Genomic DNA, 144179 nt, shown 5'->3' with positions numbered 1-144179 from the left:
AAGAAGATTGAGTTCTTAGTTTTTAAAATGCTTCCTGCTATAGAAAAAGAACCACCAATACCACCATTTCCACCACCACTATTATCACCATCATCACTACCACTATCACCACTATTATCATCATCATTCCTACCACTATCACCACCACCACCATTTTTATCATCATCATCAAGACAAATCACACTATATAGTTTATAAATCATTTCTCTATCCTACAATTCTATGAGTTAAATAGTGTATCCTGACTTTAGAATGGAACAGAAGCACAGAGAGGTTAGGTAACTTACTTAGGTCCTGTATCTCTTCTGCCTTTGGGGTATAAACCCCTTAAGAAAGCCATTTCCAATAGGTGCCTCTGTTTCCTTTCCTTATATGCTTTTCTTAATGCTCTACAATCTGGCTTCCAACTAACTTCCTCAGGGAGGGGTGAAGGGAGGGAGGGAAGGAGGGATAGAATTTGGAACTCAAAACTTTTTAAATGTTTATTATTATTATTATTATTATTATTATCAAAAAGAAAAAATATTTCCAGGGCGGAGCCAAGATGACCAAGGAAAGGCAGTAAGCTCTTGGAACTCACAATATGATCACTCCAAAATATCTCCAAATAATGTCATATGACAATTCCTGGAGGAGCAAAATCCACAAAATAAGGTGCTGAGATCATTTTCTAGCCAAAAAGGCTTAGAAGGTCTGCATGAGGGGGCTTCTGTGCCAAGGCAGGAATGGAGCCCAACTCCACAGTCATGCTGACACAGATCCAGTCCCAGGCAGTCCAAGTCAGGAAAAGAGACCCCCCCCCCAGAGCCTCTGAATCAGCTGCAGTGTCAGTGTTATCTGGAACTAAGCTCACAGTCTGGTAAGAGGGCTGAGCGGTTGGCAGGAGGGAGATTATAGGGGTCTCTGCTGGTGCTGAGGCAGAACTTGAGTTTTTCACCTCTGCTGGGAACCCGGAAATAGGCTTGAGTAGCAGTGGCTCAGGTGGGGGAGGGGCACAGGCTCATCTGAGCTAACAACCACAGCACACGAAGTTTTGCTGTCTTGTTAATTAACAAGTTGGCTTGGGGTTATCTACAGACCAGGGAACAGGCCAGGTGAGTGAAGAACCTGCCCTTCCTTAAATTATACCACCTGGGACCCCCTGAAGCTTGGAACAGTATAGCCTGGAAACAGTGCCCCACTTTAAGGAGCTAAAAGTCAAGTAAAAGATAAGCAAGATGAGCAGACAGAGAAAGGTGAGGACCATAGAAAGTTTCTTTAGTGATAAGGAAGATCAAGGTGCACCCACAGACGAGAATAGCAATGTCAGGGCCCTACATCCAAAGCTTCCAACAAAAAAATATCAATTGGTCTCAGGCCATATAGGTGCTCAAAAAGGACTTTGAAGATAAAGTAAGAGAGGTAGAGGAAAAATGGAAAGAGAAATTAGAGTGATTCAGGAGGGTCATGAAAAAAAGTCAATAGCTTGAAAAGCCAAATTGGCCAAATGGAAAAGGAAGTGCAAAAGCTCTCTAAAGAAAATCATTGCTTAAAAATTAGGATTGAGCAAATATAAGCTAATGACTTTATGAGAAATCAAGACACAATAAAGCAAATCCAAATGAATAAAAAAAGAGGGCAATATGAAATATCTCCTTGAAAAAAACAGCTGACTTAGAAAATAGATCCAGGAGAGACAGTTTTTAAATTATTGGAATGCCTGAAAACCATAATCAAGAGCTTAGACATCATCTTCCATGAAATTGTCAGGGAAAATTGCCTTGGTATTCTAGAAGCAGATGGTAAAATAGAAATTGAAAGAATCCACTGATCACCTCCTAAAAAAGATCCCAAAATAAAAACTCCCAGGAATATTATAGCAAAATTCCAGAGCTCCCAGGTCAAGGAGAAAATATTGTAAGTTGACAAAAAGAAACAATTCAAGTACTCTGGAGTCATAGTCATGTTAGCACAAGTTCTAGCAGCTTCTACATTAAATGATTGGAAGGCACGTAATATGATATTCCATAGGGCAAAGGAATTAGAATTATAACCAAGAATCACCTATGCAGCAAAACTGAGTATAATCCTTCAGGGGTAAAAATGGGACTTTAATGAAAAAGAGGATTTTCAGGTATGTGTGATGAAAAGACCTGAACTGAATAGAAAATTTGGCTTTCTAATTCAAGACCCTAGAGAAGTATAAAAAGATAAACAGGAAAAAGAAATTAAGAGGGATGTTAAAAAGGTTAAACTGTTTACAATCCTACATGGAAAGATGATGCATCTAACTCATAAGAACTTTCTCAGTATTAGGGCAGATGATAGAAATAAATTTAGACAGAGGGCACAAGTGGGAATTGATTATAAATGGATGATATCTGTATTTATTTTTTGTTTATCTTTTTTGTAAAGTGGTTGGGGTTGGGTGACATGCCTGGGGTCATGCAGTGGGTGATGTGGTCTTGTGTCTGAGGCCAAATTTGGGCTCTGGTCCTCCTGGGTCCAGGGTGGGTTCTTTGTATACTGTGTCACCTAGCTGCCCCATGATGACATCTTTAGAGTAAAATTGAGGGGTGAGGGTAATTCACTGGGGGAGGGGGAAGGAGAGAGATAGAATGGGGTGAAATCCCATATGAAAGAAACAGGAAAGGGCTTATGGAGTGGGAAGAGCGATAGGGGAAGATCAAGGCAGTAAATGAAGCTTACTCTCATCAGAATAGGCTCAAAGACCTTAATCTCATCAGAGTTGGCTTAAAGGAGGGATTAACATACACACCCATTTGGGTGGAGTAATCTATCTAAACTGCGCAGTAAATGAGCCTTACACTCATCAGAATTGACTCAAAGACTGTAATCTCATCAGAATTGCCTCAGGGAGGGAATAACACACAATTAACTGGGTGGAGTAATCCATCTAACCCTGCAGGAAAATAGGAGGGGAAGGTGATAAGGAGGGAGGGGTAAAAGAAAGGAGGGTGGATTGGGGAGGGGACAGTCAGAAGCAAATCCCTTTTGAGGAGGGATAGGGTGAAAGAAGATAGATAATAGAGTAAATATCATGGGGAAGGGAAACAGTTAACAATAGTAACTGTGAAGAATAGAAAAGGTGGGGGGGAAACTACAAAAAATATTTATAGCAACTTTTTGTGGTGGCTAAGAATTGGAAATCGAAGGAATGTCCATCGATTGGGGAATGACTAACAAGCTGTGGTATATGATTGTGATGGAATATTATTGTGCTATAAGAAATGACAAGCAGAATGATTTCAGAAAAACGTGGAAATACTTATATGAACTGATGTATAGTGTAATCAGAAGAACCAGGAGAACATTGTGCACAGTGACAGTATTATTGTTCTATGAGCAATTGTGAATGACTTAACTACTCTCAGCAATACAATGATCCAAGATAATCCCAAAGGACTAATGATGAAGCATACTATCCACATGCAGAGAAAGAACTGATATTGATTTAACACAGACTGAAGCATGCTATTTTGAACTTTCTCTTTTTTTTTAACTTGAGTCTTTTTATGTAAAATGACTAACATGGTAATGTTTTCCATAATTGAACATGTATGACCTATACTGATTGCTTGCAACCTTGGGGAGGGGGGAGGGAAGGGAGGGAGGCAATGAGAGAGGGATAGAATTTGGAACTCAAAATTTTAAATAAATAAATAAGAAAAAAGCCCTGACCTTGAGTTTTAGCTGAATGATTGTTTCCCTCTTTCTTGCCTTAAAAGATTACCTTTTTAAAAAAATAAGTAACACCCTGAAAAAATCCCTTTTGTGGCTTTCAACTAAAGTTTCCCCTTTCTATCTCTGGGTTCTTGTAATAACACTGGTTTCCCTAAGATAATGTCTTTATCAAATATTACCCTACCTTTTAAAAATACATAACTAATATGGAAAAGAGGGACCCCATATAGTAAACATTTTACAAACAACAAATTACTTTACTATAAAATATGGATAGGAAATTAGTCAGAAGATAAGAGGATTTTGCTGTTGAAATAATTTCTAATAACCACCATATGTTCCTCATTGTTACAGGAGACAAGATAGACTATATGAATAGCATAAAATCACAGGATTTGGGAGTTGGAAAATATCTCTGGGGTCTTCTAGTCCAAGCCTTACTCCCAGAGGAACCCGTAAATATTCAAAATTCTATTAGTTAAAAATTTCCATTTATTTATCAAACGACCTTAAAAAAAGGGAATAATTTCTTTCCAATATCCTGTGAAAACAGTGGTTCTGAAGGTAGACAATAGAAAATGAGGAGGGAAAGTTAACCTTTCTAAAAATTCAGCAAATTGGGTCATTAGTAGCCCAGTAAAATATTGCCTATTAAAAAGCTATTTCAAATTTATGAATTTTTTTTTTCTTCATGTGTTTGGTCTTTGGTTAAGACTTCTAAATGTATCTACTATAAATTAAAAGAATTCCAGAAATCTCTGACCTGTATCTCAGAAGCCTGTATGTGAATCAGCTTCTTTCAGTATGACTGATTTTGAAAGCAAAATGGGAAATTCACAAGAATTATAATGATCAAGATGTTGGCTGAAGTATGGGTACGAAAGTCAAGGAACTGAGAGAGGCTGAGAGTAGTTTATTATTTGCCTAGTTCTTTTCCCGAGGGAAACCAAAAGGAGTAGTCAACAGAGAGATGGAGTCTGACCTGGGGTGACTGACATGTATGCAAGTGTGGATGTCTATTTTAAATATATGTGTATCACATGTGGAAATACATGTACCAATGCATGCTATGCATATGTAATCAAAAATGATATATATATCTTATGAATACAAATTAGCTAAATATATTTTATTATTTTAAAAAAGAACCCTTGAAAAGGTAGCTCTGAACTTATCTTCAGTCTTTTCATAGAATTATAGAACTAGAAGTGACTATAAAAAAAAAATTTCAAGTCCAAATGTTCATTTTATAGAGAGGGAAACTGAGGTCCAAAAAAAGGACAAGGGATTTGCTCAAACATAACTTGCAGAATCATGATTGTGATTCCCCTGATTATGAGTCATATGCATTTGCTTCCTACTAAGTTTAGCTTCTACTAGAGGATACAATCCATAAGGTTTTCAATAGCCGGGCACTATATCTCTCATCATGACGCAATAATTCAAGTGAATCCCATCAATTCTCTAACTCTAGATATGTGAATCTGTAGAATAACTGGGCCAGAAAATTCCTTGAGATCTTGAATGGAGTCATAACCATAAAGAAAGTGGTCATTACAGTGATCACCTTCAAACTGTCATTTGTTTCCTTCTCTAGCAAACTGAATATTTTAATTTCTCTGCCCACCCACTCTTCAGTTTCTTAGTTTGGCTTCTACCACAACCATTTCATTGAAACTGCTCTCTTGAGGGTCACCCATGCCATTCTAATCACCAAAACCAAAAGCCTTTTCTAAGTTTCCTTCTTCAGCATGTGCACATTTGCTGCTGTTTACCTTCATCTGCTCTCTTTGGGTGTCTATAATACTACACAAACCTGGTTTTTCTCCTACGTTTATGGCTCATTTTTTCTCTTTCATCTGTACTTATTTCTCTTTCTGCTTTTCACATAGAGGCTGTCTCTGAAGTCCTTTTTCAGCCCTCTTTTCTTCATCTCTCTCCACTTTCTTTTTATGCTGTTCAGTCATTTCTCAATCACATCCAGCACTTTGTGGTCAGCTTATCTTGGGGTTATCTTGGGAAAGATACTGGAGTGCTTTGCCATTTCCTTCCCATATTAATTCCCAAAAGGGTGAATGACTCTCACCTTTATGCATTCTGGCTCTGCTCCTGACCCTCTGGACATTTTCACCTCTTCCTTAGCTGCCTCCTCCTAAAGAGACACCTCCACGCCAACATGGGTATCTTCTCCCCTCTTTCCCTCCACCCCAACTCCCATCCTCTGCTTTTCAGCTCCCTTATATGGGCTGTCTTCTCCCATTTGCTTGTGTTTATATTCCCAGTGCTTAATATGGTGCCTAGCACATGGTAAGTACTTAATAAATGCTCTATCTCTCTTCCCCTCTCTCTATCTATGTTATATAGATGACTCCCAGATCTACCTCTCTTCTGAGTTCCAGTTTCATGCTTACAGCAATCTCTTAGGCCTATCTTATGAGCATCCCACCACATCTCAAACTTAAAATGTCTAAAATCAAACTCATTATCATTCCAGCAAACTAACTCTTCCTTCTGAATTCTTTGATTTCTCTGATGGTACCAACATATTCCCAATCCCCCAGACACAGAATCTTGACATCCTCCTAGACCCTTCCCTCTCCCTTTCCTCCTACATAAAATTAATAGCCGAGACCTATTGTGTTGGCAATCCAAATATCTTTTACAACTTTGCCCTCCTCTGTACCTCTGAAACTTGGCCTAGTTCATGCCTCACTTGGACATTAGTCTACTAACTGGTCTTCCCACCTCTAGTTTCTTTCTTACCAATCCATCACACATGCATTGGCAGATTAAGTTTGCTAAAATATAGCTCTAATCAAGCCATTCCACTGCTTTAAGGGCTCCCCACTGCATGCCTAATAAAGTTAATACTCCATAGCTTGACATTTAAAGCCATCCATAATACTACACAAATTTTCTTTCCAGCCACATCCTCTGTTATTCTCTGGAAGTACTCTATATTCTAGTGAAAATGGATTACTCAGTCTTCCCTAAGCACCATCCTCTAAAATTTCCCAAATATATGTCTTTGCTTGTTCTCCTTCCCATGAAAAACTAGAATAAGTGATTTCTTCCATCTCAGAACTGTACCCCACCAAAATCAGCAGAAGACCACAGGCAATGGGAAAGGGGCTCCATGGGTAAAGATAGTGCCCTGACTCAGGCAAAGAAACTGTCAGACTCCCAGCATGACCAGACAGGCCAGAGACATGTAAAGTCTACAAGGTCCTGTATCTGGGGGCAGCAAGAGTGAGTGGCCAAGGTAGCTAGGTAGTATAGTGGATAAAGCACTGGCTCTGGATTCAGAAGGACCTGAATTCAAATCCGACCTCAGACACTTGACAATTACTAGCTGTGTGACCCTGGGAAAGTCACTTAACCTTCATTGCCCTACACAAAAAAAGGAAAAAAGAAAAAAGAAAAAGAGTGAATGGTCCCCTCAAGAAAACCCCAAAGTGGCTGGAAATCCACAGCAGGGAACATGGAAATAACCAGGAACACGGGACCAAGGAGTCTGAGATCCCTATACTACTATAGAACTCTATACTACCATTCCATAGAGGGCCCTGAAGATCCAGTTCTCTGATCCTCAAAGATCCTGGCCCCACAAGGTAGAGTTAACACAGGAACCCAAGTGACCCAGAACCAAGCAAGGACAACTACCCCATCCAGGAACACAGAATAAGGTAGGGTCTAGTCCTGACACAAAGCCCAAATTCAAGAACTAATGCAGGAGAGATGAATAAACACAGGAAGATACTGATCACTATAAAGAATTATAATAGATCCCCCCAAAACCATCCTAGAAGGAGGGAGTAACTCCATTGCAATTATAAGCAAAGGCTGGGGGGGGGGGAGCAGTAGATTTCCACAAAGTCTACATGAATACATAGAAGAAATTAAGGAAGAGATAAAAAATACTCCAGAGGAATGGAAATATACCTAGTTTAGAATAAAAGGTGAAGAAAAACATTCCCTAAACATTAAAGTAGACCAAACAGAAATCAGTGACTCCATTAAGAGAGCAAGTAATATTAGAAAGAAAAGTTAAAAGTTTGAAATGTATTGAAATGTATTTGCTATCAAAAACAATTGACCAGGGAAGCTAGGCGGCACAGTGGATAAAGCACTGGCCCTGTATTCAGGAGGACCTGAGTTCAAATCTGGAATCGGACACTTGACACTTACTAGCTATGTGACTTTGGGCAAGTCACTTAATCCTCATTGCTCCACAAAACAAAAAACAAAACAAAACAAAACAAAAAACGACTGACCTAGAAAACATGTCAAGGTGAGATAATTTAATCATTGTATTTCCTGAAAACCATGATTCCCAATCTCTCTTTTTCATAAAGAAAAAGGAGGAAGAGGAAGAATAGGTGAAGGAAGGAAGGAAGAAAAGAAGGCAGGAAGGTGGGAAAGTAGGAAGGCATTGTAAAGAATTGTTATTTGAGGTTTTTATGCCTCGGGGTGCACTGGCCTGGGGCTCCGCAAACCGGTGCTCCACCCACTGGTTGTATCCATTGCCAGGGCTCTGGCACCTCATGTCATCACCACTTGCCATGGGCCTGGCAAAATTATAATGATTGGAAGCCTAGTGAGGGCAGTCATGTGACTGTCAGAGCGGCCATCCCATTGGCTAGGGCTGTGTGGGGTGTTTCTAGGTTTGGGGGAGGAGAATTGGGCATTCTAGGTGGAAGCTGGAAAGTGACAGGCATTCTGTTGCGTATTTTCAGCTGATTCCTGGGCGGTGGTATTTTTTTCAGGTATTATAATTTCCCTTTCCCCATTTTATTTCCTTTCCCTTGATCCTATTGATCCTGTTTGTGTTTTGTTTTTAAGTTCGTTCTTGTTAAAATAAATCTTGTTCTGTTTTGAGGGAGGCTGTCAGTCTCCTTCCTTGCCCCAATGTTGTGGCGAGCCGCTTAGCTAGCACTCCCCAATTAAAAATTGGTCCCCACAGCAGGAAGGGAAAGAGGGAGAGATGGAGGGAAGAAGGAAGGAAGGAAGGAAGGAAGGAAGGAAGGAAGGAAGGAAGGAAGGAAGGAAGGAAGGAAGGAAGGAAGGAAGGAAGGAAGGAAGGAAGGAAGGAAGGAAGGAAGGAAGGAAGGACACTACATTCCAAGGAATCATAAATCAAAACATCCCACTTTAACTAGAACCAGAGGGCAAAGTAAAAATAGAAAGACTTAACTGATCAGCTCCTGAAATAAACCCTAAAAGGAAAAATCCCAAGAATGTCATAGCCCAAACCAGAGCAGCTTAGAATCAAGCCATGTCTCCTGGTTCACCATCCATGGTGGACCAAAAAGGTTCACTCAAAATCAAGTTGGCCTCTGGTCATTGTTGTTGTTGTTGTGCAGTCATTTTTCAGTTGTGTCTGACTCTTGTGACCCTATATGGGGTTTTCTTGGTAAAGAGGCAGGAGTGGTTTGCCATTTCCTTCTCTAGTTCATTTCACAGCTGAGGAACTGAGGCACACAGGGTAAAGTGATTTGTCACAGAGCTAGTAAGTGTCTGAAGACAGATTTGAACTCAGCAAGATGAGTCTTCCTGACTCCAGGCCTGGCACTCTATCCACTAACCATCAATAAATAGGATTGTGGCCACCCATGTTGTTGGTTGAGTACATGAGTTTTTTCAGCAGTAGGTAATTTTGTCCAGGTAATATGCAGGACTATGGTGGTTTTCCTTATTGTCCTTCAGTAACTTTTGGTCTTAGTTATCAGGAAAAATTGTTATTAAAGCTTTAGTAGTAAATACAGTAAAATTTCATTAAAACCAAAAGTTTGATTATTCTATAGGTCACACCCCTGTATACATAATAATGAATGTTTCATATTCTCATTCATATATCAGAAGATGGAACATGGGTATAATCTGTACCTCACTCCCACATCAGCTGTTAAATGAGAGGGTCCCAGGTGCTTCCTTCTGAATAGGTATACCATGATTAAACCAAGTCAGAATAAAATCCCTTCAAGCAAAGAAAGCAATTTGAACTAAAGATGAGGTTACCATCAAGTTAGGTTAGAAATACAGTAGTCAAGATCCATGATTGAAGTCCACATATCAAGTATAAATTATGGTCAGGTTACCAAGCCAGAGTCAAGAACACAAGGTCAGGGTCCCTGGATAAGAACAGCAAAGAACTACAAAGTGTGGAAACAAAGGATCCAAATACAAGATGAGTTAGACACACAATGGAAAGTCTAGTGGTCACAGCTTATAAGGACCCCTATAATGCTCCCATGAGCTCTGCTAATGCTTAACCCCAACTTAAAGCCTGTAGCTCACTTCCTGATGAGTTATGATAGTAGCGTTATAATGGGCTAATATTTTCATTTAGCTTTTTTATATCTCCATGTTCCTACTTTTTCCAGTAAAAGAGTATTTTTACAGCCACTTTTCTCCCACCTTCAAATTCTCCATATCAGCAGAATTCTATCTTCTACTTTTCTGGACCAAATGAACTTAATAATAACTCCCAACTAGTTGAGCTCTTATTCATCAAGTTGGCTGAACAGTCCGTCAAAACTGCTCAAGACAATTCTCTCTTCTCCTCCCTCACTTGTAAGGAAATTCCCCATAGTTTTTCTCAGTAGTAGGGATATGTTTGTGGTCTGGTTGGTTGTTTTTTTGTTTGTTCTTTTTTTTTGTGGGGGAAGGGTTAATTTTTTTGAGTCATCTTGAAAATTGTTTCAATGTATCTATTCACTTTGAAGAAGCAAATCTTTTCATTACTTCATGAGTACCGTGCACCTCTATCTCCTTCACTTCCCACCTCCCTTACCCTGTATAACCTCCATTGTCCACTATATGCTTCTTTCTGCCCCTAGTCTCCAAATGCTCTCAGAGGCCCAGGCCTCTCTATGGGATTGGAACAGGACCCAGATGCTGACAAGATTAAGCTATTCCTGAGATACTTTATTTATCACTCGGCCCTAGTCTTGATCAGCACTAATATAAGGCCTAGGAGAATCAAAAAATTCCCTGTTGGTTATATGGACACTAACAGTATGGATGATGTTCTCGGAGTTAAAAGGGAATTCAGAGGCTATGGCCTAACCTATACCTGAAGCAAGACTCCCCTTTTCAGAGGCCCAAGAACAAATAACAAACTCTGCTCCCAAAGTAGACCATTTCTCTTCTCAGAGTTGTTTCAGTGCAATAAAGAAACAAAGTATCCAGACAAAGATTTATTTAGCAATGTATGCGACTGCAGAAACAAACCAGGTCCAAAGTTCTCAGCAGCCAAAGACAATGACTATGAGCTTCTACATAGTTAATATACAATTTGGAGAGAGTGAAAAACAGGAAAAATAGCAGTAGAGGGATTGAGACACCTGGTGTCCTATTGGTGAAGGGGATTGGGAAACAGAGAGAAAGGGGAGATTTTGTGATATTCCTTAAATTGCTGAGCTTTGGGAGTAGGAGTAATCCTGTGATTTATCCAAAATATCAGGTGGCTCACAAGCAGCTGAAACTTAGCTTCCAAAAATGGTGGATGAAGGCAAAATGGAGTCACTAATGTTATTTTTAATGTTACAGGGTGAGGAGGTTTTTCCTCACATCAAGCTGAAGACTGCCTCTCTACACCTTCCTTTTAGTTGGCCAATTTTTGTCTCCTGGGGTCAAGCAGCACAAGGTGGAACCTTCTTCTCCACAAGAGTCTTTCAACTATGTGAAGACAATATCATCTCACCTTTTTCTCCCTCAAAATCTTCTAAACAACTCCAAGAAAATTCCAAATGGGGTTACAAAGAGTCAGACACAATTGAAACAACTGAATAACAAAAAAATTATCAATGATAGTTTTGAAAAATGCTTCCTAAAAATGGTAGCAGGAGAGAGGGAGGGTGAAGAATTTACCCATTTCAGAATAATTTTTCAGAAGGAAACACAAACTGAATCAAAGTTCTCTGCCTAGCTTAGCATTTTCTGGCCCAGATAACAGATTCAACCCATCTACACAGGGGTGCAATCCAGTATGGGTGGTATCCATTCCCTCCAGAGCAAACCTCACTCTTGGTTTAGAGTCTCCCTACTAGGAATATGGGGTATCCAATGCTAGGAAAAATCAAAACCTAGAGGCCAAGGTTGTATGGGTATGTACCCTATATCCCCTCTCCTTGCAGAGATGAATAGATGTCATTCTACTTACAGTGTCCTATGAAAAGCAAACAAAGTTGGTTAGAACAGCATTCCCTGACCTGTTGCAACTGATGGCATAACAGTAAACCTGTTCATCTACAAAGAGAGAAACCCTTTGTTTAGTCATCTGTCCAACTATCCTATACACATGTATACACACACACACACACACACACACACACACACACACACACACACAAAACAGTCTTTCTCCCTCTTTTCTCCAGCATAGCTAATCTATTTTCAACCCCCAGGTCAAAATTTAGAAAAGGAGATTAGGGAAAACCAGAATATCTTGATCCAAGTGGGACATCCTCATGGTGAATCAACACTGGCTGGAAAACAGGAATAGTGAGGAAATTTTTTAGGTTTCTTTCTCACAAGGGTCAATTGATTTTCTTCTATTTCAAAGCCACGGACTACTCTCCTGATCACTGAAAATACAATTTCTCTTTCTATCTCCTCTTGCTGAATTTTATTGGTATTATATGGAAATGATACTGATTTTGTAGATTCATTTTATATCCTGCAAGTTTGCTGAAGTTATTGTTTCAATTACTTTTTTTTTTTTGGTGGGGCAATGGGGGTTAAGTGACTTACCCAGGGTCACACAGCTACTAAGTGTCAAGTGTCTGAGGCCGGATTTGAACTTAGGTACTCCTGAATCCAGGGGTGGTGCTTTATCCACTGCGCCACCTAGCTGCCCCTCAATTACTCAATTACTCAATTACTCAATTACTTTTGTTTTTGTTTTTGTTTTTTTTGTAGGCAATGGGGGTTAAGTGACTTGCCCAGGGTCACACAGCTAGTAAGTGTCAAGTGTCTGAGGCCGGATTTGAACCCAGGTACTCCTGAATCCAGGGCCGGTGCTTTAACCACTGCGCCATCTAGCTGCCCCCCTCAATTACTTTTAATAGTCTCTTTAGGGTTAAGTAGACTTATCATATCTTCTGCAAAAAAGTGATCATTTTGTTTCTTCTTTACCTATATATTTCTTTAATTTCTTTTTTCTTGTATGATTGTTATAGTCAGGATACCTAGTACTACATCTAATAATAATAATACCTAACATTTCTATGTGCCAGGCACTGTGCTAAACGCTTTATAATCATTACCTCATTTGATCCTCACAGCAACCCTAGGAGGGAGATGCTATTCTTTGGTATTTAATTTGGGTTTTTAAAACTTCTTGGTTTTCTAGTATTTTCAGTTGCACTCCTAATTCATTGATCTGTACTTTTTAGGGCAAATATTAGTAGTCTGTTCCCCTTGGACCTCACATAGCACTTCATTTTGTTCTTCTCAGCTCTGTTTTTGAGGATGTATTGTTGTATATCATAGTTGTCTTTGGGTGTAACTTATACCCCTACTAGATTTTAAATTCCATGAGAGCAGGAACCATGCCTTATCTACATTTTCTACATCATCTAGAGTTTAGCATAATGTTCTGCCCAAGGAAGATTCTTAAAAAAAAATGTGCTGAATGAATAAAATAGTAACTGAAAGAATAATTCTAAACACACCTGTTGAAATTAGGTTCTTGAAGCCTCAGAGTGAATCAGTTCATTGGGCCCCTGAAAAGGAAAGATCTGGAGACTGTGAAAAATTACAGCAAGTTGAAATACAGAAACTGTATAATCAAATTGCAGATGTCTCATACGCTTTTCCAACATTGTTATGCATTACAGCTGTCTGTGTCTCCATCCTATCCCTCTACTAAAGTGTAAGCTCCATGTGGGCAGTAAATATCTTATCTAAACTTTGTGTTTCTTCCAGCGCCTAGAGTGGTGTGTGAATTACTTGGGAAAAAGTGAAATAATTAAATTTATTGACATACAATAAACCTTACAATTTGTTATATCTCTGTTTAGGAGATTCTTATAACTCTTGAATAATTTTGTTTCTTGGTATATCAATATATTTATAGAATTCATCATTCCCTCAATGAATACAAGATTTCCAGGCCTACTAGAAGCTAAAAAAATCCCCCCAAAATTTTTGAGTCTAAAGAAGATATCCAGGCTCATCTGGACTTCTTCTTGCAATGGTTTTAGTGTTGACTCCTGTAACAAAGAACTGGTCCGTGAAAGTCCAGTCCTAAAATCCTGCACAATATTCTTCACCTGGGTTTAATCAAGCACATGAAACTTTGAAGAACTTTCTTCTGGCTGTGAGTGTTGGAGGGGTTGGCGCTGTGTGGTGTCAAGGAATTTTCTGGTTGACCTTGGAACTAATTTTGTATCCAGAAGGATGGATACACCCTTCATGTAACCTTTTAAATTTTTTTTTCTTCCCTGGTGGCTTTCAAGTCAGGGAAAAACTGCCAGGAACCTCCAGGTATGGGGAGGAGCTGTGGTTTCTGCTGCCTTATCTCCCCATCTGTCCACCATGTTCCCATGGTGCCTATTTCTGTTCTGTTTATTCTTTCTTGATCTTAACTGAATGAGTATTCAAAGAAAGAATAAATTAGGTTATGACATTTTGAGATTTGAATGGTAGGGAGAGGCATCTGAAGTCCCCTCAGAAACCAGAGACAGTAACAGAGATTATCAGAGCTATTAGCATCTACAGAAAAATCCAATGAGGAGCCAACCCTGAGGATCAACCTACCTAACCCAGCCCAGCTGTAGATTAACCTGGAAGTTAATATATGACATCCTATAAAGAGCTAGCTCAACAGAGCAACAGGAAAAAGCACATCAGTTTATGGGACCACACCCAGAAAAAATCTTAGCGGGGATAACTTGAAGGAAGAAAAAGACTTCCAAAGTTAGCTAGGACTAAGCAAGTACCCCTTTGCTCTATCTGTTCATTATATGTATGCCTCAGTAACCTTGTGCTTCAAGTTTGAGTCCACTGTCCCCAGGGACCAAGTATGTAGAGAGGAGAAACTGCATCCCTGGTTCATGGGATATTTTTGTAACATCCATCTTTGATATACCTCAGTAAACATTTCTATGTATTGAAGGGAATATACCAGATGGGGGCTCATGAGCAATAGTATTTGCAAAATAACTCCTTAGAGTTACCTCCCAAAATCCTGAGGAAAGAAGTCAGTCAGCATCTCGGGACCCAACCTTCCAGTGTGAGTGAGCCCAGACAGGGGTTCTATACTCGAATTAAAAGTTGAGTTTATGGAATCAAGAACATAGCAGCTAGGTGGTATAGTGGATAGAGTGCTAGGCCTGGAGTCAGGAAGGCTCATCTTCATGAGTTCAAATTTGACCTCAGACACTTAACTGTGTGATGTTGGCCAAGTCACTTAACCCTATTAGCCTCTGTTTTCTCATCTATAAAAATGAGCTGGAGAAGGAAATGGCAAACCACTCCAATATCTCTGCCAAGAAAACCCTAAATGGGGTTTCAAAGAGTCACATACGTTTAAACAACAATAACAATTAATCAGTCAAAAATTATCTTTTTCCAGTCTTCATTACTCCAATTTTTGTATTGTCAATGATAAGCACTTTTACTTAATAGTAATTTTTTACTGGTCTTTTTTCCTATTGTTTCAACTTTTAAAAGCATATATTGTACCATATAGGATAATTAAGTATAATAATAATAAAGCTAGTATTTATATAGTGCCTACTATCTCAAGTAGTGTCCTATGTACTTTATGAATATTATCTCATTTGGTCTTCACAACTACCCTGGGAGTTAAGTGCCATTATTACACCCAATTTTATAGTGGAAAAAAGTGAGGCAAATAGAGGTTAAATCATTTGCCCAAAGTCATACAGCTAAGTATTTGAGGTTGAATTTAAACTCAGGTCTTCCTGACTCCAGGCCCAGTATTCCATTTTAGCTGCCTCCTCTAGCTAAAGGTCTTTGGTTTCTGAGAGTTAATTGGACTGTTTTCTGGCAATAGTTTGTAATTTGGGGCATTTTTTTCAAAATTTGACCACATTTTCCTTTCCTCTTTGATGCATCTGACTCTGTTTCTTTATGGGTTTGAATCATCCTTTAAACTCTTGACTTCTCTGCAGTAACAGCCAGTGCAATAGCTCTAACTGTCATTGCAGTGTCCTCCTTTAAAGTTATAACTTTCACATGTTTACTTGAAACAATGTTCATCCTTTTTTAAGTATTTTATTATTTTCCAATTACATATAAGGATAGTTTTCAACAGGACTTTTAGTAACAAATATTTTTTCTCCCACCCTCCCTTCCCTTCCTCTTCCCCAAGATGGAAAGCAGTCTGATATAAGCTGTATATGTCCAATCACAACAATGTTCATTCTTAAAAAACACAAAATTTAAAACACAATCAAATAGAGCAAGGAAGCACAAATCAATGCCACAATATCCTGCATTCACCTGAAAGACAACTAACTAAAGGTGAAGAAACTAGTTTGACCTAGTTTCATTTGGTCAAGATCAAAAGTTCTAAGACAGTATATACACATATGACTTTTGTCACCACAAAATAAAACCATATTAGAATTATTCTTTGCACTTAGCACAATGCATGGCACACTTAAGAAAAGTTACTTAATAAATGTGTATTAAATTGAGTTTCTTGTCCCAAGTAATCTGTATTGCTGTGATTTAAAGTTTAATACCAGTGCTTGGAAATAGAAGATCTTTTGCCTTTGAGCCCCAGCTCTGACATTTATATGCTATGGGACTGTGGGTGAGTCATTTCAACTCCTGGGCCTCAGTGTCCAAATCTGTAACATGGGAATAATAATACTTGTATTACTTACCTCATGAGGACTTTTTAAAGAAAACACTTTCTAAGATACCATTAAAATATGAGCTATCATCATCATCACCTCAATTCAAAGTGTTTCAGGATAGGGGCAGCTAGGTGGTGCAGTGGATAGAGCACCGGCCCTGGAGTCAGGAGTACCTGAGTTCAAATCCGGCCTTAGACACTTAACACTTACTAGCTGTGTGACCCTGAGCAAGTCACTTAACCCCAATTGCCTCACTAAAAAAAAAAAAAAAACAACCAAAAAAGTGTTTCAGGATATAGCCCTATAAAGGATTATCTATTCTGAAGCTAACATTCCTATTTTTTTCAGAGTTCCAAGACTTATATACATCTGGCTCATATAAGGATATCTTATATGTGTTTTGTATCAGCAAACCAACTACCACTACCTTCTTTAAGTTGAGCTACACAGAAACACTCTAAGGTAGGTAGTAAAATATTATGCCTATTTTGCAGATGAGGAAACTGAGGCTCAGAGGAAGGAAGCAGTTTGTCTAAGACCATACAGTGAGTTACTACAAGAACCTAGACTCAACCCCCCTGATTCCTTGACTTTTGCTAATTCTTAGGACCATGGCTCTAGATTTGGAAAGGGCCGCAGAAATTCTCATTTTATAGATGAGGGAACCGAGGCTCAGAAACTTACCCATGAACATTTAGCTAGTCTCAAAGGCAGAATTTGAACCCAGCACCTCCAAATTCCAAATCCAATTCTCTATCCACAATGCAATGTTTCACTGCTTGGGCCTCAAAGCAGCTTTTATCCACTCAGGGCCTGAGAAGACTCACCTCTGAAACCAACAGTGTAATAATAAAGTAAGTATGGAGACAAATGGTTCTTAAAGGAATAAGGCAACTAAGGCAGGAATTTCCCCCCATATTTATATTCAGGACCTTCCCCAAAACTATATCCATCCTATCAATGGTCTTTGAAAGGGAACAGGAGGCATCATAGTACATAGAAAGAGAATTGAATTTGGGGAAACCTGAGTTAAATCCTGACTTTCAGACTTAGTGCCTATGTGACCCTGGATGCGTCACCTAACTTTTCTGAGCCTTAGCTTCCCTATCTGTAAAATGGAGGTTGCCTACCTCATAAGGTATTGAGGGGAATATATTTCAGTGCTTTCCCTTTTAATTATTTCTGATTTATCCTGAAAATAGCTTGATTTATTTTCATGTTGTCTACCTCATTAGGCCATAAACTCTTTGATGGTAAGGAATATCTTTTGCCTTTTTTAATATCCCCAGCAGTTTGCACAGTGCCTGGCACATAGTAGTTGCTTAATAACTATTGATTGTTTTGTAAACCTAAATGTGTTATAAAAATTACAAGTTATTATCAACAGCAGCACATTCTCTGGCACCCCTCCCAGGGCTGATTGGAATCTAGGGTTCATGAATCTGTGTCCTTAAAATAGAATGTTGTCAAGTTGTCCCTTAAAGTAACCTTTTTAATTTTTTAAAAATATATCCATCAGAAGTAATGGTTTTATTTCAGACTCTATTAAGTCTTTTGAGAGGAACCAAATTTTAACTTTTAAACATTCAGTTATACCTGTTGATAATCCACTAACAGGATTGAGAAGTTGGATACATGTTGGAATATTTTATGTGTCCAAATCCCATTCCAACAGCAGCCCAAGGGACCTTGAACAAAGGACAAAGATTCTGATGCTGTCCCTTTTCAGAATCTGTGATTCATAGTACTACCTCCAGGTGGCAGTAGTGTACTACATAGCTATAAAGGTCATTGTCAAACTGACTCCTCTCAAAAGCAATGAGGCTGGAGACAGACACAAAGGAAAATTTTCTATTGATTAGGTCTCTGGCGCGACAACTCAGCTGGAATGGACTGGAAAGAGGCACCATCCAATAAAGCTAACTCTGAGTTCCTGTGGGTGCATCGAGAAGGCCATGGTGACTAGGACACAGGAAGAGATAGTGCCTGGGTACCCTATTCTGGTCAGGCCAAGCCTAGATGTGAAGAGGAAACCTGGTTCTTTCACTCCCTTGATGCAGACACAGGAAACAGAAGCAATAAACTGTTAATCTGTCAACAAGTCATTGACTGGGCAGGATCCCTTTACAAAATGTTAACATCTTTCTCTGAGTGAATCAGAAGGGACACCAGTGATTGACTAGGCTGAAAATAGGGGGCTTTAAAATAGATGAGCCCTAGAGTAAGTGGGCAGCTAGGTGGTTCAATGGAAAGAGTACCAGGCCCAGAGTTAGGAAAACTCACATTTCTAAGTTCAAATCCAGCCTCAGACACTTACTAGCCATGTGATCCTGGGCAGGTCACTTAACCCTGTTTAGCTCAGTTTCCTCATCTGTAAAATTAACTGGAGAAGGAAACCATTCCAATATCTTTGCCAAGAAAATCCCAAAAGGGGCCACAAAGAGTCCAACACAACTGAAAAAATACAACAAAAATTACTTCTAGCATAAAACACAAAGTCCCCCCCACTCCATATGACTCTAACCTACCTTTCCTCTACCATATTTCATGACTCCCCATCACATACTCTCTATTCCCACCAAATCTGACAATTAGGTGTTCCCCAAACTCAGCATTTTGCCTCCTGTAGCTCCCCTATGCCTAGAACAACTCTCTCGTCCTCTCTCCTTTTAGAATCCTTTATCCTTCTTCAGAAATCATCTGAGGAACCCCCTCTTCATGAAGCCTTCCCTGATGCCCTCTATTTCTGGAGCTCTCTGCTCAAATCTGCTTTCCTTTATTACGTGGCATACATTTTATAACCCAATCCCCCAAATGAATTCCTTGAAAGCAAAGACTATGTCATTGGGAGGCAGTGTGATACAGTAGAAAGGGCAAAGGATATATAGTCAGAGGGCCTAGGTAAAAATCCTGGCTCTGCCATTTACTGACTCTGTGGCCATGGGTCAGTCAATTCACCTTCATTTCCTCATATGTAAAATTTTTGGCCTTGATGCCTTCTATGAGGCCATTAGACTCTAGATCCATGATCCTTTTTGTCTTTGGATCCCCAGCATCTAACACAGTACTTTGCATGTAGTTTGAGCTTAATGAATTATTGAATTGACCCAAATCTAAACTTCCTATCTCCCCCAGCACCTAGCACAATGTTCTATACAGAGGGATACTTAATGAACATTTGAGTAAAAATGAAGGATAAACCATTCCCCAAAGGAAAAGTTGTCAAAGGAAATGAACAGACAATTCTCAAATGAATCACAATCTATTAACAATTGTATGAAAGATCTTTTCAGTTCACCAATAATTAGGAAAATACACATCAAAACAAATCTGAGGTTTTACCTCAAGGATAGCAAATTGACAAAAGATGAGAATAGCCAATACTGGAAGGACTGTGGAAAGACAGACACACTAATAAACTTTCAGTGGAGCTACCAATTGATTCAACCATTCTAGAAATTAATTGGATAGATACATGATCTAGACATAAGAGGTCATATCACAAACAAATTAGAGGAACAAAGAAGAAAATATTCACAATTATGGTTAGAAAAGAGTGCATAATATAACAAGGGACAGAGAGGATCACAGAAGTTTAAATGGACAATTTTAATTAACATATAATTTAAAAGTTTTTAGACAAACAAAACCAATACATTTAAAGGTTTTGTAAGTTACATGTTGAGTTATTATAAACTTTAAAAGAAAAACAAACAGTACACAATAGATTTGCAATTTCATGTACAATCATCTTCTTCTGTTCTGCCATATATGGAAATGTTCATTTTATTTGGTATTTAACCAATTCAAAATTTTCAAAAGCTATTTAAAATTATGGTAAGAAAGTGACTAAAACATCCTTACTCTTTGATCCAGGGACCCCACTGCTAGGCATGTATCCCAAGGACACTAATAGGTCAGTGATAGAAAAATCCCATATTCCCCAAAATATTTCAAGAAATATTGTTTGTAGTAGCAAAGAAACTGAAGCAAAGAAGTTGCTGATTGATTAGAGAATGGCTAAATAAGCTGCGGTACATCAATGTAAAAGGAAAATGATGGCTCTGAGGAATATGAGAAGACTAAAATAACCTGATGCAGCATGAAAAGGATCCAAGAAAACAATATATACAATGACTTCCATAATATAATTGGGGACAAAACAGAACTAGAACCTAAACTGGATGCTGTATTATTTCAAATGATGTGGGGCTTGGCCCCAAAGAAGAAATGAAAAACCATATCTTCCTCCTTTCTTTTCAGAGGTGGAGAGACTATGAGGATCAAATATTGTATATAGCATCAGAAGATTGATCTGTTAGTTTTTTTGTGAATTTTGGCTTTTTTTAACATTCTTTGTTACAAGAGATGGATCTCTTGGGAGGGAAGAATGGAAATATATTTGGAAATGATTGTGATATAAAAATAAAAGATATCAATTAAAATTCAAACTTTTAAAAAATAATAGAGTGAATATAAGTAAATAAAAAGGAAGGGAGAAGGGAAAGGAGGAAGGAAGGAAGGAAAGAAGGGAGGGAAGGAAGAATGGAGGGAGAAAGGAAGGAAAAAAGGAAGGAAGGGAGGAATGGAGGGAGGAAGAATGGAAGGAAGGAAGGAAGGAAGGAAGGAAGGAAGGAAGGAAGGAAGGAAGGAAGGAAGGAAGGAAGGAAGGAAGGAAGGAAGGAAGGAAGGAAGGAAGGAAGGAAGGAAGGAAAAGAGGGAGGAACAAAAGGTTTCATCAAGACCATTAGTTGAGCTCAAGTTTGTAGCATCAAAGTAAAAATAAAGAGCAATACATTCCATGCCATCACATAAAGGCTGCAGTTCTGTGACATACCATAAAGGGGATGCTCTTGGCATTGGTGGTTAGTCTATGGGAATGCATGTATGTATCTCCATGTGTGCACATGTCCCATTGTTCTTCCCTCTAGTAGATTCCCTGACCACCATCTTCCTCCTCCCTACTTGTTCTCTAAAGTAGCTTTCCTCACTATGGCTAGGAGAAGAGAACCATCAAACCCACACAGTCAAAGAAACCTAGAAACTATAGAAATGGAATCATGAAATTACCTGAGGAGTTGAAGGACAAACGTCTTTCTCTCTCATGTTAGTCACTCATGGTCATTTTACCGAAGGAGTGAAAAAAGGACAAGTACCGCAGTTTATCCTATGAGGCCTGACTCATAATCATTAAAGAGAGAAAAAAAGATACACATGATCATTCTTTTTCCCTGAGAATGATGCTTTTAATTGTTGTTGTTCAGTTGTTTTCAGTCATGTCCGACTCTTCATGACCCTATCTGAGACTTTCTTGGCAAAGATACTAGAGTAGTTTGTCATTTCCTTCTCCAGCTCATTTTATAGAGGAGGGAACCGAGGCAAATAGGTTAAGTGACTTGGCCAGTGTCACACAGCTAGTAAGTGTTTGAGGTCAGAACTGAACTCACAAAGGTGACTCCAGGCCCAGCACTCTATCCACTGTGACACCCAGCTGCCCCTTGGATCACCTGCAATTAAATCACCAAATGTTAAGAATTATTGTTAATCTCAACTTCTCCTTTTCTTCATGTTTCTATAGCACCTTAAGGTTTACCAAACAGCTCTACCAAACAGTATGATTATACCCATTTTGTCAACATAGAAACTGAGGCTTAGAGAGGTTAAGAAATCAGCCAAAGGTCACACAGTTTGTAATGTCAGAACCAGAATTTGAATCCAGTCCATTTCCTGACTCTGAGGCTCTCCCCAATCAAACACAGAGAAATAATATAACCTTATCAAAAATCCTTAAGGCACGTTTATTTGTTCTCTGGACTTTAAGTCTGACAGAGCAACAAAATATAACATAAGTGCTAAAACCTGACATTAGAATGGGATATACCTCATGAGAAAAGGTATGCTCTCTTATTGGAACTGTCCAAGAGGAAGCTGAATGATTCACCTGACAGGAATATTGTAGAGGGGATTTGTATCATAATGGACCTGGGGCAGAAGAAAGATCTGGGTTCAAAACTGGCTTGAGATATTTGATGACCACATGCTCATGATATTGCTGCTCCTGCTACTAAATGCACAAAGGCACAGGAATGAAAGGTAGCAAATGCATTGTATGAGGAAGAGTTGTTGTTGTTCAGTCATGTCTGACTCTTAGCGACCCCATTTGGGCTTTTCTTGGCAAAGATCCTGGAGTGCTTTGCCATTTCCATTTTACAGATGAGGAAACTGAGTCAAAAAATGTTAAATGACTTGCTCAGGGTCACACAACTCATAAGTGTCTGAGGTCAGATTTGAACTCAGGCCCTCCTGACTGCAGATCCATCACTCTATTCACTGCACCAACTAGCTGCTCTATGAGAGAGAGAGAGAGAGAAAGCCAATTTGATTCAACCAGGGAGTTTGTGGAAGGGCTTAAAGCATAAAAAATCTGGAAAGAAAGGAAGGAGCCAGGCAGTGAAGAATTTAAAATGCCAAACACAGGAGTTGGTGTTGGATCCTAGGGGCACTAGGCAGTCAGTGGAATTTACTGAATAGAGGGAGGGGAGAAGAAGGGCGGGAGATAATATGGTCAGATACAGAGTTTAGGAAAGTCACTTTGGCAGCTGTGTGTAAACTCTCAGAATACCAGTTTCTTCATCTATAAAATGGGGATAATTAATAATAACAGCATTTACACACACCTGCTACTTACCAGGTGCTTTACAAATATTATCTCATTGATCTTTACAACAGCCCTGGGAGGTAGGCCCTATTGTTATGCCCATTCTATAGTTAAGGAAATTGAGGCAAACTGAGGATGTCATTTGACTTGTGCCACTTTCCTGTTTCTCTTAGTTGCCTTGTTAACCTTAAAGAGGTATAAAAATATGAATATCATTATTATTTATTTAGGCATATTGAGCACCTTCTCTTCATTTCAAAACCCAATCTAAACTCCTCTTTTTGAGACCTTCCTTGATCTCCTAGGCATGCACACACACACACACACACACACACTTCACCTTTTCTCTTTGTTTAGAGATGACCCCTTCGTATCTAAATGTCATTTGACCTCTCCAGTGTCCTTTTCTCATCCTAATATGTGTCATAATTATTTTGCCTGTGCCTCAGTCCCCCTAATTCACATTTAAATGGCGATTTAATGTTTACAATGTGCTTTCTTCACAATAGCCCTGCAAGGTAAGAATTGACAAGCATTACTGTTGCCATTTTGAAGATGCAGAAACTAAGGCCCAGAAAGGTTATGACAAATAACTTAATCACATAGCTAATAAACAGAGTAGATGGGACTTCTGACATCCAGATCTAGCTTTTTGATTACATCAGACTACCTCCTGGTGGATAAATCTGTGTCCATTTTTACCTTGGTACCCTCTATCCAGCACCATGCCTTGAACATAACTGATGCTTACTGAATGTGTGTTTTTCTTGTCCTTATATCAAACCAAAATTTACCTCCATGTAATATCGGGGCAACTGGGTGGCACAGTGGATAGAGCACCAGGCCATGAGAGAAATTATTATTTCTCTCTTATATTAATAACCAATTATTGAATTGGGACTAAGAGTTTTCCCCTTTTCTATCTCCTCATTCAGAAATTAGTCCTTGTAGGTTACTCAGGCAGCCTTTGGAATGCAGGACTGATTAGGAGAGGGAAAACTCAGATCTGTTCCAAACCAAAAAAATTTAGTTTAGGTGAATTGATGGATTTCAGCCCATTGTGTTTTACTCAGACAAGTCTGGGTAAAAGTAGTCATGTCACCCCAGAGCCTTATTGGAATAAGCCCACCTCTCATTATAATATTCATTCATTATTTGTTAATCAGAGTTGATTGCCTCCCTGCGGTGCACCCCACTTTTCCAAAGACTTTGTATGTATTCAATGTTCCACAGATTAGGTCTCTTTGATCGTTGAGAGGGCAAATGAGTCCTTTTTGTTGACTACTTGCTAGCTGTAGTTGATAAAATTGATAATTCACCTGGAAATTCTTTCTCTCAGAAATTTTTACTCACCACAAGTCAGGAGGACCAGAGTTCAAATCTGGCATCAGACACTTGACACTTATTAGATGTGTGACCCTGGGCAAGTTATTTAACCCTGTTTGCTTCCATTTCTTCATCTGTAAAATGGGCTGGAGAAGGAAATAGCAAACCACTCCAGTATCTTTGTCAAGAAAACCCCAAATGGGGTCACAAAGAGTTGGACATGACTGAAAAACTACTGAAACATCCATCATGTTAGCCCTAATTCTGCCCTTTTAGGTCAAATAGAACTTGTCTAATCCCTTCTTCACATTCTTGAAGTCAAATGTTGAGAAAGTGCTTTAAAGTGCTGGTCGGTTGGTCAACTGAAAACCCAGTATTGTATTCTCTTGGTGAGAAACTAAAAAGTATTGGTCTGGAAATCAAAGAGACCTAAATTCTGATTTGGATCTTAACTAGTTAACTACTCTTAGACAAGACAACAAATCACTTCATGCCTGAGACCTCCTTAATGGCTGATGTTTGTTTCCTTCCTATATCATAAGGGAGTTTTAAAGGAAAATGAAATAAAATGTGTAAAGTACTATGAGCTGATTGGAAGAGTGTGTGTGTGTGTGGGGGGGGGGTTTGCTATCACCGAAGGACAGTATAATATGGGCAATGACAACAATCTTAGTGGAACCATTAGGGTGGGACAGGTGGAATGGATAGATTTACAATGAGCTTAATGTATTTTTTCTTTTTTAATAGTATTTTTCCAATTACACATAAAGACAACTTTTAACATTCTTTTTTAAAAATTTGATTTCCAAGTTTTCTCCCTCTCTTCCTTCCCTCCCCTATTCCTAAGACAATAAGCAATCTGATATAGGCTGTATATGTGCAAACATAAAACTTAATTTATTTTTCAAAGCATTTGTAATGAAATTGGAAGGATTTTCTTATTCTGGTGAGTTTATTTGATTCTATTCAATTAGATTCTAAGAACACATATGCAGCACTTTATATAAGGAACTGTGATAGACACTGGTGATAGACAAAAATGAAGCAGCACTTGTCCTCATGCAGCTTACATTCTATTTTTTCTGTTTCTTTTTTAAAAATTATTATGGGGGGGTTGGTAGGTGGCACAGTGGATTATGTACTGGCTCTGGATTCAGGAGGATCTGAATTCAAATCCAGCCACAGACACTTGACACTTACTAGCTTTGTGACCCTGGGCAAGTCATTTAACCCTCATTGCCCCCCCCAAATTTATTATTTTAAAAATTAGTTTATTTGTTCTTTTTTAAATTTTGAGTTCTGAATTCTTTTCCCCTTCCAGTCCTCACACCCAATGAGAAGGCAAGCACTATATCAATTATACATGTGAAATCATGCAAAACACATTAATTGGGAGGATTTTTCATGAATGAAAATCAATGCAAGGAGTATGAGGGGAAATCATCCCTCCTGAAGAAAAAAATTAGATCAGATATCACTGATAAAGGCCTGATATCCATCACATATAGGAAACTAATCCAAACATGACCCAGAACCATCCCTAAAAGTTTAAAAGGTCAAAGAATATGAACAAACAGTTCTCAAAAGAAAAAAATAAGAATCCCAAATTGTTAACAACTAAAAGAATCATCCAAATCACTGATAATAAGAGAAATGCTAATACTTGTTTTCTCCCTATTGCCTAAGGAAGCTTTAAAGATAAATGAGTGTGTGCTCAAGATAACTATTTCTATCTATCAGAAAATGGGAAAAGTTAATGAAAGATGGGAACAGTTGATGTTTGAGGGGCTGCAGAAAGAAATGAGCAAACTAATCCACTGTTAATAGAGCCATGAATTAAACCAACCATTCTAGAAAGCAATTTCTAATTATGCTGAGAAAGTGAGTCCAGGGTTCATACTCTTTGACTTACACATCCATAATGGTAATATTTCTCCAAAGAAGCCAAAGATAGACAGAAATGTCCTATTTGTACCAAAATGTTGTTTACTGAAGCACTTTTTGTAGAAATAAACAAAATAAAGGCAGGTAGGTGATGCAGTGGATAAAGCACCGGCCCCGCATTCAGGAGGACCTGAGTTCAAATGCGGCATCAGACTCTGGACACTTACTAGCTGTGTGACCGTGGGCAAGTCACTTAACCTTCAATGCCCTGCCAAAAATTTTTTAAATAAATAAAAATTAAACAAAATAGGTGCCCATCTAATGGGGAATGGACAAATGAACTGTGATACACTAATGAAATATGACCACACACCAAAAGAAATGATCATTATGAAAATACTGAGAAGTATGTGAAGACTGACATGGAATAGAATGAAAATCTTTGAGTGCTTACTCTGTGTCATGCAGGGTACTGTGAACTATCGCAAAGCAAAGTAAGCAGAACCAGGGAGACAATATACACAATGATTAACAACAATGGAAATGGAAAGAATAGTTGTTGTTTTTTTTTAATCCTGAAGCTGAATGCTAATCATGAACGAGGTTGGTCCAGATGAAAAGAGGAAAGACTGCATGTCTCTCTTCTTTGCAAAAGTATGAATTATCCATGTGAAACACTGTGTACTTTAAAACTCAGGTCCTATACTAGTTAGTTTTGCTGAACCACTTTTTTTCATTCTTTCATGCTATATTCTTTGTTACAGGGATTGGCTCTCTTGGAGGAGGGGAAAAGGGAAGACACATATTTGCAAATTAAAGTGGAGTAAAAAAAAGGAAACATCAATAAAATTGCTTTAAGTATTTTGAGGCTCCAAAGGACCCATGAGGAAAAATGCTATCCATCTTCAGAAAGAAAACTGATGAGTTCTGAGTACAGATTGAAGCATCCTTTTTCCACTTGATTTTTCTTATCATTTATTTTTAAATGCATCCTTATGCATTTTAATTAATTGATTGATTAAATTGATTTAATTTATTCTTATTTATTTTTCTTGCTTTTAAATTTTTTCTTGCTTGACTAATATGCAAATATGTTTTGCATTAATTCACATGTATAATCAATATCATATTGCTTTTTTCTTAATGGGTGGAGGAGGGGACCTAGGGAGGGAGAGAATTTTCAACTCAAGATTTTTTTTAATGAATATTAATAAATAAATAAATGGTTTTTTGAAAAAAAGTATTTAAGGCCAAATTTATCTTGTTATTATTTGAGAGCTTTGTTGGTAATCCAAGATATTATAATGGAGAAAGAAATAGATTTGGAATAAAAAATGGATGGTTTTGAATCCTGGAACCAATGCACTTAGTATTTGTAAGAGTCTGAGCAAGTCCTCTTAGAGCAACAGTTTCTTTATCTGTAAAATGGAGACAATAAGCATTCCCAAGAGCCTGGTAGGAGGACAGCAACCTTGTGTCTAAGTGAAGTCTTTTCTGGTTTTGTTTTTTAGGATATGTTTCTGTTGCTCAATTTTCAGAAATAAATAATCCCAGACATTCTCAAATCATAGAGCAGTGGAAAGAACTGAACAGATTCACAAGATTTAGGTTCTCTTGCCATCTCAACACTGGCTACAAGTAATTGGGCAAATTACTTCAAGTCTACAAGCTTCATTTTTCTCATCTGTACTCACTTCTCTATATCAAGACTCTATGAATTCATCCATGTGGGTAGACCCTTCTCTAGGCAGATTTCAACTCCTCCAAAACTTGATCAATCGTTTCAGTCATGTCTGACTCGTCGTGACCCCATTTGGGGTTTCCTTGGTGAAGATACTGGAGTGGTTTGCCATTTCCTTCTCCATCTCATTTTACAGATGAGGAAACTGAGGCAAACATGTTTAAATGACTTGCCCATGGTCACACAGTTAGGAAATGTCAGATGTTGGATTTGAACTCAGGTCTTCCTGACTCCAGGCTCAACACTATCCACTGAGCCACCTCACTGCCCTCCTCAACAACTTAGTAAATGGTATTTAACACTTCTTCTGACCTAAATATCCACCATGCTGTCACCAACTTGATAATGAGCCTCCCTAAACCTGACTAGGTTAGCCCTCTGCTCATGGGCTAGTCTTCCATGGAAAGATCATTAAACTCTGAAGTCAGAGGACAAGGGTTCCAAGCCTATCTCTGATGTTTATTATGTGTTACCTTGGACAAGTCACTTTACCATCTCTAGGCCTCAGTTTCTTCATCTATAAAATAAGGATATTAGACTAGCTGACCTTCCAACTCTGTGACCTTATAAACATGTTGGGATTAATTATACATGAATTACCTCACAGAATTGTTGTGAGGAGAGCTATTAACCAAAAATGTTCTATAGAAATTTGAGCTATCATGATTAATTCGTGATGAATAAAAATTAATAACATATTTGTTCAATTTAATCACATTTGCTATGTATTCATATATGCTTTATTTACATAATATTTGTGCAGCACAAAGCTTAAAAGTACTAGATAAATGCTAGGTATTATTGTTATTTACTGTCATTATTGAGATAATATTTTATCTTTATTATAAGACCAAGGCTCTAGCAATGGAAGAAACCTCAGCGGTCATCTAGTTCAACTCTGTTGCTGTTATTGTTGTTGTTGTTGTTGTTGCTGCTGTTTGTTGTTGTTGTTATTATTGAGTCATTTCAGTCATACCCACCTCTCCATGATTCCATTTGGGGATTTCTTGGCAAAGATACTGGAGTGGTTTGCCATTTCCTTCTCCAGCTCATCTTTTCAGATGAGGAAACTGAGGCAAAAACATTTAAATGACTTGTTCAGCATCACACATCTAGTAAGTGTCTGAGGCAGGATTTAAACTCTTGAAGATATCTACCTGACCTCAGGCCCAGTATTCAATCCACTGAGCCACCTAGCTGCCCACAATTCCCTTATTTTTCAGATAAGGAAACTGAGGCCCAGAGATATTAAGTGACTTGCCAAAGGTCACACATAGTAAGCATAAGGAGTGGGATTTGAATACAGGTCCTTTGACTCTAGACCCAGTGCTGTTTCCATTGTAGCACAGAGTTAACTTCACAAAATTCTGCTTCCCCCCAACCCCCATAAGGCAGCTGGCACCATATGGCCTCATGGTCTGAAGGTGGATTTATTCAGTTAATCATGATGAGCAGAAAGCACCCCAGTTGATAAGCTGCTGATTTGAGACTCATTCAACTTTGACCAGTGACCCAAGTGTAATTGTGGCCTTAGTCCAGGACCTAAGGGAAAAACATATAATCTGGCTATGGCACTATTTTAAAAACTGGGGATTAGCAGGCAGGAAAGGATTAACAATCATGGCTTCAATGCATTTTTCAAACAGATTTTCCTTTTATTACAGCGGAAAGCATTTTTAAAAATGTTACTCTTCTAGTACATTAACCTATAAATTACATTTTAAATGCACATTATACACAAAGAACATCAAAACTATGGTCTCGGGGTTAAAAAACAACACAGTAGATTAAGAGATTGATGTACAAATCTGGGGAAGGTATGAAATCTCCTTATCTTGAAACATGTCATCTCAAGAGGTTTTCCTGGGAGGGTAAGAGTTAGTGGGGATGAGGGTAGGCAATGAACTCTGGCTTTATAAGAAGAGACTTTTATAGGATATTGTACAGTTTGCAAATCTCTAGTAAAGTGCAAAGAACACTAAACATGGATTCAGAAGAGACATGGATTCATGAGATCAGAAGAAAGTGGTTTTTATATCTTAAAGTCTGAGAGAAATCCAAGTTATTATCATATATACATACATTTACACCCATGTGGGTATATGTGTACATAAACATGTGTATATATGTAAATATGTATGGTACACACATACACACATGACCTCATTTGAGCCTCACAGAAATCCTTTCTGGGAGATACAGGAAACATTATCCCTATATTAAAGATTTATAAACTAAGATTCAAACAATCAAATCCTTGAAAGTAGAGATTATTTCATTCTTTGTATGCCCCATGGCTAGCACAATACCTGGCTTATATATATGTGTGTGTGTGTGTATGTGTGTATATATATATATGTATGTATGTATAGGCATGTAACAAACACTAGTTGATTGATTGATTGAGTTAGTGGATTGACTTGCCCAATCAGGGCTTGCAGTCTTGCTTCTCTGATTCTATTGTGAACTAATCAGCTCCAATACATATTTATTGAGTGTACGCAATGTGCAAGGCACCCAGACTCTGACCAGGCCAAGTTGCCCACTACATTGGACTATGCTAATCCCCAAGTCCAAAAAAGTGTAATAAAGGGGTGTTCCATGAGAAAAATCCCTACAATTTTGTTATAATAGTCACTGCCCAGTGTGGATAATGAGCGGACTTTGAAGTGGGGGGGGGGAGGGATGAGTAATTATTCAAGATTTCCCCCCACCCAATCTGAGAATATCAGCAAAGCCTTTTCAGTTGGGTTATTTCTCTTTGTACTTGTTTTTTATGTACTGATAATTCACTTAAGAGGACACATTTGCACTTGTACCAAGTAAAAGAAAAATTAGATTAAAAATGTGGCCCACTGGCTACTCATCCTTCCAGGAAGGCCATTATCAGAACCATCTTTTGGTGGACAGCTCCTGGGCTGAGACACCACAGTGACTAAGATCCAAGGTAAGAGAATGCTAGTATGCTGGTGCCTTCCTCTGTGATGATCTCCAATGTATCTCATACATTGTGTTTGTACACAGTTGTTTGCTCATTAGACTGTGATCTCCTCGAGAGCAGAGAATGTCTTTTGTCTCCCTTTGTATCCTCAAAGCTTATTTATCAGAGTTTATGGAAAATTCTAGGAGGTTAACAAATGTTTATTGAATGAATGAATGATGGAAGTCTCAGATAAAAAGAAAAGTTACATGATAATTTTATTATATATTTAAAAGGAATAACAAGATGTACATAATAGATTTTCAGTTTCATGGGCAATCATCTTTTTTTTCTGTTGTGTAATGGAAACGTTTGTGTTATTTTATAAATAAAAATAAAATGTAAAATAACTAAATTCAGGGTTTAAAAAAAGATGTTAATTAAAGAGTTTAATAGTACTAGTTGGACTGCTGTAGGGGCAGGGGAATGTGACAGGGAACGAGGCACTCATCACAATGTACTCCCAAACAATGTCACAAGCTATCAACTCCACTGGAGACTGATTTCCCCTGCCCTCTCTGATCTTCATTTCAGTATCTCTACTAGGGCTGTGGCATCCCAGGGATTTACAATCATGATGAAAGTCTATATCTGTAGCTACCAGGACCACCCACTGAAAGAAATTCTCTGTCAACCTCTCTAGACTTTTCCATCCCTTTGACAGCAGCCTTTCCACCCTGAATAAACGTCTGCTTAAGCCCCATGATGAGTGAGTCCTTAGCCTGAGACTATACTTCTTGAGGGGCCCCAGCCATCTTCATTTCAATTCTGGCTCAACTTACCTTCTGGACATCTTCCTTACCAGCTGCCTTATGAGGGTGCCCTTTCCACTGCCTCATCTTGTTATTCTCTTTCATTTTCCCTTTATGTGTTATTTTCCCCCATTAAAGCAGAAACTCTTTGAGGGCCGACACTCTGTTTGTATCCCCACCAGCTAGTCCAGTTAAGGGCACATAGTAAGCCCTTAATTAATGATCTACCTACCTATTTATCTACCTCCTTACCTACCATACCACCTTATCTATCTATCTATCTATCTATCTATCTATCTATCTATCTATCTATCTATCTATCTATCTGTCTGTCTGTCTGTCTCATCTATCATCCATCTATCATCTATCATCTATCTACCTATCATCTATCTGTTATCTATCTACCTATCAGTCATCTACCTATTTACCATCTATCTATCATCCATCTTTAGTGGGACATAAAACCCTAAGGAACCCAAAGACTCTAACCACTAAGGAATCCTTAACATTTAGACACCAAAACCAAAGAATCCAGAAGTTAAAAACAACTCTATTTCCCACCTCAGGAATATGATGTTGCCAGAACCAGGGCACGCGGACCCTGGGATATTTAGAGACAGTTCCATCTATGATTTAAACACCAATAAGCATATCAAGGTCTGCAAGGAACAAAGATGATATGCAAGTTCCATAGGTTTGAGATACAGATCCCTGGCACATCAGCAGGATGTGTACTGACAGCTCATCACTCGACCCCTGAATCCCCCCTTCCAGTAGTTTTTCAATCCCCTCACTTGGCACAAAGCCTTCTTTTTTCGGAAACTGTATATTAGGTCAACTCTTCTTCTATTTGGGGAGGCAGTCTCCATCTTAACACTGCTTCCCAGCCATGTATTCCTCTCTCCTAATAAATCTCTCTATTTTACAAGGATTACTGTAACCCCAATTGTCTCAAAACAAACAAAAAATTATTGGATTGCCAATGGGGGAAAGTGCTATAAAAGGACAACATAATAGCTTGAGGAGAGAAAGAGAGGCCTTATTGACAGGTAGTTGGGTCTGCTCTTAGGTTCTAAGGATTTAGAGCCAGAAGGAAACATAGAGATCATTTAGTTTTACTCCCTCATTTTACAGACAAGTAAACTGAGGAACAAAGAAGTAATTTAAGTAGGAAACAGCAAAAAGTAGATAGCCAGGGCCAAGATTTAAACTCGGGTTTTCCTGACTCCAGAAACATTTTCATTATACCATGTCCTCTTCATTATGCCATGCTACTCACCTATCAAAGTGATTTTTAATATTCTCTAGCACTAGCTGAGGACCACCTTCTCCTCACCTTTTTACAGCCTGACTGCCCTTGCCTGTGGCCACGTGGTCCCTAAAGCAAGGGACCAATGGACTAAGATTGGGATGGGGAGAGGTGTCATGTTATAACCCAAGTATTCTTTCAGCTCTTTGTTATTCAGACCCAGACCCATGTCCACTAAAAGTCCACAGGCACTATATCTGTTCTCTGTTCTCATGCTGATTTCCTTCCCAATGCCCTGAATTCCTTTTCCTATTTAAATATGAGTCATGATGTCACTCAGAATCTCTAGGCCTTTATTTAAATTATGGTGAGAAAATTTCTTTTAACTCTTGCCCTACCTCCTCATGGGGACACTGAGATGACACAATGGATAGAGTACTGGGATGGAAATCTGCAAGACTCATCTTCCTGAGTTCAATTCTTACCCCAGACACTTAATAGCTGTGTGACCCTGGGCAAGTCACTTAATTCTGTTTGCCTCAGTTTCCTCATCCATAAAATGAGCTGGAGAAGAAAATAGCAAACCACTACAGTATCTTTGCCAAGAAAATCCCAAATGGGGTCACAAAGAGTCAGGCATGACTGAACAACAACAAATTCTTGATGTCTTAATGGCTAGCTAACCTTCTAACTCATCCTTCTGAGGACTTCCACTTACCAAAAAAAGGAATCAGGAATCACAACAGGGAAAGGCATCATGGTTTCCTTCATTAAGTAAAGCTGTTTACCTTTTCTATACCTCAGTTTCAGTGATGTGCTCATAGATTTTTAACAAATGGCTCTTGGGGTGGGGGGCTGGGGGAAGGAGGAGATATACACAGGACACACTTTTAAGTTTAATCTGCATTATTAAAATTGTCTCCATTACTTTCTTAAATCTGGACGATCAGCAAAATGATAAATCAAGTCCTCATTTGTGGCATTTGCAGATTTCTGAGGTGTGAATGAATACTCAAACTGAAAATTTAACAATCAACTGATTCATGCTATCAGCAGCATAGCCCTGTAAGTTAGTTTCCTTAACTGTTAAATGGATTCAATGGCCTTTAAAATATTTTCCAGTTCTAATGCTAAGAATCTTTCAATCCCATTATGTCCCTGGTTGCTCGTCTGGATCCAAGAGTATAGCAAGACTAAAAGGGACTTTGCCCCATTCCCACCCCAGCAATCAAACTGTTGTGCTCCCTAAGCATAATTGTAGTTGGTGGCTTTTGCACTTTTGTATCTGCTATCTTTACTTTGCTTCAATTCACAAATCTGGATTAGACCATCTCAGATTAGACCTTCTCAGTCCAGTCAGTAAACAAGTATTTATGAAACCCTTGTTATGCACCAGATTATACCAGTCTCCCCCTTCCTGACAGTCACCTGAGATACATAATAAAACCTGGAAATGGAATCAATCAATTGACATTTCTGAAACACCTACTATGTGCCCGGAACTGTGCTGAGGATACAAAAAGAATCAAAAGACAGCCCCTGCCTCGAGGAGCCTACAGTCTAATGGGGGAGCCAACAGGTATGGAAGGGTTCCTCTCCAAGTCAAATGGGATGGTCCCACCATCCTTGGAATTCATCCACAAAGCAGATGGCAATGCCTCTCCTTTCATCTCATTGCCACTAGTAAAATCATGTACATTTTTATGCTGAATCATTTAACAGTGGCGGGAACTTTCTTTTCTGGGTTTTCAGTAGTAATGACTATGCAGGGCTTTGTAAACTTTTTCCACCTGTGACCCTTTTTCGCCTGAGAAATTTTTACACAACCCCAGGTATAAAGGTATATAAAACAGGAATAGATATCAAACATTCATTGACAAATTTTTGTCTCTCTCTCACACACACACACACACACACACACACACACAGAGTCTAAGAAGCTTTGGACTACAGTACCTGCAGAAGCAGTTGCAAGGCTATATCTCCACAGGGGCTGTTTCCTAGGAGAGTGGCTGAGGGTACGGGGCTGGAGGCAGTGCAATTCATAAGGCTCTTGGGTTTGGGGTCCCAGGCTGTCCCCATCAGGGTCTGAGGGGAGATGGTGGTCAAGGTGGTGGTGGTTCTTTGATTTGCCTGGCACATGATTACCTCAACTAGCTGGCTTACCTGTCCATGCCAGTAGATTAGCAGTTGGTGGGCATGCTTGGCCTTTTAATTAAGGAACTTACATCTTACAGAGGATGAGACAGAAGAGGAATATGATATTATAACATGTACACAGAGAAGTGAAATAAATTCTACAAGAGGAAGACCACTCCTTGCTTTCTTTGCGGGAATTTAAATAAAAGGGGGGAAAAGAAAAGGGAGTTGTCATAGGGTCATCTGACTAAGACTGAAGAGGATTCTCTGGGGGAGTGGTTGCAGCCCATAAACTTCCCCTTCTTCACACAACAAAGAGATACAGAGGCCAAAGGATAACTCTGGGAACCTTAAAGCCTTCAAGGTCATTCCACAGACTTAGAGTAATGATAATAGTTAACATTTATATAGAACTTTAAAATTTGCAAAGCTCTTTACAAATGTCCTTTCTTTTTATCCTCACAACAACTCTGGCAGGTAGGTGCTATCATCTTACCCATTTTATAGATAAAGAAACCAAGGCAGGGGGTGGCTAGGTGGCACAGTGGATAAAGCATCGGCCCTGGATTCAGGAGTACCTGAGTTCAAATCCGGCCTCAGACACTTGACACTTACTAGCTGTGTGAACCTGGGCAAGTCACTTAACCCCAATTGCCTCACCAAAAAAAAAAAAAAAAAGAAAAGAAACCAAGGCAGGCAACAGCCAGATGATTTACCCAGAATTATACAGCTAAGTGATCCTGGCAGCCATAGACATGAGCTTTCGTCATGATTGTAAATCCCTGGGTAAAAGCCATCCTTCACAACTAGGCCCTAATATACCTTTCTAGTGTCATGATGTATTGCTCCTTTAATCACTGTCCCCTTCTTACTGCTCCTCACAGGCAATGCTATCTCTCGTCTCTGTGCCTGGAATGTTCTGCCTCCTGGTCTCCATCTTGTACAATCCCAGACTTCCTCCAAGCCTCAGCTCAAGTCTATATAAAGCCTTTCTTTGTTCCCCTGCTAGTATCCTGCCTCCAGAAAGTACCTCATTTTGGTTTTTTTGGTGAGGCAATTGGGGTTAAGTGACTTGCCCAGGGTCACACAGCTAGTGTTAAGTGTCTGAGGCCGGATTTGAACTCAGGTCCTCCTGAATCCAGGGCCAGTGCTTTATCCACTGAGCCACCTAGCTGCCCCCTCATTTTTTTAAATATGAATTTTTATATTGTCTGTGTTTCTATGTACATGTTGCCTCAAGTGAATGTAAATTCAGTGAGTACAGGACTGTTTCATTTTTGTCAGCCCATGGCATAGCGCTTGGCACCTAATTGTTGGTCAGTCATTTTAGTCGTGTTTGACCCATCTTCGTGACCCCATTTGGGGTTGTCTTGGCAAAGATCCTGGAGTGGCTTGCCATTTCCTTCTCTGGCTCATTTTACAGACTCACACCACTAGTAAGTGTCTGAGGCTGGATTTTAACTTGGGTCTTCCTGACATTTTCTCCCCATGCCACCTACCTGCCCACTTGTGCTTGGCGCATAACAGGTACATAAATGCTCATTTATTGATGTATCAATTGACCTCTAAAAATATTTTTTCATCCTTTAGTTCTTGTCCCCAAGAATAATGTTAAGAATATATTATTACACAGGGCAGCTGGGTGGCACAGTGGATAAAGCACCAGCCTTGGATTCATGAAGACCTGAGTTCAAATCTGGCCTCAGACACTTGACACTTACTAGCTCTGTGACCCTGGGCAAGTCACTTAACCCTCACTGCCCCGCAAAAAAAAAAACAAACACAAAAATATATATTACATAGCCAATTAGGGCTTTGGGCTGAGTCTTAAGAGCATAAGATTTAGAACTGGAAGGGACATTGGAGATCATCTGATCCAACCAATTCAATTTACTGATGAAGAAACAGTCACATAGAGGCAAAATGACTTATCTGGTAGGAATTGAGGACAGAAAACAGCAGAAGCTATGTTGCTGGTAACTGCCTTTGCCCCTAACTGCCCCCCTTTCCCCCAAGCTGGACTATGAAAGAAAAAGCTAAGGGTCTACAAGATCCCCTGCAGAGATGACAGCTTTATTAAGAGCTGAAAGGAAGTACAATCTTGAGCAAGCTGTCTCTGTGATCCCTGCTTCTATAACCTCCTACTAAGATTCTTTTTCATCCATTGTTAAGGCATAATTAGAGAATACAACAGCAGTGTCTTCAAACCTCACTATTTGTCTCTAATTGGTGGGAAAGTTGGTCTGACAATGAAGAATTGAAAGAATACTACAAGAGTTAAAGTCTGATGAAAATGAACAATGTAGGAAGTCTTGAGGGAAGCAAACTTGTTAACTTTCAAGTGAATGAAAATACAAGACTGACAGGCCAGGGAAAATTCTGAAGGGGGGGGGATATATCTTAAAGAATCTGGGGAGGGCGGTTAAGCTAAGATAGCAGAGAGAAGCCAAGAATTTCCCTAAGCTCTTCCCAGTTTCCCTTGGAAACAACGTTAAATCAAGCTTCTAAATGGATTCTGGAGCTTACAAAAAGATGGAGCAAAACAATCTTCCAGCTTAAGATAACTTAGAAGGACTTTAGGAAAGGTCTGTCTCACTTGGGTAAAAAGGAAGTGCAGTCCAGCCTGAGCAAGCCAGCTGGAGGCTCTTAGCCACAGCACAGATCAACAGCCATAGCTCCTTGGCCCTAGTTCAGCAGGCTAGTGGCACAGCAGGCCAGCTGTGAGGCCTCCAACACCAACTTGAAAGGCAAATTGCCAGCCAGGGAATCCACACACGCAAAAGTTGTAACTAAACAGGGCCACCCCAGCACAGTGAGCAAGCCACAACCTTGAAGAACCCAGAGCAGAAAGTCAGTGATCAGGCCCCCAGCACAAGAAGCTTGAGACAGTGCCCCCTCCATGCCCCAGGAGCAGAGCTCAACTTTTTTTTTTTTGGTGAGGCAATTGGGGTTAAGTGACTTGCCTAGGGTCACACAACTAGTAAGTGTTAAATGTCTGAGGCCGGATTTGAACTCAGGTCCTCCTGAATCCAGGGCCAGTGCTCTATCCACTGTGCCACCTAGCTGCCCCAGAGCTCAACTTTAAAAGTTATGAGATAAGATAAACATGAGTAAGAAACAGAAAAGAACCCTCACCATAGAAAGCTACCATGGTGACAGGGAACATCAAAATACAAACTCAGAAGAGGACAAGACTGTCAAAATACCTACATGTAATGTCTCAAAGCAAAAAATGAATTGGTCTCATAATCAAAAAGTCTTCTTGGAGGAGCTCAAAAAGAATTTTTTTTTTTTTTAGTGAGGCAATCGGGGTTAAGTGACTTGCCCAGGGTCACACAGCTAATAAGTATAAGTGTCTGAGGCCGGATTTGAACTCAGGTACTCCCGATTCCAGGGCCGGTGCTCTATCCACTGCGCCACCTAGCTGCCCCTCAAAAAGAATTTTAAAAATCAAATAGAAAAATTGGAGAGGGGGGAATGAGAGTTATTTGAGAGAGGCAACAGTTTGGAAAAGGAAGGACAAAAATTGACTGAAGAAAACAATTCCTTAAAAAATACAATTGGTCAAATGAGGGAAAAACCCATTGAAGAAATTTATCAGCAAATTAAATACTTCAGCCAAAAACCAAGTATGTTGGGTACAAATATTCTTATCAAAGATTTCTATTTGATGTAGGATTAGATATAATGTTATCCTTCACTATAGAAGGAAATATTTTCCCCAGTCATGGTGTTAATTTGCTTAGGGGTCAACCCCCTCTTTTCCCATAGAAAAAGCAAAGCAACCTGTGTGATCATCTCCTAAAGCTATGGGTTGTGATCTGCACTGTTTACTATTCTATAAAATGATGGGGTTAAACTTGATCACCAGTAAGCTACTTTCTGGCTCTAAATATCTGATTCTTTGATTCTATGAAACAGAAACCACGGGAAATCTCAAGTAATGAGGGCTTCCTGTAGCTACTAGGTCATCTGCCTGGAGTGTGCAGTTGATCACTTATAAGGGACAAGAGACAATCTGGGTATAGCTCCTTTCAACACAAGATAAAATCAAATATATAATGATGATGATGATGATGATGATGAAGAAGAAATAATAAAAAATGAAAGCCTCATTGTTCCTTCCTTGCTTCAGTTATTTTTAAATTGCCTCCAGAATCATGTCTTATGAGGATTAAAAATTTTCTCTGTTCCTTTTTCTGACCTGTCAGATGAAGTCAGTGCCCTTTAAACCTTAATACTTTGACTTTTTTAACCCAATTTTTAAAATATTTTATTTTAATTAGGCTGAATATGCCTCCTTTTTGAACCTAATCAACTTCTAGCCTTTCAGTATATCTGGTTTCCTTTTTTTAGAAAAGGGTAGTACTTCCAAGAGATGATTGATAATGAAAAAACTGTTCTCTAATCTGTAAAGCACAATATATGGAATTGGGGGGGGATTAATCATAATAGTGAATAATAACACATCTACTCATGAAAGACATTTTATATTTATCTCATGATTCTCACTTCAGATTTATGAGGTTGATGCTGTTATTATCACCATTTTACAAGTGAGAAAATTGCAGGAGGATAACTTGTCCAGGGTCATATAGGTAGTAAGTATGAGGCAAGATTAAAACTCAGATCCTCTTGATTCCCAATCCAATGCTCTATTCACTGTACCAGCTACCTACCAATAAGATAGTGAGGTTAACTGACTTGTACACATTGATTTAACCTGTAAGCTTCAGAAATTCAAATCCAGGTCTTCCTACCCCAAACCCAGTACTCTGTGCATACTACTGCAAATTCTAAACCATTCCCTGTCAGATGGGGCCATATTCCCTTTTCTTTACCTATTTGTAGCTATTATATAATCATCTATTCATAGCATTAAGCTTGTTACATTAAACAATTCCAATGAATTTTACAGCAATGTGATTTTGTCTTAGGACATTATCAGGCTAGTCATCAGCCCTGCTTTAAAGACACCCATCAATCTGGATTGATTGATTCTGCATCATGTCACACACTGTGCTAAGGAATGGGGTTGTGCTAAATTACTTTAGAAGGCCTCTTTCACTACTAAATATATCCTTCTAGATTAACTGGCTCAAAGGTTTAAAAGCTCTCTATTGAGTTTGTATCTGCTTCTAAATTTGAATTGGAGAACTGAGGGATAATCTATGCCCTAACCACTTCTGCCTCGATCAGAATATTTTAGGCAAAGGTGCTGTGTTGTCCCAAATTATTTGTCTAATTTCCACAGTTTCCTTCACTTCATGCATAGAGCAGCAGTCAGGATAAAAACTCTATTAAAGGAAGTAAGGCTCATAAAACATTTTAGCTAGGAGGAATGGGGCAGGGGGATGATTAGTCAATTCATTAATTCATCCTCCTATCTATCCACATCCAACAAGCATTTATTAAGCATCTATGATGTTCAATCTATCTATGTCATTCTCCTGTTCAAAAAGTACCAGCAACTCCTGATTTCTAGGTAAAATACAAACTTCTCTCTTTGGCTTTTTTTTTTTTGGCGGAGCAATGAGGGTTAAGTGACTTGCCCAGGGTCACACAGCTAGTAAGTGTCAAGTGTCTAAGGCTGGATTTGAACTCAGGTCCTCCTGAATCCAGGGCTGGTGCTTTATCCACTGTGCCACCTAGATGCCCCCTTTATTCTCTTATAACTCACTTCCCTCACCAACTAAGGACATATTTCCCTGACACATTCCCCAGTTCCCACAAGGGAAATTAGACTGTTTAAAAGAAAAAGAAAGATTGGCACTGTATCCACAATGTCATATTGCATACCTTATAAACTCTTTAGGCTCTCTTTTAATGTCAAACCCCCAACAGTGGACACAGACTTGATGGATTAGGGGAAATAACTCTACTGTTATTTTGGAAGTGGTCTTTTCTTCTGCCGAAGTTCCATCAAAGACACCTGATTTAAGTTCACCTGCAATGGGGCTGCTTCTGTCTTGATGTGTCACTATTTCCAATCATTCTAAAATCTCCAGAATATTTTCTGAGACCTATTTTTGTATCAGTGGATTATGCATAGCTGCAAGGCAGGATGACTGATTTATGTTGCCTTGATCATAATACCCCCCACTATTCCCATCAAGGCAGAGAGGATTAATTTCTTGGTGTGAAATGAAATGAAACTCAGTGGCTAACATGAAAATGTTTTAGCAAGAATTTAGAATTCGGAGATATCTTGTCACTATAACCAAAATTTCATGTCACGTTACATTGAACAATCTATATTTTAAGCATAAATATCTCAGGCTACCTTAAAAATATTCTTATAATTATATTGTGCTGCATGTAAGGGTTTTTTTTTCTATCCTCAATCCCTATCACCCAGAGCATAGCTATATTTCTAGAACCATTGCATTTCTGTGCTCCATTATTTACCTCTACTTAGATATTTTTCTTCATCAAGAATATGATGACTAGATGTGATGGTACACATCTAGAATGCCCCTTACTGAGAAGGTTCTCTTGACCAATGAATTTCTGAGTTGCAATGGCCTAAAGCCAATCAGGTGTCTGCACTAAGTCTGACAGCAATATGGTAAGACTCCAAGGTCATGGTGGTAGGAACCACCAGGCTTGTCTAAGGAGGGGTTAACTGGTCCAGATCACAAGCAGAGTAGTATAAAACTCTTGATTGCATCAGTAGTAGAATTGGACCTGCTGATGTACTTTTAGCTTCCATGAGATAAGGAAGCCCAGTCTTCAAAGCTCCCCAAAACAAACAAACCAACAAAAATCCCTGTGTGGTGGCTCAGAAAGAATCCTGGACTTGGAATCTAAGGGATCTGAGTTTAATTCTTGGCTCTGTCACTTTGTGACCTTGAGTACTTAATCAAATCTTTGGATTTTAGTTTCCTCATCTGTAAAAATGAAAGGGTTATTGTTGTTGTTCAGTCATGTCTGACTCTTTGTGACCCCATCTGATGTTTTCTTGGCAAAGATTCTGGAGTGGTTTGCCATTTCCTTCTTCAGCTTATCTTACAGATGAGGAACTGAGGCAAATAGTGACTTGCCCAGGGTCACACAACTAGCAAAAGTGTCTGAGGCTGGATTTGAACTCATGCAGATGAGGCTTCCTGACTCCAGACCCAACACTCTATCCACTGTGGCACTTAGTTGCCCCATCTGTAAAATGAAGGAGTCATTTTAGACATACCAGTGTGGGAATTTGTTATGTTTGATTATGCATATTTGTTACAATGTTTTTGTTTTTCTTTCTCCATACCCCACCCTTGAACTATTCCAACCATGGCTGTGGAGAGAGATGGATGGGAGAGGAAAAGCATTTTTATCAATTGAAAAAAGGAAAAGAGAGATCTCCTGGGAGATGCTGCTGGTTGTCCAGTGAGTTGTTTTGCACATATAGTCTATTTTGGGGTCACAGAACCAATTGTGAAAAGCCAGGAGTGGATTAAGGCAAATACAGGTTTAAGTCACTGTCTGGGGTTACAGAGCTAGGGTCTGAGGCTGGATTTGAATTCCAGTCTTCCCAATTCCAGGCCCAGGCCCAGTGCTCTATCCACTGAGCCACAGGAAGGAAGGAAGGAAGGAAGAAAGAAAGAAAGAAAGAAAGAAAGAAAGAAAGAAAGAAAGAAAGAAAGAAAGAAAGAAAGAAAGAAAGAAAGAAAGAAAGAAAGAAAGAAAGAAAGAAAGAGAGAGAAAGAGAGGAAGAAAGAAAGAAAGAGAAAGAAAGAAAGAAAGAAAGAAAGAAAGAAAGAAAGAAAGAAAGAAAGAAAGAAAGAAAGAAAGAAAGAAAGAAAGAAAGAAAGAAAAGAGGGAGGGAGGGAGGGAGGAAGGAAGGAAGGAAGAAAGGAAAAAAGGAACTGACAATATGATGCTTTAAAGTTTTTTAAAAAGCACTTTATGTACAATATATCATTTGTTCTTCACAATAACCCTGTGAGGCAGGTGCTATTATTATCCTCTCTTTAAGGATGGGGAGACTGAGACCCGTAGAAGTTAAATAACTTTCTGACAGTCACTCAAATAATAACATCTAAGTTAGGATTTGAAACTAGGTCTTCCTTAAGCTATCCTGTATGAGATTCTATCTCTGACATCAGTGCCAAGATACCTATGGGTGTATGGCGCCATTTTCAAAAGCACAATAGTATTCCCCAAACATATTTAACTTTTCTTAATGATCCCATATTGATCTGTGGGCAAATATATGTTTTTCTCTTATATACACACACACTTAACAACCCATCTGCAAACAACTAGAAAAACTAATAAGTGGCAAGAAGTGATCTATTTGTATGATTTCTGTGTGCCCCTATCAGCCCTCAGGTAAAAGTGATAATGAAAATTCAAAAAGCTACTTCTTGAGAAAAGGGAGTTAGATAAACTATGAACAGGGCACTTGCCTCACCAATAAATAAATAGATAGATAGATTGGTTGATTATTTATTTGTTTATTTATTTATTTATTTAATGAACAAATGAATAAATAAATAAATGAAATTTTAAAAATAAAAATAAATTTAAAAAAATATTATATTCCCCCCAATTATGTTTAGAAACAATTTTAACATTTTTTTAAAGTTTTGAGTTTCAAATTCTATCCCTTCCTCCCCTCTCCCTGAGATGGCAAGCAATCTGACATAGGTTATACATGTGCAATCCTGTAAAACATAATTTTTCTTTTCTTCAAGAACCACGGCATATTACTTTTGACTCATGGCTTTACAAGTGAGAGACAAATGTGTAGGGATTTTTAGAACTCGAGAAGTCCCCTTTGACCAACAACTTTACCATTTGTCCTAAAATCCAAAATTATAGTACATAAGACCCAGATTCAAATATCCTGGGTGTGGGTAACACGAGGTTATTTTTGACTACTAACACTTTTTTTTGGAGAGTTAGGCCATGAAAAATTGAGACAAAGAATGGGCAAATTTTGATGGAGAATAGTGGAGGGAAGGATCAGGAGTGGGAGGAGGCTCCTAGCTAGTGGAGCATCAACATGGGGATGCCCAAGAGCATGGGGAGAGTAACTTGAAGGGAAGAGGGGCTCAGAGGAAAAGATAATCCATCTTAGAGTCATGAGAGAGAGCCAAACAGAGCTCCCCCCTCCACATGAAAGGGTCATCAGAAAGACTGGGTGCCAGGGACAGTGAAAGGGAAGAGCACTGTGCTGGAATGTGGACAAAGGGGAGTAGAACAGGGATTTTTCCCAGTTCACCATTTTGTGAAAAGGTCATCACTGTTCACAGCATTCCCCGTGAGACAGACATGATATTATTATCCCAAGTCTAGAGATTAAGTGATTCAATCAACAACATACAGCAGGGTGACTAGCAATCTAGGAACACAAAGCCTGCCTCCTGGCTGAGGTTTTTATTCACTGGCCCATATTGCTTAATGCTGTCCCAAGGGGAGGAAGAAAAAGAAAGAATGGGTAATATAAGCCCTATTATATAAGACCAGGAATTTGAAGGGAATTAATTTGCTCCCTTCTAGGAAATATATGAAGCAAAATATAATTTTCATGGCCAGCAACTGGCGAATACAAACCCGCTAAAGTTTATCAATTCCATCCCTTCCACTCTGAGCAATACCTTTCCTCCCATTTGGCTCTGATATGGTTTGTGCCTGGTAACACACAAAGGGAGGTATGCAGGGACCACCATTTTTCCTGTTTTCACGAGCTGGACATGTGGCTGATTGCCCGGAAGCCTCTTTGTAAGGCTGCCTAACAAGACTTCCACACATGGAGAAATTAAACAATAAATCCCTTCACTGAAGGCAGTCTGGGTAGTCCCACTGAATTGGGAGTCTGGAAACCTGGGCTTAAACCCAAAGCTTCCTGATTGGCTTGCTGTTTGACTTCCTCTCCTGAAATCTTTTAAGTCTCAATTTCCCTTGCCAGGTGCAGTGACACACCTGGCTACAGGGGAGGCTGAGGCTGGTTGATTGCTCAGCCTTGAGATTTCTGAGCTATGGGAGGTTTAAAGCCTAGCTGGTGTTCACAGTAAATTTGGCATCAATATTGTGAGCCCCTGGGAGAGGGAACATCAGAACGCTTAAGGAAAGGTGAACCAGTCAAGGTTGGAAGTGTAGGCACTTAAAGGTTTGGGGCTGATCATCCTTGTGATCAGGACCATGGGTTAATGCTGTATGTCCAGCCTGGGTGAGATAGGGAAGGGCTCAGTCTCCAAAATAAGGTTTCAGTTTCTCTAAACTGTCTCTTTCCACCCTTATGTCCCCTCCCCAAAAGGGTGGAAAGAGGTTGGTGTAACTTGTCGCAATTCAATTATCCATAACAGGGGTGATGGGACTAAGCATGTTATGGGTCAATTCCAGTGACACATGGAATTACTGGTAGTGTTGGAGGGAACCTGGAAGTCATCTAGTTTGATTTTCTAATTTTACCTGGGCATGTTAAGGCACTTGACCAAAGTCACAGAGGTAGACAAAGTCACAGAGGTTATCAGAAACAATATTTGAACATAGAGACTCTGACTTCAGAGTCCAGTTTCTTGTTACATAGTCATATATGTGTGTATACATACATACAGAGAGAGAGAGAGAGAGAATGGGAGATAGGGAGAGAGAGAGAGGGAGGGAGAATGAGAGAGAGGGAGAGGGACTGGGGAGGGAAAAGGGAGTGAGGGAGAGAGAGGGAGGGGAAGGGAGGGAGGAGACAGTGCTGTCTAGGTTCCTGCTTTCACTGAACTTAATGTCATAGATTCATCATCCATCACTGTCTCCTTAGTGTCCCCTGTACCCAAGACTTAAGGAAATTCTACAGCATGCCTGGCACACATGATTGCCCTGGACACATACATGACACAAAGGAACACAGGGACACACAGGGAAAACCATGTAGGAACACCAAAATGACACCTGGCACTTTCTCTCTGTCTCTGTCTCTATTTCTGTGTCTACATCACTGTCTCTGTCTCTCCCTCTCCCCCTCACCCTGCAATTCCCCTTCCTTCCCCCCACTTTGCCTCTCTGTCTCTGTATGTCTATCTCTCTCTGTGTGTGTCTCTCTATGTCTCTCTGTCTTTATCTGTCTCTCTATGTCTCTGTCTTTCTCTGTCTCTGTCTCCCTCTGTCTCTGTCTCTCTCTGTCTCTCTGTCTGTGTGTGTGTCTCTCTCTCTGTCTCTATCTCTGTCTCTGTCTCTCTCTGTCTCTCTCTGTCTCTCTCTTTCTCTCAGGTAAAATAAATTCAGTATCAGTGGCATGGTTGGTCTTCCTTCAAATACCAGCAGAGAAGTCTTACTTCTCACTGTTTTTATTTACTGGTTGAAAGGCACAGTGGGAGAGAAGCTGCTGTTCTCCTTGGGGTTATTGACAACAGCCACCACTTTCCATCCTGGGAGTTGTTACTTTGCCTCCTTTACTGTGGTGATAAAAACTCCCCACCTGTGTTCTTCGATGCCAGTTATACCTCTACTGCTAAGTGAGTGAGTGATCTGTTCTGGATCTGAAAAACTTCTTTGTCACAATGTTTACTCTCTGAAATTATACACTGTATTGAGATGGTTCAACTCCTTTTCATTTATGTCACAGGATGGAACTAATTACAGTTTACCAAGGCTAAAAAAGAAAAAAAAGGAAAAAGTGACCTGCCCAGGGTCACACAGTTAGCTAGAACTGAGGCCAGGTCTCTATTTGCTATGCCAGGCTGCCTTGGAATCAGGAAAGCCCTGAGTTCAAATCCTACATTTGACCCTGGGCAAATAACCTCCAAGTGCCCAAGGCAACTCTCTAAATTACAGAGTAAGTGCCAATCTGCATTAGTTGAAGGAGTTTCCCATCATTCCCCTTACCCCATGATACATAAATATCCCATATATGTTTAGTCGGTTTACAAGCATTTATTCAGCTTTACTAAGTGCCAAGAACTATGCTAAGCACTAGGGATACAATACACACAAAAAGATAGTCCCTGCCCTCAAGGAATTTGCATTCTAATGGGGGAAGACAACACATAAAAGGAAGCAAGAGGTAATTTCATGGGGACATGGTGGTGATGTGTGGAGAATAAGAAGCACAACCTGGAGAGGAATGCCAGATGGTCTTGGAGCTCTTCCTCAAAATGAAAAATCCAGGAGGACCTCACCACTAGGGAAGGGGACTGTGGCCCCTGTCTCCATGCTCTCCTTCAGGTACCAGTTGCCCCCAGTTGCTTCCTTCTTCCTCCTTCCTGAAGTAGACTTTTCAAGCACCAAATTCCCTTTACCACACCCATCACAAGGTGCCACTCTCCCTTTCCAGCTATCTCCTTTTACTCGTGGGCCTTCCTTTTCTCTCTTTCTTAATCCTTCTCACACCCTCCTCAACTACTTCTCTAAAGACTCTCCTCTTTTCTGAGACCATAAGGGTCACCTTCCCCTCATGGTTAGCCTTTGATTTGAGCCTTACATGCCACATATTTCTCTCTATCTCCCTCCTCTTCCTGCCTTTTCATGTACCCTCCTGTGTTGTAATGTAGTCCCACAAAAAAAAAAATCCAATTCACTTGTAGGCAGGGTTTCCAAAATGCCCAATGCCCAATTCTTCACTGTTACCTCCACTGGACTTTCCCTTTCACCCCTGTCTCCTCATGTATCCTTAGAAAGAAGTCTCTTAAAAGTCTCTCTGTTGTTACTTTATTGCTGTTGCTTTCCTTGGCTGCTATACATTTATTGACTCCTCCTGAATATCTGTTGTTTGGGATGTTTAAGAAACAAATAATCTCTTCAGTTCTGGTTTTCTTTCTATAAAAATGTTTCAACTGTCTCTTTATTATTGAATGTCCATAATGTTTTCCATTTATGGTTAAGCTCAGATTTGCAGAGTAGATCGCCCTGGGCTGCATCCTGAGCTCTATAGCTCTTCAGAACATTATTCCATTCCCTCCTACATTTTCTGATGCCTACAGAATATTCTTGCACTATTAGAATTTCCTCTCCTGTGTATATGAAGGTCTTTCTCCTTTTAGTTAACAGATGTTCTTGTTTTTTAATGGAATTGTTCAATTTTGACCACTATGTGTCTTAGAGTTTGCAGCTTTGGTCTGTTGAAGCAATCTATGATTTTTTTTTTGATGATATTTTGTTTTCTGTGTTCAAAAGTTCTGGGAAATTCTCTTCAATTATTTTCTGCATTATGGTGTTCAGGTTTTTTTGTCCTGTCATGTTCTTCTGGGAGACCTATGATTCTTAAGTTATCTCTCCTCACCTTGTTTTCAAGATCAGTATGTTTTGCTTGCATAATGAGTCTATTTTCTTCTTTTTGTTTGTTTGTTTATTGGCTTTTTTTTTTGGCGAGGCAATTGGGGTTAAGTGACTTGCCCAGAGTCACACAGTTAGTAACTGTTAAGTGTCTGAGGCCAGATTTGAACTCAGGTCCTCCTGAATCCAGGGCTGGTGCTCTATCCACTGCACCACCTAGCTGCTCCAAGTCTATTTTCTTCTCCTGTGGTTGTCTTTTGCTTCTCTATTAGATTGACTTACTTCTGTCACCATCTATTGTTCTCGCTTATGTTTCTTTGGTGAGACTGGTCATCACAGATGCCAGTTTTTCTGTTGTGCCCATTTTTTTTTCTGTGCAAGCCATAAATTCTACTTGTAGAATTCTCATTTTTCTTTTGAACCTTTCTGGAACAATGTGTTATGGTTCCATTTTCCTCACATTCCAGAGGGGCCTCTCTCTCATACAATGCTAGATCACTTCCCTTTGTCTTCTGGAATTTATTCATAGATGCCTGAACTTATTTACTAGATTTGGAGGCATATTTCCTCCTGTTGCTACTGTTTTGCTGTTGATTTATCTGTTTATGTTCAAGGCCTTTGAGTTTTCTTCTTCCTGAGATCTTTGGTAATTGTGGTCTTTTTATTTCTTCTTCTTCCTGGTTTTCTCCTATTCAACTTTCTGATTCCCAGTCCCTCCAATGGTGGTTTCATCAGGGGCTGAATCTCACAGTGTCTCAGCCTCTTTTCATGCTGGGTAATTCATGGTGCACCAGCCTAGATCTTTGCCCCAAATGACTTTTGTTTCATCAAGGCTGACCTCGTTTGGATTCTGTGCTATTTCTTCCAATCTTAGTGAAGTTCTGCACAGCTCCCCCTTATACACACACACACACACACACACACACACACACACACACACACACACTATCCCAGTGTCCTGTCCTGCTCCCTCTATTCCTCATTTCACTGGCCCAGCACCATTTTGATACTAAGGGTTGTCCTCCACAGTGCAGAGATTTTCAGTTCTGATGCTACAGGTTGTGCACCACCCCCACCTTCACCTCCACCCTCAGCAGGCTTTTAAAAAGATTTACAGTGTCATGTGCAATCATTTTTTAAAATTATATGATGTTATGGAAATGCTTGTTTTATTTTATAAATCAAAAATGAAATACATTTTTTTTGTTTTGTTTTTTGTGGGGCAATGAGGGTTAAGTGACTTGCCCAGGGTCACACAGCTAGTAAGTGTCAAGTGTCTGAGGTCAGATTTGAACTCAGGTCCTCCTGAATCCAGGCCCGGTGCTTTATCCACTGTGCCACATAGCTTCCCCATGAAATACATTAAAAAATAATTAAAAAGGACTGCTACCACGCTGGCTGAGCAAACTTCCATAGCCTGGAAAAAGGGAAGGGGACCAGAGTATGGGGTTGAGTTTTGTTTGGACCTTTGTGTCAGGTCCTTGGGTCTCCTAGTGTACCTTCGCTGCTGAGGTGAGGGTTACTGAGTGAGTTCAGGGTAAGAGAGAATCAGTTCATGGGTTTTGTTTCTTTTGTTTTTATTTTTTAACCTTCTTTTGGATTCTGAGTGTTCTAGATCATGGAGACAGCTGAAATTGCTTAATCTCTGGCACATAATTTCTGTTTTGGGAAGGTTTGAGAAGTTGTAGAGATCAGAGAAAATGTCTAGTGCTCCAACTCAATGTTCACATGACCCAGAAGTCAACTCTGCATATTTGTTTCAAGGATTTTGTTTTTCTTTTTCTTCCCCAACGGTGTGTGTATGGGGGAGGGGAGGAATTTAAGAAGAAAGATTTTTGTTCATTGAAAAAAAAGTTTAATTTAAAATATCCATAAACATGTATGTATGTATGTATGGTCACCTCCAGGCCACAAAGGGATATCAAAGTAGAATTTTAGCAAAGAACAGAATTCTGTGGCTACCCTGGAACGTAGCCACCTTTTATAACATTGTTTTTATGGAAAAATGGGTTCTGACCTACTCACAGGTTGTATCGCAAAAATTCATTTGTAAGTAAATGGAAAGCTTCCCACACAAGGTACTAATATCACTATCTCCACTGGGACACATACACATACACACATAAATCACAAAAGGGGGGAAAAGTCTATGCTGCTGTTGGATGGCATTCATTCTGAGCAGTTAGAAGCCTGCTTCCCCAAAACTGTATACTTTTTCTTTCCATCACACTGAAGTATGAGAGTAGTTAATCAAATGACAACACAGCAGGTTAAAATCACATCAGCTAAAATGGAGTCAGGCTTTTCTCCCTTAAAATGAGCTTGCATGTTAACAAGACTTCCTGGTTTTCAGTCAGACATTTCAAACTACACTGGTATGTATGTTCAAGCAGTAGCAAAGCAGGAGAGTTATGGGCGTCTCAGCTAGGGGGAAAGTGTTTCACAGTGCCCCCACCTCCACGACCACTGCCAACTTAGATCAATTTGGAGAAGCAGACTCGATGTAGAGAGCATCCCTTAGTACTTCACTTGGGCACATCCATGGTGCTTTGTATCTTCTTACCTATGATGTCCAGTTTTCCTCCTGGATCGGAACCAAAACTGAGGGAGACTTGATTTGAGCTAGATATTCCTCTTGCCTTTTCAACGGAACAGAGATGTATGTGTCTGCTCGACTGTAGAGAGCTAATGAATCTTCACAGAGACACATGATTATTACCGAGCTTAATGAGTCTACCTGCAGCCTGCTGAGAAACTCCAGCTCTATTTCCTCAGCAGGTCGAGTTAATCAAGATACAGGCAGATGAACCTGAGGTGGAAGAAATTACCATCAAATACAGTCTAGGGTTCTGAACTAAGCCATCACAAGTACAAGGATGTGTGTTGCCCATGCTATTGAACAGGTGCAGGAACAGCAGGAAAAATTCCAAAATAAGAAGCAGTCATAGGATCTTCTTTAGTGGCACAGCAAAGAAATTTTATGACTAAGCAGCAGAGAAGCTTGATGGACAATTTTACAGTACCACAGATGATTTTTTTTAAATCCTGCTTTTTCTCCGTTTAGCTCTGTACATGATCACTAGTATCCACGTATTATATTCATATAGCTTTCCCTAACTCAAGAAGACTTATCTTCATGAGTTTAAGTCTGGCCTGAAACACTTACTGTGTGACCCTGTACAAGTCACTTAACCTTTTTGCCTCAGTTTCCTCATCTGTAAAATAAACTGGAGAAGGAAATGGCAAACCACTCCAGTATCTCTGCCATGAAAATCCCAAATAGGGTCATGAAGAGTTGGACATAACTGAAATGAGAGAACAACAACAAACTTAGTATTTCCCTCAAATTCAAAGAGATAGTATCAGTTGCACTTGCTATCAAGAGGTCTAGGTTCAAATTCTACTAGAATTAAGATCCTTGAAGAAGGGAGTGTCTTCTCCTTTGTATTTGTATTCACACAGTAAAAACATGATACAAAACTTTTCCATTCATTCAGGTCCCACCACTTATTAAATATGTGACTATAGGAGTCAAGTCATTTGACGTCCCAGAGCCTCAGTTTATTTATTTCCCACTGCTGAGTTGTTTTGTTTTGTTTTTGGTGAGGCAATTGGGGTTAAGTGACTTGCCCAAGGTCACACAGCTAGCAGGTGTCAAATGTCTAAGGCTGGATTTGAACTCAGGTCCTCCTGACTCCAGGGCAGGTGCTCTATCCACTGCGCCACCTAGCTGCCCCTAGTTTATTTATCTTCAAAATGAAGGTAATACCATTTGTACCTGACTACCTCACCAGCATGTTGTGTGGAAAAAAATTTCTATAGTACTTCTATGATTTAGAGGAAACAAAATAATTCTTAACATTTACAGGTGTTCATTGGGCCACTTTTTAAATTTTTTGTCTTATTTTTGTTTTAAGTTAGAGCTGATTATCAATCAATCAAATCCATTACCAATGATTATCAAAAAGAAACAAAAAACAAAAAAGGGGGGCACCTAGGTGGCACAGTGGATAAAGCACCCTCCCTGAATTCAGGAGGACCTGAGTTCAAATCCCGCCTCAGACACTTGACACTTGCTAGCTGTGTGGCCCTGGGCAAGTCACTTAACCCTCATTGCCCCACAAAAAACAACAACAACAACAACAACAAAATATTATTGATGATTATTTGAAAAACAGTTGAAAAGCCTCAGAAGTAAGAGGCATTCCTTCCATGCTCTATATAAGGAGAGCCCAGCTTCTGATTTGTGACTGCAAATATTATTTAACAAGAAGTATTTGCCTTGATGTCATTAGTCAAAAATAGTCTCTCAACTCCCTCTGACAGCTACATGTCAGGTTGATCTGTCAACTACTGTCATTTTGTGCCATCCTGAAGGCATAGTGCATCATTCGCAGTTTGGCTTCAACATGTCCTTTAAGTCTTTCTCTGGCACGCTCTGCTTATGGCTGCTTTTTTTTTTCCCAGCTCACCTCCTTTATCTGCCTTTCCCAGACACTGTGTCAGCGTTCAGCTGTCATGAATCCCCGTCTAGTGGTCTGAATCACCTCAGCTCTAGCAGAGTGAGGAAAGCACTGGATATGGAGTCAGAAGACCTGGCTTTAAATCCTTACTCCATCACTCTGCAACCTCAGGCAAGTTTCTATGCCTTAGGCTCTTGATCTCCTAGATATGTAAGTGAAAGAAACCACCAGATCCAATTTCCACATTTTGGCAGTGAGGAAACTGAGCTCCAGAAAAGGTTGAGACCTGCATAAAGTACCATAGAGAGTAAGTAGTAAAACCCAGATATGACCCCACATTTTTTATTTCAAATATAATGATTTTGTACTATACCATACCACCTCTGTAAAATGTGGAAAACAATGTCTACTTCACAAGGTTATTGTATCAAATGAGATAATGTATGTCAAGTGCTTTATAATTAATGTCAAAGGGGGTTATTATTGCTGTTCTTGTAGTTTTTATTGATGTTGGGAGCCTGAGTACATTCCATGACCTAATTGCGTTTGCCGTCCTGTCTTGATGTCCTCATTTAATGAGATCTACTCTTCACTGTCCATACAAATTCAGAAAGGGGTGGGGAGGGAATCATCCTCTCAGAATCTTTGTCAGTGCAAGCTCAACCCTAGGGCACCCAGTTCTGTCATTCATATGCATGTCTCTGAGAATGGACATTTGGTAGAAACTTGGAAGACCCCTTTGGTTATTACACATCTAGGGGTCAAATGATACTACAGGCATACCTTTGGAGATATTGCCAATTCGGTTCCACACCACAACAATAAAGAAAGACACATGAATGGTTTTGTTTCCCAGTGCATATAAAAGTTATGTTTACACTATACTGTAGTCCATTAAATGTGCAAAAATATTATGCCTAAAAAACCACTGAGGGGAGCAGCTAGGTGGCACAATGGATAAAGCACCAGCCCTGGATACAGGAGAACCTGAGTTCAAATCCAGCCTCTGACAGTTGACACTTACTAGCTGTGTGACCCTGGGCAAGTCACTTAACCCCCATTGCCCCACAAAAACCAAACAAAAAACACTGCAAATATCCTAATTAAAAATACTTTATTAGTAAAAAATACTAACCATCATCTGAGCACTCAGCAAATAATAATCTTTTTTTTTTTTTTTTTTGCTGGCGGAGGGTCTTGCCTCAATGCTGATGGCTGCTGACTGATCGGGGTGGTGGTTGCTGAAGGTTGGGGTGGCTGTTGCAATTTCTTAAAATAAAATGACCACCAAGTTTGCTGCATCAATTAATTCTTCCTTTCATTTGAACACTTAGAGACCAATGTAGGATTATTAATTGGTCTGATTTCAATATTGTTGTATTTCAGGGAACAAGGAGAGGGAGAACAACCAGTCAGTGGCACAATAAGAACACACACAATGTTTATCATTAAGTTCGCGGTCTTATATGGGTGCGGTTCATGACATCCCAAGATAATTATAATAGTAACACCAAAGAGCACTAATCACAGATCACATAACAGATTTAATAATAATGGAAAAGTCTGAAATATTATGAGAATTACCAAAATGCAACACAGAGACAAGTTGTGAGTACATGGTATTGGAAAAATGGTGTTGATAGACTTGCCATCCAGAGTTGACACAAACCTTTAATTTGTAAAAAAAAAATTTAAATGCAATAAAGCAAAGCACAATAAAATGAGGGGTACCCACATATGATCATGCCCAGAATCTGGTTCTTATCAGAGGGAAGGTAGATGGAAGAACTGTCTATCATGAACTTATGGAAAACAAGCTAGGGAGATAACAGGCTCAGCCATGGTATAGTTAGGTATATCTGGATCTGGTACAATGGTGGACCTAAAGGGTAATTAGTCATCCATGGTTCCCTATCAATGTGGAAGGAAGTCTCATGTAAAAACCCAGCTGTTTATGTTTATGAACACTAGTATCAGTGATTTGTAAAAAGGCATAGAAGGAAGAAGCTAGAGGGATCTTATCTATGCCTGAATGCACCCTCTACAAACAAGCCAGTTAACTATCAAAGATCAGGGATTAACCAGTGTTAGATAAGTCTTGTAAATGATGCTGGTGAAAATTCTTACTAACCAGTGTGACATATTTTGAAAAACCAGAATTATAACACCATCTACAGGAACATGATTGGGGAAGCAAGATGTCAAGTGTTAAGGTGAAGATTAATGGAAGCAGGAATAGAAACAATATCAGCATCAGGGCCTACTACAGACCACCTAGAAAGGCAGAAGAAACAGATGAGATATTTAGGAAACAAATCATAAGCCTGACAAGTAGAAGTGATAAAGTCAGGATAAGAGACTTCAATTATCAGGACATCAGTAGAGCTCTCTGTCCACCAAAAGAAGAGTTGTTAATAAATTCTCGACTTACCTTAATGATAATTTCATCCCTCAAAAGACAGAGGAATTGATGACGAGAACTTCCATTCCAGACCCAATTTTCAACAAGGTAGAAATAATGGGAAAGTCAAGACTCTATATTAAAACTGGTGTCGGAGAGGAAGAAGAAAGCTGGAAATGTGCTCAATGAGCACCCAATTTCGAGAGAGCAGATTTCAAAGAATTCCAAGAAAGGCTAGGTTAAAATGTTATAAGGAAAGTTAACCCAGGAAGAATAGAAAGTTCACAAGAATTAAATTCTGAAGACACAAAGAGAAATAATTCCTATAAAAAGGGAAAGGAAAGTTATCTAAGGCAGAGGTGTCAAACATAGGGATCATTTCTGAGTGTACCAGTACTAGATTAAAATGTTACTGGAAAAGATTTAGCAAAATAAAAATACAACAGGACATAGATGATGTCAATATGTGATTTTCTAAGTCAATATGCAGCTTCAGGGTTCTGGGTTAGTGGCCTCTGTTTCTATTTCTGTTTGAAACCACTGGTCTAACATGCACAGTATAGAGAATAAACAATTTAGATTTTTAAAAGACATGTATAGAAGTTGGAAGCAAAGGCAGGAAATAAGTATGGAATGATCCTAGAAGAATAGGATTAATTGCACTAAAGTTCAGAAAGAACCTAAACTGGCAAGAAAACTAGGAACAATAAATTGGGCTTGTTTTTTTAATTTAGATCATTGGCTAATTTTTTTTCAATGATATTCTTGGAAGGAAACAAAGAAAGGCCAGGACCACTGCTTTGACAATGACATTATATAGATGGTTTACTCTCTTTATTATTACTTACTCTTAGTTTTGATTTTTTTCTGCCAAAAGAATGACTTTTGAGCTGGAAAGGGTAAAATTAAACAATAAAATAGGTGCCCAACAAATAAAGAGTGACTAAAAATCATGGCATGTGAATATGGTCGAATATTACCGTACAGTAAGGTATGGCAAACATAAAGAGTTCCAATAAATTTAGAAATTGGAGGACTTATATGAAATGATACAGAGTGAAGAAAGTAGAGACAAAAGTGCAATATACCCGATGACTGCAACAATACAAGTAAAATCAATATATAAAAGCAACAAAACTCTGGCAAATAATGCAGTCAAACATTACTACTATGCTGTCTAAGTTAAAGGACACACCCTTTTGTAGAATTAATAGTTTAAAAAAACTCTATTTTCAGAGAATGTACTTTGTTGGATTTGGAGGATCAGGGAGAATATCTGTAGGGAATCTACGTCTTGTTCTGTCAAAATAAAATGTATGGTCAATTTAAAAAAATAAGGTTAAGGCAGTTTATGAACCTGAAAAAATATAAAGAGCATTAACACCTTGAAAAGGAAAAAAAAGGACAGAACAAAAATGGCTATTAATGAGTTTATAAAGAGGGAGCTAGTAAGAGAGTCCCTAGATGCCTTTAAAGAGTTCATCACCCATCCCAGATGAACCACATACCTCAGGGTACTCAAAGAATCGGTGGATGCTATTGCTGAGCCAATGTCAGTGATATTCAAAAGGTCATGGAGAATTGTAAAGTTACTACAAGATTGGAGAAGGCTAAGTATTGTCCTGATTTCTAAGAAAGAGAAGAGATTAGATCCTGTAAATGGTAGGTCAGGGAATTAATTAATTCACTAAATCAATGGCAAAAATCTAAAGCATACTATTTAAGGGATAATTGCTGATTCTAGAAAGAGGCAGTAATTAGAATGAGCATGGACTTATCAAGAATAGATAATATCAGACTAATATCACTTCCTTTTTCAACAGGGTTTTGATACTGGTAAATCATGGCAATGTTGTAGATTTTTTTTTTTGCCTAGTCTTCAGTAGAGCATTTGACAAATGGATGGACACAAAGGGTGGTCATTCACAGTTTTATCTATATCGTTGTGGAAGGAGGTCTTCCATGTAAAAGGTCTTTGCATTTGATCTTCTGACACTGAACATTTGTATCAATGATTTGGAAACAGGCATAGATAATATTCTTATCAAATTAGCAGATCACACAAAAATAGGAGGGAGAGTTAACACATTAAATGAAAAAGTCAGGACAAGCTAAAACATTGACTTAAGCTAATAAGGTGAAATTTGATAGCAGGAAATAAAATGCCTCAAATGACTTTCAAAAAGCAACTTTTCAAAAATAAAATAGGGGAGGGATGGAAAGATAGCAGTTTGTCTGAAAAAGACCTAGTGACTTAAGAACTCTGATCAATGCAGTAGCCGTCCAGGAATCTAGAGGCATGAAGATGAAGCATGAGAGTGTGGCAGAATGAGATATTTTTTGGAAATGTTCAATTCAATAATTAGTTTTGCTTGAGCATGCATATTTTTTGTTTTTTGTTTTGTTTTGTTGTGTATTGTTTTTTGGTGAGGCAATGAGGCTTAAGTGACTTGCCCAGGGTCACACAGCTAGTAAGTGTCAAGTGTCTGAGGCCGGATTTGAACTCAGGTCCTCCTGAATCCAGGACCAGTGCTCTATTCACTGTGCCACCTAGCTGCCCCCTTGCTTGAGCATGCATATCTTTTAAGTTTAGCTTTTCTTTTTATAAGGGTGAAGGAAATAGAGATGTTAGTTAATTTTAAAAAATGAAAATTTTTATTTCATTAATTGAAAATAATTTTTTAAAATTAAGCTTTAGAAGAAAAAGTCTGGAGGTTTTAGCAGACTACAAATTCAATATAAGCCATCAGCGTGAAATGGGAGCAAATGAGATTATTGATTATATTAATAAAGGCATAATGCCCAGGATTGAAGAGGTGATAGTCCTATTGCATTCTGTACCTACCAGGTAACATTTGAGGCATTGTGTTTAATTTCAGTCACCACATTTTTGGAAAGACATGGATAAGCTATAAGGTATCTAGAAAAGGTCAAAAACAATGGGGAAGGCTTTAGTATATGATAGAGTGAAGGAACAAAACATGTTCACCCTCGAAAATTAAAGGGCAACAGAAGAAAAAAATATAGCTTTCTTCCAAGTATTTAGAGTATTATCTCACAGAAGAAGGATTGTATTTATTCTGCTTGGTCCCCAAAAGAGAGAATTGGGAGCAATGGGTGGCAGTTACCACTGATCTCCTAATTTCCAAATCTACTGGCCTTTGCTCAGTCCTCATCCTTCCTGAATTCTCTGCAGCTAAGGTAGGCTGAGAAAAAGTCCAATCACCCCCTGGGCCACACTAGCTCAGAACAGTGTATCCTGGAAGCAGCAATACACTTGAAGAAGGATTTAAAAGCTAAGAAATGGGCAGCTAAGATGAGCAGGCATGGAAGGCATCAGACCATCGAATTCTCTGCAGCCTTTGACACTGCTGATCACCCTCTTCTCCTTGATGATCGTTTTTCTCTAAGTTTTTGTGACAGCCTCTCTCCTGATTCTACCCCTACCCATTTGAATGCTTCTTCTCAACCTCCTTTGCTAGATCTTCATCTAGGCCATGCTCACTAATGGTGAGAATCCCCTAAGGTTCTGTCTTGGAACCTCTTCTCTTCTCCCTCTATACTATTTCCCATGGTTATCATATAACCTCCCGTAGATTCAATTATCATTTCTATACTAATGATTCTAAGATCCATCTAGCCCTGACCTCTTTCCTGACCTCATATCTCTAACTGCTAATTAGACATTTTAAACTCAACATGTGCAAAACTGAACTCATCTTTCCCCTAAAACCCTCCCCTCTTCCTAATTTCTCTATTACTGTCAAGGGTGCCATCATCCTCCCAGTCACCCAGGCTCACAACCTAGGTGTCATCCTCTACTTCTCATTTTCTCTCACTCCCCATATCCAATCCCCATATGCCAAGTTCTGTTGTTTCTACTTCATGACATCTCTCACATATACCCTGTAGTGATTGGAATAACGCAAGTGCCCTCAAAGACCTTTGCTTCATGGGCAGAACTCTTCTACAGTAAGTCTCCAGCAGGTGGCGTTATTCCAAATCTCACAACCCCCTTCTCTCCTCTAACAGTATCCCCACCCAGATTCAGGCCCTCATGTATGACCTCACACTCAACCACTGTGAAGCCTGCTGGTCAGTCTCCCTGCCTCAAGTCTCCCTCCACCCCAGTTCATCCTCCCTTCCATTGCCAAATTGATCTTCCTGATGTACAAGATCAAATGTGAAATCCTCTTTGACTTTTAAAACCCTTCATAATCTGTCCCTCTCCACTTTCCAATCTTCTTGCACTTTATATACCTCCACATACCCTGCAATTCAAGTGTACCGTCCTCCTTGCTGTTCCTTGCATTAAAAACTCCATCTCCCAACTTTAGGCATTTTCTCTGGCTATCCCTCATGTATGGAATACTCTCCCTCCTAGTTTCCCTGGTTTCCTTCAAGTCTCAGCTAAAGGTCCACCAGGAAGTCTTCCCTGATCCTTCCTTGATGTTCATCTCTATAGATCAGCTACAATTTATCCTTTATATCTTATTTGCACATAGTTTGCATGTCGTCTCTTGACATGTTGCTTCTTGAGGTCAGGGACTATATTTTTTGTTTCCCCAATCCCAAGTACAATGCTTGGCACATTGAAAGTATTAAATCAATACTTGTTGACTTCACTTGTGGACAGTGGCAAACAGGTAGATTGAGGCTTGATATAAGGAAAAACTTCCAAACCATTAGAACTATTCAAAAGTGGAATTGGTTGCCATGGGAAATGGCAGGTTTCCCCCTCACTTGAGATTCTCATACAAAGGCCGGATGACCACACATTGTACATTGTAGAGGAGATTCTTGATCAGAGACAGCTTTCAATACATGGTCTCTGAAATCCCTTCTGACACTGAGATTCTTTAAGACTGGTAAGTTCCCCATACAAAAGCTGCCAAAGCAAATCTTTTTAAAAGGTTCTATGAAATAAAACTATTTCAACGAACAATATAAAACTATGCAAAATGTAGAAATGACATAGAATTATTATGGAAAGAACACTGTGCTGGTGATGGGGAGGCCTAATTTCAAGTCTCAGCTAAGTCTAATTGACTATGTAACTTTGTCCAAGTCAATTGGCCTCTCTGGCAAGTAATGCTCTCCAAGGTTCTTTTCAGTTCTGCTATTCTATTCTCTTCTGTTTTGTTCTGTTCTGTTCCTAAAATGCCTTCCTTGATCCCTATTCATACAATAGTCACTCTCAATTCAGTATTTCTTTATGTTCTGTTTATATCATGGAAGAAGAAAAGAAAAAAAAGAAAAAGAAGAGAAAAACTGGGTTTCAGCTGAGCTCTTTTTAGAGTTGTCTCTTTATCCTACTACTAAACAATAATTACCCTTCAACTCTCATTCCTATCTCACTGCCCCAAACATCCCATCCAGCTTAAACTCTCAAACCACCAGCCAAAATGACATATACAAGGATCCAAGAACTAGGAACAGTTAAATGTGACACTTCTCTCCTTCCCCTTCTGGGTTCGGAATATTTTACTCCATCTGCTAAGTCACTCGAAGAGACCACCCATCAGTTCAGTCCTTCTGACTACCTATATGATTTATCAAAGTATATTTATAACAAAATTCTACTTAGACCAACAAAAAAGTTATGTTTTGTAGCACTGGTTACACTGTAATGGAATTTTAGGAAATTAAGCATCATCACCTCTCTACACATCGTTGGCTTAATTTGACATGAGTTTCACAATCTTCTTGCCTCCCATGTTGATGTCTTTTTTTTTGTTTTAGTTTTTTTTGTTTTTTAGTGAGGCAATAGGGGTTAAGTGACTTGCCCAGGGTCACACAGCTAGTAAGTATTAAGTGTCTGAGGCTGGATTTGAACTCAGGTACTCCTGACTCCAGGGCCAGTGCTCTATCCACTGCGCCATCTAGGTGCCCCCCATGTTGATGTCTTAACATGTTTCCTTTTAATTTTCACAGCCCTGGATATAATAATGTCAATGTCGTGTCCTTCTGCTGTAATTCATCATTGCTCCTGGGAGGAGAGGTGAGAGAACTGGCAACTAATTAGATATGCTATGTATGTGTGTGGTCAGGGGAGACTGAGTCATGGAAGTCTTCTAAGTTGTAAGCTTGGGTGACTGGGAGGGTGGCTATACCCTCAAGAGTAATCAGGGAAGTAGAAGGAAGAGAAAGTTTGCAGGTAGAGATAACAAGTTCAGTTTTGATCATGTTGAACTTAAATTAGCTAGGAAACGCAGAGTCTGAGGAATCCAGTAGGATGGAGATATAGGACCAGAGGTCAGGAAAGAAGTTAGGACTAGACAAATCTGAGAAACATCTGCATGGAGGTAATTATCAAATCCTTGGGAGCTGATGAGATCACCAAGAGACATAAAAAGAGATAAGAAAAGGACCTTTCAGGACCTCTGAGCCCTAGAGGACACCCACAGTTACCAGGTGTGACCCAACTCAAGATCCAGAAAAAGAGGCTGAGAAGGAGTGGTTAGAAAGGTAGGGGGAGAACCAAAAGAGAGAGCAGTGTCATGAAAACCTGGAGAGGAAAGGTAGCAAGGAGAAGTGGGTGGTCAACAGTGTCTCTTGGCTGCAGAGGGGCCAAGAAGGATAAGGATTGAGAAAAGGCTGTTAGATTTGGCAATTAAGAGGTCATTGGTAACTTTGGGGAAAGCAATTTCAGTTGAAAGATGAAGTGAGAAGCCAAACTGCAAAGAGATAACAAGAGAATGAGAAGGGGGGAAATGGAGGCACCAATGGCCTTCACAAGGAATTTAGCCACAAAAGAGAAGAGAAAACTGGATAATAACCCCAGGAATGGATCAAGTGAGGGTTTTTTAAGAAAGGGGAAGACACGGACACATTTGTAGATGGGAGGAAAACAGCCAATAGATAGGCTGAGATTATGGGGATGATAAAGAGGGACAATCTACTGAATGGGAAGGGTAAGAATTTCTGCATGTGGGAGGGTTTAGAAAGGAGAAGGACAACTTCAAGTGAGATGGGGATTTAGAAGGAGATAGTGGCAGAAGGCATCAATCTTATCAGGTTAATTGTGGGTATCCACCAAACGCACGGTGTCTTTTATTCATAGTCCAATATATATGCATATTATATTGTATGTATGTATGCTTTTGTGTATAATTTTAGTCATGTATCCAGATGTGCAAAACTTGTGCCGCACGTTTATTTATGTAGGTTGTCTTTTAAGGAAAATCTGCAGAGATGAGTGGAGGAGGAAAGGGGAAGGAAATATGAAAAGGAAGCAGAAAGAGGGGATGGAAATGGATGCTACCAGATAAACCCTTCAGGAGGCCTGACATTATCCATCCAGTAGAGGGCATTTGTGTGTAATACACATTTCTAAGAAGCCCCAATCCCTTCCTTATGAAAAATAACATCTTGGCCAAACATGTCAAATTTCAGCAGCCAGTGGTGTGCTGAAACAAGTTTGAATCAGCTCATGAGAGCTGATTGTTAAATTTTCTGTGTGAGTATTTACATGTTGGAAACCAAGATTTGATTTATCATTTTACTATGTAGCCTCAAGAAAGCGATAGAGAAAATGTTAATGCTGCAGATTAAACCTAAAAGTGTATCCTGCTAACTCTGCCCCACCCCAAACAGCCAGTTGTTAAACATTTACAAGCATATCTCTGCCATTAACAATCTTGTGAACAAAGCTCTCCATATAGGAATAACTTTGGTTCAATGGAAGTACCCTTACAGATAGACAACAGGTCATAAAAAAACAGAAGGATATTTTTATTTATTTTATATGGGAAATCATGTAAACCATATTTCCATATTAGCCATATTTCACAAAAAGCAAGACACATGAGAAAATGATACTTCAATTTGCACTCAAAGTTCATCATTTCTCTCTCTGGAAGTAGATAGCATTTTTTCATCATGAGTCCTTTGGAATTGTCTCACATTGTTGTGTTGATCAGAGTAGCCAGATCTTTTACAATTGATCATCCTTTCAACATTGCTATTATTGTGCACCATGATCTGGTTCTGATCACTTTGCTTTGCATCAGGTCACATGGGTCTTGCCATTTTTTTTTCTCAAATCATCCCCTTATCATTTCTTATAACACAATAATACTTCCTCACAATAATAATCCATTCCAGTCATTCCCCAATTGATGACCACCTCCCAATATCCAATTCTTTGCTACCACAAAAAGAGCTGCTAAAAATATTTTGTACATATATGCGTTTTTCCTTTTTCTTTGGTCTCTTTGAGGTACAGACCTAGTAGTGATTTTGCTGGGCTGAAAAGTATGCACGGTTTTATAGGTCATTTGGCACAGTCCCAAATTATTCTCCATAATGGTTGAACCAGTTCACAATGCCACCAACAATTCATTAGTGTGCCTATTTTTCCTTACCTGCTTCAGCATTTATCATTTCTGATAGGTGTGAGTTGGTACCTCAGAGTCGTTTTAATTTGTATTTCTCTAATCAATAGTGACAGAGCATTTTTATATGACTATAGATAGCTTTGATTTCTTCTCCTGAAAACTGCTTGACATTTATTAGTTGGGGAATGGCTGTTGTTTGTATAAATTTGACTCAGTTCCCTATGTATTTGAAAAATTAGGCCTTTATCAAAGAAACTTGCTGTATTTTTTATATATATTACTTCATTGTCTATAGTAACTTTTAGCAAAATGTAGTTTCCCAGGGGCTGCTAGGTTGCTCAGTGGATTCAGGAGGACCTGAGTTCAAATCTGGCCTCATACACTTGATGCTTACTAACTGTGGGACCCTGGGCAAGTCACTTAGCCCTCATTGTCCCACAAAAAAAGAGTAGGTTTCCCTCATCTGTTTTTAGGTCTATTTTTTGCTTTTGCTTTGTCTGAGATCATGATTGCTGCACCTGCCTTTTTTTTTTTTTACTTCAGCTAAAGCATAATAGATTCTGCTCCCACCCCTTTATTTTAACTCTGTGTGTGTCTTTCTATTTTGAGCGTGTCTTATAAAAAATGAATTGTTGGATTCTTATTTCTGATCCATTCTGCTCTCCACTTCCATTTTTATGGGTAAGCTCATCTCATTCACATTTACAAATATGATTACTGTGTATTTTCCTACATCTTATTTTCTTCAGCTAAGGATATTTTTGTAGCAGAAAGATGGTGTCCCAATGCTTAATAACAGTTATAGGACTCCAAGAGAGTTTCACAAAAGAATCCAACAAACTAGTTATATTAAATTCATACATAGTTGTATAGTATTGCAATGAAACACCTTCCCATCTGTACAACTTATGAAAGACCTTCTTACTATAGAATACCACAGTGGTGTGTGGGAGCAGTATTCAGGGGTGATACCTGGGAACATGGCTCCAGCTGAGGCAGTATTTCAACACAGGATGGCAGAGCTGGGCTTCAGCTGTGGAAAGCCATCAGTTATGAATTAAGAAACTGGACATTTCTGTTGCGCCATAGCAGAACTTGATGTGGTATTGTGCCAATGAGATTTGGAGGTGGTCCTCGAGTCTCTAAGCAGAATTGACCTGGTTGTTCTTTGGTGTTCTGGATTGCCTTCTTCTATTCCATCTTGCTGCATCTACTTGGGAAAAGGAGGCATCTTGGTTTTTAATCTCAATTTTGTGCCATTTATTCCAACAAAACTGAGTTTTTCATCTCCAGGCATATGTGAAGGAGGGATGCATTTCTTCTCTACCCTCCTTGATGTTTCTGAGGCACAGTCAGCTCTACTTCTCATCCCTCTCTCACATTTTCAGACTCTGTAACACTGACAAGGATACTTGAGTTGAGACAGTTTCAATCTATAAGCCTTTATTAAGTATAAAGACTTATGTAAATGCTCTGTTCCATGCACTGGAGATGTGAAGACAAAAAAGAAATGGTTCCTTTCCTCAAGGAATTTATATCCTATTTATTCATGCAATCAACATTTACTGAGTGCCTACTGTATCCACTCTGTTGACTTTAAGGCACTTATACCCAACTAGGGAGAGATACTATGTACAGAGTCAACATTTATTAGGTATGTGTCAGCCACTCCAAGTGCTGGGACTACAAAGAAAAGTAAAACACAGTCCCTGCCTTCTAGTAGGTTTTATTCTAATGAGAAGGATAGCCCGCAAAAAAAAAAAATTGTATATAGAGGATATACAGTTATACCTTCCATATTGTGACTTTCCCCATCACAATTTCAATATCATGGGTCAATGAATGGGGCGGGGCAGCGGGGCGGCGGGGGGAGGGGGGAGGCAGCTAGATGGCGCAGTGGATAGAGCACTGGCCCTGGATTCAGGAGGGCCTGAGTTCAAATCTGGCCTCAGACACTTGACACTTACTAGCTGTGTGACCCTGGGCAAGTCACTTAACCCTCATTTGCCCTGTAAAAAACAAGAAAAGAAATTAAATGGGGATTTTGGGGGTGTTTTGCAGTGACTGTGGATGGCACATGAAGGCCAGCAAATGACACATAAAAAGTTTAGAAATGTGGAAATGCATAAAATATATGTACAGTATTTTATAATATCAACATATTTTATCTTTTAATACCATAATTCAGATTTCTTCTTTGGTACAAAGGGAGGGCCGAAACATTTTATAAAGATTTTCTAGATTGCAGGTGCACTGTGCCCTTAACCCTGTGATGTGGAAGGGATAACTATATGTGGTATAGGTGAAAAGTAAACTTGGAGGAAAGTCACTAGCAGTAAGGGTGGGTGGGGGAGTGGAGAGGTGTCTTTAAGAAGATGGGTTTCAGCTGGGTCCCGAGGAAAGCTGAGGTAACTAATGTAGATGACATTTTTAAGGAATTTAGTCAAGGAGAGGAGAGATAAAGGATGATAGCTACTGTGAAAATATTTTGAATTGACTAGCCTAATTTCAGGGGCTAATGATGACTGGGGTACTACTTCTGGGACTTTTGACTGTTTGGCTATCTGACTGCTGTTAATTTAATATTGGCATGTAGTATGCATGTAGTATGCATGTATGCGTATATGAATGTATGTATGTACATGTATATATGTACACGTGTATGTATGTATTATGCATGTATGCATATATGTATTATGTACATGTGTGTGTATGCATGTACGTGTGCATGTATGTGCACGTATATGTATGTGTGTATGGGTGTGTGTACGTGTGTGCATGTATTATGCGTGTGGCATGCATGCACTATGCGTGTGGCATGCATTATGCATGTAGCATGCACATATCATGCATGTGACATGCGTGTACATGTATTTGTATGCCTGTACACGTGTGTGTCGTGCATGTGCCAGGCATGTGCCAGGCATGTGCCAGGCATGTGCTAGGCATGCATGTATGCATATGTATGAATGCATGTATGTATGTGCATGTATATGTATGTATGTGTGTATGGCTGTGTATAGGTGTGTGTATGGGTGTGTGTACGTGTGTGTATGTAGTATGCATGTATTATGCATGTAGTATTCATGTGTTATGCATGTATTATGCATGTGTTATGCATGTATTATGTGTTTATGTACGTATATATGTATGTGTCTATGTACACATATATGTATGTATGTACACGAATATGTATACATGTATGTACACGTATATGTATGTGTGTATGGGTGTGTGTACGGGTGTGTATGTGTGTATATGTGTGTATGTATGTACGCGTGTAGTATGCATGTGGTATGCATGTATGTACTGTGTAGTATTATGTAGTATGCATGTATGTACACGTATATGCATGTACGTATTATGTACGTATTATGCATGCGTTATGCATGCGTTATGCATGTGTTATGCATGTACACGTTCATGTATGTATGGGTGTGTATGCATTATGTATGTATCATGCATGTATCATGCATGTATGTACGTATATATGTATTTACACGTGTGTATGTACACGTATATGTATGTGTGTATGGGTGTGTACGGGTGTGTGTACGTGGGTGTGTGTATGTGTGTATGTAGTATGCATGTAGTATATTATGAATGTATGTATGTACACGTATATGTATGCATGTATTATAAGCATGTACGTGTGCATGTAGTATGCGTGTATATGTGTGCATGTAGTATGCATGTAGTATGCATGTAGTATGCATGTATGTGTGTGCATGTATGCATACATGTGTGTGCACGTATATGTATGTGTGTACACGTATGTGTATGTGTGTATGGGTGTGTGTACGTGTGTGTATGTAGTATGCATGTATTATGCATGTGTTATGCATGTGTTATGTATGTATGTACTACGTATATATGTATGAATGTATGTGGTATGTATTATGTATGTACGCGTGTATGTATGTATGTACATGTATATGTATGTGTGTGTATGGGTGTGTGTACGGGTGTGTATGTGTGTATATGTATGTACGCATGTAGTATGTGTGTAGTGTGCATGTATGTACGTGTGGTATGCATGTAGTGTGCATGTGTGTACGTGTGTGGTATGCATGTAGTATGCATGTGTGTACGTATGTGGTGTGCATGTATGTACGTGTGTAGTATGCATGTAGTGTGCATGTATGTATGCGTGTAGTATGTGTGTAGTGTGCATGTATGTACGTGTGTGGTATGCATGTAGTGTGCATGTATGTATGTATGTGGTGTGCATGTATGTATGTGTGTAGTATGCATGTAGTGTGCATGTATGTATGTGTGTATGTATGGGTGTGTATGTGTGTGTGTATGTGTGTATGGGTGTGTATATGTGTGTATGTGTGTGTGTATGTGTGTATGGGTGTGTGGCCGTTTATAAAGTTCCACCACACTGCTCCACTCCCAAATTGATAAGCAAAATATTAAGAAGCCTCTTAACCAAATAATCAAAGCAGAGTTTATTTATGAGATACTATTGAAAATTAAGAATACAGGGAAATAAAATGTACAACCTGACTGCTTTCCTGTGGTCTCTTTCCACTGAGCCTCTTTCCCACCTGCTGCTAAACTTGAATACAATAAAGGCCTTAGCTGCCTCCGACCTCAGGGCACATTACACTTTCCCTGCTCAGTTACTTTCTTCTAACTCCTCTTAATCTTCACTTTCTCCAACCTGTACCCTGTGCTGACCGCTTCTGTGCTCTCCACTGCCTCCTTGTAGCCCCGTCTCTTGTCTGCTTCGCTCCAACCTTTCTAATCTTGTGACCTCTTCTCTGCCTCCTCTCCTCTGCCTCCTCTCCTCTGCCTCCTCTCCTCTGCCTCCTCTCCTCTGCCTCCTCTCCTCTGCCTCCTCTCGTCTGTCCGAACCTCTACTCAGCCTCTCTTGTCCCTCTTGGTCCGACCCAACCCCCTCCGTCCTTGTCCGCCCCCCTTGCTGTCTAACTCTCAGGTCTATATATACCTTTTCTTCTCTCCACTCAAATCTCAGGGCTTCTTGTGCCCCCACAGACCAAGCTAATCCGCCAGCCAGAGCTGCAGCTTGGGGGGGGGGGGTGCTCTCGAGCCTCATGCCTCAGCACATAGCTCCGCTCAGGTCAGAGGGAGCTGGGGACTTTTTTTCTCCCCAGCTGTCCGACCTGGCGTCTTGTACAGCCCATGGGGCTTTTGGGCAGTAAAGCAGTAGGTATTTATTATGGAACATTTTAACTTAAGAAAAGAGAGGAAAATGAACTCTCTGGGGCAAGGGCTTAGGAACCATATCGGGAAGAAGAAGGTGGGTCAGCCATGCTCCCTCAGGAATGAGTGCCTTGGATTCAACACATCCAGACCCTAGCTTCATCCTTGTCAACGGGGAGTGTATGGGAAGCAATCAACCTCAAACCAAGGCAGCCTCCTGAGCTAGCAGAATATGGGAAAGGTTAGATTTTCACTCAAGCAGCAAGATCCCAGGCAGGGAGACATTCAGAAATGCCTAATGCAATGGACCCAGCTGAAACAAATGTGAAATATTATAACAGGCAGGAAAGGGAGGCATGCCCAGTGTCTAGATAAGAGGCATTCCTCCATGTATAAGCTTTATGTATCTTAAAGAGGCCCCTATACTTCAGGGTTAGGTTTTTTGCAGGGGGAAGAGGTGTTTGTTTTGTGGGGGTTTAGGACAATCCCAGAGTAAAGAATGTTGATACTGTGATTTAAAAAACAAAATTGTACAGCATAAATCTATATGACAACTATAAAACTAGGGCAAAGAAATGTTTTGTCCCATCTTTTTCTTCAGCAAGGCTGAATGAAAACATTCTTTACACATCATGAAAGGACTATGGACCAAATTCAGTGATCTTGAAATAGATCAAAGATTGAGAATAAAGATAGAGAACCAACATTTCCCTTACCTCTAACAGCTCTTTAAAAAAATCTGTTTGTTCCTATATGGACATATGGCTACCAGATCACCTATTTGGTGTTTGGTTGATCAAGGGTCTTGATTGAATTGATCAGACTAGCTGCTTGTTTCAGCTTCATGTAGACCCAGACACCGTATTTGCTGAGGAAGAGGGAGAGTAGGAGAATTCCTACATAAATAAAGCTAATGCTATGAATTGTTCCATCCCTGATACAAAATAATTTGGAATTGGAAGAGAGAGGTCACTAATTATTCATATCCTTTGACCCAGAAATTCTGGGCTTGTTTGCCAAGGAGGTCAAAAGCAGAAGGAAAAGCCTTATACATGCCAATATTCACAGTGGGACTTTTTTTTCTGATAGCACAACCCTCATAACAAAGTAAGTGCCAGTTGATGGAGCATGTGAAAAATGAATATGAGCAATGCACAGAAATGTGGGAGGATTTGAACGAAATCAGATAGAGTAAAGTAGAACCAGGAGAATAGTGTGCACAATGACTACAATATTATAAATGGAAAGAATATGAAAATGAAGCAAAAAGTAAAGCAAATTAAAGTATTTTTATTATACCTTCTAATGAGTAATTGTAATGACTGGAAGGTAAAGAAGCACCTCCCTTCTTATGAAAGAAAGATGGTGGACTACAAGTGGAGAATTAAAAATATTGTATCAAATGTAGTTACTGTGTCAATTGGTCATGCTAATTATTTCTCTGATACAAGAGAAGATTCTTTGATTGAATAGGGTGTTTGGTATATCTGGAATGACTACAATGTTAAAACAAAAGGCATTAATAATTTTTTTTTTTGGTGAGGCAATTGGGGTTAAGTGTCTTGCCCAGGATCACACAGTTAATGTCAAGTGCCTGATGTTGGATTTGAACTCAGGTCCTCCTGACTCCAGGGCTGGTGCTCTATCCACTGTGTTACCTAGCTGCCCCCATTAATATTTTTTAAAAGAAAGCTCATTAATTTTATTTATTACCATTACCAATGTTGCCCTGATAGCATATGTTCCACCATTATGTTACAAACCCCTGAAAAGCTGGGATGTGTCTCCTAACTCTGTATAATCCCCAGCATCTAGAACAGGGCCCTACCAACAGTAATAATCAGTAAATATTTGTCATTATTGTTCATGATTATGATGGTGATAGTGATTACATAGGCTAATGGATCCTTTAATCAAGCTGGCTGTCCCTTTTCTCCAAAACAAATTAAACTAATAGCTCAAAAGTTTGGGGATTCTAGTAATGGCCTGTATTTATTGTTTCCTTTAAGTCTTCTCTAACTGAATGTGTATTGGGGCGTATGGTGTATTCAGGAAGGACTAGCACCTCTGTTGTGAGGGCTTGCTGAGCCCTTTTCATGGCTGTTCATTCATTTTTGGTGTCCACTTTTTAAAAAATTTATTTTATTTTCAATTCACAGAACAAAACAAGTCTTAGAAAGGCATAGAAAGACTCGAATGAAATGATGGGGTCTACTTTTCACCCTACTCTCACCTGTGGGTTTCAAGAAGCTTTAGTATACACAGCAGCCACACCCCAGTAAACTATGTAGGCAAATGGGCAAAAGGAAGTTGAAGGTAACTGACAGGCCTCAAATCTGTCAGTGAGTTAGAGGGATGTCTACCCCAAGCATATGAAGACTTCCCCTGGCATAATGAGTAATGAAAACAACTTCTTTCCATGGCCATGAAGGTGGCTGAAGTAGGTGTTAGGGGGCACTTAGAGCTTGATTAGGAATTGAAGACATCAAGTCCATCCACTGCCTCCTAGGCCATCACCAGTCATCTTGGTTTCTGTCTTGCCACTGGACTTCCATAACACAGGAAGAGAGAGTAAGGTTGACAACTTTGTGTGATTCTGCCTCACTTAAATCCAATTCACACACAGGTTAAAACATCATACCATCTCCCTTAGTTAAGGGCTCCCCTTAGTTCAAGTCAGGAGTCCTCATCTAGGTGAAGAACCTCACTCGCCTGCCTAGTGTAAAGAAGGCGTCCCTGGAACAACAGACTATCCCAGCTGACTCCAGAAACCATCCAGATTCTCCAAAAACTCCTCCCCTCTCCTCTACCTCCTCCATGCCCCTGACACATAAACCCTCTGCTCACCACATCTGCTGGGGAATTTGCTCATATGGCTTCTCCAACTTCAACTCCAACTTCCCCACTGAGCCGTATGCAGCAAAAAACTATAATTACTGAAAAAGAACTGTGCTAGTCTGATGCCTCTCTGGTGGAACTCAAAGGAGCCCCAAAGTGAAAATGGATCTTCTTCCTGCCACTTCTAACTCTGTCCCCAGGAACTCAGTTCCTTTTTCTGGGTTTTTCAATAATCCTCTAGAATATGGGCATCTTCTCCCAAGGGAAAGCAAACAACCCACCTAGGAAAATGACTTTGGAGCCTGCAATCTTTCCTAAATGTATTAAAACCATATTACCAGATCAGCGTCTTTCTTCTTGAGAAAGCTTCTGCTATATACCCAGGTACACAGCCCCATCCTTATGCACAAAGGGTCTCTTATAGTCCCTGTGGGCATCTTTTATCTTTGGATCAATTCGAAAGCATCTGTTTGGCACCAGTCCCGTTTAGCTCCTTCCTCCCCCCAAATCCAGCAATGTGCCTCCTGCTTATATCTTAACCTCCCAGTGAATGTTGGGGTTTGGAGATGCAATCCCCATCTACATCTGTCCTCTAACCCATACCCCACCAGGTCAGGGGATCAGGCTATTCAAATTGCCCTACCACTGCTTTACAAACTCCATTCAAAAGGGAGAGAGGGACGATGCTTAAGGTGAACATGTGTGTCCTTGCTACATGTAAAGATTAGAAAAAAGAAAAATGTGCTTCCCTCACAAATCATGTGAACAAGATGAGCTATTCTCCTGTCGTTCAGATGTTTTAATAAGATTGAAAAAGTTTGTACTTTTAAACTCCTATGTGACACTTATAAGGACAGAAAACCATAACCTAACCTTGACCTTTATCTACTATAAATGAAAGAATCTGAATATTTTACACAGGTAGCTTCAACAAGAAATAAGGAGCACCATAATCTTGAAAGGGGAAAGACAATAGGGTCTCACAGTGCTAAGATGTGTACCCTATGGAGCAACTTAACAACTTAGAGAAGAAAAGATAAAGTAAATAAAGTTCAAAGCTTAACCATCCATCTAATCTACCTCACTCCAAAATAAGTCCTGAAAAAAAACTTACAATCAAGTTTTCAATTTAATGGGGGGAGGGGATTGATCATAAGACATGACTTCATTCTATGTGTTTGCTCAACAGATCTATTTTTTATACCCAATGGGAAATTTTATTAAAGTTCATTAGACTGTGTAAACATCAGTCTAATTTGCAAATTTGTAGTGTGCATGTAGCATGCATGTACATATGTGTGTTACATGTATATATCATGCATGTGGTGTTGTCTGGGTGTGTGATATATACACATAGGATAAAATGGTGAAGGGCATGTGACTGGAAAAGATTAGAAAGATGGAATGGAAAACCCATACATATATGTATATATACTCATATGTATAATATATATATAAACTCATGTGATTATATATAATCTCATATATTATATATATACTCATATGTAGAAACATATATAAAACTTCATATCTATACCATCTACATCTATGTGTATATATAAATATATTTGTATGAGTATTGTATATATATTCATGTATAAATTCTATATATAAACACATATATGTATGTATGTAAATGTGTGTGTGAATTTTCCATCTCATCTTCCTCAGTTTCTTTTTCACCCCCATGCCCTTCACCATTTTATTCTGTGCACTGTTAAATTACAGAATATAGGAAATTCATAGAAAACAATTCTGTGACTGCCTGAGCCTGAATGCGTCAGATTTCTCAGGCCTCCATCTCCACTTCTTTTCAACAGTGGCATGTAGCAATAAGGGGAAGTTATGAAACACCACCACCTCTACATAAAAATGGTTTATCTTTACCTGCATCACGCAATAAAAGATCTCCCCAGCTGTCTCAGCATCAGCCTTTAAAGGAAATAATGAGGGAATGGCATCTCACCTGAGCAGAGTCTATTCTCCAGTGTACATGGATCATTTTATTTATTTATTCTTAAATAATAAATATTTTAATTTAAAGTTTTGAGTTCCAAATTCTATCCCTCCTTCCTTCCCTCCCTCCCTTTCCCCTTCCCTAAAGCAGTAAGCAATCAGATATAGGTTATACATGTACAATTATATAAAATATCACCATTAGTCATTTTGTATATGAATACTTGAATAAAAGAAAAAAATGAAAAGTAAGTGAAAATAGCATGCTTCCGTTCAATATCAGTTCTTTCTCTGGAGGTGGATAGTATGCTTTATGATTAGTCCTTTGGGATTGTCTTGGATCATTGTATTGCTGAGAAGAGTTAAATTACATGGATCATTTAAAAATAAGTCATGTTCTTCCTGTATTTGCTTGTTGACAAAGCGTGGTTCTGTGGAAAGAGCACTGACTCTGAGGTAAGAAGACCTGGGTTCGATTCTTTCCTCTGTCAATTACTACATATGTGGCTTTGGGTCCATCATTTAACCCCTTGGGTCTCGGTGTCCTTTTATGTAGAAAGAAGGGGCTGTCCTAGTTGGTCTCTGAGGCCCCTTCTAGCTACAGACTGATGAAAGATTGGTTTTACTCTAGGATTTAGAGTAGGAAGGGACTCTGGAAACCATCTAAGCCAAACTGTGCTTTACCAGTTTAAAAAAATGAGGTCTACCCAGGAAGAGTAATGCACCTTGCCCAGGGTTACACAGGTAAGAAGTAGCAGGGCTGGAATTCTAACCCAGAGCCTCTGACTCCAAACCTGCTAGTTCACTGCACAAGGAATGATTCTTTGATATGAGTGTGTCTGACATCTCATGAAAAAAGGAGCTAAACCAAAACCTGAAGACATTTCCTGTAGAAACAACAAATTCATCTAGAAAAAGCCCCCCCCCAAAAGATTTTTATTTTTCCTTCAAAAGTAACTGAATGATCCATTAGGAGTTTCCACAGTTCATTATACCCATGTAATTAATATCACCTCAGCAACTGTTTGCCTCCTGGGGGGGGGGAGCATTCATGCTGCCTCTGGAAGACAGGGAAACAAAACCTACCGTGTGTGTGTGTGTGTGTGTGTGTGTGTGTGTGTGTGTGTGTGTGTGTAAGTGAACCCAACCCTTGTGTACAAAAATATTTATAGCAACTCTTTTTGTAGTAGCAAAAAACTGGAAACGAAGGAGGTGCCCAGCTATCAAGGAATTGCTAAACAAATTATTATATAGGAATACAACTGAATATTATTGTACCATAAGAAATGATGAAATGGAAAATTTCAGAGGAAACTAGGATGACCTGAATGAACTGATGCAAAATAAAATGAACAGAACCAGGAGACCAATTTATACAATGACAACATTATAAAGAAAATATATTTGAAAGAATTTATACCTTTGGTCAATGGCACAGTGGATAGAATGCCCAGCCTAGAGTCAGTAGGACCTTAGTTCAAATCTAGCCTCAGATACTTCCTAGCTGTGTGACCTTAAGCTAGTCACATAACCCTGTTTGCCTCAGTTTCCTCATCTGTAAAATGAGCTGGAGAAGGAAATGGCAAACCACTTCCATATCATTGCCAAGAAAAATCCCAAATTGGGTCACGAAGAGTTGGGCACAACTGAATAGCAACATTCAGAGGACCAAAGAGGAAGTACACTACTCATATTACCTACCCAGAGAGATGATGAACTTAAAATGAAGAACGAGATGTACATTTTTGGACATAACTTGTATGGGAACTTACACTGATTACCGATGCATATTTATTATAAGGCTTTTCTTTTTCTTGCTTTAAAAAAATGGTCCAGTTGCGGGGAGGGGAAGATGAAATAGATGCTCATTAATCAGAAAAAAATAATAAAAAATAAATTTGAAAAAATAACCATAGAATTAAGTGAATGTAGCTGAGCATCACTGGAATTCTTCTTGACTTTGTAATAAAATGACCAGAGATGAGATGATTTAGTTGAATTTGTGCTGCCTAGATGGCAGGAGGGATGAATGTGAAATACCAGTTGTAATGGAGTTCTGCAGTAGTCTATACATCCTGACTAACTCCTGGGCACCCACACACCCCTACCAGTTAAGAATAAGAATAGGGAGAAAGACTCTCAGAGAGATCTTTGCCTTTCACGGAGGTCTATTTTTTTATTCAAAGCAATATTGTTTTTGTGGCTTTTTTTGTTTTGTTTTTTTGGGGAGGTTGTAATAAACATTTTTATTTATAGCTTTGGGTTCCAACTTCTATCCTTTCCTTTCTTCCCCCCCCCCCCCGCCCCGAGGCAGCAAACAATTAGATATGGATTTTACATGTATGATTATGTAAAACATTACCATGTTTGTCATTTTGTATAAAAAAAAACTTGATTAAAAGAAAAAAATGAAAGAAAGTGAGAAATAGTATACTTCAGTCTGTTCCATCAATATCACTTCTTTCTCTGAAGGTAGATAGTATGCTTTATCAATAGTCCTTTAGGATTGTTTTAGATTATTACATTGTAAAGAATACTTAAGTAATTCACAGTTCTTCATCAAACAATATTGCTGTCTCTGTGCACAATGTTCTCTTGGTTCTGCTCACTTCACTACACATCATTTCATACATGTCTTTCCGGGCCTTTCTGAAGTCATCCTGCTTGTCATTTCTTATAGCACAATCATATTCCATCACCACCATACACCACAGTTTGTTTAGCCATTCCCCAATTGATGGACATTCCTTTGATTTCCAATTGTTAGCCATCACAAAAAGCTCTGCTATAAATATTTTTGTACAAATAGATATTTTTCTTTTTGGGGGGATGTCTTTGGGATATAAACCTAACAGTACTCTTGTTGGGTCAAAGGGTATACACAGTTCTATAGCCCTTTGGGCATAGTTCCAAATGGCTCCCCAGAATGGTTGAATCTTTTCACAACTCCACCAACAATGGATTAGTGTCCCAGCTTTCCCACATCCCCTCCAACATCTCATATTTTCCATCTTTGTTATATTTGCCACTCTCATAGGCATGAGGTGATACCTCAGAGTTGTTTTAATTTGCATTTCTCTGATCAATAGTGATCTACAACATTTTTTCAAATGATTATAGATAGCTTTGATTTCTTTGTCTGAAAACTCCCTGTTCATATCCTTTGACCATTTATCAATTGGGGAATGACTTATATTTTTATAAATTTGACTCAGTTCTCTATATATTTCAGAAGTGAGGCCTATATCAGAGATATTTGTTTCAAAAATTCTTTCCCAGTTTTCTACTTCCCTTGTAATCTTGGTTACATTAGTTTTGTTTGTGCAAAAGCTTTTTAATTTTATATAATCAAAATGATCTATTTTACATTTTATTTTATTCTCTGTATCTTCTTTGATCCTAAATTCTTCCTCTGTCCATAAATCTGACAAATAAAAGATTTCATATTCTCTTAATTTGCTTATGGTATCATCCATTATAAGGAAATCATGTACCCATTTTGACCTTATTTTAGAATACAGTGTGAGATGTTGGTCTATACCTAGTTTCTGACATGCTGTTTTCCAGTTTTCCCAGCAGTTTTTGTCAAATGATGATTTTTTGTTTCAAAAGCTTGGATCTTTGGATTTATCATATACTAGATTACTATAGTATAATTTCTACCTATTCTATTCCACTGAGCAATATTGTTTTAAGAACAATGTTGAGGGAATTATAAATATCCATATTAAATACAAAGGACAAATGAAAGAAGATACTATCTGTATCCAGAGAAGAACTGATAAATAGAAGTATGGATAGAACGGGTTTTTATATAATATATAAAATATATATAAATATACATAAAATATATCCATATATACACACATACATATTTGTGTCTGATGGGAGCCATCTCAAGGGAAGGGGTGGGGGTAATGAAAAAATATATATTTAAAAGAAATAGCAAGGAGCAGCTAGGTGGCACAGTGGATAAAGCACCGGCACTGGATTCAGGAGTACCTGAGTTCAAATCTGGCCTCAGACACTTGACACTTACTAGCTGTGTGACCCTGGGCAAGTCACTCAACCCTCACTGCCCCGCAAAAAACAAACAAACAAACAAAAAACCACACACACAAAGAAATAGCAAGTTGTACATAATAGATTTGCAGTGTCATGTATAATCATTTTTTCTATTCTTTTATGTTTTGGAGATGCTTGTTTTATTTAAGTTCAGAATAAAATAAATAAAAAATTTTTAAAGCCTTTCCTCTACTCTGCATCTCTTCCTTCCTCTAGTGCCTAATATATTTGTTCTACTCAGAAAGGATGAGAATTTGTTCCAGAAGCCCTGGGACAGACTTTGAAACACTGAGTACTAGGAATAATTGAGCTCAATTCTGTTCTTAGGGACTAAGATCCAGTCACTAAAAGGGCCTCAGGAGCTTCAAGTATTCCGTGAATAAGGAATCCTAGAACAGAGAGAAGAAGGGGAAAGGCAAGGAGACCCCAGGCTGCCCTTTCCCTACTGATTTTATAACAAACTGATAGTTGTTTAGTTATCTGATTGATAATGGTCTTTATTATTTTGTTTTTGGCCATCTTATTTGCTTATTATTTCATTGATAAATTCCTCTACTAGTCAAATAGACTCAGGGCACAAGTGCAAATAAAAGATTAGAAGGAAGAAGATACATTAAATTTACTCAGTGCCTTTCCTGTACCCAGCATTAGCACATTACACGAATGACCATTTTAATTGAGAACATACTGTGCTCAAAGCCCTAGAAGGAATGGTGAGGGGTGTGGGTGGAAGAACAGAGAAGGTACTTAAAATAAATATATAAAATAGACTTTGCCCTCAATGAACTTAGGGGAAAAACCACACCAGCTGAAGTTTCTCTCTCTGGAAGAGAGGGATGTTTGCAACATACCCTTCCATGAGAAAACCCACTTTGGGGCCCTCTTCTAGGTCCGTTGTATGGTAAAAAGAGAACTAAATTTTAATCATGGCTCTGCCCAGGACAAGCTGTGTGACCTGAGGCAAGTTCCTCGACCTCGATAAGCCTCAGTTTTGTCACCTGTAAAATGGAGACAGTATCCTGTCTATCACAGGACAGCTGTAAGGTTCCAGCTATTAGACAAGTGTCGGCATTTATTGTTGTTGTTTTAAACCAAATTCATTCTTTTGGCAAAAGAGAAAATTACTCTGGAGATTCAGTGGGGGAGTCCCACCAAAGAGGAGTGGTATGATTAGGCCCTAGAAGCATGCATTCATTTGAAAGATGTTCACTGAACACCTCACATTGGGGAACCTCCGTGCTAGGTTTAATCAGGGATACAAAGGAAGTAGTAAGAGATCCAGGCCCTGATTCCCAGGAGTTTCAGATTTAATTAGGAAGGTATGTACATAAATAACTACAATTCAAGACCGGACTCCCTTCTTGTCCTATGAGGAGTGTTGGCAATAAGTGTTATGGGAGCTCAGAGGAGAGAAAGCTCCCAGAGAGGATGAACTAAAGCTCTTGACTTGCAGAGCCTCCACTTCAGCCTTTAGGGCTTGTTTCTCTCTAAATTGTGTCTTTTTGACTCACGCACCTCCTTGTGGTTCCCCTTGAGACAACAGAATTTGGTCCTTTTTGTCCTCACCTGGGGTTTCCTCTAGGAACAGCAGAATTTGCTTTGTGTCTAAGTCTCAATGACTTAGACTTTTGGAAAAGGGCTCTCCCAATCCTGTGCAAATACTTAGGCTAATGACATAACAGCCACAGAACAGGCCCCTTATGCCCCTATAATAACAACAAAAGGATATATACTATAACACGTAAGCTATCCTTCCTTTTCCAGTGAATTTCTATCTCCCAGGAACTCTTGACTAGAAGAAAATATTCTGGGTCACTACAAAAATCAACCCCTTTCCTCAGATCTGCAAACCCATAGAAATCACAATATCAGTGAAGGGCAAGGCCTCTGTTTGATCTTCTATATGATAGCTCTATTCCATAATGCTTCTGTTTCAGTTCCTAAGTGCTTGGTCCCAAGAGCTTCTTTAATGCCCCAAAATCATGACTCTACTGCTGCAAGCTTACCTACTTGCATGGCCTAAGAATTTCTCACCATTCCACCACTGCCTAAGTCTGATGTTACCATAGATCTGCAGGCCTTGAGTCCACGTGTGTCCCATTGACTTTTGTCTACTCTCTCAATTTGGTCCCCATTTTTAAAAGCTAAGATCAAGTGTATAGCTCAGCTATACACAAGCAATGAAGTATTAAATAGGCAAAAAATACTTCACTATAGAGGTTGTGAGGGAAAAAAATACCCTCTTCTCAATAATTCTCAGGAACTCAACAGCAATGTGGCAAAGGTTCTTTATTTCCTTCTCATGAGGAGGCACTCTAGTGTGCAGCTAATGGGTGCCCAAAAAGGGGGCTGGAAGGCCCTGTTTTATACCCTAGTCCCTAAAGCAAATAGACCCTCCCCCTTTTTATCACTGGTCTGATTACTCAAGGGTTACAATCTACATGCAAAAACTAGCTAATTGGAATGCAGTATTCCCACCCCTCTTCCTTGTATGGACACAACTCTGGAGCAGACCTTGAGACCAGGGCTCCTTGAACCATGTGATTTTGTTAACCTGAGAGGGAGGAGGGGATCTGAGATCTTTGTCCTACAAACAGGTCAGGAGGAGTATGACTGACTGTTATATCCACTTTGAGAGGAGAGAACTACCCATTTTCTCACAGAGGTGAAGTTAGTTCAGTGATACACAAGAGAATAGAGTCCACTTTCATCCTCCATGTTGGAACAAAGGCCTTATCCCAGTTATCCTGTTAACAAGGAGTTAGCTTTGTGAAATGAATCTCATGCCTTATTAAGGAGACACAAGAGGGATTTAAGAATGCCTTTCTGGACTCCTCATGGTCACACACTTTATATAACAATATATAATAATATAAGATAATTATTAGAATGCAGCTTAGAAAATGATCTGCATAGGAAGAATGAAACTGTATACTCTGAGACATTTAAGAAGGATGAAATCGCTTCTGGCTAGAGGAATTCGGGAGGGCTTCATGTAAAGGAGGGATCACAAATGAGTTTTCAAGGAGGGGGAAGGATATTGGTAGGAAGAAGCCTGCAGAGAATCTATTCTAGGCATGAATGACTGCCTACCCAAAGGTACAGAGGCAAGAGGAAGAAGGAGACTGGGGAATAGTGAGTGGCCTAGTTTAATTTAGGAATAGAGTTCATGAAGGGGCTAACCAATGAGGACAAGTCTGGAAAAGTAAATGGGAGCTACTTTGGAGAAAGAATCATCAGCTCCTCAATTAAAATGCAAATATTTTCAGACTCCTTGCTTCCTTACACATAACACTATCTCCTGACTTGGATGCATTTTCCTCTGGCTATCCCTCAGGTCTGGCACATAAGAAGTGCTTAATAAATGTATATTGATTGATTGATTGATATCTGTTTCCCCAACTTCCTTGACTGTCTTTGCATCCCAGCAAAAATCCCACTTTCTACAAGAAGCCTTTCCTAATTCCCCTTAATACTGGTATCTACCCTCTTTTTAATTCTCTTCATTCTATCCTGTATACATCTTGTTGGTACATAGTTGCTTGCAGGCTGTCTAGACTGTGAGCTCCTTGAGAACAGAGTCTGTTTCTTTGTCTTTCTTTGTATCTCCAGAGCTTGACACACTACCTAGGCATTTAATAAATGCTGGATAACTTTAGTCAAGGACCTAAAGGAATGAGATACTGGAAGAGGTAAGTTTTGATAGGGAGGAAAAGTGGGGGGGGGGGGGCATAGGACAGACCCAAGGGGAATGTCTTGGGTGGGCGAGGGGGCCCAATCTGAGGGTGCTATATGTGTGTGTTTAAGGGTGGGGATAGGGGGACTGAGGAGACAGCTCAGAAATGGAATGGAGAGGAAGTGAGAGACTAATTTAGCCGGATTCACAACCTTGCCTAAAACCAACATCTGGCTTGCTTTTGAGTAGCTATGCTTTCCTCTCTACTAGGGGCTGAGGGCAGTTAAAAGAGGCAGTCTGGAGACAAAGCAAAAGCCCTTTTTCCCCTCCTCTTTTTTGTTTTTAGTGTATCTCTGTAAGCAAAATGGAAAGAGGGCCTAAGACAGAAAGTTGAGGTAATTATCTGACTAATTCAGGTATAGCTAAGGGGGTTGGTAGATAGAGAGCTGGCCTTTGGACTCAGGGAGACCTAGGTTCAAGTCCCATCTCTTACTCATCCCTGCTGTGTAACCATACACAAGACACCTAACCTCTCAGGGAACTGTCTAAGACTGTAGGTTACAAGTAGAGTTGTCAACCTGCATTGATGGAAAGTTTCCACACTGGAAGTTCCATTCACACAGGGGTGAAATCACAGGCCCAAATCCCCTCTGTCCCCTGAGGAGGAGTTTTGTTTTTGTTTTTGTTTTCAATCAAAGAATAAAACTAAGAAATCAACAGCTACTGAGGAAAAATTAATTTATCAGCTTGAATTCTATCACGTAACTGTCTACAGCACCTACATTCACTGGATAAACCCTCTACTATTTTTCCCCCATCTCCATTTTGAGACTTGGTTTATCAGATTCTTCTCAGGGGAGAGAGGGGAGAAATGAACAAAATTATTACAACAACAAACTCGTGAGAGCCAGGAAATGTGTTTATTTGAAACTGATTCCAGCTGGGGCCTCCAAGAAGCAGGCAACCCAGCATAGATCAGCCTGGTGCCACTGCGGGAATGGGATCAAGAAAGCACGTTCTCCCTCACCCTCCCTCCTGCTCAGCGGGGCCAGCCCAGTCAATGACCCACCTCGCTCTGCCAGCCTCCCTCCTCGGATGCTCATCACCACTAAGTTCCCTAAGAAGGGCTGCGGGGGAAGCAAGTGCTAATCAGCAGGGGCACACAGCATTTTGCAGGTGCTAAATAATAGATGTCTCTGCAGGTTCAGTCTTCCCCTCATTCTTACTGTGGGGCAGGATTACAAAAGCCAGGCCCTGGGGCAAGCTGAAGAATTCCTCCATGACCCTCACTCCCCACCCCCATACACAAGTAATTGCTTTTTACACAACCTGTTCAAAAGAGAGAGACACATGACAAATTTCTGAAAGGTCAGGGGAGACTGGCACAATCTGCTTTTAAATCTCAGTAAAGGGAAAAGTAACGCCCAGAGAAACAAAACATACAAGATTAATGATCTCCACATACTGCAGGGAGAAGCCAACGCCAGCTGGGGAATAGACCTGCCTTAGACAATGAAGACGATGCAGACAGAGCTGCTGATATGTTCATTCAGGGCTGAATTTCAATCATGGCTGAGGATTATAAAGCGTAAAAACCAGAGAGCCAGATTATCTTCCCTTTATCATGTTTATGAAGCCCAAAGAGAAAACAAGTCACATCCCCCACACCCAAGGGCTTCCTATGGACACCTGCAATTCTTTTCTTGCTACTAATTGCCTTAATGTTTCTGCACTTGGTTTCCTGGCATTCACACACTGTATTTGAATTCGTATATGGTTTAGGGAAGGAAAATATATGTTGGTTAAACAGAAAAGGTAGGTTTCCCCCCTTAATATTGCTAAAACTCCTTTTAATAATGCGACCTTTTATTTACAAGACAGCTTTTGTTTCTTCAAATAGCCAGTTAAGGAACATGTATGGATATAAATGGTTCATGATCTTGGGCAAGTCACTCACTCCTGTTTGTCTCAGTTTCTTCATCTATAAAATGAGCTGGAGAAAGAAATGGCAAAAGCTCCAGTATCTTTTTCCCAAGAAACCCCCAAATAATGTCACAAAGGGTTGTACATGTCTAAAAGGACTAAACAACAGCATGACAGGCCATGTGGTAGGGTTTGGATCCACTATTATTTTTATTTTTTTGCGGGGCAATGAGGGTTAAGTGACTTGCCCAGGGTCACACAGCTAGTAAGTGTCAAGTGTCTGAGGTCAGATTTGAACTCAGATCCTCCTGAATCCAGGGCTGGTGCTTTATCCACTGAGCCACCTAGCTGCCCCTGGATCCACTATTATTAAACATATTCTCTCTCTCCCCCCATATGTATATATGTGCATGTGTTTGTACGTATGCATTTGTGTATATATACATGTGAATATAATATGTGTACAACTCATTGCCTATATTATTGCCCATATAGAGATACATATCGCTACAGAAGCCATGATGAGTTTTAACCCTCCTGCTCACCAAAGCTTTTACCAAGCTTGCTCATAAGCAGCAAAATGAACAAGTTAATAAAAGCAGCTGGGTGCTCTTAGACAAGTCATCTACCCCTTTGTATCTCAGTTTCTTCTTCTGTAAAACTAGAGGGTAGGATTTGATGGCCCCCTAAAGGCCTTTCCAGGTCCAAAACTACCAGGAAACTGAATCACTTCCGTTTGAATTATCTAGGAAGAGTCTGAAGATCACCTGGCAAGATAAGGTACTGGACACTGAGGTCTTTTCTCAAGCTGAACTACCAGGCATTCAAACTCTATTGTAGGGCACTGTGTTCTTCAAATGCCTAAAAGGCTGTCTTGCAAAGAACTCACACAGGGTAAGAGCTCACACGGAGGTGAGAAGAAGGGATACAAGGACATTCTCAAGGTCTCTCTGAAGAACTTGGATATCAATTGTGAGACATGGGAGACACTGGAAGAGGACCGGCCAGCATGGTGTGCCCACATCTGTTGTGTTCTAATGAGCAAAGCAGAACTGCAGTAAATCAAAAGAAATGTGAGGTGTGCAAATTTAGAGACAGCTCCACTCCAAATATTCATTTGGATTCTTTGTGCCTGACCTCTGGTAGATCCTTCTGAGCTCGTACTGATTTGATCAGCCACACTTGGACACACTGTACCATGACCCCAACATAGTGATGTCATTTGGGTCCTCTTTGAGAACAAAGGACAACAACCAGGTCCAAAGTCACTATGAGTCTACTCCCTAAGCCATACCTCTCTTTGCTCAGCTCTAATGGAGGGCCAAGGAATGGTTCAATGACTGAAAACAAGAGAGGCTGGAGGCAGATGAAATGAAGCTAAAGGTCTAGATGCTCCCCAGACCAGATAATTGACCTCTGAAAAACAGGGAATTGCCTGAACCAGAAGATTTCAAAATGGCCTTGAATCCCAGCAGGTGACCAAAAAAAAAAAATCTGACAAAATAGTGTGGGCCTCATACATCAAGAGTGGAGACCCTAACGCGCAAGGACCAACTCTGGTCCTAGCTTCATTTCATCCAGCACAAAGAACAAATCCAAGAGCCAAACAGAGCCTCAACAAAGGAAGTGTGGCTCTGAAATTCTCTAAAAGTCACACTCCCTAGAGCCTCAAGATGGGAATAGTCCTTCAGGAAAGCAGACCTCTTTCTCTGTAATGACACTTCTTTTAAAAAACAGGGGGTTGAGGAATCTTTCCATTGTAAGTGAGAAAAAGAATGGATTTTAAGAAACCTCCTGCATCCCAACTTTAGGACTTAAAAGTCTTTAATGATAATTTGGGGTCATGTTTACTCATTTTTAAATTGAGACAATAGTTCTTTTTTTCCAAAGAAGAATATTTTGAGTCTGTAGAATATCTCTCTGCTCCTTCCCCTCTCCATCCAGTCTTTCTATCCCTCTCTCTATGCCTCTCTTCCCCACTCCTCCTCACAATATCCCCCATTTCTGTAGCACTTAACTGTTTACAAAGTGTTTTATATGCATAATCCCATTTGAGCCTATAAAATAGATTCTACTGGTATCATTACACCCATTTTACAGATGAGGAAACTGCAGTTCAGAGAGATATTATGTGACTCACCTGTGGTCTTACAGCTATTCAACACCAGGCTTCTCCTCTCATCCTTTCCTGCTTCTTTCCCCTATTTAACTGGCTTATAATATATAGCTAAGACATAGCATGAAGCATCAGTGTTACATAGTGGAGCAAGCACCAGCCTCAGAGTCAGAAAGCAATGGGGTCAAATCTTGCCTCTGACATATACTGGTAGTTTGACCAAGGGTCAAGTCACAAAGGGTAAAGTCAGTAAGTCACTAAGTGTCTCAGTGCCCTAGCCAGCTCTTTAAAAGAGAGATCTGTGTGTGTGTGTGTGTGTGTGTGTGTATGTATATACCTATACATATATACATGCACCCATGGGCAAGTCACTTAGCTTCCTTCTAACTATGAAATCATGGGACCAGTATATGTACATTAATAAAATTATGAAAAGTCCAATAAATTATTAAATGATAATGCATAAATTATAAATGTAGATATAATACATGCATAGGGTAGAGCAAAAGTCATGAAGGGGTTTCATTATTTAATAACTCCTTTATTTTTTGCTAATTTACAATACCATGGCATCATGTACAGTATATGTAGGAAGTGAATTTACATTATGTGTGAAAAATCACATCTCATAAATGATAAAAAATAAAGAAAAATAATTTTCAAAAAGTTATTAAAACATCGTGACTTTTGGCTCACCCTGTATATGTATGTGTATTGTGAATGTATTGTATACTCATGTATGTATATGTATGTGTGTGTGCTTATGAATGTACATCTGCCTATGCGTATGTATATGAGTACATGTATGTGTATGTGTTGATGCTGATGTTGAAGTATATATATTTGCACAGTGGACAAGTACTATAAATATATTACATTGTAAATGTATACATATGTTTATGCATTTATGTACATGCACAGGAGCAAGTTATATGTGAGTATATAGCTATACCTATATATGTATAGAGCATTCGACGCATTGCATAATACACACATATCTATGTGTAGCTAGCTATACATAGGTACATATGTACACACGTACTTGTGTACATATGTGTGTACATAATGTATTCTGTATACATTATCATTTGCTATATTTAGTAGACTTTTAACAATTCCATTTCTCCTGATTTTTTTTTCCCCGTGACTGAAATCAAGGTTGCCTGCCCTTGTCGTATATACATCTTGGCCACAGGAAAATGAATCTTCTCTCTTCAGAGAAGTCATCAATAAATTACAATGATTTATTTTACTAAGAAAGTGCTTTGGCTTTGTTGGCATCCTTTCAGATCTTGTGATTAGAAGTGCCCACACATATTTCAGGCCTGGGGAGCTGCAGCATGTATAAGTTAATCGCTCAGGGAGGGACAACTGAGGTTTGACAGGAAATTCTGGCTCTCCTCCATTGCCCTACCTGTCTGAAGGGAGGGAGGCAGGGGAGGACAGAAACTTGTCTCTGCAGCATTCTGCAGGGTTTTTTTCATCCTATCTCAAAGAACCCTGCCGGTCTTCAGAAGGCTCTGCCTGTTTCTCATTCTCTGAGCTGGAGATTGCTCTAAAGATATGTGTGTATATAACCTATATCTGATTGCTTACTGCTTCAGGGAGGAGGGAGGAAAGAAGGGATAAAATTTGGAACTCAAAACTTTAAATAAAAATGTTTACTATTAAAAAAAAAAGACATGCACTGTTTTCTTTCACAACCTGGCTAATGTAGAAATGTTTTGCATGACTTCTCATGTATAACTTATATTGAATTGCTTGAGTTCTTGGGGATGGAGGGGTGGGGAGGGAGGGAGGAATAGAATTTGGAACACAAAGTGTTTTTTTAATGTCAAAATTTGTTTTTACATGTAATTTGGGAAAATAAAAATTCTAAGTAAAGAAGCCTTAAAAAAAAAGACATGCATATATGCAAGTCTTTCCCACAACTGCATAGTGGCCAAGAGAGTGCATGGTTCAGGGATTACACTTTCCTGAAGATTCCTTGCTTTGGTATGTAACAGCAAAAAGTTCTAACTTGCTCTGAGGTAAGACAGTCCCCAGAGAATAGCAAGCCAACCTTCCTATAGAAGGGCAGGAACAAGGATTCTGATCCAACCTGGGAGAAAACATTCATTCTTGCAGGATTTTCCTCTGAGTGAGATATCACCAGATTTGGAGTACATCCTATACACAAAAGTTAGAAGTATAGGGGGAAAATGCACCTTCACCCAAATAAGTTCTGGGTTTCAGGTTCCCTTTTCGTGGGTTAAATTTACCCAAGCTACATAGTGAGTGAGAATGACATCATAGAGCCAAAGTTAAAGCTAAGATACTTTCCCCATCAGAGCATTTCTCTTTTCAACAACCCAGAGGCAGTGTCCTTTGGAATCAGGAGAAGTAGGCTAACAGCCCAAGCTTTGCTGCTTACAAGAGGTGTTGTAACCTTAGACAAATCAACTTGCCTGTATAAACCTCAACTTCCTCATCTATAAAATTAAGAGGTTGAGTGAGGGATGTATGATGAGGGACTTATGGGGCAGATTTGAGATACACATTTTTTAACATAGCCAATACATGGATTTCTTTTACTTGTCTATGCTGTTCATTTGTTTAAAAGGAGCCCTTTTTAACATGGGGGAGCATTTGAGAGGAAGTAGATCAGCCATTGGGATGACAGAAAAAGCAAATAAAAGAAAGAAGAAAGGGTAATTGTGGCATTATTAATTGTACAAAATGGAGCAGAAAGAAGTTCGGAAGAAAATGCAGATGAGTAGGGCACCTTTGAAACTAATTTTAATATACCATATTCTTTATATATATATATGTACATGTATACATATATGTGCATATGTGTGTATATAGAATAGCAGAACATAATGGAGATTTGTGGTTTCATATACAATCCTCTTTTTCTGTTCTATGTATATGAAAATGTTGTTTGGTGATGTTTGTCAGGTACAGAACAACAAAAAATAATATGCTTCTTACAAAAAAATTAATTAAATTAAGAGGTTGGATCTTTCTTCCCTCTCTAAATTCTATGAAGAGCTGTTTCACCTTGCTCTGTCTTCACTTGGGGTATGGTGTCCTACCTTTCTCTAAGAGTACCAAGGCCATCCTCAAAAAACTCTCACCTGCTCCCTACATTTCCAATAGTTCTCATGCTAAATCCTCCCTTTTGTGGTGAAACTCCTTGCCTTCTGCAATGGGTACCTCCACTTTCTTTCCTCTCATTCTCTTCTTAACTCTGGGCAGTCTGTCTTCCAACATAGTCATTCCACCAAAACTGCTCTCTCCAAGGTTACTAATGATCTCTTGATTGCCAAATCCAATAATCTTTTCTCAGTCCTCATTCTTCTTGACCTCTCTGCAGCCTTTGATACTGTTGGTCATTCCCTTCCTCTTCTTAGTATTCTCTTCTTCCTAGGCTTTCATGAAGCTGCTCTCTCTCTTGGCTCTCCTCCTGCCTGTCTGACCACTCCTTCTGAGTCTCCTTTGCATAATGTTCTCCCATGTCTTGTGGAAGAATACAAGGTTAATGAGTGGGGGTTCCCCCAAAGCTCAATCCTGGGCCCTCTTCTTTCTTCCCCTATCCTATTTTCCATGGTAATCTCATCATATCCCATTGATTCAATTATCATCTCTCTCTCTCTCTCTCTCTCTCTCTCTCTCTCTCTCTCTCTCTCTCTCTCTCTGGGGCAATGAGGGTTAAGTGACTTGTCCAGGGTCACACAGCTAGTAAGTGTCAAGTGTCTGAGGCTGGATTTGAACTCAGGTCCTCCTGAATCCAGGGCTGGTACTTTATCCACTGTGCCACCTAGCTGCCCCACCCCCCCCCCGCAATTATCATCTATATGCAGATGATTCTCAGATCTATTTGCCCAGCCTGAAACTGTCTCCTGGTCTCCAGTATCTCACATATACCTGTCTGTTGGACATCTCAAACCAGATCTCCATAGATTTTCATAAATTCAACATGCATGAAACAACTTGTGTTTTCCCAGCAAACACTCCTCTCTTCCTAACTTCCCTATTAATGTTGAGGTCACTGCCATCCTTCCAGTCACCCAGGCCCAGGACCTAGATGTGATCCTTGACTCCTCACTCTTCTCACCCTTCCCCTCACCCCATATCCAACCAGTTGCCAAATTCTTTCCATTTTATAGTTGTCACAACTCCTGTATACACCCCCATCGCTTCTCTGATGCTGCCACCATGGGTGCAGGCTCTTAGTACCTTATGCCTGAACAATTGCAACAGCTTGCTAGAGGGTCTACTTATTTCCAGTCTCTCTCCCTACTCGAATTTATCTGACATTCAGCTGTTAAAGGAATCTTTCTAAAGCATCGGTCTCACACGTCACTCCACTATTCAGTAAACTCCAGGGGCTCTGCTATCACCTCCCAGAGTAAATGTCAAATTCTCTGGTTGGATTTTAAGGCCCTTCCTACCTCTCTCCCGTCTTTTTTCCCCTTTCTTTCTTCCACATATACTACAGTCCAGTGATACCAGCCTGCCTGCCCATCCCTTGCATAATGTCTCTGGGCATTTTTCATCTGTACCCCCTGCCCAGAACTCTTTCTCTCTTCAATTCTGCCTCCTAACTCAACTGGCTTCCTTCAGTTCTCAGCTAACATCTCCCCTTCTCCAAGTAGCCTTGCTTGGTGTTCCTTAATTTGAACACCTTCACTTGGAGATTTTCTTTCATTTATTCTGTCCATATCCTATTTGTACATAGTTGTTGACATGTTTTCTCTGCTATTATACCACAAGATCCTTGAGGAAAAAGATTGTCTTTTGCCTTTTTTGTATCCCCAGTGTTCAGCACAGCATCCTGCACATAATAGGTACTCAATAAATGCTTATTGACTCAACAGTGGCATGGCATTTTCAATTTCAACATATTTTCACATACATCTCCTTGGAAACTAGTAGCTACCCTGTTAATTAGGAATGCAGGCATTATACTCATTTTACTGACAGGGAAACTGAGACTTAGTTCATACCATGAGTATGGTGATGTTGGGATCCAGTTCTAGCATTTAAATGGGCTTCCCATAATGTTCTCACCCTTCTTCCATCACTGAGGAACCCCTCTGCTGCAGCAGTTCATGCTATTCCTATCTAGCATCCAATCAAAATCCTGGTATCTATTGTCTACAGACTCCAAAGTCACTCCCCTCCCTTCCTCAATGAGTTTGGTACGTGGTTCATTATCTTTCTTCCCTCCTCTACTCCTGCCTTCATACTAGGATTCTTCAACATACATATTGACTCTCTCAAATACCCACTAAGTTCCTCAACCTATTCACTTCCCCATTAGCTACTCTTCCACCCAACTTCAGTCACATACAATGATGGTCATACCCTTGATCTTGCCATCATAAATGTACCAGAATTTTGAAATGTCCTTATCTGGCCATAATCTACTGACTTTTCACCTCTCCCTCCCTTTACAAAATTCTACTCTTCATTCACATCATGAGTTCTAACCCCTTGACTCTTCAATTCTCTCCCAGGCCACTTCTCCTGCATTACCAACTTTCTCTTCTTTTCCCCATCTTTACCCCTTGGTGAACCAATTCAACTCTATACTGTCCTCTTCTCTTGAATTCCTTTTCCCCCTTATCATTGATTTTGCCCAACCAAACCATTCCTACATATGTGCTGCTGAACAAAGATGGAAAATCATGCAACCTTTCTAACTCAGTTCACTACACGACCTCAACTGGACCCTCTCTGCTGCTAGGCAATCCTGCTATACCTCCCTCATTAACTCACTATCCCACTCCCCACAGAGGTTCTTCCAGAACATTTTCATCCCTCTTCAAACCTCCCATGGCTCCCTTCCTGCCATTCTCTCAGTTAAGAACTTTACCTCATATCTCACAGAAAAAATTGAGGCATGAACTCTCTCTGTTCTTCCCTCTTCCTCATCCTATTACTCAGGTGCCTTCTACCACTCTCTCCTCCTTGACTTCTTTCTGTCATGATCTAGAGGCCTTTTTCCTGACCAAGGCTAACACCTCTACTTGTTCAAGTGGTCCCATTCCATCTCATCTCCTCCAGCATGCTACCCCCTCTGTCATCCCCACTCTTTCCATTATTTTCAGTCCATTATGTTTCGATCTACTAGCTTATTTCCTATTGCCTATAAACATGTCTTTATCTCCCCTATCCTGGATAAAAAAAAACATAATTTGATCCTTCCATTCTTGCTGTCATCCTATATCTCTTCTGCCTTTCATCATCAAAAAGTCTGTCTATAATAGGTGCCTCTACTTTCTCTCTTCTTAACCCCTGATGACTTCCAACCTTATCATTCCACCAGAACTGCTCTCTGCAAAGTTACTAATGATCTCTTATTTGACAGTTTCAATGGCCTTTTCTCAATCCTTATTTTCCTTGATCTCTCTGTAGCCTTTGATACTGGAAATCACTGTCTCCTCCTTGATACTCTCTCCTCTCTAGGTTTTTGGGACACATCTCTCCTCCTATTCATCTGATCACTCTTTCTCCCTCTTCTTTACAGAATCCTCCTCCGAATCATGCCATCTACCAATAGGTCTCCCTCAGGGCTCTGTCCAGGGTCCTCTTCTCTTCTCCCTTTAAACTACTTCCATTGGTGATCTCCTCAGCTCCCATGGATTTAATTACCACCTCCATGCTGATGACTCTCACATCTACCTGTCCTGTCCCAAACTCTCTGCTGAACTCCAGTTGCACATTTCCAACTGCCTTTCAGATATCCTGAACTGTATTTCTGTTAGACATCTTAAACTCACTATGTCCAAAATGGAATTCATTATCTTTCCCCCAAAACCCTCCTTCCTCATACCTTCCTTATTACTGTAGAAGTCAATGCCATCCTCCTAGGCTCTCAGGTTCACAACCTAGGAGTCCTCCTGAATTCTTCACTATTTCTAACCTTCCATATCTAAGCTGTTATCAAGACCTGTTGATTTCACCTTCCCCAAATCTCTTCAGTATGCTCTTTTCTCTCCTTTGACACCAACACTGTAGTGCAGGCCCTCATCACCTCACACCTGGATTATTATAATAGCCTGTCTCAAATCTCTCTCCACTCCAATTCATCAGTCACTAAAGTGATTTTCCTAAAGTACAGGAACTAAACTCACATACAGTCACACACACACACACAAAATCCCCCCTCCCTCACTCAATAAACTCCAGTGACTCCCTATTGCCTCCAGGCATTCAAAGGCCTTCAAATCACAACTCCCTTAAACCTTTCAAGTATTCTTACACCTTATTCCCTGACACTGCCACTTCTTCAATCTAATGATTCTGGCCTCCTGGCTGTCCCACAAACAAGACACTCTATTTCTTGGCTCTGGGCATTTTCTCTGACCCATACCTATCTCCTCTACTCTGACTACTGATGTCCCTGACTTCCTCTCAGTCCTAACTACAATTCCCACCTTCTACCGGAAGCTTTCACCACCCCCTCTTAATTCTAGTGTATTACCTCTATTAATTGTTCCCTATTTAACCTGTATATAGCCTGCTTTGTATTTATTTGTGTGTATGTTGTCTCCCCCCACCCTTAGATTGTAAGCTTCTTGAGGGCAAGAACAGTCTTTTGCCTCTTTTTATATCTCCAGTGTTTATTTAGCACAGTGCCTGTCGCCTAGTGAGCTGGTTAATAAATGTTAAAAAAAAAAAAAAAAGAAAAAGAAATAGGCCCTTTTGTTTGGAATGTTTAAGGAGAAGTTATGTCTTTTACCCAGAGACATTCAAAGCAGCACCAAAGAGGAGGTGTAGACAACAAGGGAAAGTACTAGAGCAGATCTACCCTCTCAAAGCTGGACTGATATGTCTAAACTAGGGCAATCTACTGACCATTCCTCCACCTCCTGCCTTGACCTCCCACATACACATGCACACAGGATTTGTACTTCCAAAGCAACACAGGGAAGAGCAGGAGGGAATGCTGAGCTGGCATGTTGCCTGGGAGCTTCAGGATCATTTGATGGTCTTCAGACCATGGCAGGAGGGGTAGTTTATAATGGTTGTATGAAAGTCTGCTCTGAGGCTTGGCACATAGTTCACCAAGCTCTCCCTGGGATTCCTGCATTGATATTCTCTGCATGTGTCAGGATGGCTCAAAGGTTTTATAGGGAGGAGTGAATTCCTATTCAGGTGGATCTGCTTGGTTTTCTATGCCAAGGTCATAATCAAGGAGATGCCAATCAGATAGCAAATTGGACTTTTTTTAGCCTGGATGCTTCTAGGTCTAGAAGATGCTGATATATGAGGTCCCAGAGAAGGGGAAGAAGGGGGTATAGGAAAGGAGATATTGCTCTGTCTAGCCAAGGTGATATGCTTAGGGGTCCATAGAATCATAGATTGAAAGATGGACACAATCTAGTCCTAGAGGAACATGCTAGAGATAGGTCATCTAGTCCCTAGTTTTGTAAACTCTAGGTTGTGACCCCATATGGGGTTGCAAAACAATTGCCAACAGTGTTTTACATACCCATATACCTAGAGTCGCATAAAAATTTCTCCGGAAAAAAGGATTGCAAGTGGAAAAAAGTTTAAGAAGTCCTAATCTAGTCCAGCCCCCCTCTTTTACAGGTGAGGAAACTGAAACCCAGAGAAGCCATCACTTGCTCAAGCTCACCCAACACCTAAGTGGCAAAGCCAGAATTTGAACCCAAGGTCCTCCTCCACCAAATCCAGGACTCCTCTCACTGCACCACACCGCATAAATGACTTGTTGGAAAGAGAGAAGTCAGCCCCTACTCCCTCCCAAATAAGCACAGAAAAGGTTTTCTGGACCGTAACAGTCAGCAAATATCAGACTCAGCACCAATTCTTTTCATTCCAACACAATTACAGTCAAATAGCAATATTCCTGGCTTTATTCCCACTTTGTCATTTCCAGCAGCAACGAACAATTCATCCCAGCCACCCCCTTCCTGATTCCCATAAGAGCAGCACTGAACATTCCATCCAAACTTTTTCTTTGGACTGCACCCTACCATCCCTAAACACCAAAAAAGCTGAATATTAATTGTCCAAAAGAATGGCTACCTAAACATAAAAACATAAACATAAAGGGTCACTTTTAAGCCTGGGATCCTGAGCTGGTATTCCCTCACCCTGAAGATACCCACCTGACCACGAGGAACAACCTCTCTTAAGCTGAGACTCTGGGTCAACATTCATTTCAGAAAACCTCTGTCCTTTCCCGTTTGTTAAGTGCCACTAAATCTCTCTCAAACAAAGATGTGTCCTTTCCCTTTAGTGTGCCCAGAAATTCCCAGGCTTTATATAATATTTATGCCTACTCCAAGAACGTTTAGCCAAGTGCCTAAGTGTCTAATTCTAGCTTATAGTGCCCTCCCACCAAAGTCACCTAGTATCTATTTTTTATATATTTTATGACTCTCTATATGTATATGATGTCTTCTTTGTCTATACTGCGAGCTTCTAAAAGTCATTGACTATTTTGTTTGTTTGTTTGTTTCTTTTTTGGTCTTTGTAGCTACAGCACTTAACAGGATGCCTGACACCTAATAATTAATACTTGTTGAGGAAGCTAGATGACCCTGGAGTAAGGAATATATGAGCTCAAATTCATTCAGCCTCAGATGCTTACTAAGCTATGTGTCCTAGATAAATCATATAACCCTTTCCAGCTCATTTCCATTTATAAAATAGAGACAGTAATATCACCAACCTTACAGGGTTATGTTGAAGATCAAATGAGATAATGTAAAGCACTTTGTAAACCTTAAAGCTCTGTATTCGTGTTAGTTATTATTAATTGGCAAGAAACTGGGAGAGACTGCAATGAAAATTTTCTCATTCTGCTATGCTTAAACACCAAAAATGAAATCTGGGCAAATGACAGACTCTTGAAATCCGTTCCACTCCAGAGAGACACAGGTGGCTTTGGAGAAAATATAAATGGGGGGAAGCTCTTAGAATAGATAAGCTATTCAACTAGCCTCTCTCCATTCCTCTCAAACAAGGAAAGAAAGTGATAGTGGAGGAGGGGGAGGGAGGGAGGGAGGAGAGGAGGAGGAGGTGGAGGAAGAGGAGGAAGAGGAGGAGAGGGAGAGAGAGAGAGAGAGAGAGAGAGAGAGAGAGAGAGAGAGAGAGAGAGAGAGAGAGTCAGTCTTCTGGGAATTTTCTGTGGTCCCTGTTACTGGGACAACCACACAGTGGCTGTGGACATCTAAATCTTGCTTAATCTATCTTTCAGGAATTGGTGAATGGTTATTCTTCAATACCTCTCCATGCCCACATTTTAAAATATTTGTGAATAGGGGAAAATAAGCTTTAAAATTATAAAAATAACTGATAAAATGAAAAAAAAATTGAAAAACAGTAAGAGAGACTAAAGGTGATACAGTGAATAGTGCTGGACTTTGAGTCAGGACAACCTAAATTCAAATCCAACCTCAGGCACATACTAGCTGTGTGACCCTGGGCAAATAACTTAATATCTGTCTGCCTCAGTTTCCTTATCTGTGAAATGGGGATAATAATAGCACCTACCTCTCAGGGTTGTTGGGAAGATAAAATTGAGATAACCTTTGTAAACCTTAAAGCACTATATAAATGCTAGTTTATTATTATTATTATTATTATTATTATTTTAAAAGTGGAGTTTTTTATGGTGAGGTCTAGTACATCCCACTAACCTCCATACAGTATATTAAAAAACTGAGGCCATACCTCTAGCCTACCTGGACTTTCTGGGATCAGGTCAGAGAAAGATAGGATTGAGAAGGCTAGATGCTGCCAAAACAGCTAAGAGGTTTCAGAATCTAGATCATGTCTGCTCATTTCTCCCCTGAAAAAGAGAGAGAGAGAGAGAGAGAGAGAGAGAGAGAGAGAGAGAGAGAGAGAGAGAGAGAGAATGAGAACATTGCTTGCAAGGAGATGGAATTTCCCCCTTTTTCTTGAAGCAATGAAGCAGAGAAATAAATTATCTGAAAGGAAGCCAAGGCCTGTTTTCCCAGTGCCAGATTCCCAAGAGGATAACAACCCAAAGAAAAGGTAAATTCTTGCTCATGCTTTAGAATGGATGGATAAGGGTCAGAACTGGGTATTTCCTCTTATTAGGTGGATCTTTGTATGGCATAGAACTTTTTCAGTCAATGTAAGAATTTCTATATCTCCCAAATATATGTATGCATGTATGTATGTATATATGTATATGAATATACTTTCCTTGGGCAGAGGATAGACTGGATAACTTGTAATCCATCTTAGGCTTTGTGATTCTACATTGCTAAATAATGGCCTTGTTATACCACTTAACTATCTCATGGAACAGTATGGCATTATGGAAAGAGTGCTGCCTCGGGGGTCTGAGGACCTTGGTTCAAAATCTGCCAATAGATATTGATGGATGGATGGATGGACAGACAGACAGACAGATGGACAATGTGTGTGTGTGTGTGTGAAAGAGAGAGAGAGAGAGAGAGAGAGAGAGAGAGAGAGAGAGAGAGAGAGAGAGAGAGAAAATTCCATGTCAGGGGACAGAAAATATAGACAAAGCAGGAAGGGAAAGGTCAATGAGGAACAGAATAGTCAGGGTCGGCTTCATGGAAGGGGTAGGACTAGAGCTAAGCCTTGTAAGATGACACTACCATAAGTGTCTACTCCTGTCCTAGAATTAAAGAAGGCCTGATTAGTTGACAAATTGTGGGTGGCAATCTAACCATCCAGTTCACCCTCCAGTCAAGAACTGGGACCATTGTTCCTATGGGCCTGTACAAAGCAGGTTGATTAAATATGTATGCTCTGTGAATACTAAATCAATGAATAAGTGATTATTGCTTGCCCACATGAGCCCAAAGAAAGCTTCTAACTTGGACTAAGCACAGAGAAGCCTCTTATGCCAAGCTTTCTGCCAGTGATGGGGTTACCCCTGTAGTGATGGGTTTTCATCCTGGAAAAATAACACAGCAACTACCCAAGTCTTTTGGGCCTAAGAGAAAATAAGCTGAGTGTATTAAGTTCTATTTCTAGCTCTGTTACTAATTAGCTGTATGACTTTGGGGAAGTTATTTGGCCTCTCTGGTCCTCACTTTTTTCATCTGTAAAATATGAATTTATAGATGTAAAGTATAAATTTATAGACTATTTAGTTCCTAGAATTCCCTGTCCCCTTTTCAACCAGTCAGCCATCATCTCTATAGAAACAGAAGGAAGGGCCTTGAGACCACTAAGAACTATTGGCAGCAGCGGGGAGCGGGCGGGGGGGGTAGTATTTTTCTATGGGTTGCCAAGGCCAAAGAATTCATCACCATATGGCCATCCCACTGGTAAGAAGTCTCTCTCTGCTTAGCTAGGCAAAGCAGGCATGTTATGGTACTAGAACTGTATTTAAAGTCTTTCCATCATGATGGTACCTACCCAAGGTTGTATTCTGGTGCTCTAGTCTTTGATAGCCAAGGCTCCCCTCTGAATGAGGTGTCAAAGTCTTTCAGTCACGATTTATGTCTGCAAGTCATGGAATCCTACAGTCTCTAAAGAATTAAAGTTAACAATCACCCACAAGGCAATGGAAAGGTATGTGATGGACAGGAACAGACTACAAATACATTAAATCAGAGAAATCCATGACCAGAAAAAAGGCAGACCTGCCACATGCAGCAAAAGTGAAGGCAATGGATGGACAGTCCTGCTACAATGACATCCCTACAGTGTAAATAAAATAATAGGAAGGTGATCAGCATGCTGAGACCACTGCCTCTGGGGAAACTGTGGGAAGACACAGACAACAATTGCTTAGGATAGGCAGGTATGGATGGCTTGTGATCTGCATGATGGAAAGAATACTCCTGGAGAGAGGACAGATCTCTTAGACTAAGATATGAGTTGGATTCAATCTCCAAGGTACTTTCTTGGTGTAACACTGGTCATAGAAGAGTCAAAGGAAAATAAACCAAAATGTTGGCTTCCTGTTTTTCCCAGAATATTCCTGAAAAGTGATGTCAAGCATTGGGGATGCTACATGACAGAGCAAAAAAAGAAACAGCTCTGGACCAGAAGCTGTGGGGACAGTCACTGCCTGCATTTCCCTAATGCTATTGAAGGATTTTAGGAAATAGCCTCAAGGCTGGAGCAAGTCATTTGGGGTGGTAGGAAAATAAGCTGGGTATGGTGAAAGAAGAAGCACAAATGGAGAACAAGCCTTTGTGTCAGCGCCTACAAGTGTGGGAGTTCACCTCACAACCTATCAGTTTGGCTAATATGACAAAAAAGGAAAATAGTAAATATTGGAGAAGCTGTGGAAAAAGTGGAATACTAATGCATTGTTGGTGAAGTTGTGAACTGATCCAGCCATTCTGGAGAGCAATTTGGAATTATGCCCAAAGGGCTATAGAACTGTGCATACCCTTTGATCCTCTAATACCACTACTAGGTCTGTAACCCAAACAATATGACTAATGCAAAAATATGTTTAATGTGATTGTTCATATATAACCTATATCCAATTGCTTTCTGTCTTGGGGAGGGGGTAGGGAAAGGAGGGAGAGAGAAAAATTTGGAACTAAAAATCTTATGAAAACAAATGTTGAAAACTATCTTTATGTGTAACTGGAAAATAAAGTACTTTTATGATTTAAAAAAAAAGAAATGTGGGAGCTCAATTCAAAAAGTATTTGGTAAACTCTAGATTTTCTTTTCTTTCATATTGAATAGAAGGTATGTGGAAGTTAACTGAAAAGCCAAAGAATGTGGGGACCCAAAAAACAAAGTTTGGAATTTGATGTAATAAGGCCTTGGCTGTGTCATAGCCTGTTGGGTCTTGGCTCAGTCCAACCATTTTGCCTAATTGCTGTCCACATTCCAGTGTCACATCATGAAAAAGAACCAAGAAGTCAACTTGTACAGATGCCTGGGGCAAAATTACTTCAGTGGGATTACTTTTTTAGTGAAGTTTAATTTAGTATTCAGAATTGTCTGGTCCATGTAAGAGAGAGTGGCATTTTAAGACATCTCTTTATGAGACAGTTTCTAAAAGGAGTTAGCCCCTGAAGGTGTTGCTTGGGTCAACCTGTGACCTAGTCAGAGTTTGTATATGAAACTAAAACATATTCCAGTCTTGTTCAATGTGCCAAAACTCCAAATAGCTAGGATTTGATTTGGAGAACCCTACCATTGATGTGGAGTACAGTTCTGCTATGATTTGGTAGACAGACTTCAAAAGCTAATAGGGTGAAAATGTAAATACCATCTATATGAGGTAATAAATCATATTACCATCAAGTCCACTTAGTGATTATTGTTATTATGAACAATAATTAGCAATAATTAGCATTTACATAGCACTGGAAGGTTTGCAAAACACTTTATGTATATTTTCTCAAGTGATGTAATAATTCCAAGAAGCAGGTGCTCTGATTATTCCCGTTTTATAAATGAGGAAACTGAGGCACATGTTAGTCTTTTCTACTGTAATTAAACTTTTCCTTAGATAATATATCTCTATGTCTCTGTCTCTATCTCTATCTATCCATCCATCCATCAATCTATCCATCTATCCATCCATCCATCCATCAATCTATCCATCTATCTATCTGTCTATCTATCTATCTATTGTTGCATCTGTATTAAATGTCATTCTAGCTTTGTGGAGCTTGTTTTCAAAGGGCATAGTCTTCCAAAGCCTAAGGTCATTTCCACAAACTTTAGTGAATCAAAATTCTAATTAAAGAAGCTACATCAGAGAAGAGCAAATTTCACCATTAGAGAACAATGCGACATGAAAATTTTAGAACACTGAGAACCCAACCATATAGTGTCAAGAACTGGGAGTCAGGAAAAGGTGGCTTCAAATCATACCTCACATACTCATGAACTGAATAACCCAGGACACATCTTTTTAACAACTCTAAGCCTCAGTTTCCTTCTCCTTGAAATGGGAGTAATAACAGATACCTCACAAGGATGTGAAGACCAAATGAGATCATGTTCTCCTCTTATTGAGTTATATAAATATGAGCCATTATAGTCAAGAAACCACCGTGTGATATATTTTCTTCTAAAACAAAGAAAAGGAACAAGTGTTGAACTCTTTGAAAACAGATTGGCCAGAGGCCTGAGTAAAATGTAGGTGATCAGAAAGAAAGGGTAAAAGCAAAAATCGAGCAATTTAGCTGAAGAGAGGTGAAGTTTTGTAGGATATTTGTTCCTCTGACAAAGTATAGTCAGGGCTCTGCCTGGAGTCCTTTTCTTTTTCCTCACTACCCACTGTGCCTTAGTGATCTCATCAGCTTCCATTGGTTTGATGAACATCTCTGCACGAATCACTCTGAATCTATACACCCAGCCCTAATGTCTTTCCTGAACTTTCATTTCTGGATTATCAACTGCCTACTATGGATCACATTACCTGGATGTTGTATCAGCATCTCAAACTCAACATGTCTAAAATAGTGCTCATTATATTTCTCTCAAAACCTGTCACTCCTTCAAACGTCCCTACTTCTATTGTATTTCTTCCCATTTCCCATCAGTCACACTGATTTTGGATTTCTTTGGCCCCCTCTATCATGCCTTCTTTCCTCAGGAATTCATTATTGGGAAATCTCATTATTCTTCCAGATCAACTCTGCCTGGTACTCACACCTCAATACTTTCTGCTCTTCTGATTAAATTCTTTGACTAGAAGGTAGGGCCATGGACTCCATGGTGTCTGTTTAAGGAGGAGTCTCAACACAGTGTTCTCTCCATTTCCTACCAAACTTCTGTGGCTGTCAGACTTTGGATTCTCTATTATCACCCTCTCCTCCCTTTCCTTGTCTTCCCTCTTTATATGGAAAGTCTCTGAGGGCAGGTAATGTCATTGTTTGTATTATGTATTTGTGTCCCCAGTGCTTAGCACAGTACTTAGTATACTGTAGGTACTTAATAAATGTTTATTGACTGAAAGACTGAGGGCACTGCAACGCTTCCAGTCATCCAGGTTTGTAACCATACTCTACAACTCAAGTCCATCCCAGTCTCTTTACCCATAGAGCCTCTACCTGGGGTTCTTAACCTTGTGTGTGTGTGTGTGTGTGTGTGTGTGTGTGTGTGTGTCTGTGACATAGGCCCTCTGGAAGCCTGGGGAAGTCTATGGACCCTTTCTCAGAATCATGTTTTTAAAAGCATAAAAGAAAATACATAGGGTTACAAAGGAAATCAATTATACTGAAACAGTGATCCCATCCACATAGTGATTCCCCATTGAAGTTTCATATTGCTTTTCTTCATGAATTTTCTATTCCAGTCAAACTGTACTGTTAAGCATTCTTTGTATCATCTCCTATGTCTGTATCTTTTCATTAATTCCCCCTGTACCTGGGATGCATACCTTTCTCATCTCTGCCTTGAAGGATCTCTGGATTCCTTCAAATCACAGCTCAGAAGTTACCTTCTATAAAGGCCTTAAGATGGTCAGTCCCTCTCTCCCTTCTGTAGAATTTCCCTTTGTAGAATTTGGCATAAACTTATACTACTTATTTACGTGTTGCATTGTCACAGTAGAATGTAAGCTTTCTGAGGACAAAGGTGGTTTAATTTTTGGCATTGTACCTTCATGTTTGCTCAGTCCCTGGTACATAATAGGTATTTAATAAATTTGTTATCATTCATTTATTAATAAATGTTTGTTGAATCAAATTGAATTAAATTTCCCTAGAGGATTTCAACAATACTAAAAAAATTCAGAGTAGACAAATAACTCAAAATTAAGTTAATGTAATGATAAACAATAAAGTTTAATGTGGAGAGGTGTAACTGTAATAAGATTCTATATTTCTTCAAAATAATATTATGCCAGCGCTCGGAAGGACCTTAAATCATCGAACTCAACACTTTCTTGTTACAGCTTAGACCTATGTGTTTTTTTCATTTCTTACAGAATAATGAAATAATTACTCTGCAACTTTAGTGAAAAGGTTGGAGTTTTGTGAAAAGGCAAAATTAATCAGCACTTGTGCTTGAATCCTTTGCTTCTTTCTTAGTGATAGTTATGGAAGGCCTCATCATGCTGCCCTAAGAGGCACCCAATCCGTACACCTGGTGGCAGCTGCCTAAACTCCTTGGAATGACATAAGGGGAACTAACTAGCCTCCAGGGAGCCTGTGTTCCTGTTAGTTGATGGCAAAGGTTGCACAGGGGTTTATACTTCCCAAATGGAGGGATGTTTTTCATCTGTCCTTACAGGGAAAGAATAGAAGACATTTCAGAACAGGGACCTGTAGAAACAGGTCCTGAGAGAGTACACCCTCTTTCCCCTCTGGCACCTGATTCTTCTGATAATTGAGAGAGGAAAGGATGAGGGGAAAGGGGCTTTTGGCTAAGAGAAAAGCTAGAAGAACTTTAATCATGAATGAGCTTGAAGCTGGAAGAGTTGAAGACAAAGTAGTTGAAGGGGCTGATGACACAAAGTTAAGTAGATAAATGAAAACTTTCTATTTTCTTTCTCTGAAGTCAAGTAAGGGCATTTAAAAAGCCAAAGCTGATATAAAAGTCAAGCATAGGAAATCCATAGCAAAGGAAGATACCTGATTTGTATTAGAATCAGCTAGTGCTTAAAGTTTGTTTTAATAATAGTAACTTTCTTGATTTTGCTTAGTAATATGATCAATTTTTTGGTATAAAAAGGTATGGAAATTAACTGTTAAAATCTGGGTACTCAAGCAGAAAGGACTCATCTGAATCCAGGGGAAAAACTAACCCATTGGAGGATGGTTTCAATGATTATGGCATATTGCCATTAAAATATAAGCTTCTTGAGGACAGGGACTGTCTTTTTTTTATCTCCAGTGTTTAGCACAGTGCCTGACACTCTTAATAAATGCTTGTTAATTGATTGCCTCTACTTGGTAACAGTGTTGCTGAATAGTAGGGGCCTTGAATGCTAACTTTGTACAATTTAAGTCCAAAGTGGCTTCCCTGTTAATATCTTAATTATCCCTAAACTAACTGGGCTTCAATTAAAAAAGTTTACTAGGTTTGTTCAGTGCTTCTTGTTCAGTTGTTTTTCAGTTGTGTCTGACCCTTCATGACCCCATTTGGGGTTTTCTTGACAAAGGTACTGGAGTGGTTTGCTATTTCCTCCTCCAGCTTATTTTACAGATGAGGAAACTGAGACAAACAGGGTTAAGTGACTAGCTTAGAGTCACACAGCTAGTAAGTATCTGAGGCCAGATTTGAACTCAGGAAGATGAGTCATCCCGACTCTAGGGCCGGATCCACTGTGCCACCTAGCTGCTCATTTATTCAGTGCAATAAAGGCACAAATCAAATGGTAATCTATGTAAATATTAAGATGACCCTTTGTCCAACTAATTGATGAGGTTAGCCACTTTTCAACTGCATGCCATGTCAATATTAAGTGTAATTTAAGTATATTTAGTGCACAGAGTCTCTCAGTAAATAATACAAAACAAATTGTTTTTTCCTGCACCGATGCATGAAATCAGAAGGTGATATAATTCTGGACAGAGCTCACAGTCACTCAGGGGAAACATGAACAATTAAATGACTAACACTTGAGGAATGGAGCCTACTTGAGATGATTAGGGACAATTAAAAGGTTTTGAGGGGGAAGAGTCCTACTGTGTGAGAAGTCACGTGGTCTAAGTTATGATACATGAGGGTAAACAGAATACCATGTTAAGGCAAGTCAGAACAATTGAGACCACTCAATCCAAAGGGCTGGTTAGGAGTCATACAGCGATGGTTGAAAACACTGTGTGGGGGCGGGGGCAGAGTAGGGGTCGAATCAGCAAAGGAAAAGGCCAGGAAAAGAATAGAACACTAGATGTTGATGAAATGATAGTTTGTCTCATGAAAGATTGTCACAAGGGCTGGAGTTGTTTTATGGTGCCAGGGTGGTAGACACCCCTTTCCCTCATTCTTTTGCCCTGACATCACTATGGGCCTGGACACATCTTTCTTTATAAATCAAAGACACAAGCCACTGATGTCTTTGTACCATAAAATTCCAAGAAAGACTTCTTTCTCAGTAGGACTTTGAGGGTTAAAATACTTTATGTCCCAAAAGTCTTTGTGAAGTTTTAAGCTTTAACAGAAAACTGATAGTCTTCCTTGTCTATGCCCTATACCCCCTCCCTCTCTATCCATACTAGTAAAGAATTCTTTTCTCTGTACCCACTGAAGAATCAAAAAGTTTTTTGGTTTGATTTGGTTGGACCTAAAATGAAACTATCATTTCATTAGCATAGGGAACCTTGGTGAAGAATTTCTGCTGTGAATGGAGAAAGTCTTATAGAGCTGCCTGGGGTCACAAGGATATTCAGCGACTTGCCCAGGATTGATCACTCAGCCAGTATAATGTTTCCAAGACAATACTTGAACTCAGGTCTTCTTGACTCCAATATACTAGAGTCTGAAGTTAGTAAAACCCTGATTTTGACCAGAAAATAAATCAGTGTTCGGTTGCATTATTGGCAACTGTATGGCTAAGAAATATGAATAAAGTTCTTATTGTTACATTTCATTTATTCACTCAACAACAATTAGGGTTTGGGAGAGATACAACACATAGTCTCTGCCCCCGTGGCATTTACCATTTAACAAGAAAAATACGTAAATATTATGTAACTCTGATGAACATATGCATGTAATGCATAATAGCATAAGAGGCCTACAAAGTATTATGGAAATTTGGAAGAGGCTGCTAAGTGAGGTAGGCATCACTGTCAACACTATTATCTATCTTCATGAAGCAGAAAGAAAAGAAAATTATAGATAGCCAAAATTATTTGTATATTTTTCCTTCCTTTTAGAAAACCTACATTTGAATCTGAACATATTCAATATCCTGGAAATCAATAATATTTCAAACATAGTAGTAAAAATACACCGTGAAAATTTAATCAGAAAGTTGTACCACTGTGTTCTTCCTCTATAGTCCCTTCCCCACTTTATATCTTTTCTTTGTTTATTCTGAGCTAGAATAAAAGAATTATATATAAGAACAATGCAAAACACCAACCTAAGGTTCTGTCTCTCTCCAAGTGCATTTGAGGAGACCAAGCTCACTTTTCCCTGGTGGGTAAGGGAAGACTTCAGAGAAGGAGGGCTGCCTGAAATGGACTTGGAAGGAAAGGGAGGATTTCAGCAGATGAAGTTTATGGGGAAGAGGAGAGTTCATCGTGTATAAAGATAGAGAGATAGGAGAAGTCTTCAGGATAAGAAAGATGGCGGAGAATATTTCAACTGCACTGGAGCTTAGAGAGTATGAAGGGGAATAGTTGGAGATAAAACTGGAAAGGCAGGTTGTAACCAGATTGTGATGAGCCTGAAATTCTAAGACCAAGGGTTTACACAAGAGGAGTGATAGTGGGAAATGATTCTCTAGGAAATCAAGTCCATAGGAACTTCTCATCTCTACTAGCAAAATCGGCCTCACCATTTGTCATGCTCTCGCAATCATATGTACCCTATTCTATAAACCACCTGGCCCCCACCTCAGGGGCTCTTTTTGTTAAAAACAGAGGAGAAAGAACTCAGAAATGCACAATTCAGGTAAACGATATGTGATCAAACCAGCTCAAAAGTCTTTCACTTTTATTCTCTCCTGCAGATGGTTTATTGCCAAGGGGGCAGGGGATGGGGGGTATCTGAGGCACCAGGTCTCAGACTTCTTGCAGGATCTCTTGGATCAGGGTTCAGTATACAACCTGGCCTTACCACCTCCACACTTGCCTTAGTGCTCACTCTGTCTCTGTCTTCCCCTCCCTTCTCAAACATCATTCCCTTCCCCTTACTCCAGGAAAAAATAGAAACTCTTCATTTTGGCTTTTAAAATCCATTGCAGTCTGGCCCCAGGATATTTTTCCAAGCTTATCGTATATTATTTTCCTTCCTGCACTGTTCATTCCAGTCAAACTGTCCTGCATGTTGTTTCCCATACACAACATTCAATCTCCCACCTCCAAGGCTTTGCATAGGCTGTCTCCTTGTGTCTGAAATACACTCCCTCCTTCCCACAGAAGTCCTTGTTTCCTTTAAAGATCAACTCAAGGGCCACCTCTTAAAAGAGGTCAATCTCCATCCCACCAGTTGCTAATGCTCTCCCCACAGAAATCTCTCTCTCTCTCTCTCTCTCTCTCTCTCTCCCCGTCTCTCCCTCTCTCTCTTCCTGCCTATCTATTATATATAATATATGATATATATACATGTATCTATCACATAGAAATACCGAAACAAATGGTCTCTGTCTTCAAGGAAGTTGCATTCTATTGAGGGGAAACAACATGTATATAAAACATTAAATACAAATATATGTGTACATATTATATATAGTGTACACTTATATAAACAAGCATGTGTTCATACACATACACATGTTTATGTGTTCCATGCATGTGTATATGTGTAAAAAACTATTTTGTGTGTTCATGCAGATGTACAAACATGTGTGCATATACACATGTGCGGGCCATGTATATCTATACATCTATACATGTGTACGCTTGTATATACATATATATTTGTATTTAATGTTTTATGTACTTGTTGTTTCCCCACAATAGAATGTGACCTCTTTGAGGGAAGAGACCATGTTGTTTCTATATTTATATCCCTTGTGTGTGGTATACAGTAGGCACACATAAGAAATAGAGACTGATTTTTCTTCAATATTAAAAAAAACTTTGTAATTTCATTGATTGGAAATCAATCCAGAGTTTCCATTATATATATATATATATATATATATATATATATATATTTTTTTTTTTTTTTTTTTTTGCAGAGCAATAAGGGTTAAGTGACTTGCCCAGGGTCACACAGCTAGTAAGTGTCAAGTATCTGAGGTCAAATTTGAACTCAGGTCCTCCTGAATCCAGGGCCAGTGCTTTATCTGCTATGCCAGCTAGCTGCCCCCCCCACCCCCCCCCCAGAATTTCCATGATATTTTAAAAGGATAATGTAGTTCTTTAACCAATATTCCCTCCCATCCTTTTAACAAACTTTTTCTATGCCCTTAGGGTACATGTATCCCAGGTTGGGAACTCCTTCGTTAAGTGATTCAGGGGTTAAGAGATACATAAGCATAGAAAGAGGTAAAACCAGGAAAGAAGCCAGCAGTTGAAGTGGTTCAAGCAAGGAGCCAAGTATTCCGTTCCCAGATAGCAAAGATTCCCTCTTCATCTCTGCTTCTTTGAAAGTTTGGCTTTGCAACACCCCTAACCTTAACCTTCTGTAAAGAACAGTAAGGACTTTGAGCTGGAGAATATTGTTCCCCTCTCTAACCTGCCATAGCCTATGTTTTTTCATCCCTAGACCTCGCACCTCTCTCATATGCCTATTTGGGTTTTGTATGTAAATGCTTCCCTCAATTTCTTTCACAGAAATTGATGCGATGCAGCTGTGGTACAGAGATATCACTGCAAGACCATTGGAAAAGAGAAGCAAAAAATCTTATACTTCAAGATCTTAATATTTCAATTGTCCCCATCAATCTTCCTTCCATCCTTTAATTTTATCGATACCTCATTGTCTCCATAACTTATAACTTACATCCTTTAGTTTTATCAAGTTTTGGGGGGGAGGAAATAGATTGGTGAGGGGTCCCTTGATGAACCCCCTTCTTACCACATAATTGGTTTACCTATTCTTAGGTGAATATTGCATTTTGTATACAAGTATAATTATTTGGTTCTCTGCAGAATTAATTCCATTATACTTAGCTAATGTAACTAGCATTCACTGAAATATACAGCAAGGTCAGAAAAGAGGAAAGATTTTTTAATAGATGGGGGCTCAGAGCTAATTTCTAAATGTATGAATCCACAAATCCACATGCCTCTTGAGAAGTTGGTTGCTGTCCCAACAACAACAACAAAAGTAGAGCTGAAGGATAAGTCAACAACACTCTGAAAACCAAAGAAAATCTTAGCACTCAACTTTATGCTCATCCTGGTACTTTGTTTTTGCCTCACAGAGAGAATTCTCTAAGATTCAGATCCTTAGAGGTAACAGGATTGGTTAAGTGGCTGATAATATCCCTTAATCATTAAATCTTACTTCAAAGCTAAACTCAGGTGCTACTTCTTCAATCCCTCAGCTCTTCCTCCACTCCAGTTACCATATGCATGTATCATGTTGTATCTTCCAGTAGAATGAAAGTTCCTTGAAATGAGGGACTATTCTATTTTTTACTTTGTACCTCCGAAACATAGACACAATTCTTTGAACATAGTAAATACTTAATAAATATTATTTAATTGATAGACAGGAAATGGAACCAGAAACTAAAAATTCATAAACAAAGCTGAAAGTCCATGGGCAATCATGACTATTAGTAGAGATGTCTAAAAGAGAAAGAGAATTGACAGGGAAAAAAGGCTCTGTGCTTTAAAAAAAATTTTTTTAAATAGGACTACAAGGGCAGCTAGGTGGTGCAGTAGATAAAATACTGGCCCTGGATTCAGGAGGACCTGAGTTCAAATCTGGAATCAGACACTTGACACTTACTAGCTGTGTGACCCTGGGCAAGTCATTTAACACTCATTGCCTTGCCAAAAAAAAGGGGAAAAAATAGGACTTCAAAGGAAACCAATTATATTGAAATTTAGTTATCCATTTATTTTAGTTCACAGATCCCAAATTAAGAGCCACTCCTCTGGAGTCTCATGTTCCTTACCCTACCAGAGCAGGAGCCAGTCAGAGTTTAATGTGAGTCTTGAGGTCACAAGTACAAGCGAAGGACTGATTGTATCAGGTATGAAAGGAAACCTATGGCTGAAGAAAAGTCAATACAAGTTGGAGCAGAGGGATGAGAGAATATACACACATAATGTGTGCATGTGTGTGCATACATGTGTTCTCTCATCCTTCTGCACTCTTTCTAAATATATACATATATGTACATATGCATTATATATATACATATATATGTGTGTTTATTTATAAATAAATTTATCAATAAATCAGGATCTAACGTCATCACTCTAATGCTGAATACTTTTAAAGGCAAAATCTTTCCTTCAAAAAAGTAAACTGACATCAAAAGAAAAGAAAGAAGAGATGATAACCATGAGAGGCAGGGTGGTTAATTTATAAATAAACAAATACATATGTATATATTTAACATATAAAAATTTATTAGATTTTATATATATATATATATGTATGTATGTATGTGTGTATATATCATTTTTTCTAGACAGCTGCTCTCTCCACTAACCTCTGCCTCTAAGAATCCTTGCTTACCTTCAAGGCTCAACTCAAGGTCCCCCTTGATCTATAAAAAGCCTTTCCTGATGGTCCAGCTGTTAATGCCTCCCCCCAAGGTTAGCTTGTGTCTACTTTATATGTGTCTTATATATCCCTATATACTTTGAATACCAACCCATGCTCTTCCCCATTAAATGTATTAAGATCTTCTCCAATAAAATGTAAGCCTTTTGAGGGCAGATGCTGTTCTGCCTTCCTATCTCCAGCAATTTAGTTCTGTGTCTGGCATATAGAAAGGGCTTAATAAATGCTTATTGACTGATAATCCAAACACCTTATTTTACAAATCATACTCAGCAAGATCAAGTGACCTGCCCCAAAGCCATACAGCTAATAAGTAACAAATGTAGAATTTGAACTCAGGTCCTCTACTTCCCAATGCGGTGCCCTCCTATAATGCCTCCCAAGGTTATCATCTCTTCTTTCTTTTCCTTTGATTTGGTTACTCATTCAAAAGAAAGATTTTGCCCTTAAATGTCTTCAGACTTGGATTGTTGATTTTAGGTCCTGACCTGATCACTGAGGGTCATTCATTGAGAATCATCTCAACCTAGATCTCCTCAACGAGTCATGCCAATCAATAAGTTAATAAACAAATATTAAGTTCCTACTATGGGTCAGGTACTGCCCTTAGTTCTGGAGATACAAAGAAACGGAAAAAAAAGTCCTCCCTGACCACTCTAAAGGGGCAGACAACATGCAAACCATATGTACAAACAAGCTTTGTGCAGGATAAATTGTATATAAGTAACAAAGGGGAGTGAGGCACAGTGGATAGAGTGATGGGCCTGGAGTCAGGAAGACTTATCTTCATGAGTTCAAATCTAGCCTGTTGTACCCTAGGCAAGTCACTTCACTCTGTTTGCCTCAGTTTCCTCATCTGTAAAATGAACTGGAGTAGGAAATGGCAAACTACTCCAGTATCTTCTCCAAGAAAACCCCAAATGGGGTCACAAAGAATAGGACAGAACTGAAAGGACTGAACAACAACCACAGAGGGAAGGCACCAGAACCACAGAGAGAGGTCGTGTGATACCATGTAAAGAGTCCTGGACTTTGAGTCGCAAAATTTGACTTCTCATTCCAACTCTGGTGTTCACTAGCTACATAATTGCTTGGTTTCCTCATCTGAAAAATGTGGATCATCATAATTACACTACCCATCCTGTGGAGTTGTTGTGAGAGAGGCACTTGGAAAGCCATCCAGCTGTCTGTCTATAAATGTGAGCTCTCTCTCACTATTACCAACTTTCAAGAAGTTGGGGCAAGAGAAACTTTTTATCTGAAAAAATAAAATAGCCTGTGGGCAGAACTGTCTCTAGAGGATTAGCCCCCAGGCTTTCTGCTTCAGGGAAGAAGAGGAGGCAATTAGAAACTGATAGCTAAAATATAATTACTGCCAACCTGCCACCCTCTCCCTCCTCCCCTGGAACTCCTTCACAGCCTTTTGGGTATAACACCCCCCTATACACCCCTGTTCCATGTGCTTACACTCTTCATTGCTGAAGAAGATGCCCTTAATGTTCACCTAGAAAGAAACGTTAGGTGAGAACATCTAGGAGTTCTCAAACTGATCCCTGAAGGGGTGAGGTGTCTTCTCAGATCAATCCCCTTTATAGGATACAGCCTCCACCCTATGTGAATGCCTTTGTCATCATGGACTTCTGGTAAATAGACCCTTCCCCTGCCCCCATCCTCCCTACTTTGGGCAGGCACTAATCACAACCACTGTATACAAAATGGAAAGGGTGGTGGAGAGATACAGACACAATCCTGCGCTTTTCTCCCCATCGCCTTCTCAGTAGGTCAGACACTGAGGGAACTCACAGAAATGTCCACAGAAGACTCCCTGGGGGTACCCGCACAGCTGCAACACGGCCCTTCCCCCAGGCTCTGAAGGCTTTTGTTTCACTCTATTTCTCTCTCCATTTAGAAATCAGTTCTATTCAACAACAATAAAGATGCATCCTGTCTTATATCCACCAGGGATCACAATTGTTGCCCCCTCCTCACCAAGTACCCCACATAAATGCTGACCCACAAACTAGAATGGTAACAGAATCACTTACTGTGTGATTCAACTACTCCTTGCAGCTCCTGGGTTCCTCTCATTCCAGAGCTAACAGTGAAGAGGAAGGAGCCCTCTGCAGTGTGATTTCCTCCCCAGGCGCAACTCCAAGTATGGCCTAGCTTGTGACACTAGAAGGTTCCCAGGATTCCAGGTTGGGTTTTGTTTGTTTGTTCCATGGGGCAGAGGTAAATTTTCCTTTCCTGATGACAAGAATCTTCCTTAGAAAAGAAGGCAAAAGTGGGGGTGCGGGGGAGAGGAGGAAGGACAAAAATAATGCCTCCCTTAGGGCCAATGGCATCTCTGAAAAGCTAGCAGGCACTTTCAGGTTTCTATTAAAGACCTAAGAAGATAATGAGGAATGGGTAATTAGCCCTTAATCGAAACAATTTTAGTGACTAGTCACTGTTCCATATCTTACAAGTCCTGGGCAGCCCAGCACCATACCATGAACTTTTTGGAAGCAGAGACCCTGCTAATTAGTAATGACCTACTGGGAAGCCATCAGCTATATGACATGCTGTGAGGATATACCCACAGAGGCAAGATGAATAATTTCTCAGTGATCTCTCTATGAGCTTAATAACTGCTTATCCCATCAAATCCTAGGATTGGAATGGAAGAAACTTCATGGAGATCTACTCCAACTTCACATCAGGTCAATTAACAAGCCTTTATTAGGGGGCAGCTAGATGGCGCAGTGGATAAGCACCGGCCCTGGATTCAGGAGTACCTGAGTTCAAATCCGGCCTCAGACACTTACTAGCTGTGTGACCCTGGGCAAGTCACTTAACCCCAATTGCCTCACCAAAAAACAAAAAAACTCAAGCCTTTATTAAATGTCTACTATTTGCTAGGCCTTGGGGACATAAGGACAAAAACCAAGTGAGTCTCTTCCCTCAAGAAGCTTACATTCTATCAGGAGAAATAATTAAAGAAAACATCCTTAAGCACATGGTCAATCATCCTCTGCTTGAACATTTCCAGCCATGGAAATGTTGAGTATCTCCCCAGGGTGATTCATTGACATTTTGAATGGCTCTCATTGTTAGAAAGTCCTTGATTGTTTTGAGTTAAGATAGTTTCCCTGTAACTTTCATACAATTTTGGCCCTTAAATAGATTGCTTTTTTTCTTCTCCAGGTGATTCTTTTATTATTTGAAAACAGCAGTCAAGCAAGGTCTCTTGCAATTCTAAAATTCTGAGATTGTCTTCTCTAGGCTATACTCCCCTAATCCCTTCAATTACCGACTACATGGGCTCTGTGCTCAACCTGTGGTAGAGCCTCCCAAGCTCTTATTGGTCTGATCAGCCACAGTTGGACACACTGGACCTTGACCCCAACATAGTGATGCCAATTTGGTCCTCTTTGAGAACGAAGGACCAACAACCAACCAACCAACTTTCTAGACTCTTCACCATCCCATTCACCCTCTATTTGACAGACCCCAGTTTCTACACTGTCTCTTTAAAGTGCAACATCTGCAGTCAAACTGAAAATAATATTATAGTAATAATAACCTTATCCCTAAAAGTAGATTTAATAGCTAGAATTTACAAAGTACTTTATCTAGGCTGTTTTCATTTGATCCTCCCACAACAATCTTGTGAGGTAGATACCATTATTATGCTCATTTTATAGATGAGAAAACTGAAGCTGAGAATAGTTAAGTGACATGCCCAGAATCACATAGCTAGTATCTGAGGCAGGATTTGAACTTAGAGTCTTTCAGACTCTAAGATCATTATACCAGAGGTATCACACATGTGACCACATATGACACAGTACAGCCCAAGCCAGATTAAAATGTAGTTGCTATTTGATTTTAGTGTGTTGATGTATTTTTTAAAAAGGAATATATAAACTATGGTTTTCTATGGCAATCAGTGGCCCACAGGAATCCTTATATGTGATTTAGTGATCTTGTTTCTATTTGAGCTTGATACTACTACTCTATACCACTGATTTGTTGTTATTTGTTGTGGTGGTTGTGGTTGGTGGTGGTTGTGGTTGGTGGTGGTGGAGGGTTTTGATGATTAGTCAGGTGTGATTTTTCATGACCTCATTTGGGGCTTTCTTGGCAAAGATACTACAGGGGTTTGCCATTTCCTTCTCCAGCTTGCTTTACAGGTGAGGAAACTGAGGCAATCAGGGTTAAACGACTTGCCCAGGGTCACACAGCTGAGGCCAGATTTGCCTGACTCAAGGGTCAGTGTTCAATCATTAAACCATTTCAAAGATTTCTTTTAAAAATTTAGCTGCGAGGGGGCAGCTAGGTGGCACAGTGGATAAAGCACCTCCCACACAGAAGAGACCCTGCTGGTGCCCCTCCCCCTCTGCTTCAGGTGAGCCAAAAAGCCCCATGGACTGTATAAGACCCAGGTCAGACAGCTGGGGGGAGGGAGCAGAGCTATCCAAGAGATCCGGGGCTCCTCCAGGCCAGGGCTCTGGCATAGCCTGTGCTGAAGCACATGATGCTTGGGGGGGGGGGACCCAGTCCCAGCTGCAGCCCTGGCTGGTGGATTAGCTTGGTGTGTGGGTGCAAAAAGCCCGGAGATTTGAGTGGAGAAAAGGAAAAAATATATATATAGACCTGGGAGTTAGACCAAGAGGGCGGCAGAGGAGAGATGGGATGGACAAGGACGCAGGAGAAGGCTAAAGGACTAGGAGCAAGGAGGAAAGGCCAGTGGACAAGATTAAGAGAGGCAGACGAGATTAGAGGGTCGGCAAAGGCGGCAGAGGGCAGACTGACGGAGCAGACAGACAGACTGAACAGGAGGCAGCAGAGAGCACAGAAGCAGTCAGCACAGGGTACAGGTGGAGTTAGTTAAAGTAGCTGAGCAAGTGAAAGTACCCTAAGGCAAGAGGCGGCTAAGGCCCTTATTGTATTAAAAAAAGTTCCAGGGGCAGCAGGTGGAAGCACCAGAACAGAACGCAGTCAGGTTGTACATTTTATTTCCCTGTATTCTTAATTTTAAATAGTATCTCATAAATAAACTCTGCTTGGATTATATAGTTAAGAGACTTCTTAATAATTTGCTTATCAATTTGGGAGTGGAGCAGTTTGATGAGGGGTTTATAAACGGCCCATATTAAATTAATAGCAGTCAGCCAAATAGTCAAAAGTCCCCAGATTAGTCTTCCAGTCAGATTAGCCCACCAAATTAGTCCTAGTCATTTAAAATATTTTCACACTTGTATTGAAAATACAAACACACCAAAAGATGACAAAGCCAGTGTCACAATGGCAATGCTGACACTGAAGGAAAGAATGTCATCCATCTCTGGGTTACACAATTCTAGTGACCCATGGGTATCCCCTCATTAAGAGGAGAATGCAGTCCATGTCTCAGTGACTCTTTGAAGTGTGTTATTTGGTCATAAGTGATAGTGTGTCCTATGAAGTGCTACCCCAATGCCTCATCATGGCATGGAGAAAACTTTTCATTCTTTTTGGTCAGCAGAACACAAACTCAGGAGCAGTTAGGTGCTACAGTGGGTAGAACACTAGGCCTGGAGTCAGAAGACCGAAGTTCAAATCTGACCTCTGACACTTACTACCTGAGTGACCCTGGGCAAGTCACTTAACCTCCTTTTGCCTCAGTTTCTTTATATATAAAACGGGGCTAATAATAGCATCTATCTCCCAAAGTTGTTGTGAGGGTCAAATAAGAAAATGATTGTAAACCACTCACCATTGTGCCTGGCCCATAGTAAGCACTATATAATGTTAGTTATTATTATTATTATTATTATTATTATTTTGGGGTTGCAGGGCAATGAGTGTTAAGTAAGTTGCCCAGGGTCACACAGCTAGTAAGTGTCAAATGTCTGAGGTCGGATTTAAATTCAAGTCCTCCTAAATCCAAGGCCAGTGCTTTATCCACTGCACCACCTAGATGCCCCCTTATTATTATTATTATTATTTATTATTATTACCAGGCCCTTCCAAGCCATGGAGGCTTTGGATATAATTCCATCAGTGAGCTGTGTGTATGCTGACTAAGATCAGCCAAGTGGCTCATCACCAGAAGCTGAGGCACCAAGTGGTAAGAGTTTCAGGACACATCAATTCATGGAGATCTTGTAGAAAAAGAGTGAAAATCTACACTTAAGAGTTGGGAGGGAGGTGCAGAGTGGGAGTTACCTACACCAGTGAAATTCCTCATCCTTAAAGCATTTAAGCAACTGAAGGTAATTGTCGAGAACTAGGTTATAAAGACTTGTTTATTGTGACCTTCAGGCCTAAATGGATAGATTGATTTATGCAACCCGAAGTGTCAGAGAGACCCTCCAGACTTCACACGCACACAAAAAGACCTTAAAAATAATTTGTTTCCAAAAGAAAGTAGTAATTTACCTCTAAGGGAAGAAGATACATGAAGACTCTGAAGCCAGCTGCCAACAAATATTCTACATTACTATTTGTACCAAGGTGTGTGTGTGTGTGTGTGTGTGTGTGTGTGTGTGTGTATTCATTCTTGTAAAAGATTGAGACCCAAATTGCTATAAGGAACCCCTTCTCCCATAGGGTTCCAAAGTCTACCCATTTCCTGGGGTAATAAATTACAAGTCACACTCAAAACCCCAATATTTCTGGGTATAGGAGCTCCTTAGATGCTTTTCAGTAACTGTTTCACTCAGAATAAGTGTCTGGCACACAGGAAGTACTTAATCAATGCTTATTTACTAACTGATCTTTCATCTACCCACTCTGACAAATATCTATCTATCTAGGTAAAAGGAATTTTTTTTCATTAATTCAAAGATTAGGTCTATGTAACCAATAGAACAAAACAAAAAATAGTGAAATATGATGTTTTTATCAGTAAAAATTGTCACATATAATTATTTCTCTTGAGACCCTATCCTATTTCATCCGTGTTTCTCCATTCCCCTTACTTCCCTTTTCTCCCACTCCCCTTTTTAAACCCTACTCAATTAACTCTGATTTTTTTAAAAATGTACTTTTCATTTCCTGTAATCCAGTGGGTATGTTTACATAATTTATTCATTTCTTGAATGTTGTAAAATTACAAGAACAATGTTGGTAGGCCAGCAAAGTTGGCAGAATAAAAAGAAGAGTACAGCCCAGCTTTCCTCCATAACTATCTTAAAAGCCCAGAAAGCGTACCAGAGTGAGTCGTTTGGGGGAAATCCAAGGAGAAAACATGGTAAGTCATTTTTTCATCCAAAGTCTACATAATAAAATAGACAAAGGTTTGAGGACCCTGAGAAAATAGGTCTAGGAAGGAAAATACCTCATACAGTCTTCCAGGCCAGGGATTGTATGAGAGCTTATGGCTGTGTACTTGGTAAGAAGTGGGTCATGGATCTAACAGGGTTAGTCCTAATAATGTTCAGGGAGCAGGAAAAGAAAGCAATTAGCATCTCTAATGTCCTAACCCTAGAGTCAGTTGCCAAGCCAATATGAACTGAGAAGAACATAGTAGTCGTGGGCCTGAGGCTGTGCATTGGGCAAGGAGCAGGACCAAAAACAAGAAGGAGAGTCTCAGATTTACTGATCTGAACAGGGAGCTCACACCAAAAGGGAACCTATAGTTTGTCAGTATGAACCTACAGAGTCTTTCAGCTATACTACAGGGTCTGGGGATAGTAGCAGTCTACTGAATTTCTAACCAGAAACAAGTCTATGATTGTTTTGCTCAGAACCAAACCCAAGTCAGAAGCTTACAAAGTTGAGATCAAGAGGGTATGGATCAGGGGCAGCTAGGTGGTACAGTGGATAGAGCACAGGCCCTGGAGTCAGGAGTACCTGAGTTCAAATCCGGCCTCAGACATTTGACAGTTATAGCTGTGTGACCTTGGGCAAATCACTTAACCCTCATTGCCCTGCAAAAAAAGGGGGGGGGTATTGATCAGACTTAAGCACTCTGGACACCCTGAAAAATAAAGTCCCTGGCCTGAGGTGCCCCTAAGTTCCTTGAAGAATATAACATTCAATACTCAGAAAAATCAGTAGTAAGACATGACAGAAGACAAATCAGAACCAAAAAAGGCCAAAACTATGCAGAACCTGGATCTATCCTAAAGTACCAATTTGAGGAGTAGGGTTAGAAGAATAATTAAATGAAAAAAGACTCTTAAAATAAAGAGTTTTCATGGAGAAGCGACACCCAAGACATAAACCCAGAAGAAAAAACTGACTCCAATAAATCTACAAGCAATACCTCAAAGAAAAACACAACTTGAACAAAAATTCAACCAGAATTCTGGGGAGAAATGAAGCAAATTTTTAAGGTTAAATATGCTTTTATAGATTAAATGAGGACACAAGATGAATGGAAATGAGAACTTTAGGGACTTGTAAGGAGAATTAACAGCTTAGTAGAAGAGGTACAAAACCTTACTCACATAATAGGATCCTTGAAAATTATAATGGCTCAAACAGAAGTTAATACCTCCAAGAGACGATATAAAATATTAAAACAAAGATAAAAGACTAAAAAAGGAGAAGATATAAAACATCTCATAATTAAAACAACTAATCTGAAAAAAACAAGGAGAAATTATTTAAGAATTGTTAGGCTACTTGAGACCATGACCAAAAGAGAACCTGAACAATGTATTTTGAGAAATCATGAAACTCTGGTTGCATTAAAAAAAATTCCATCAGACACCTGCTGAAAAAAAGCCCCAAATGAAAACCCCCAAGAATGCATTAATCGAAATCTAGAGCTTCAAGGTCAAAGAAAATCTACCTCAACCAGAAAGAAAGCTCAAGTCTGAGGAACCATAGTCACTGATTCCTAGAAAACAAGATTTAGCAGCTACCACAGTAAAAGAGCAGAAAGGTTGGAATTTGATATTCTAGAAGGCAAAATATATAATTTCATAATTAAGAATAATTTACCCAGAAAAACTAAATATTATCTATGGGGTGGGATGAGGGTAGGGGGAATAAACCTTTAATAAAATAAAGGACTTCAAGGTGTCCTGATGAAAAGCCCAGAGATGAGTAGAAACTTTGAAGTAAAAATACAGAAGTCAAAAGAAATATATGAAGGTAAGTAGGGGTGAGCAATGGGAAGGGATTCCACAAAGATGAAGTTTCTACATTCTCATAGGGAAGGTGATGCAAGTATCCCCTCAAAATCCTGATGTTATCAGTGGCCATAAAAGGAATGAAACAAAATAGAGGGCCTAGAAATGGTTTTATTGTTTTCATTATTTTAACAGAAAAAAGAAAGGACAACGGAATAAACACCAGGGAAGTAAAGGGGAGAAAGCATTGGGGAAATGGTCTCACATAATCAGGATGCCCAAGTAGAAGACTATATAAACAGGAAGAAGAGGTAGGGGAAGAAGTAACATTTTAATTTCATTTTTCTTTGAACTGATCAAAGAAGGGTACCCACCACAGAGTTGGATGTAGAAATACATTTATCTCAACAGGTAACAGAATGGAATGGGAAGGAGGGGTAGGAGGAATAAGAGAGAGGGTAGATTTAGGGAAGGATCAGTCATAAGCCAAACAATCACAAAAAGGAGTTTAAAAGAGAATAAAGAAAGGGAAGGAACCTATGACTGGGGCCTAGGTGAGGTCAAGAGAAGAGGGGCAAGAGAGCAGAACTAGTTTGAATGAAGCATAGAACATTCCTGCTAGGAACACTCCATCTTACTCATCACTACCTCATTTGTAAGGAGGGAGTGGGGAACAAAGGGAGAAAAAAGTGTAACAGAATAGGATGAAGGGAAAAACACAATCAACTGTCATAACTGTGGATGGGAGTGGGTTTAACTCACCCATAAAATTGAAGTAAATAGCAGAATAAATTAGAAAGCAGAACCCAACAATATTTTTTAGAAGAAACATACTTGAAACACAAAAATTAACAAAGAAAAAATAAGGACTAGAACAAAATATCTCATATTTCATCTGAATTCAAAAAAGCAGAGATGAATCATAATCTTAGAGGGAGCGACAGCAAAAATGGACTTGATTTTTTTTTTTTTTTGCGGGGCAATGGGGGTTAAGTGACTTGCCCAGCGTCACACAGCTAGTAAGTGTCAAGTGTCTGAGGCTGGATTTGAACTCAGGTACTCCTGAATCCAAGGCCGATGCTTTATCCACTGCGCCACCTAGCTGCCCCGGACTTGATTTTTAAATATATGAACAGGAAAAATAAACAAAAATTATTTGAATAGAATTTAAGAAAACTTAGATATGATGAAACTCTGGTAATTATTAGATGAGAAAAAAGAAGAAAAAAGAAAAAAGAGAAGAAAAAAAGGAAAAAAATATTAGAAGAGAAAGTAGTATACATATTTCCTCATCTGTACATGACATTGTCAACTCTGAAAACAAATGACCAAACAGTTACAGAGATTTTGCAACTGCTGTTCACTCTGAAAATACCAAAGAGTTCACACAGGTTATCATAACCACAGTCAATTCTGAAAAATTAAATAATAAATAAATAAAGCCAAAGAGATAACAGTAGTTATAAGCAAAAAGCTTTTTTTATTCCTTTGGAGGAGGGAAACTAGACACATGTGCCAAGGCCCCCTCTAGTAGAAGACCCACTTTAGCGTGGGTGAATCTCAATACATACACTAGTGGTTACACAGTGAGCTGTAGCCTGACAATGAGGGGTAACAGCAACAATGAGACAAGCTTGATTCATTTCAGGGCTTCATAACCAGAACATGGGTGCCACAGATGCTTGTCCAAGCTCAGAGTCCACCTAGTACTGGAGTGAAACAATTCTGGGATTTTGATGTGGCTGAGTTCATCCAGAGAATGAGCACAAAGGATTGTTACTATGCCAAGCTCAGGGGACAGCTTGCTTGCTGGGTTTTAACTCTGGAAAAACAGGGTGTCTCCTAATAGTAAATAGAGAGGAGTAAAAAGAGAGGAGTTGTCTTGGTGTGGGGATCCTGACAACACATTTACAAAAACTTATCATGTGTTAAGATATAAAAATGCCACAAACAAATGCAGAAAAGGAGAACTAATAAATATATCTTTTTACTGACCGTAATGCAATTAAGATACATTCAATAAAGTACTCCAAAAGAAAGGACTAAAATTAATTGAAGACTGAATAACTTAATCCTAATGAATTGGTCAAAGAATAAATCATAGAAACAATAGGCAATTTCATTAAGACAATTAGACAGCACCAAAATTTTGAAAACACAGCCAAAACTGCCCTCAGGTTAAAACTTGTATCTCTAAACACTTTCATTAACAAAATAGATAAAGAACAAATTGATGAATTGGGCATGCAACTAAAAAAAAAAAAACTCTAGAAAACCAACAACATTTTGTCTTTTTTTTTTTTAAATGGGGCAATGAGGGTTAAGCAACTTACCCAGGGTCACACAACTACTAAGTGTCAAGTGTCTGAGGCCAGATTTGAACTCAGGTCTTCCTGAATCAAGGGCTGGTGCTTTCTTTATCCACTGTGCCACCTAGCTGCCCCAAAAACCAACAAAATTTTAAAACCCTAATTAAACACCTCTGGGCAAAGCTACAGCTATATCAAACTATAGATGGCTTATATTTTTGAAGAGACTGCCAAAGAAGTTATGATAGCCTTCCTCCCCCTTTTTCATGAGTCATATTATTAATTACTCTCCTCTGAGAGTCTATGACCCTTTAACAGAGCATTTCCATGAAGTATGTGGATATTACCTTCTAACCACACACACACACACACACACACACACACACACACACACACACACACACACACCCTGGAATCTCTTCTTTAGCATCTTTGCTATGCCATTCTCACTTCTTGTAATCTCCTTCCCCATCTCTTACTCCAAATCTACCCATTCTCAAAGCTCAGTTTTAGTCTCATTCCCTCTTCATGATGCCCTACTAGGACTATTCCAGCTCACTCCTCAATCCCACCATACCATTTTATTACCTGTGATATTCATTTTGTACTTATCCGCTGCCTTGTCCTGTTAATTCTTTTAGATGTAATACACTGGAACCCTTGAGATATTAAAAAATCAGAGGAAGGATTTCAACACATTCAGGGTGAATCTTCTATGAAATCTCCCAGGATGAGAAGATATGGGCGGAGGGTGTTGATCGAAAATCTACAATCTGCAACTGGACTCTCTTGGCTCACTCCACTCTGCATTTGTTGTCCTGCCTGGTTTCAACTCTGTGGAGCAAGCTGCCCCTCCCAGGATAAGCTCATCACTTCTAAACTAACCACACCATGCTGCTAACTCAAGTCCCAATTGATACCAATTTCCTCAGTTTCTTCTCCCCTCTAATTGGAGGGTTGGAGGGTGGAATACCAACCTCCTTCCAATGCCTTCCTTTATTGAGAGCAGAAACCAGACTTTCTTACCTCCATTCTCCATCTTCTGCCCCATCTGATTTCAACTCTGTAGAACAAGATGCTCCCAGACCAGGTACCCTATGGTGTCCTGTTCTTCCCTATCCCCCTGTTTTTCTGTTCTCTTTTGTGTGTTATCTCCCCCTTTAAAGTGTAAGCTCTTTGAGGGCTGAGACTGTCTTTTTTTATTAATTGTATCCCCAGCCCTCAGCACAGTGGCTGCCACATAGTAAGCATTTAATAAATGTCTATTGGGTTGGATTCTAATAGTAGAGGGAGCATCTACACTAATAAGATCTCAGATCCATCTAAATAAATTGGTAAAGACAACCACCTGCTAATTGGTTTCCCTGCCTCTAGTCTTTCTGAACCTAAGCCATACTCTATACAGCTGCTAAAGTGATTTTCTTTAAACTCAGAGCTGACCATGTCACTTTCCATCCTACTTAATAAACTCCAGTGGCTCCTTCTTGCCTCTAGGATAAAACATAGCCTTCTTTGTTTGACTTTTAAAACTCTTCACAACCTGGCCTGACTGTATCTTTCTTGTCTTATTCCATTATTCCTCTTCTCATTCACTACCATCAAGTCAAACTGACCTTCTCTCTTCTCCTCACACACAGAACCCCATCGTCCATCTCTGTATGGATCCTTTGAATACATTTTTGCTAAGAATTCAAATTTATTTCATTTAAACCAGGAAACATTAGCTATAAAAATAATGCCATACTGGGGGCAGCTAGGTGACAGAGTGGATAAAGCACCAGCCCTGGATTCAGAAGGACCTGAGTTCAAATGTGGACTCAGACACTTGACACTTACTAGTTGTGTGACCCTGGGAAAGTCACTTAACCCTCATTGCCCCGCCAAAAAAAAATTCCATGCCTTTAATCCCCCCAACTCTGCCTCATAGAATTCCTCTTTTATTTAAGACATATCTCAGTCATTTCCTTAATGAAGCTTTTCTGCATTTCCCCCCCCTCCCGCAAGTACTAGTGTCCTCTCTTCCTAACTACCTAGCAAACTGTATTTTAAAATTTTATTTTGTGTTTATACACACATACATACATATGTATATCATATACATATGTGTGTATAAGTCATGTTGGGAAAATTTCTAAGTCCGATGGAGGAACAGAAACAACAAAGTCTCCAAACCATAGAAAATAGATTTATTGAGAGAAGGCCTCACAATAAAGCCGCTCATTCAGCAGTTGGACCTGAAAAAGACACTGAGTTACAAAATCAATGGGTTTTTATACCCCTCCAGAGCTTGAATGCTTCTATACCATACTAATTAAAAGTATCTAAAATTAAAGCATATTCTTAGGAAATATTGAAACTGCCTACGTGACAAATGCTAGCATTTTCCAATACTCTTATCAGTCTTCTTGTGGCAACAGGGTCATAATTATGCTGCATGACCCCTTCTAGTCAAGCATATCACTAGTGAGCTGCATGACCCCCTTGAGTCAAGAATAACACTCATGGTTTCTAAAATATAGTATTGCTGACTATTGAATCTTCTGATATTACTTAATGCTTGACATTGGAAAGTATCATCTGACATTATTAAGTAGTAAGAAGAGAGACTTAATCTACTAATACAATTAAAATAAGATATCTAAATATAATAAATCACGATTTTTAGTTAATATGCTGATTATTATCATAATTAAACAACATAACTATATTAAATCTCATAACTAAGGTGTGGGGAAAATCTCACTCACAGTCATCCCCTCCCCCATAAGATATAAGCTCTTTGAGATAAGGGACTGTTTCTTTTTTGCATCTATATCGCTAGCACTTAACACAGAGTCTGGCACATAGAAGGTGCTTAATAAATGCTGATTGATTGATTGAGGGGGTGTTGAGCACGTTGACTATCTTCTGAGAAGCTGTTTCTCTCCACATTCTAGACCAATGATCTGACAAACTGGTTTGGTTTCTTTTGAAATTCCTTTGCCTGTTCAAAAGACCACAGAGCATACCTATGTTGCGGAGTGTGAGGAGGGACGTCTGTTCATTTGCACAGTCTCCCTCCCCCAGGAGCTGAAATGGTGGCCTTGAAGCAGAGATACAGGGGAGTTACATGTCCTTGCATTCAACCTGAGAGAAGAAATCCTCAAAGTGAATTTACCCAGTCTAAGAGATAGTGGCACCCAAGCACAGAGGCAGCTCCCATAGAACACAGCAGAAGTATGTGTGTGTCCACTTATTCCAAGAGGGGAACCCCAAGTCCTGTGGCTTTTCTCGTGGGTGTCCCCAAGTTGAAGAGTTTGAATACTGTTCTAGAGGAAGAATATTCCCTGAATGATATGCTTCCTGAAGGAGGAAGAGCATCACCAAAATAGCTCCAATAGCTTAAAAAGGTAGGGGGAAGGGTTTGGAAGCAGGGGACGGGAAGAAATCAGGACTGCCACCCAAACGTTACCAGGAATATGTCAGACAGTTCACGTCTGATGGGAAAGGAATTGATATATTGTTCAGCAACCTCCAAAGGAATCTAAACCACAGGGTGTTGCTATGAGCCTTGTAGGACAGGAGAACAGGGTGGTAACGCAAAGGATTGCCCCAGTGGTAACCCAAATTTCATATCCTTTAGGGAACAGCAGATGTGTTTGTAAATGCCGATACCTAATCATATACATACTTATGAATATGTATACATAATATGCATATTATGTTGTGTAGCTATATGATTGGGCAGCAAGATATAATGGATAGAGTGGTATTAGCAAGGTATCAGTGGATAGAGTGTAGGGCCTGGAGTCAGGAAGATCCATTTTCCTGAGTTCCAATCTGACCTCAGACACTAGCTGTATGACCCTGAGCAAGTTACTTAATCCTGTTTATTTCAGCTGCCTCATCTGTCAAATGAGCTAGAGAAGGAAATGACAAACCACTCCAGCATCTTTGTCAAGAAAACCCCAAATTGGTCATGAAGAGTTGGACATGACTGAAAAATGACTTAACATCCAGGTATATGACTGTTTTATTTGCAGAAGCATTAGTTTGTGGACTTCTGTGAGTTCCTTGCAAATTCTCTGTTTTCCTTGAGTTGAAACAAAAGCTGTCCAATCATATTCCACTTCAGGAAGAACATGGCTGAGATCTGCTTTTGTATATATATATTCTGATTTTCCCTCTTGTGTGCGCAAAAAAAAAATAAGCCAGGAAAAATGCAGAGTGCTAAATGAATTCTTTGATACTACTCATAAACATTGCTTCCTTAAGTGCCCATATAGGAGCTTTGACCTTATTACCTACACGTGGGGAAACCTAGACATGAACCAGACATAAATTCTATTTGGGGATTTTTCTGAAGTCAGCACAGGTGAAGACAATGAGCCAAAAAAGAGAAAAATGACCCTCTTAATCAGCCCCAGTGACTGATTCTAGTCCATCTGAGTCCTGAGTCTAAGGGGGCCCTGTTGTTCAGTCTGACTCTTCATGACCCCATAGATCACAGCATACCAGGCTCTTCTGTTCTCTACCATCTCCCAAAATCTGTCCAAGTTCATGTTGGTTGCTTCCATGACACTATCTATCCATCTCAGTCTCTATCCATGGGGTTTTCTTGGTAAAGGTACTGGAGTAGTTTGTCATTTCCTTCTCCAGTTTGATCACCTTTTGTCAGACTTCTCCATTATGACCTGCCCGAGGTAACCCAGCACAGCATAGCTCATAGTTTCATTGAGCTATGCAAGTCCCCCCTTCACAACAAGGCAGTGACACAAGAGAAGAAGGGGCCCTGTAACAGTTAGTTATTTCTTCATATGTATCTCCATATCTTGTTTGCCCACTTAAATTGCCACGTCCTAGAAGGCGGAGTTTATTAAGCACCTAATAATATCTTATTCTTTGTAATTGGGGAGGTAGCATGGAGTTAGTGACAGGGATTCTTGTGTAAGGTTCACTGGCCCAGGGCAGCTAGGTGGCACAGTGGATAAAGCACTGGCACTGGATTCAGGAGGACCTGAGTTCAAATACGGCCTTAGATACTTGACACTTACTAGCTGTGTGACCCTGGGCAAGTCACTTAACCCCAATTGCCTCACCTTAAAAAAAAAAAAAAAAAGAAGGCTGTAGAAATAGTCCAGGCATAAATTAAGACTGTGGCTTCATTATTCAAGAGAGGGGATAGATGCAAGACATGACCCCATAGGGTCATTGAAGAGATAAAAAAAAAAAACAATAATAATTGTGCTTAGCACAGATCCTGTCACATAGTGGGCATGATATAACTGTCTGTTCCTTTCCTTTCCCTATGTAATCTTAGGCAAATCACTTAACCTTTTGGTGTCTCATCTGTAAAGTAAGGAGATTGAATTCAGGGGCCTTCAAGGTCCCTTCCAGCTCTAAATTCATGGTCTTATGACGGGATTCTATGCTCGTGGACAGGTTGCCCCCTCATGCCTTGAATGTCCTCCCTCTTCCCCTTTGCTTCTTTCAAGACTCAGTTCCATTGGGGGCAGCTAGGTGGCGCAGTGGATAGAGCACCGGCCCTGGAGTCAGGAGTACCTGAGTTCAAATCCGGCCTCAGACACTTAACACTTACTAGCTGTGTGACCCTGGGCAAGTCACTTAACCCCAATTGCCTCACTAAAAAAAAAAAAAAAAAAAGACTCAGTTCCAGTGTTCCCTCCTATAAGGGCCTTTTCCCAATTCATCCAGGTGTTAGGGTTCCATCTCTGGAAATTATATTTCTTTTGTATTTACTATTTATGTCCACCCAACCTCCCCCACTTTCCCCTCTTACCCTTCTCCCAGTTTCAGAACGTTGTTGTTGTTTGTCCTTCGTTTCAGACGTGGACCATGACATCGGGAGGTCATGTCATGACTTGCAGTGAACTGGATTTAAGGGAGAGAGGGCTGTGCAAAGTCAGCAGCCTCATTCTCTCCTCTGGAGCCAGCTGAGTCTAATGGAAAGACATAGATCGGGATGATTGGATACAGCCTTGGATGCAGTGGAAGACCTTGGCCTTTTTAAGCTAAGGTCTTTCCCAAGGTCTCACTTTGCCTGAGGCAACACCCATTCAGTAGCAGATAAGTGCCTTGAAACCAGCAACTGTTTTCATTTTTGTCTTTGCCCGCTGTCTAGCATACAGTGGTATTTAATAAATGCTTGTTGAATTACATTTAAGTGGAAGAACAACATTCAAGTCCTGCTTTGGACACATACAAGCTCTATGACCTCGGTAAATTATTCATCCTCTAAGTGCCTCCAGGAAATTCTTGAAGGCCCTAAATTACAAAGGTGTTACTGGTTTCTCAGGCTTTCTGTACCCCAAATTCTCCATAGTAGTACAATCACAGGTTAAAGAAAAAGACAAATGTGAATCATCACCATCCCCAAGAGTACTAAGTACAAGACTTTGCACATAGTAGGTGATTTGTCTATTGATTATTAGATATCCCAGACCATTGTATCATGCTGGAGATTTGGTTTAGTTGTCCTAGGTTCAATTTGGAAAATGGGTGGTAATGCTGTTAATGCTCTGGGCTTCCAGCTGGCACTTGAAATGATAGCTTGTGCACAAAGTACTAGCCACGTAATGCATTTAGGCAGCCAAAAAAACCATTCCCATTATGTACAATGAAATGGCAATAGCAGTGCTCTGTTTAATCCCAGTTTTATTTCTAAATGGCTCTGAAAGCCCTGATGCCGCCTGGTTACGTGCACTCAAGAGGGTCACTTAGAGCTCAGAACAGTGTGGAGAAGAGTTGAGGGCAGGGAACCAAAAACAAATATTTCTTCCATCAAGGCCCTCAGAGAGAAAGGGGTGGGGGATTGGATAGGATGGTCGTCCCCTTAAAAGAAAAACAAGCACCAGGAGATTAATATAAAGGATGAAAGGCTTATGAAGCAAGGAAAATTTTGTTTACTCCCTACAGATTGCATTTGATGATCATTACCTCCCTTCCTTTTAATATAAAGCTGGCCAGATGATAAGAGAAACTCTCTCCTTGTGGATGGTAAGGCTTGGCTTAAAGAAAGCATTCCAAGGAAAGAGTATGAAGGAGTTTCCTTGTATAAGGTTTCTCCCAGAGAGGCTGCTGTTTGCTGATCGTTCCGAGGAGATGTGGTGAGCCAATCTCAGAGGGAATAAAGCAGTTAAAGAAGGTTTTTCCTATAAGGAAAGGATGCCAGGCTGGGAATCAGGAAACCCAAGTTTTGCCCCTAAACCAATTGTATGACTTTGAGCTAGTGAGTTTCATGGTCTTAGCTGAATTTGGAAAATGGATGGGGATGCTATTAATGCTCTGGGCTCTGGCTAACACTTGAAATGACACCTTGTGCACAAAGCAACTCCCTTCTACCTCCCCTGAGACTTGACTTCCCTATCTGTAAAATTAGAGGATTGGATTAGAGCAGGGGTTCTTAATTTTTTATGTGTTATGGACCCATTGAACAATCTGGTGAAGCCTATGGACTCCTCAGAATAATGTTTTTGAATGCATAAGATAGAAAACATAGGATTATGAAAGGAAACCAATTATATTTGTAACAAGAAAGAGCTTGTTATGTATTGAAATGTAATTATCAACTTTTTTTAATTCACAGATTCTTTTTTGTTTTGTTTTGTTTTTTTGTTTTTTTACTGAGGCAATTGGGGTTAAGTGACTTGCCCAGGGTCACACAGCTAGTAAGTGTTAAGTGTCTGAGGCCGGATTTGAACTCAGGTCCTCCTGACTCCAGGGCCGGTGCTCTATCCACTGTGCCACCTAGCTGCCCCTCACAGATTCTTAAGGTAGAAAACCCTGGATTATAGAATCTCAAAAGCCACTTAAAAGTTCTATGTTCTAAGTAAGTCCCCTTCCATCTTTTATATTCTATGTTCTAAAGTCCCCTTTAGTTGTTGTTTTTTGGGGGGGTGAGGCAATTAGGGTTAAGTGACTTGCCTAGGGTCACACAGCTAGTAAGTGTTAAGTGTCTGAGGCTGGATTTGAACTCAGGTCCTCCTGATTCCAGGGCCAGTGCTCTATCCACTGTGCCACCTAGCTGCCCCCCCCTTTAGTTTTGATATTTTATGAAGCTAGGTGACACAGTGGATAGAGTGCCAGGCCTGGAATTAAGAAGACTCATCTTCCTGAGTTCAAATCTGGCCTCAGATGCTGCCTGTGTGACATTGCACAAGTCATGTAATCCTATTTACCTCAGTTTCCTCATCTGTAAAATGAGCTGGAGAAGGAAAGGGCAAACCATTTCACTATCTTTTCCAAGAAAATCTTAAATGGGGTCACAGAGTTGGACGGGACTAAAAAAACTAAACAAATAACACCCACAACAAAATCTCTTCTAGCTGTGACATTCCATGTTCTAAAATCATGTCAAGTAGTGTGCTAGTAAATGTTTAACAACTGGCCCTCCAAAAAAAGGAAAAAAAAAAGGACACACAATACACTTGTAAGTTTAATCTGCATTATTAACATTTCCTGTACCACTTTTTTTAAGTCTAGGCAATCCACAAAATAACAAATCAAGCCTGGATTTGGAGGGTTTGCTGACTTCTGGGGTGTAACTGCTCACACTGAAAATTTAACAATTTGAATCTGGTTTGAGCTGACTCCAGCATAGTCCTGCTACCAGCCTTTAATTCCATGTTCAAAGGCACCTTTTAACTTTGACATTCCGTGTTCTAAGGCCCTTTTGAGCTTTGAGAGTTTATATTCTAAGGACCTTTCCAGATCTTACATTCCATATTCTAAGATTCCTTGAAGCTTTGACTTTTTTTTCTCTTTTGGAACTTTACACACACACCCCCAAAATCATTTTATTTACACAAAAAGAAGCCTGTATGTGAACTTGTGAATCTCCATTTCATAACCCTTGCATTAAAAAAAAAATACATAATAGGAGCATCTAGGTGGAGCAGCAGATAAAGCACCAGCCCTGGATTCAGGAGTACCTGAGTTCAAATCCGACCTCAGACACTTGACACTTACTAGTTGTGTGACCCTGGGCAAGTCACTTAACCCTTGTTGCCCCACCAAAAAAAAAAAAAGAAAAGAAAAGAAATGTTTCAATGGCCCTGTTTTGGGGGTTTTGGTTTTCTGACATGACTATTACTAACCCTCTCTGTTTTTCTCAAAGCCCCCTCCCATTTAAAAACCAAGAGTAGGCAAAGAAAAGAAAAAAAACTTGTAACAAGTAGTATAGTAAAGCCAAATGAATCCGCATAATGACCATAATCCAAAATTTGTCTCTTTCTAAACCTTAGATCCAATACCTCTGTCAGAAGATGGGTAACGTCCTTTGTATAGGTTCTCTGTAGATACTGCTGGTCTTTGACAAAAGTTCTTAATGCTTTAAAATTTGTTTTTTCTTGACAATGATATTGTCCTTGTCTGGGCTATTCTCCCGGATGTGCTTATTTCTCTCTGCATCAGTTCATAAACCCAGCATTCTCTGAAATCATCACTTCCAAAAATACTATTATATTATATTCACATACCACAACTTCTTTAGTCATTCCCCAGTTGTTAAGGCAGCATCCTAAGATATCGCCTTAGATTCTAGATTCTAGATTCTTTTCTTTTCTTTCTTTCCCCCTTTTAATTCCCACTTTAGGATGAGGAACCATCTTTTACTTGATACTATCCCTTCCCTCTTAAGTCTTCCTTTCCTAACCCTGCTTATTTCATTTTTGAGTTTGATGTATTATTACATATACTGTTTTATGTGTGTATGTGTTCAAACTCCTTGTCCACTTCAGATTAGAGTGAGGGTCATCTGATGTCTGCTCCACCCATCCTTTCCTCCATATTCATGTACTCTTCTTCTCATATACCCCAGTTAGGAAAAATAGAAAGCTCTTCCCCCTTCTCCTGCATTACTGCACTGGCATATTCCTCCTTTTATCTACCTTTCTACTTCCCCTATTAAAACCTTAATAGCAAAACCAATCCACAAAGTAAATCCCCCACCCCCATTCCCATGTCTCTCTTTTTCTTATTTAACTCCCTCAAAATTCCCACTGAAGACATTACAGTTCCAACAAGATATTTGTTTCTTCTTCCCCTATTAGAAGGTAGTGCTACTACATCATTATAGAGCTTCTTTCAAATCGCTCGACCTTTCTAGGTTTCTTTTGTGTGATCCAAACTTTGGCTCCTTGGTACCTGAACTCCTTTCTAGTTAATTGAAGTATTTTTTCTTTGATGTAGGAGCTCTAGATTTCAACTATGACATTCCTAGAACTTTTCCTTTGGAGATTCCTTCAAGAGGTCAATCGTAGACTCTTTTTACTACTAATAATAGAACTAGGCAGTTTTTGTTTTTAAATTATAAACATTTTTATTTCTAGAGTTCCAAATTGTATCCCTCCTTCCTTCCCTCCCTTCCCCCCTCCCTGAGGCAGTAAGCAATCAGATGTAGGTTATACATGTGTAGTTATGTAAAACATTACCATATTAGTCATTTTGTACAAGAAAACTTGAATTTAAAAAAATGAAATTAAAAAATAGCATGCTTCATTCAGTCAGTGTTCCATCAATATCAGTTCTTTCTTTGGAGGTGGATAGTATGCTTCATCATATCAGCATATCCTTTGGAATTATCTTAGGTCATTGTATTGCTGAGAACAATTAAGTCATTCATAGTTCTTCATCAAACAATATTGCTGTCACTGTGCACAGCATAATCCTGGTTCTGGTCACTTCACTATACATCAGAACTAGGCAGTCTTGATTTACAAATTCTTGAAATATAGTGTACTAGACTTTTTTTAATCATGAATTCAGGTAGTTCAGTGAATCCTAAATTATCTTTCCTTGATCTATTTTCCAGATCAGTTGTTTTTATATCAGATATCTTACATCTTCTTCTTTTTAAAAAATCTTTTGATTTTGTTCTAATATTTCTTGATGTTTCATGGATGCACTGATTTGTTTGGTCTATTCTAGCTTTTAAAGAGTCTATTACCTAGCTAAAGTTTACTTCTCTCTTTTAAACTACTTAAGCTACTAAGCTGCTCCTTCTGATTCTTTCCTCCAGAGATTTTATTATCCCTTGGTCTGTTTCTTATTTTTTTAATCTCTTGGTCCATTTCTTCAATAAAAGATCCATTTTTTTCCTTAGAATCTCTGCCTGAATTTCTTATGGAGTATATTTCTCCTTTTGAGCTAGATTTTAGTTTATCTCTAGATCTACAATTTTAAAAAATACTGGTTAATTTTTCTTTCATTCTTCTTTCCAGCTTTAGTTCCTAAATTGGGGCTTTATGCCAAGACCAGGCCCCTTCCTCTGATGGGCAGGTTGATAGGCCTTGCTTGGTCTCCTCCTGGGTCAGTTGGATTCCTGCAAAGATCCTTGGATCTTTGATGTTTTGACTGCTGCATCTTTAGGTCTCTCTATGGTATCCATGAACAGGGTGCTAGAAACTTTGTAACCCCTGGGTGTCTGGGACATTCCAGTATAAACACTGGCATGCCACACTGGTGCTTGCTATTTAACAGTAGTTTCCAAGGTCCACAGTTTCTGACCACCCTTCTGTTTTTTCAAACCCTCCACATGTGCTGCCTCTAGACATTAAGTATTGCAGGCTACACATATCTCTGGTCTGTTTCTGGGTACTTTCAGAAACTGCCAGTTCATTTGCCTATGCTAGAACTGGTTTTTCCAGTGCTTCTGGATGACTTTTTTTTTTAGTGAGGCAATTGGGGTTAAGTGACTTGCCCAGGGTCACACAGCTAGTAAGTGTTAAGTGTCTGAGGCCGGATTTGAACTCAGGTACTCTTGACTCTAGGGCTGGTGCTCTATCCACTGCACCACCTAGCTGCCCCCTGGATGACTTTTTAATGTAGCTCTGGGGTAGAAGAAGTTACTTAGTATAATTTCTCATTGTATATCTTGATCATTATTCAATCTGGTATGAATTTCAGGCTTTTGCTAGAATACCAACATACGAAATTAAGCCATGAAATTAAAAGACTCTTGCTCAGTGGAAGGAAAGCTATGGCAAATCTGGACAGCATACTAAAAAAAGCAAAGATATCACCTTACTAACAAAGGTCCATATAGTTAAAGCTATGATTTTGTCAGTAGCATTATATAGCTTTGAGATTTGGACTATAAGGAAAGGTAGGCACCGAAAAATTGACACTTTGGAGCTGTGGTGCTAGAGAAGACTTTTGAGTGTCCCTTGGACGACAAGGAGGTCAAATCAGTCAATACTTAAAGAAATGAATTCAGGTTATTCATTGGAAGGCCAAACACCAAAGCTTAAATGCTTTGGCCACATATTGAAAAGATGGGACTCATTGGAAAAGACCCTGATGATTGAGGGCAGAGGATGAGATGGGTAGATAGTGTCATGGAAACAATTGACATGAACTTGGACAGATTTCAAGAGATAGGATAGATTTCAAGTGTAGGATAAAAGGGCATGGCGTGCTATGGTCCAGGGGTTTACAAAGAGTCAGACACATCTAAACACTGAACATTAAACCTGAATATGGGAGTCCAACAGTCTGCATCCATTCAGGTAGCCATCTTGACCAGGAGTCCCAATGAAGACATTCTATGCCTTAAGGTACCTTTCTGCTTTGGTGGTCTATGTTCTAAGGCAGAGGTGTCAAACACGTGGGTGGGTCTCATTGTGGCATGCCCAGATTAAAATATATTTGGGGGCAGCTAGGTGGCACAGTGGATAAAGCACCAGCCCTGGATTCAGGAAGACCTGAGTTCAAATCCAGCCTCAGACACTTGACACTAGCTGTGTGACCCTGGGCAAGTCACTTAACCCCAATTGCCCCACCAAAAAATAAAAAAAAATTAAAAATTTAAACATATTTGGGAAATATTTAACAAAATAAACAAAAATACAATAGAACACAGATAATGTTAATATGTGGCTTTCTAAGTGAACATGCAACCTGCAGGGATCCTTATTATGGTCTAGTGGTTTTCTATTTGAGTTTAATATCATTGTTCTAAGGTACCTTTCAGTTTTTACAGGCTATGTTATATCTTTCATCTTTGATACTCTTTATTCTAAGGTAGCTTCTGGCTCTATCTTTCTCTAGTTCTATGAATGAGCAGAATAGCACCTAAAAAAAAACACTTAAAAGTACTATCGCTTACCAAATTAATTGAGAAATGGTGTCAGGCCCATCTCTCTAAATGTAATAGCAATCAGTGGCTGAAGCTTTGCCAGTAAGCCACTTACATAAACCATGTGGAGATTGGGCTGTAGAGTTAGGAGTGAATTACTCTGGGCTGAATAGCCCCAAATCTGACTAAGGGAATAAAAAAGACACTGGCTGAAATGTGATTAGAAAACTCTTACTGACAAGGTCATAACTTCCCTTTGCTTCCAATTCACATTTCTGCAAAATGTGGATTCCCGTACTAACTATCTAGCTACTAGTCATAGTACCTCATCTTATGAACCTATCGAGGCTAGGTCCTAATAATGCTCAGGTTTAGACAAGCTCTGGCTTATATATTCCAGGAATTTAAGAAATTAGTAGTAACATAATAATATTCAGAAATCAGGCAGTGCATTTTACATCTAAAGTTCTATTCATTCTGCAAATATTTGTTCCTGAAAGGAGAAGTAAAAATAAATAAGCTCCAGTTTTCCAAACTGGATTAACTCAGAGGCTTCTCCCAGATCTATGATCTTTTGATCCATGAAAATGAGAGGGAAAGGAGAGATGGATTATAATGTTCCTTAAGGTAAAGGGCTGAGTATAAGCTAAAGATTTTTCTTTAAAATTTTTTTTAATTTTATTAAAAAATTAAATGTTTTCTTTTAGCTCAAGAATTTGGGGAGCAAAAGAGTAGAGAGAGATGAGTAACTAAAGGCAGAAAAGATTAAAAAATATTGTGGAGCCAATGAAAATTTGGCAAACTGAATAGGACTTCTGAAAGCTTAGGAATTGTAGAAAACAATAGGCAAAGATGGCCACCAAAGGAGGATCAATTATCTCTCCTATGTTTGAAGATGTTTCATTTAGTCATAGATAAAGTATTTATTAAGCATTTACTATGGGGGGCAGCTAGATGGCGCAGTGGTTAAAGCACCGGCCCTGGATTCAGGAGTACCTGAGTTCAAATCCAGCCTCAGACACTTGACACTTACTAGCTGTGTGACCATGGGCAAGTCACTTAACCCCCATTGCCTAAAAAAAAAAAAAAAAAAAAAAAAAAGCATTTACTATGTTCCAGGCACTCTGCTAAGTGCTGAAAATACAAATATAAGCAAAAAGAATAGCAGTTCCTGTACTCAGTGAGCTTACATTCTAACAGAAACCAACACTAGAATCATTAAATCAAAATATTAGAGGTCATGCAATCCACCCTCCTCTTTTACAGATGATAACATGATAAGAGCTATCAAAAAATGGAATGAGCTGCCTTGAGAGGTAACAGGTTTTCTCTTTCCTAGGCATTTGAGTGGAGCCTGGATAAGCACTTGCTGGTATGTTATAGTGGGGATTAGTTTCATGTATGGGTTGGACTAGGTATGTACTAAGGTCCCTTTAAAAGCTCCAGTTCTGTGATTCTGTAATCTGCCCAAAAATCAAGTAGTTAGAAGGCAGAAGACCTGAAACCTGAAAGCAGGTCTCTTGACCCAGTCTCCACTCTACCGTTATTCTTCCTTCTGAGAGAAAGTGTTCATAGTTGTGTGGAGACCTACTGATGAGTCCCAAATGGGAGTCCCCCCTACCTACAGCACAGACTGGTGGGCTATCTGATGGTAACGGCTTTTTGTCACCATCATTAAGGACCAAATTTGATTCCCAGTATTTATGGGACAAGTCAGCTTTAAGCTACACATGCTCTCCTAGTCAAAAAGTTTGTTCTTGAGCACAGGGAGGTGAGACCATGGTCCCTTCATGTGGACCATACAAGCCTGGGGTGAAGGCTTCTTTTTAATTAGTCTCAAGAGCTTGTCATTTTCTAAATTTTTATTATTCTTTCCCAAAAATATTAAGCAAAAGGACCTAAATAAGCAAAATTTTATTTTTGTATTTGTAATTGTATTGATTTTATTTGCATTCCAGCACAGTGCCTGGCAAATAATGTGTTTAAATAAATACTCAATTTCTCTCTCTCGCTCTATGTGTGTGTGTGTCTCTGTCTCTGTCTGTTTCTCTCTCCCCCTGTCACTTTGTCTCTGTCTCTTTCTGTCTCTGTCTCTCTCTTTGTCTCTCTGTCTCACTCTGTTTGTATCTCTTTCTCTCTCCCCCTACCCCTCTCTCTGTTGCTCTGTCTCTGTCTCTCTGTCTCTCTTTCTTTCTTCCCCGCCTCCCTCTCTGTCTCTCTCTCTTTCTCTCTATCTCCCTCCCCCTTCCCTCTCTGTTTCTCTCTGTCTGTCTCTCTCTGTCTCTGTCTATTTCTTTGTCTCTCTCTCTGTCTCACTCTGTCTCTCTTTCTTTCACTCTGTATGTCTGTCTCTCTTTCTCTTTCCACCCTCCCCCTCTCTCTGTCATTCTGTCTCTGTCTCTCTGTCTCTCTGTCTCTCTCTTTCTGTCTTCCCCTCCTCCCTCTCTGTCTCTCCCTCTCTCTCTGTCTCACTCTGTCTGTCTCCCTTTCTTTCACTCTGTCTCTCTGTCTCTCTTTCTCTTTCCCCCTCCCCCTTCTCTCTCTGTTTCTCTCTGTGTGTCTCTCTCCATCTCTGTCTCTCTGTCTCTGTCTCTGTCTCTGTCTCTGTCTCTCTCTCTCTCTCTCTCTCTCTCTCTCTCTGAACATTTCCACATTACCCTCACTTATAAGAAGGCTTTTTTATAAGTAAAACAAAGGGGCAGCTAGGTGGCACAGTGAATAGAGTACCAGCCCTGGATTCAGGAGTACCTGAGTTCAAATCCAACCTCAGACACTTGATGCTTACTAGATGTGTAACCCTGGGCAAGTCACTTAACCCTCATTCCCCTGATAGAAAAAAAGAAAGTAAAACAAGCCAAACTAAAAATCTGGTGGCCTAATCTGAAAGTGCATGCAACATTTTATATCTGTACCTCTTTGACCTCTCTATCTTTAAAAGGTGGGTTTTTTTTAATTAACAGAAATCTATTTTCTCTCCTTCCTACACCCTTGGGTGGAGACAAATTTCTTGTAACAAATATATATAGTTAAGCAAAATAAAACCTCTTATTGGCTGTATACAAGAAAAAATATATTATATACACTAAATCCTTCACAATCATGGATTTCTTCAGGTGACAGTATGTCTCATCATTGGTCCTCTGGAATCATGGATGATCATTACATAGATATTGTTCTAACAACATTCAAAGTTGTTGGTTTTTACAGTGTTGTTATTATATAGATTGTTCTCTTGATTCTGCTCATTTCATTCTTCATCAGTTTATAAAACTCTTCAAAATTGATTATTTTTATAATATTGATGTTATTATGTAAATTGATCTTCTGGCCCTGCTTACTTCACTATATCTCATTGAAATCATCTATTTTCTCATTTGTTACAACACAATAGTACTCCATCACAATCATATTCCACAGCTTTTGTCTGTGTTTTTTTAATGTTTTGGGTTTTTTATTTTTATCTTTAGTTCCAAATTCTTTCCCTTTTTCCTCCCCTTCCCTGATGAATTAAGAAGGCAAGAAATCTAATAATACCCATTATACATATGAAGTCATGCAAAACAAATCTCCACATTAGACATGTTGCAAAAAAGGGAGGGAAGAAAAATAATGTGAAAAATATGCTTCAGTCTGTACTCAGAGTTCATCAGTCCTCTTTCTGCAGGTAGATATAATGTTTATTAGTCCTTGGGAATTGTCATAGATAATTGTATTGCTCAGAGTAGCTAAATCTTTCACATGAGGGAATCAAGGGAATTTGATCTTTCACCAGCCACCTATAGCTAATTGTTACAATATTGCTGTTACTATGTGAAATGTTCTACTGGTTCTGCTCAATTCATATCAGTTCAAATAAATCTTCCCAGGTTTTTCTAAAACTATCCCCTTCATCTTTTCTTTCTTTCTTTCTTTTTTTTTTTTTTTTTGCTGGGCAATGGGGGTTAAGTGACTTGCCCAGGGTCACACAGCTAGTAAGTGTTAAGTGTCTGAGGCCGGATTTGAACTCAGGTACTCCTGACTCCAGGGCTGGTGCTTTATCCACTGCGCCACCTAGCCACCCCCCTTCATCTTTTCTTACAGCACAATAATATTGCATCAAAACCATATATCATAAGTCACTTAACCCTCATTGCCCCGCAAAAAAAACCCCAAAAACCATATACCACATCTTGTTCAAACATTACTCAATGGATTGTCGTGCCCTCAGTCTCCAGTTCTTTGCCACCACAAAAAGTGCTGCTATAAATATTTTTGTACATAGGGGTCCTTTTCGTTTCTCTTTGGGATACAGACTAGTAGTGGTCATATGTCACAACTTATTCAACCTTTCTTCAAATAATGGCTATCCCTTTAGTTTCCAGTTTTTGTTATCACAAAAAAAGCTCTCTAAATGTTTTTGTACACATATTTCTTTGATCCCTTGTGTTTATGGGCCTTTAATTAGGTGTCACAAGTTCTGGTTCCACAATCCCTGGGTAGATCTTTTGTCCAGTAGTAGTTTCTGCTGAATTGGAAAACACTGTTTTTTGCTTTGTTTTGTTGTTGTTGGGTTTTTTAAAACTTTGCTTTGTTTTGCCAAACAATGAAAGTAGGAGTCCAAAGAGCTCAGTTCTAGTGCAGGGTCTATGAGCACCAGCCAAAGTCCAGCTGCCAAATTTGCTGGTGTCATTCCATAAAATCCCTAAACCCCTGTCTCTGTTTCCCAAATGGTAAAAGAGGGATGGTGATCATTTGTTTCCCAGAGGTTCTACAGAAGGATGATTATCATGGAAGCGCCTCAGATTGCAAATCTAAGATTCCTAATTTTTAATGTTTGTTGTATATTCTGACAGGGATGCTCCTGCTCTGGCTCCCTGGTGTTATCCTAGGCCTAACTCTTACCTCTCACTGCCTGGTAGAGCAAAGATTGCATTAAAAAAAAATTATCACCACCTTATTATCAAGCTGACTCTCTAATATAATCAGAAGAACTAAGAGAGCATTGAAAAGGAGAGTGTTTGGGTGGGAAAATAGGCAGTTGACAAAGCAATTTATGTCAAATGTAGAGATTACAGGTATTTCTCCTATCTAACAAAAGAGATAGTGCATAGGAAAGGACTTTCTACAAGCCATGAAACATGATAAATATATAACTGACTACTAGTAGTATACATACCCATGTCTTCTGTTTCAAAAGCTAATGGAGCTGTCCACACTAACGCTGCATAAGAGTATTTGTCACAATGGGAAACAATCCTAGAGGGACAATCCAGTTGTCCACATACAGAAACCAACAATCCAAAAGGTTTTTGTTTTCTTTTTATAGGATTGCTGTCAATAGACCTCTTCCTCTTGAGGCATCTTGCTGCTGGAAGAACCTGTTTTCCTCAAGCAATTAAAAGGGAAGTGGGTACCTCTTTAAAAATGTCTGCTTACAGGAGTACCTGGGTTCAAATCTGGCCTCAGACACCTAACACTTACTAGCTGTGTGACCCTGGGCAAGTCACTTAACCCCAACTGCCTCACCACAAACAAACAAACAAACAAACAAACAAAAAAAACCTGCTTAACAACATGAACCCACTTCAGCAGTATTCCTTGGTGAGCAACAGGTGAATCAACTGGCCAGGCCAAAGCTTTTAATATACACTAGACTCAGCTGTTGAGGCTGAGATCGCAGTGATTCAAAAAACACTTAGAGGGCATTTGGGAAAAAAACAGAGCAATAAGACAAGGAAACATTGATCAGCTAAACTGCTGCTTATAAAACACTCATGTTATTTTTGTTCTGCACTTTGAGTTTTTTTATGATCTGTAATATTTCATCTCTAGTATAAGCCTTTATTATGAAAGCAGCTCTTGTTTGCTTGCTTTTATAGGGATAAAAGGAGGCAGAAATCCTTTCTTCCTACTCTCAAGTCAGAACATATAAGACTATTTCCTTTTTATTTTTAAATGATTATTATAAAAATATTGATATTCAACATAATCAATTAGAATTACTTCTTACATTTAAATAAATGAAATTCATCCCATAAAACCAAAGAGCAGATTTTTATTTATTTCCTCTAAACATCTATCAGATTTCCTTGCTTGTCCACTCATGTCCATTTACTTTACCTCCCTTTTGGCTGTAATTTGTGTGTGTGTGTGTGTGTGTGTGTGTGTGTGTGTGTGTATTCTGTTCTTTTGATTTTGCTCTGCATTATTCCATTAAAATCTTTGTATATTTTCTTATATTGCTTATATTTATACAACTTAATTTCATCACAGTATTCTACTACATTCATGTATCATAATTTAATTATTCTTCTATTAGTAACTTAGTTTTTGTTTCTATTATAAATAATGCTGCTGTGAACATCTTACCATGTATTTACTGAGCTAAATGGAAATGATTTTTTAAAATTTTATTTCAAACTGCCAGAATGTTCTTCAAAAAAATTCTGCTGGTTCACAATTCTACCAGCAATAAATTAGTGTACCTTTTTCCTCACAATACTGACAGCCTTAAGTTTCTATATTTTTAATGATTTTTACCAATTTAATAGGTATAATGGTACCTTAAAGTTATTTTAATTTGTATCACTTTGTTAACAAGGTCGAACATTTTTTAAAGTACTATTAACAATTTGTGGTTCCTCTTTTTAAGATGGTCTGTTTATTGTTGTTATTCAATCACATCTAATTCTTCGTAGCCCCATGGACCATAGCATAACAATGCTACAATGTGTTGTTGGAGTTTTTTGGGGGGATGGCAAAAATACTGGAGTGGTTTGCTATTTCCTTCTTCAGTAGATTAAGGCAAACAGAGGTTAGGTGATTTGCTCAAGGTCACATAGCTAATAAGTCTGAGGCTGGATTTGAATTCAGGTCTTCCTGACTCCAGGCCCAGCACTCTATCCACCTAGGCACTTAGTTGCCTCATATCCTTTGTCAATTTATCCATTGTGGACCAGAAGAAAATCATTGTCTTTTTAAGGTTTACTCGTGTTTCTGTCATCTCCATTTCTTTTACAAAAGACAGGCAGAAAAGGAAGAGAATTACAAATTATTCACTGGTATTGATGGAATTTATTAATAGTTATTTTCACCCTTGGAAAAGGGCCAACTCATGCTTGTCCCAGGCTATACCAGCCTACCTGGCCCACCAGTTCATGCACTGTTCACACCAATGATAAACATTATGGCCGGTCACTAACACAGAAATAACCACCAGTTAAGTTGCTCTTCATGGAAATTCAGCCAATCAAAATGAGAAATATTGTCTGCTATGTGCAATGCACCATCCTCCACAGCTCTGTGAAAGGATACATGAGCCAAGCAAAGGCTTGGCCCCTGCCCTTACCCATCTCACAGCTGGAGAAATGACATTAGCACACATGAAATGAGTAGAGAATGCAGCATGACATATATAATAACAACTGGAAAACTTAAATTTATGTGAGTGATGTAAGGGGTTATAAATAAAGGGTTAACTCTTATTTTATATCTCTAGCCCTGAAATGGGAATAGAGTTCAGAGAAGTCACTGTGAGCCAGCAGAGTTGGACAGCACAAAAGTATGGCTTGGGGCAGCTAGGTGGTGCTGTGGATAGAGCACCGGCCCTGGAGTCAGGAGTACCTGAGTTCAAATCTGGCCTCAGACACTTAACACTTACTAGCTGTGTGACCCTGGGCAAGTCACTTAACCCCAATTGCCTCACTAAAAAAAAAAAATAATAAAGTATGGCTTGGCCAGTCACTGGGGAGATATCCGAATGGAGGTTACAGTTTTAGTGAGAAGGGAAAACACAGTGCAGATGATGGACACATGAATGGATTTGTAATATAGTGCATGTGGATGCTCCCTCTCATGGAAGATTGCAACTCATCTACATTTTCTCATCTCAAGCAGCCTTCCACAGGGGTTTCTACTCCATATGCTAGAGGACTTTCTTCTGGGTCTCTTGAGATTACATGGGTACTGGTGTAGTGCCTGGGCTTATCTCTCACTCTGGCTACATGACCATCCTACCTCCTTTGCCAAAAAAGGGAACAAGCATTTATTAAGAACATATTACATGGGGCAGCTAGATGGCGCAGTAGATAAAGCACTGGCCCTGGATTCAGGAGAACCTGAGTTCAAATCCGGCATCAGACACTTGACATGTGCTAGCTGTGTGACCCTGGGCAAGTCACTTAACCCCCACTGCCCCACAAAAAAAAAAAAAGACCGTATTATGTGCCAAGCACTTAGTGCTAAGTGATTTACAAATATTAACTTATTTGAGCATCCCAAAGTGTTATTATTATCCCCATTTTGAAACTGAGGAAATTGAGGCAAACAGAAGTCAATTGACTTGCCCCTGGGGGAGTCATATAACTAGTAAGTGTCTGAGGCTGGTTCTAAATTCATATATTCCCCACTCCAAACCAAGCACTCTAACCATTGTGCTATCTAGCCACCTTCCAGTCATACATCGTTTTGGTGAAAGCTTTTAGTGCTTCTTTCACAACATTCATTTTTTTTGTTTTTATTTTAGCAACAAACATTTATTTTATTTTCCATTTACATGTAAGGGTAGTTTTCAACATTCATTTTCATAAGATTTAGAGTTCCAAATTTTTCTCCCTCTCTCCCTCCCTTTCCTCCCCCCTCCACAAGATTGCAATCAGGTAATATATGTACAATCCACAAGTGTTCTTTTTATCAGTTCTTTCTATAGGGGTGCATAATAAGCTTCCTCATTAGTTCTTTGGGATTGTCTTGGATCATTGCACTGCTGAGAGTAGTTAAGTCATTCACAATTGCTCATTGAACAATACTGCTGTCAATACGCACAATGTCCTCTCAGCTCTGCTCACTTCACTATACATTGATGTTCATTAGTCTTTCAGGGTTTTTCAGGGATCATCCTGTTTGTCATTTCCTGTAGCACAAGACCATTCCACTACAATCATATAACACAACTTTTTCCATCATTCCTCAATTGATGGACATTCCCTTGATTCTCAATTCTTAGCCTCCACCAAGAGTTGCTATAAATATTTTTTTGTACAATTTTTCCCCCTTTTCTCTTTCTCATTTTTACTATTGTTAACTGTTTCCCTTCTGTCCTGTTCCCTTCCCCATGATATTTATTCTATTATCCATCTTCTTTCATCCTATCACTCTTCAAAAGGGATTTGCTTCTGTCTGTCCCCTCCCCCACTCTGCCCTTCCTTCTTTTGCCCCTCTCTCTCAATCTCATTAGAATTGGCTCAAGGAGGGAATAATGTACACACTCAATTGGGTGGAGTAATCTCTATAACCCTTCAGGAAAATAGGAGGGGAAGGGGATAAAGAGAGAGGGGAAATTTTTCACAACATTCATTGTTAGGTATATCCTGCAGTCTGCCCATTCCCACTATTTATCTCTCTATCATCCTATGGGAGACTCATAATTTTGATCCCTTGGTGTCACAGATACAGCTTTTACACCATTCAAGATAGGCTTTTTTTCCTTAAAGGAATGAAAACTCATTTCAAGACTTAATAGTTCCAGTCAAGGTTTAAACTACTAATAGTCTCCTAAATGTAAAAGCCAAGACTCAAGGAGTCAGGGAATCTGCCCCAAGGTTTGACACATGCTTTAGACACCATCCACCCTGGAAAATACCAAGACAGAAAAGCTTCACCCAAATGATTGAATGCTATATCCTTGCTAAATCTATCCTACCCCGGCTAAGTAAATTTATTGATTCTTAAATGATCTACAAGTGTCTCAGTTTATTCCAATACCAAACCTGAACAACTGAACAGCCTGAATCAATTTTCTTGACCTAAGGCCTTAGAGATTTTGATATTTCATTATTCATAGCTATATAGCATCAACAAAAGAATACTTTTGTTAACAAAATAGACTTTTGTTTCAGAGAGAAACTTAGAAACATTAAAAGCCCTTCCAAATTACCCAAAAGTGGGGCAGCTAGGTGGTGTAGTGGATAAAGCACTGGCCCTGGATTCAGGAGGACCTGAGTTCAAATCTGGCCTCGGACACTTGACATTTACTAGCTGTGTGACCCTGGGCAAGTCACTTAACCCCCATTGCCCCACAAAAAAACAAAAACAAAAACAAATTACCCA

Source organism: Dromiciops gliroides, chromosome 1 (assembly GCF_019393635.1).
Source record: "Dromiciops gliroides isolate mDroGli1 chromosome 1, mDroGli1.pri, whole genome shotgun sequence".
NCBI classification, from domain to species: domain Eukaryota; kingdom Metazoa; phylum Chordata; class Mammalia; order Microbiotheria; family Microbiotheriidae; genus Dromiciops; species Dromiciops gliroides.
The sequence above is the reverse complement of the archived record's forward strand: the minus strand, read 5'-3'. Positions refer to the sequence as shown.